Source organism: Gadus morhua, chromosome 4 (assembly GCF_902167405.1).
Source record: "Gadus morhua chromosome 4, gadMor3.0, whole genome shotgun sequence".
Taxonomy (NCBI): Eukaryota; Metazoa; Chordata; class Actinopteri; order Gadiformes; family Gadidae; genus Gadus; species Gadus morhua.
This window is the reverse complement of record NC_044051.1, coordinates 16,656,394-16,796,629: the sequence shown is the minus strand read 5'-3', so window position 1 is coordinate 16,796,629 and position 140,236 is coordinate 16,656,394. Positions and strand designations below refer to the sequence as shown.

The following is a 140,236-nucleotide window of genomic DNA, read 5'->3' as shown; positions in this document are numbered from 1 at the left end:
GAAGTCGCCAGGATGCTGCAGCTCCGGGTCATCGAGGAGTCACGCAGCGCCTGGTCCAGCCCCATCGTCCTAGTCCCCAAACCCGATGGAACCTTTAAGTTCTGTAATGATTTCCGGAGACTCAATGACGTCTCAGACTTTGACGCCTATCCCATGCTGTTACCAGGATGAGCCTTGCGGCGGTGGAAGGATTGGAGGCAGTGGTGGGATGTGAGCAAGGCCGTTGGCCTGAATTTATTCAGGTACAAAAAATGGTCCGTATGGAGGCAAAAATGAATGAACAAAAACCGAAATCATAATTCAAAATAACTCAACATCTAAACATTCAATAATCCAAAAAAACGTCTTCCCCTCGGCACTAATGAAGCCCTTGGCTGGCCTAAGGGCCAGGTGTTGTCACCAGCTCACCTCAGACCCTTCTGCCCCACCTACATGATTTGCACCCGAATATATCCTACCTGGCCCAAACCATCCCACTCTTAATTCAATTAACCCTCCCCTACACATTTCTGATTTACCTATCCCCACCCCTAGTTACACCCCTTACTACCGACCTATTTGTCTAAACCCCATCCTTACCCCCTACTTCCCTGACACCTAAAATATTCCTCAAGTACCCCAACACACCCTCTCTCCCCACACACTTGGTCTCGCCCGTCTGACGTCACCCCCACAACGCACAAATGTTCTTCCGGACTTCACGTCGGGTCCTCCCGCAGCCCCCGACACCCGGAAGCCAGCGCAACCGTAACGTGAGTGTTTTTTTACGATGTCCTTGTTTGTGCCATGTCCCCTGACCGGCTTCCTCCTAACGTATGTTTTTTGTGTGTTGCAGGTGGCGTCATGAAAGTGTTTGAATGTTTAACTGTGTGCGTTTAATAAAAGGGTACTTGTAAATCCTGGTGTCAGTCCTGTTTGTGTCAATTGCCTGTGGTAACGGGCAGCCGCACCGTTACAGGGTCGATGACCTGATAGAGCGACTCGGACCCGCCCTTTACCTCACCACCCTCGACCTCACCAAGGGGTACTGGCAGGTGCCGCTCAGCCGAACCGCCCGGGAGAAAACGGCGTTTGCCACCCCGGGGGGATTATACCAGTACACGGTCCTCCCGTTCGGCATCCACGGCGCGCCCGCCACATTCCAGAGGATGATGGACCAGCTCCTTCGGCCGCACCAGGCGTATGCAGCAGCATACATCGATGATATCATCATCCACAGCGCCAGCTGGGATGTCCATCTCCGTCAGTTGCGGGCGGTCCTTGGAGAGCTGAGGAGGGCCGGACTCACCGCCAACCCCGCCAAGTGCCGCCTGGGGCTGGAGGAGACATCCTACCTGGGGTACCAAGTCGGACGGAGGAACGTCCGACCCCAAGAGAGCAAGGTCGCCGCCATCAGGGACTGGCCCCGCCCCACCTCAAAAAACAGGTGAAGTCGTTTCTTGGTCTGGTAGGGTACTATCAGAGGTTTATCCCCGGCTTTGCGACCCTCGCCAGCCCCCTAAATGATCTGACCCGGAAGGCCCTACCAGACCGGGTAACGTGGTCAGACGCGGCCGAGAGAGCCTTCGGAGACCTCAGACGAGCCCTCTGCTCGGAGCCAGTCCTACTAACCCCTAACTTCTCTCTGCCCCTGTTAGTCCACACCGACGCATCGGAAGTGGGATTGGGAGCGGTACTCTCCCAGGTCCAGGGGGGAGAGGAACACCCAGTGATGTACGTCAGCAGAAAGCTCCTCCCCAACGAGAAGAACTACTCGACTGTGGAGAAAGAGGCCCTGGCCATCAAGTGGGCGCTGGACAAGCTGAGGTACTAACTTATTTTATCTTCTTTAAGTGCCTTTAGCTTTTAACTTCTAAAAAGGTGCTGCTTCTATCGCTCTGTTTGGCAAGGTACGTCGCTAAAAGGTGGGGTGTAGGAAACATGCCGGCGGCAATTAGTTCCGCCCCAATGCCATTATAAACAGTAGGAACAAAAAAACTGGAGGTTAACAAATTAAACAAACTGCCAATGTGCGGCAGTTACAAATAATGTATCTGGATTTTCTGCCTCTGAATTTAATAAAAATTCAACTTAAATATTTTCTAAGTCCCCAAATTTAACATGCCAAATTCAGCTGCAAAATTCAATGTCTGAAAATTCAGTGTTAACATCCAGGGACTCAAGTAAGAGCAATTGATCCTAGATGCTAGATGGCGGACAAGGACATATACAAACGTTAATTCTAAACAGCATCCTACACAGTAGCCTATAATAGGAAATGCTCAAAGGTAAATCAACGTCATTAAACATTGTGTGTAGCTTTTTAATGCATTGGTGTTACAAGTAGTACCTGGTCTTAATAATATGAACTCTGTTTTGCTGTCATTGAAGCTCAAAAAATGTAAGGCCATCCAAGCTTTGACATCCTCCAGACAGTTTAAGAGACATTTAATGGTGGTGGAATCTTGTCCTTTCAGAGGTATGTAAATTAGTGTGTCTTCAGCATAGCAATGGAATGAGATGCCATATTTTCGGAAAAAATGGAGCCTAGCGGAAGCATATATAGGACAGGGCATTTAGGATGGGTGCAAGAATAGAGCCCTGGGGAACACCACATGATAGAGGTGATGAGGTGGATTTAAAGTCCCCCGGGCTGACAGAAAAGGTTTCCATCAGATAGGTAGGATCTGAACCATTTCATAGCAGTACCCTTAATTCCGACACATTGCTCAAGGCGGAAGAGGAGGATAGTGTGGTCTACAGTGTCAAATGCAGCTGTGAGATCTAGCATAATAAGGATGACAGAATCACCAGCATCAGTAGCTAATAGGATATCATTAAAAACTAGAGCTGTCAAGCGATTAAAATATTTAATCGTGATTAATCGCATTAATGTCATAGTTAACTATAATTAATCGCGATTAATCGCAAATTATTTTTCTATGCTAAATATCCCTTGATTTTTTTGTCCCATAATTCTTCTCATTTTAATTCTCTTATCAACATGGTGAAGTGCATCGGCTTGCCTTGTGCAAATGATTTTTTATTGATAACAACATTGGCATATATCCGAGCAGTAGCCAGAGCAGAAATGAGAAGCTGCGGTCCACAAAAAAATAAAAAAATAAAAAAAGAAACAATTTAATTCTCTTATCAACATGGTGAATTGCATCGGCTTGCCTTGTGCAAATGATTTTTTATTGATAACAACATTGGCATATACACTGATCAAAACAGGACAATACAAAAAATGAGCCTATAGTGCAATTAAACGACTGCTTTGAACAAATGTAATTTGAACATAGCAGTCAGGCTACTGCTTCTTTGTTTTGAGCCAAAGAAAAAAAAAAAATATATATATATATTTTTTTTTTATAAAATAATTGCGTTAATCGCGCGATAAAAAAAATTAACGCCGTTAAATTTGGTTTGCGTTAACGTCGTTAATAACGCGTTTAACTGTCAGCTCTATTAAAAACCCTTAGCAATGCTGTTTCTGTGCTGTGAAGAGCTTTGAAGCCTGATTGGAATGCCTCAGGAATGCCTCAAAAATGCCATTAGCATCGAGAAAAGATTGAAGTTGTGTCAGGACAACTTTTTCCAATACCTTAGAAACAGGCCCGGTTCCAGAACAGAATGCCTTGGGGTGCATCTGAGATTAAAGGGGGTGCACCAGTACTATACTAAAACCAGCTATCCAGCTTCAGTTCAGACTTCGATTTTTTACACACAGGCCTTTCCTACCATAGACAAGCACTTCTGCGTAGTTCTACTGACATGTTGGGACAACAAACAATTACTGCTTAAAAGATGGTATCATATCATGTCTTGTGATGTGGAGAACATTTCAGCTGCAACATTAGCTTATTGATATCTTAGATAGCTTTGAATATGAGATAGGTTTTTGATATGTGTGATGTGTGAGGTGTAAAAAATAACAGAATTCTCTAAAAAAATATGTGACTGCAATTCAAAAATAACGTTTATTTTTTATAAATTGTGGCAGGATATTTGACATAACAAATAATTGTACATTGCCACTTAAAAATAAAACAGATTTTAGCTGAACAAGGAAAGAACACTTTCAGACTTTGAACTTTGAACAAAAAGTAATCAGTATAATACTCTTAAAGTTAACACGATTGTAAATAAATACAATAAAAAGAAATATGGGTTCTTATGAACATAATACATTTAATACATGTATTGGATATCCAACGGATATCCAACGGATATATAACTGTTGCTGCCGAAGAAGTTCAACGTCACTACCTTGCGCACCATAGATATACTATATGGGTGCGTGCATTTTGCACACGACGCCGGCATGACACACGATGCCGGCCAGCGGCCAATCACAGCAGCGCTGATATAGAGCGACAACATTGCGACCTCGAGTGTGATATTACTTTATACAACAGTTATACTAGTAAAATTTACTGTTAATAATAATAATTGACAATAGATTGTGATTTGTTTGGTATTTAATCATATAAATGAATGAAATTGCTTCCGGCAACAAAAATAGATCACCACTGAGCGGTCAGAGTGATGTTGGATGCTCATATCTCAACGGTATTTAATGGAAATTGTCACAAGTTTCATTACAATTTGTTTTGTGAGCAAGTATTTTATTATTTTTATCATATTTATCTAATTTATTTTTATTTTATTTATTTTTTCAATTGAGGGTGCAAACATTTTTTTTGGGAGTGCAATGCATGCTTATGCACCCCCGTAGAACCGGGCCTGCTTAGAAAGGGATGGAAGTTTGGCGATAGGTCTAACATCTGAGAGGATTGAGATATCCAGATTAGGTTTTTTAATTAGAGGTTGTACTATAGCATGCAGTGTTGGGAAAGTTCACTTTCTACGTGAACAAGTTCAAAGTTCAGTTCACAAATTTTTAAATTAACTAGTCAAAATTTTTAACTAAGTTCACAGTTCAAAAAATGAACTCGTTCATAGTTCCTTTTTTCAATATGTTGCTGGGAGCTATTACTTTTTTCCTGTATTTTGAACATCCTTTCTGGTTTGTCTAGGATGTAAGTATCTAGGAAGTATCGTAGCGAAATACAGTATCTATCGTGTTTTATTGCACATTTAGCGCATTTTGTAAATCCCATTGATTTATTTTGGAGGACTCATTGTTCGTTGGCCGGAAACGGAAAAGGGGGGGGGGGGGGGTGTTCACGTTTGGTTGTAGTCTTTTCGCTCGGTTCTAGCCCTACTGTTGGGACGGAGAACCAAACATAAACAGCCCCCCTTTCCGTTTCCGGACAACAAGCAATGACTCTAGGAGGTCTTCTAGTCCGCTGATCGAGCCAGAGAGCTAACGTTATGGATTGTACGTACTTATAATTTGAAATTCGTCCCAGCCTTTATACCACAGATACTCTAGGTTCTATAGCATATAACCGCTTTGTCTGATTACAGTTTAATACATTTTTCTCATTTGAGCAGCTCTCGTTTCGAAGAATCATCACTGCGGCATTCGTTTCAATGGGAATCGCGACGGTCTATACTTTCAACATAAAGTGTACGTATTTCAAATGTGAAATTCATCCCAGCCTTTATACCACAGATACTATAGGGTCTATAGCATATAACCGCGTTTTCTGATTACAGTTTTATGTAACAGTAAGCTGACAACACCGCAACTGCAAATTAACCACACAGAGATAACCATGGCAACCGGTCAAACAAATGTCGATCATTCTGCACGGGCATCCGCCGTATTGATAAACAAATAATCACCCTATTGAACGAAGTTAAACCGAGTGAGCGTGCCGTTCACAGACACCAGAATGAACGAGTTCACAGTAATGTTCATCAGGCAGTAATACAGTACGTTCAGTTCACATTTGATGAATTTGAATATGAAATAGTTCAATGAACACGTTCAGGCACAACACTGATAGCATGCTTAAATCTATTGTGTACAATACCTGTTAAGGCTGCTGTTAATGATGTTTCGAATATAAGGTCCTGTAGTATAAAACATTTCTTCAAAAATCTTTGGAGGGACAAAGTCCGATGGATAGGGAGTGAATTTCATTTGGCTAATAGTATCTCTAAGAAGGGTGAGAGAGACGGGGCTAAACTGGCTAAAAGCTGCTGGTACCTTCTCAGCTGCTGCTGAGAAGGTGCCGTGCACAGAAGCTGTGTGAGAAGGGGAAAGGGGAGGGGCGGCGTGGGGGACAGTTCACCTCTGGGTCTCCCTAATAGAATGGACGGGGGGGGGGGACTTTCTACTTTCTTCCAAATAAAACACATTTCATTTATAATATTATAAATACAGGCCTAAATTCCTGCATGTTTTTGTTCTTCTGAACTGCGTGAAATGGCTAATAAAAATAGGTAATACAAAACGATTATTTGGTCACCAAGGTGAATTGGTTTAGTCTTGACTTCTGGTCGTGAGTGACAGTGTTGGGGGATGGGAAATCTGTTGATTGTCGAGTGTGATAAACAGAGATGGATAGGGAAAGGTCAAAGCCATCAGGGGCCAAATTTAGGTAAAAAAGGAAAGGAGAAGAGGAGAAACGAGCAAAAGATAAAGGTATTCAACTATGTTTCTGTATGATTACGGTATCCATGTCATGAATGAAGGGGTATTGTTAATTGGTGGGTATAATGATTCGGTCTTAACTCAACAAACACAAGAACTAATTTCACCATAAGGTTTGATCCCATCATGAAAGATTGCCTTAACTGTTTTGAAAGAGTAACAGCAAGTCACAACAGCTACCTAGGCCATCATGTGCCTAATGAGCTGATTGACATTTGAGCAGCAAAATCATATCTGCTATTGGATGATATCAAGCAGGCAAGTTTTTTTCAAAAATTCTGGACCAGTAGAGGTTTCTCCCGTGAGCAGAGAGAGGAAGATCCTCCTTAACATTGTTGAGAATAAAAAATGTAGATTTCCCAGACTACTAATGAATTAATGCCCTTAAATATGACTACTTTAAAGGGGAACTATGCAACTTTTTTGGCTTAATTTACCTTAATATAACAGGTTAAGTGTCATTGTGATGGTTCTATAACACTGTATGGGTCGATTAGTCGCTGTTTCGACTCCCCCTAGCGCATCTTGGCGGAAAAAGGGAATATGCAAGTTTCTGCCGGTGACCCGCTGCCCACTCTCGCGGGAGTCTCGGGTCTCGCGAAGCACCGAATTGGTTAACGGCACTACAGACCCACAAACACGGAACCGGCTCGATATACGTAAACACAAGTAGCGAAGGGATGGTTACATTCATCATGGATCAGCCGAATAAAAAGAGACAGAGAAACCCAATGTCGGAGAGACAGAAGAAGAGGGAAGGGAGACTGACCGACAGAGAGGCCAGACATGAGTAAACGTTGGGTGAGCTTCTCAGGAATAGCGTGAACTGAAAGAAAAAGACTGCAAATCGAATGCCGACTTGCCATGGCCGTGTTGCTCTTGAAATTGTAAGTACCCTTGGGTGAACTTGGTCCTCTTTGTATTGTGGCTTCTTGATGTTGGTAGTCTCTGTAAAAATGTGTTTGCTCGACCGTTTTGCTGTGAGCCCTATATGTTTCTAGCTTGCTTGCTGGGGTGTTACGGCCTGATTCCACTGGACGCGTTACGGCAACGTTACGGCTGCGGCACGTCTTGGCCGCGGTCACCGCAGCAGATAGGATCCACTCTAATCAATGAGACCATTTCCACCGGGCGCGGCTGCGGAACGTCTCAGCAGCGTCCCAGGAGCGGCTCGCCGTGCCGCAGCGCTATCATTCCGTAGCATTCCTATTTTTGCCGCAAGCCGTTGCTGAACCGCGTCAATTTCAACAGAACAGATCGAGCAGGCCAGGAAGTGAAAAAGTAAAAGCCATAGAGCATCCGGTCCATTTTCAAAAAAATACTCAGCTCATGTAGCCTACCACAACGTCACTTATGTACCAAATCATCCTTTTTATAAGGGCAATGGCCGGAAGGACAAAGCGGGTGAGAACATTAGGTTTAGGATTATCGCGTGATCTCGCGTGAATACGGCTGCCGCTGCGCTGCCGTAACGCGCCCGGTGGAAATGCAAGCAGGGCAAAGTCGCGGCCAAGATGTGCCGCAGCCGTAACGCTGCCGTAACGGGTCCGGTGGAATCCCCGGGTGAGCGTACGCGCTACCAAACACGTTTGTTTTCATGGTTGTTTTGCTGTTCGTCTGTCTTGTCCCCCAGATACAGGCTAAATCCACGGATCCAGGTTCTTGTTTATTTAGATCACTAGACCGCTATTCGAATGCCTCAGATTTTTCTTAGAGTGTATAGCCTATATCATGTGATTATGTCCGGCTGGCCATATAATGCAGTGCCCTGCACAAGAGCTGCTAGTTAGCACATATTCTGCGGCAACAGAACTGTTACACATACAACATACAAGGACACAAAGCGATCGTGTCAACCCAAACAGTGGTGTAGTTACTGTAAAAGCGCCACACACCAGGATGCAACCTGCAGGCGGAGATACCAGCAGGACGACGCACACACAAAGTTTTCGAGGAGGAGAGGGAAAACTAGTATGTTTTCCAGGTGAGCAACACGGATGCAGTGAAGCAGAGAGCCCACAGTACTAATAAGAAAGGACTAATGGTGGACACAGGTGCAACCTCACATATCATCAATGATATATCAAAGTTCAGGAGTTCAACACGTTCCAACCACTAAAACATTGTGTGGAGTTAGCCAACAGTGAAAAGACCAACGGAGTTGCGCAGCGCAGAGGGGATGCAGAGGTCTGTTTTATCGACAGCAGAGGGCAACATCACAACGCAATGCTAAAAAGGGCGTTATACATCCCCTCTTACCCGCAGGACATCTTTTCTGTTAAAGCAGCGACTTCCAGTGGAGCAACTGTAGTCTTCAAGCAAGGAAAAGATGCCCTTGTATGTAGAGACGGTGCAAGATTCAACATTCATGAGTGCAACAGACTGTACTACTTACATACAGTAAATGGTGAGTTTGAAGACCAATGTAAGGGTGTCTATGATTTGCAGGCATGGCACAAAATCTTAGGGCACTGTCATTATGATGATGTTCAGAAACTACAAAATGTTGTTGATGGTATGACAATCAAGGGTAAAACAGACATGTCAGCCCTACATTGTGAAGACTGCACTCAGGGAAAGTTTACCCAAACTACAAACAGGGAGGCTGGTGCACACAGATGTAGCAGGAGCCATAGACCCAGAGTCCAGAGACGGGTATAGGTATGCATTATCATTTACTGGGCCCCGTTTCCCGAAAGCGTCGTTAGCCTAAGTGGATCGTGAAGTATGTCGAAAGGGCATCAAAGAGTTTTCACCGCGTTTCCCGAAAGCATCGTTGGTCACGAACGTCTTGAAAACGCTCGTAGCTAACCAGTACTCCAGGGGTGCTCGTAGGTACTCGTAGGACGCTAAGAGCATCGTCAGCTATAGCCTAAGTGGCGTCACCATCGGACATTCCGTATATTGGATGCGTTTTATTAAAACGCATTGCGCCTTTATGTTCTTAGTTTGGTAATTAATAAAGATTATTAATTAATTTATTAATAAAGATGTTAAAATGGCCAAAATAAAACGGGACAGTCCAGAAAATGTTTGCGCAGGCAGGGCACTCAAAATGTGTGAGAGAAAGTGGGGGGATTTGTGCAGACTGACATAGGCTACTCATAAAACGTAGCATAAAATAATGTAAAAAAAAAAATTAAATTAAACAAATTAAAAAAATAAATAATAATAACGAAATTAAAGAAATTAAAAAAAATAAAAAATAAAGAAATAAAAAAATATATAAAAAACAAGCAAAGAAGCAGGCAAAAGGCTGGGATATGGTCGGGATTGGTCACGTTGACGGGAATGTTTAGTGACATGAGGGAGGGTGGAGGGGGTTAAAAAAAAGTCTCAATCACTATTCGACGCGCATGAAAACCAGCCACGTAGTTATGAGGGAGGCCGTCCTCACACCGATCTTCCTCATCGTCATCGTCCTCAACGTCCTCCGGTTCAAGCAATGCCACCCCAGCCTTAGCTGCAATGTTGTGCAACATAGCCGTCACACATATCACGGCGCATGACTTGGCCGGCGAAAACTGGAGCCCTCCGCCTGACTTGTGAAGGCATCTAAAGCGCAACTTCCACCTCCCGATCGTGCGCTCAACGATGCACCGGGCCAGACGGTGGGCTTCGTTGTATTCCTCATCATGGACGTCTCCCGGGTTATTCACAGGTGTGAAGAGGAATTATTTCAGGGGGGAAAATGCCGTGAAACGCACAGTGCATTCAGGATTAGGACTGATATATGTCGGTTTAAGCCTAATCTATGGCGTCACATTAGTGCCATAATTCACTAATGTGATAAAAGATGCATTCGGGCGTATTACATTATTCCACACGCGTAGATATTAACTGCGAGCGCGCAAATGATCTCTGCGCGCGCAAAACAGCCTCTCGCGCGCGCAAATTACCTCAGCGCGCGCAAAACAGCCTCTCGCGCGCGCAAATTACCTCAGCGCGCGCAAAACCTCTCGCGAAAGATGTTTTTACGCTCTCGCTCGAATTTAATTTTGGCACTATGGGGGAGGGAACCAAGGCAGGGCGATACGTGAAACGGCCAAACGTGATTGGCCGTTTCTGAAGCGCGATATTTGATTGACAGCCCTCCTCACATTCAATTCTGAATTGTACAGTAAATGGCTGAACGTATTGTAACTCCCGATTCTATGTGTATAGGCGCAGCCTTTGAAGTGTCGGCCTCATTGTCCTTTAAATAGCTGAAGAAAAGCTGTTTATTGGGAGCAGAACGTCCGCCGGCGCCCGACTATATCTGCGAAATGCGGACGTCGTTGAGGCACGCCGCACGCGAACGTTATTGAGGCCCACGCTGTTGGTGGTCGGGGATTACAAATTTTCAGTGCTACGGCTCACGCCTAGGGATAACCCAATATCGATAGCCTTAAAAGGCTGCCCCTATACTCATAGAATCTAGAGTTACAATAAGTAACTATCGTTTCAGCCATTAACTGTACAATTCAGAATTGAATGAGAGGAGAGCTGAGGAGGGCTGTCAATCAAATATCGCGCTTCAGAAACGGCCAATCACGTTTGGCCGTTTCACGTATCGCCCTGCCTTGGTTCCCCATAGTGCCAAAATTAAATTCGAGCGAGAGCGTAAAAACATCTTTCGCGAGAGGTTTTGCGCGCGCTGAGGTAATTTGCGCGCGCGAGAGGCTGTTTTGCGCGCGCAGAGATCATTTGCGCGCTCGCAGTTAATATCTACGCGTGTGGAATAATGTAATACGCCCGAATGCATCTTTTATCACATTAGTGAATTATGGCACTAATGTGACGCCATACTAATCAATTGTGTTTTAATGTCTTTAGCATTCATATAATTGCAGTCTATTTTTTTTGTAGGCTACTCTGCTGTTGTCCTTGATGGGGATATATTTTAACTCTTTTTAACACAATTTTCCTGCGACATTCCTGCGTCTCCCCCTCCTACGGAGCCCATTTCAGCACCGTGTCAGTAGACAGTTACAATCCTACGACGTCGTGAGTGCAGCGAATGCGCGTTCACGTTAAGAGGAGTTTCGGGAAACGCTCCAAAGAAATTGACGATGGATCGCAAGATCCATCGGGAGAATGATCGTACGAGCGAAGATCCATCGTTATCGGGAAACGGGGCCCTGATGATTTTTCCAGTGCAGTATTTGTTTACTTTCTGAGAAATAAGAGTGACACAGTGCAGGCAACAGAAATGTTTCTTGCTGACACAGCACCATATGGCAAGATAAAGTGTATCAGGTCTGACAATGGTACTGAGTTTCCGGGTAAACATTATCAGGCGCTACTCAGCAAAAATGGCATTAGGCATGAGACTTCAGCCCCATACTCGCCATATCAAAATGGCACTGCTGAGCGAAACTGGCCAGGTGTTTACTATTGGTGTTATGGAACAGAACGTGGGGACCCAAGTGCTGGACACAGGAAGGCGGAGACGGGGTAAAGGGAACGGGATTTATTGGTAGGCAGACGGTTGGTCAGACAGGCAGGGATCCGGTAACATGCAGGCGATCAAGCAGTCAGGGGCTCGACGACAGGCGGGTAGTCAGGCAGGCAGGGGTTCGGTGGCAAGGGGAGAACAATGGCGCGTTTCCACTGCAGGGTGCGGAACGGATCGGATCGCAAAGGTGCGGATCGGGTCGCGTTTCCACCGCCAAAAGTGGGCGTGACCCGGACTTAGCCGTACCCGTTTTGGCCAGTTTTGGCCTCGTTATCAGGACTCCTCCGTTGGGGTACTGAAAACGAGACGAGACGCCTGAAAGGGTCCCGGGAAATTCTAGCTACACACCCCCTCCGTTGATTGGTCGACACTTCCGGGTGACGCGGGGATAAAAACAAACAAACAGTAGCCTCGAGGTATTATTCTTTACAATTAACATGTCGCGTAAAACGCTTGCATGGGCGAAACAAGGAGGTGGAGACGTTCGTCTGCATTCTTGGGGAGGAAGACGTTGTTTACGATGTTTACGTAGCTGCCGTGGCGATCGACATCCGGCCTACCACAAAGGGTACTGTCGGCAGTGGAAACGCGACCTCGGAACTGAGCTGGGCTATACCAGAGCCCGTCTACGAAGAGCCTGGGCACTCCCTATACGCCCCATTGTACCGATTTTGGTTGTAGTTCCATGAGACATCCACTGGGGGTGATCGCGGGAGAGTCCAGATTGAATGGGAGTCTATGGGGCTAGACGGCTAATTATGCCTCTTTCACCTGCTTGTCGTTGAAATATCGCAACTATTATTGTAGATTCCGCGAGTTCAATATAGATTATGGTTCAAAATTCAATTGAGTGAGTACTTATGTCCTTTGGGCCGTTGTTGGCCATACACGCTAGCATTCTGCTAATGAATGCTGATTGGTCAGGGACGGACTTGCGACTGACTACGACCAGAGACCCCTCTTGACGGCATCTGAAGCTGAAGAGCAATTAGAAACGTGTTAACTTCGACTTTCCGTCTAACTAAATTTTTGCGTACTGTATTTATATTTTCCTGCAGGCCCTTTTATTTTTTAGATAGTATGGTGAAAGTACATGGGCATAAATGGAATTTCTTCCAATTCTTGTGTTCAAGGTTCAATGTGTTATATCGTCGCTGTCCGATGAAAACCGCGTATGTCCATTTTTGCCGATTTTGAGATTTTACGATGATAGTTATGTCCAGGTTCATTTCCGTATGCAGTATGCGTCATGAACCTAATTGACCAATGAAAAGTTGTGAAACACGTCATCTGATTTTCAAGTATATCCATTTGGTGTCAAAGCTGTCAATCCCGCCGCGTATCTCCCGCCCTGTGGAGTCATCTCATTAGCGTCTCTGGAAGCGCATCATCGGGTAGCCGAATAACACTTTGAAGTTAAGGTATTTCGTTTTTTTGTCAACTGTTCTCAAGTTTATTCTAGTTGCAATATAAGATGAAGTAATTTTCACCAAATATTTTTTATTGTGAACCTGACTGACGAACGTAAATAAAGTAGGCTAAATAGGGCTGTAACGTAGCCTGGCTCCGCCCGCCTAAGTACTTCCGCTCAATTTGAATTTCCCTTCAGTACTCTCTGTACAAATGAAATGAAATGAAGTGAAGAGTACGAGAGTCTGGTAGAATCAGGCTAGCTGTAACGCGTATCGAAACCGAAATCACGACGCTCAAAGCCGCGAACCTGTCTCGCGGTGTGAGAAGGCAGAAGCACGATACGCCCTTTCTAACTCTCTGGTAAAATTGTCAGATTGAAATTTGCTAATTTGTCTAAATAATAGTCTGCTGACACCGCCCCCTCTTATTGATGCCGTAAGTTTGCGAAGAGATGCCCTCTCTGTGATGACAGCTCTCCGTGGATACGGAGGATTTCATTTCTCCACAGCCGTCAAAGTCCTCATATGCGATATGAACGACATTTATCCAGAGTGGGCCAAGCGCGAAAAAAAATGCTTGTGTGATCCCTGTCTCTATTGTTTTGTGTGATTTGACCGGCAGTCAAGCGAACGATTCCGTTAGAATAAAGTACCCATCCTGTCAATAATCGGTGGCCTCTTCATTCCGACCTTCATAACGAGGCATAGTGTTACGAGTAGCGTATGTGTGTGCGCGAGAATGGCAGTGCGTATGTGTGTGTGTGTGTGTGTGTGTGTGACTGACGTCAGCGAGTGAGTGGACGAGCGAGGAGAGCGAGCGGTAGCGCGTGTCTGTGTTTTTTTTAGTGAAATGGCAGCTTCATTTTTCCTTTACTTTTCTGCAATACAGTGCCAAATAAATATTATTTTGATGATAGCCTGGTGAGACAATAGCTTTCCTTTACAGTAGGCCTAACTTTATCGCTAGAAAAAGTTTCCCCCTTGTCGCCTGAGAAGTAGGTCAAGGAGTGGAGGAGTGACACAATTACGGTAGCTCTAACGTTACAACCTCTGTATAGCTTGTTAGTGTACTGATTCATTATCGCTTCATAGTTAGCAGGAGACATAATTATGAAGGGACAATTAATCAGTACACTGATTTTCATACAAGATTAATAGGCTATGCTCAGTTTATTAAATAGCCTTAGGTTGGACGTAGGCAATTAAAGGCACCCAGTGCAACTTTATGTAAACATTCAATGAAAAATAAACATTCAATTTCTAGTCTTTTTTACACGTAGCAAGTTTCAATAACTCCATACCATTACATATCGACATTCAAGGAGCAAAGATGAGACGTCGCTGTGGTGAGAACTGATAGAAAATCGTAAACAACAATCGCCGGTGGGGAGAAGCCATTTTTCCATTGACTGGGAGCCTGCTTTATTTATTGTAGGTTACAAAAAATAAAGAAAATGGCGGCATTGTTGTTATCGATTTTTCTATCAGTTCTCACCACACAACGTCTCATCTTTGCTGCTTGAATGTCGGTATGTAATGGTATGGAGTTATTGAAACTTAAGTGTAAAAAAGACTAGAAATTGAATGTTTATTTTTAAGCCTCGAAAGTTGCACTGGGTGCCTTTAATAAACTTAGCGTAGCCTATTAATCTGTCAGTATGAAACGCGACTTGCCCATTCATGATCGGAAGAACGCGTATCGACCACCGTTACTGTAAAATATGCACGTATGTCCATTTAAACTCGATTTTGGTAAAATGTGATCTATACCATCACACTGGCAATATTACGACTACATTTAAAGATGACGTACCGTATGACAACGCTACGTTCAACTGCTTTGAAATTAGGGTGTTTTTTTCATTTCCTGAAAAGTAACCGTTTTGGATGTACGCGAGTTTCATCGGACAGCGACGATATACAACATGGTAGGTACGGTATGACCACCTTAAATAATACAGTCAATGTCCAGCTCAATATCATTTCATCTGTCATTGTCTATTTTTCGAAAATAAAGATAGTTTAAAAAAGAAATGCCTCGTAAAACAGTGGAAACGGATTGTCCGTCTTTTCGTTTCCCAAGGACAGAAAAAGGTAACGTTCTTGCTTGCTCCTGTATGAATGGTCCTAGGCTACCTGAGGCTTCACATGGTAAGTTGCGCGCTAGACATTCTCTAAAGTGTCGAGACTCAAGCACTTAAACTTACCTTAACCGATTGTTCCAAACAAATGGTTAGTTAACGATTTAACAACTTCAACATCTGCCATTACAGTCGTTATTTTTTTGTAGGACTTGGGCTAATGACCTTGCACAGAGGGAAAACCAACTACACCACTTGTCATTGATTTCTATGCATTCACTGATCTTTACAGATGGGTTTGTTTTAAGCCATTGAATATAATTGCTCTGCCCTGCAACACATTATAAGCTACACACGTTTGTTAAATGAGAAATATGGTCTGGGTCACATTGAAATAGTAACAGTTATATAACAGTAATTATACAAACATTATAGGCTACCCAACATTGCAACAGGCAAGTTTATTCAAACATCACACTAACAAGAACACAATAAGAACAGTAACTAATAAAAAAAAAAGATAAATGATTTAACAACACTGAACATACTGAACAGAGGCAGGGGAAAAGGACAGAGGAAGAAGACTTGTCCGTTGTCACAGCATCAAGGTCCAACTGTAGAGATCAAGAAAGGAAGAGGCATGAGGAGAACAACATAACACTGCTCTCTAGCAGATTGTTTACTGATGTAAACTAAATTGATGCAGTCTTAAAATTATGATTCTAATCCAGGTTTCTATTTTAGGGAAAAGAAATGGCTCATAATCGTTACCAAAAAAAAAAGCTTTATCATCGGCACTAGTGAGGATTAGAAAAAACATTCTGTAAGTAACATACATATGTAAAACATTCGCGCATTTCTTTTTTTTTTACATTAGCTCACTAAAACTGTAACTAGGGTATTAAGCAAAAAAAAAAGCCTTACCTCCAACAGCTGGTGTTATCGTTGCGGGAAAAGGGAAGTGCTTTAGAAACTGCCGTAAAGCAGTACCTCTGACAGTATGACGATGTCTGACGTCATCGCATGTTTTTAAAGGTCCCATGACATGCTATTTTATGTATTCTTTAATATAGGTATTAGTGGGCAACTAACACAGTATTCAAAGACGTTCCTGAAATTCAGCCGTGGTGCAGAGTTAGAGCCACTCCGAGCCAGTCGCACATTGAGCTTCCCCCAAATGCGCTGTTTCGGTGGGCGTGTCAAGGAGGAGGGTGGGGGTGTGGCCCTGAGCAGCTTGCAGCCAGGGACGGTACCATGCGCTCTGTTTACAGTGGATGTATCGCAATGGCGAGGCGCACACAGCCTTTAGCCGTGTTCTGTAAATATTCTAGAACACACGGGAGTCCTGGAGCTCTATATCTAAATATTATCATATAGCCTACACAGATATCTATATCATATAATACATATTATCACGGCCAAAAGCTGTGTGAGCCGATATTCCGACGTTCCAGGTTCTTCAACGTCCACATCAATGTGAATACACACACTGTAACGCAAGTGTTTCTTGTCGGTTCTTTGACGTGTCTTGTATTTCCACAACGAGACTGTCGTGGGGGTTATCTGAGCCATGGTTGAGAAGGAATTGGGGGGAAAGGAACTTTGGTTTGACTCGCTGAAGTAGGCTACATGAACTGCGACATGCCGCGAGGCACCATCGCCCGGCAGCGGGCAGCCGGCAGCAGGCAGCGCGCAGTTCAGTCGACTTCAGGTTGATGTGAAAGTGGAAGAACCAGAGACGTCGCAGAACCCGTCAAAGTCGTTTGTGATTCATAATATCGTCTGGAGGCGCACACAATATGTTATATGATATAGATATCTATGTATTATATGATATTATTTAGATATAGAGCTCCAGGACTGTAACGCAAGTGTTGCACACTTCCTTGTTATTTGGATAACCGTTCTGCTGTTGGTGTGATGGCGCATAACGCGTCGGACTCTCGTCTCTGGTATTTCTACAACGAGACTCGTATTGGGGGTTATCTCAGCCAAAGTTGAGAATGAATTGGGGGGAAGGAACTTTGGCTTTGACTCCCTCAAGAACATGAACCACGACATGGAGGAGAAAGGGATTGTTGGCGGCGAATGTCTCCCGCTTGAGCCCCGCTGAGGGACCACCGCCGGAGGCGGAGGTGCCTAAGCGCTGCCCGGCAAAGATCCCTTTCTCCTCCTTGTCGTGGTTCATGTTCTTGACTTGAGGGAGTCGAAGCCAAAGTTCTTTCCCCCCAATTCATTCTCAACCTTGGCTGAGATAACCCCCAATACGAGTCTCGTTGTAGAAATACCAGAGACGAGAGTCCGACGCGTTATGCGCCAAATAACAAGGAGGTGTACAACACTTGCGTTACAGTCCTGGAGCTCTATATCTAAATAATATCATATAATACATAGATATCTATATCATATAATATATTGTGTGCGCCTCCACACGATATTATGAATCACAAACGACTTTGTCGGGTTCTGCGACGTCTCTGGTTCTTCCACTTTCACATCAACCTGAAGTCGACTGAACCGCGCGCTGCCTGCTGCCAGCTGCCCGCTGCCGGGCGATGGTGCCTCGCGGCAACCGGCGGCATGTCGCAGTTCATGTACTTCAGCGAGTCAAACCAAAGTTCCTTTCCCCCAATTCCTTCTCAAACATGGCTCAGATAACCCCCACGATAGTCTCGTTGTGGAAATACAAGACACGTCAAAGAACCGACAAGAAACACTTGCGTTACAGTGTGTGTATTCACACACACACATGTGGCGCTCGCACGGTCGAGTCTCATTGGCGGGCCAACGTCTCTGGGCGGGCCAGGCAGAGTAAGGGGAGGAGCCGAGATTCCTCATGACGTCATGAGCACAGACATTCCAAATCAGCGCGCTTGAGCCCAGGCCCGGTTCTACGGGGGTGCATAAGCATGCATTGCACCCCCAAAAAAAATGTTTGCACCCTCAATTGAAAAAAAATAAAAAAGATTATTTTTTTTATAAATATGATAAAAAATAATAAAATACTTGCTCACAAAACAAATTGTAATGAAACCTGTGACAATTTCCATTAAATACCGTTGAGATATCAGCATCCAACATCACTCAGACTGTTCACCAAACTGACAAAATCACTCCGCATTTATGTGTGGTGTTTTGTTTATATGTTGCTTGGCAACAGTCCGCTCAGTGGGGATCTATTTTTGTTGCCGGAAGCAATTTCATTCGTTTATATGATTAAATAAACAAACAAATCAAAATCTATTGTCAATTATTATTATTAACAGTACATTTTACTAGTATAACTGTTGTATAAACACTCGAGGTCGCAATGTTGTCGCTCTATATCAGCGCTGCTGTGATTGGCCGCCGGCCGGCATCGTGTGCAAAATGCACGCACCCATATAGTATATCTATGGTGCGCACGGTAGTGACGTTGAACTTCTTCGGCAGCAACAGTTATATATCCGTTGGATATCCAATACATGTATTAAATGTATTATGTTCATAAGAACCCATATTTCTTTTTATTGCATTTATTTACAATCGTGTTAACTTTAAGAGTATGATTACTTTTTGTTCAAAGTTCAAAGTCTGAAAGTGTTCTTTCCTTGTTCAGCTAAAATCTGTTTTATTTGTAAGTGGCAATGTACAATTGCCACTTAATAATCGTTATTTTTGAATTGCAGTCACATGTTTTTTTTTGTGTAGAATTCTGTTCTTTTTTATCCTGCCACAATTTATAAAAAAAATAATCGTTATTTTTGAATTGCAGTCACATGTTGTTTTTTTTGTGTAGAATTCTGTTCTTTTTTACACCTCAAAAACCTATCTCATATTCAAAGCTATCTAAGATATCAATAAGCTAATGTTTCGGCTGAAATGTTCTCCACATCACAAGACATGATATGATACCATCTTTTAAGCACAGTAATTGTTTGTTGTCCCAACATGTCAGTAGAACTACGCAGAAGTGCTTGTCTATGGTAGGAAAAGCCTGTGTGGTAAAAAGCGAAGTCTGAACTGAAGCTGGGTAGCTGGTTTTAGTATAGTACTGGTGCACCCCCTGTAATCTCAGATGCACCCCAAGGCATTCTGTTCTGGAACCGGGCCTGCTTGAGCCTCCGTTTTTTCAAAGGCGAGCAGAACAGCTAGTGCTCGTTTTACACCAAACGCAAGTTTTAGCCACTGGGGGACCATAGGCAGGCTAGGGGAACTCATATTTATGTTAGAAAACCTCACAAAGTGAGATTTTCATGTCATGGGACCTTTAACGCCTTTTTAGAACAGATACGTGACCTTAAAAAACGCAATATTCAGCTGAGTTTATTATCTTAGCCCCACCTTTTGATAGCAACTTTCAAATTGCTTGACAAAAAATTACATAGTGAGAAAAGTGGATTCTGAGGATAAAACCCCGTTGGCTCCCATTCATTCTGGACTCGCCTACGAGCGCCCCGCGTGGTCAGAGATTATTACTGCAACCAGTCCAGAAAACACGAACTAACCCGCGAGTGCCCATTCTCTGGCTATACCGCCCCCTCCCTACCGCACCTTTGCGATCCGATCCGTTCCGCACCCTGCAGTGGAAACGCGGCACTAGAGAGCGGGAGAGATGGTTTACAAGGGGTCAGGCTAGTGACAGATATTCGAGAATGCTGGTAGGACCGATACTGACTAGGTAGACATAACGACGAACTGGCGCCAGCTGACAGGAGATCCACGGCTGAAGTAGGGAATGGTGATTGCTTGGTGATTGAAGACTGGTGTGACAGGAGAAGGACCACTAGCGTCAAGTAGCCAGTAGGTGGAGATAGTGGACCTGCGAGCAGGACGCGGCATGACAATTGGACAGTAAGCTACCTAAAGAGCTGTGAACATAAACAATCCAGACAGCTGCTGTAGTGAGGAGCAGATGTTTTAACAACCGCACAAAGCATACGCCTTACTTACTGCTGAAAGGGAAACGACCTAAATTGTCCAGGATGCAAAAGTTTGTGTTGATTGTTATGCTTACAAACAGGACAAGACTTGGCCATTTGGGGACCCATGCCTACCCTCAAGGAACTGAGTTCCCATTAACAGGCCTCCTGGTTCTCAACTGCTTGACACACAGTCAGGTCATCCTTTTGGAACATTTTGCTCAAGGTGGCAAGGTGGTTAAAAACATCACACAAGAGGTGGAGGAAGAGCAAATTATCACATCTTTTCAGTTAGGAAAGGATCTGATGGCCCTAGGAGGATCAGGTTTTATTTAGCTTGTTCTTCTTATTCTATGATTAGTTGGAATTGTGTTGTGCTCATGTATTGTCCTGCACTTGAGCATGAATAAAAAAATAAAATAATAATAATAATAATTAAGGGCGCCACTAGAGGGCGCCCCAAACACCTTTATCGCCCTAGGCAATCTCCTAGTTCGCCTATAGAAGGGCTATTCAATTACTTTTGAATGGGGGCCGGTTGGTGGATATGATCCAAAATGAGGGGCCAGAAAAAAAGCCTAAAGTTGATGAGCATCACATCAATAGCTACAGATACTGTAAAACACTACTATCCACAAGCATCCCCCCCCCTCCCTCCCCATTAAAGTGGAGAATTGTTGCCACGTCCCAGTGGTGATCATACATATGAAAGAGGTTATTCAAATATACAACAATGATCAATTAGGCTTCCAGCCCTACAGGAAAGGCTCACACAGCTCCATTGAAACGCATTGGATAACAGGCCATACTAGAAATTATTCTAAATGAGTTGAAAATTGTGGTTTTCCAGAAAAAAAAAAACGGGCCCTGACCCGAAACCACTGACGCCCCGCTCCCTGCCCTTGGGCTCCAAGTTTCAGTGTGGGGGTCCCAGTCAGGCCCTAGAACAAGGTAGTCAAGTTTCAGGGCTGTAGGATCTTCCAATCTCCAAAACTGTCTTTATACATTCTGACCCACTTGGTCTTGCAGCCAACACTTCTGAGAGGCGTTGTCAACACATGGTGTGTTGTAAACACATGGTGCGTTGTCAAAAAAAGCATTTGGGAAAAAAGAATTCTGCAATGGCTAGAATTCAAAATCTTGGATATGTCGGGGCCGCGGGCATTAGTTTGGTTTGAAATGTGCTGGGGACAGTGACACATTCGGAAGTGCATTTTCAGAAGTGCTTGGTACAATGAGGATGCACTCTTTTTTTCCCTTTAGTGCAGGAAATGAAAGGTTCTGAAAGACTGCGCACCCATTTAGCTTACTAATGAATAAAATGTACACAAAAAACTGTGATGTCTGACACGTTTTATGAAGAAAGCGTTTCCAAAAAGCATTTGACATATGACCCACTATGTTCTGCTCCATGTACCCAATGTTTACAATATGACATGACATGAACAAGCTACCAACATAAACAAGGAGGAGCTAGGAGAGGAAATTAACAACGCGTTTAAGTTCAGAAGGGGCAAATGTGTGGCTACACATAGCACTACAAATGTCATCAAGATTGAAAAGCAAAAAATATTTGTTGCACAACTGAACGCTATATCACGTCATGAGCTGGCTGTTCTCAACTCACAACATGCATCCATCCAATCTACATTCTGCATTCTGGCCAAAACTCATGTACTCCCCACCACAATTGACCTGTCGCTAAGCTCCATCCTTAGAATGCAGATTAGCCAATGACATTCAAGCATCAACTATACTCGGACACCGGCTCGGACAACTCCATTGAAAACAACAGGGAGAAGGCATAATATAACAATTTGATTGTGGATTTATGTTGCTTGTGTAAAAAAAAAAAGCATGGTCAAATGATGTGCTTGGATAGTCGGCATTCCGATGTAACACGGACAGTCCGATGTTACACGGACAGTCTGTCTCCAAAACCTTTGGGTTACTTAACGTAATCCCTGGTGTTTTGATAACAGAGTGAGGTGTTTCACTATGGGAATCGCCTCGTCGTGACCTACTACGGAAGCTCCAATTGCACCACTTCTGTCCTTGACAGAAAGGTCGGACTGTGCCACAGGGCCCCGCCCCCTGCACTTTTACAGTCGACCCTCCCTCCTCAAATCATTCTATACTTCTTTTCGTGTTAATGCAAGGAAGGACGTGTTGGTGAGACACCTCACTCTGTTATCAAAGAAAAAGGGATTAAGTCAAGTTACCCAAAGTTATTTTTCTAACTTCGTTCAGTGTTTAACTGTGGGAAATATAGACCACTCCCGTATTGCATATGCCTCCCTAAGCCATGCAAATTCAGCCAGGCAGCAAATATCACTCGGATTCTGTTGAGATCGTCTCCAGCACGGCTTGAGAAACATAAGGCCCTGAGACATCCAGCCTATAAAACTTAACAAAGGTGTGAGGCGTAGCCCAGCTCGCCGCAGCACAAATGTCACACACTGACACTCCTCTGAATAAAGCCCATGAAGTAGCCATACCCCTCAAGCCCCCCAAGGCTTGAGTGGGCCCCCAAGACACGAACAGTTGATCCCCCTTCCTAAAAGCAGCCAACCAACTCACATACACATGTAGAGCCTGCACAAGGTAGACTCACGAAAGTCTTTGTCAAACCTCTTCTTGTTTTTGTCAGCCACTTTGCGAGAGTTATTGATGGCTACTCGGTAGCTCTCCTCAAGATGGCTTTTCAACTTTTTCACATACTGTGAATGCGAGAGGGGTTGTTTGTCTGTGTGGGTAATAATTGTAATCTTACTTAATGGGTTTGAATGGGCCTGCGTCACGCAGAAGCCCAGCGTTACGATGCAGACAAGCAGGTTCATCTATACTTGAACAAATCAAACAAACATCAGCCATTAACACAATGCACATGAAAGACAATAATGATACACACCAGCTATGTCCCACTTAGGAAAGGAGTCCTCTTACCTCTGCAGGTAAAGCTGAAAGTACAGTAAGAACAATGTAAAGGATGTGTGAAGATTGTCCCTCTGTCAGCCTCTTTATATAGTCTAAGGCCCCACCCACAGTGTGGATGATTTCAGGTGAGGTAAATATTTCAGTAAATCCTATAGTTCCTACTTCCTTCTTCTAGGTGACTTAGATGAACTAACTCTTATCACTCAGCTAATCATTTTCTTGCGCAACAAAAGACATAGAGAGTAGCATCCACCAACTAATGTTCAGATTGAATAAAACCTTCAACATACAACAGGACTTAGCCACACTCAATATTTAACAATAATTGTAGGTGTAAAAATGTCCTCGAACGTTAACTGTCTGTTCTCTCAGGTTGTCTAGGCCTACAACAAACATTGCATTTCTGGCACACCCAGTCTCAAGGAAATACGTGACACTATCACGTCATTTAATCTATTGATTCGTGATCTGGGACACGTAATTCCAATTTGCCAAAAAGCACAAATTTCTAACAATATGACAGCTTTTGGCCACCCGTTTCTACTTTGGGGGGGGGCCGCCCCGGGCGACTGCCCGGTTCGCCCGTGCCTAAAACCGCCACTGCACACACACTCCAGCTGGCGGAGCGCACGTCAGAGCTTCCGGAGCGCGCGTCAGAGCTTCCGGAGCGCGCTCCCCCTTGCTCCCCCTCAAATTAAGCACTGGTTACGTTACTTCTACATTTGAAGCACCAGAGGACGGCTCTGCCGTCCTCCCATTGACTCCCATGTTAAAAAAAAGATAATATTTTAAAACTAGAATATCTTAAAAAGTATAAAATGTTTTAAAAATCTGAAAAGAAGCGCGCGATTCCAAGCTATTCTGAATATTTTAAAATTTGAATGGAATTTTGGTGAAAAATTGAGGAAGGAGACAGGTCCCAAAGTTTGTAGAGTTTAAGAATGAAAGAAAGAATAAAACTTATGAAGAACAATAGTTGAGCGCTGCATGCAGCATTCACCTAATTAAAAATATCCCCATATGAGGCCTGAGGCCACCGCCGCATGTCATCCACCCACTCGGTGGAGTTCATTAACCTCGGGCAGGCCCGCCGCTCCCTATACGCAGAGTACGCAGAGTGCGTCGGGCACCAAATACCTGAGGGGGCACCAAAAATTAAGGTTTGTAAAAAAAATTATATATATGTAAATTAGTTATGAAGAGGCCCACCGTTGTTTGTTCTTAATTGTATAACCTATCACTCAATTTCGGCAAATTAGATGTTTTTACCTAATATATATATGCCCGCTCAGGTAGGGCACAGAAACGGCCAGCAGCGGCCCTGACCTCGGGTGACGGAAGTACAATCCCTCCATTCAAACTTTTGACATGGTTTTAAGTCTCTACCCACGTTAGACTTTCCATCTTAATTCGCCGGGTATTTCAATTTAGCTATCTAGCTGTAGCTAGCCGACCGGAAGTTTCAACACAAAGCGGAAGAAAAACACATGTAAAAAAGGGGCGTGGCGGAATAAGGTGGATAGCTTTCCCATTTGAATAAAGGCACTCAAAAAATGTGACAAAATGTAAATTCTATTTTTATGTAATGCATTTTTCAAATTGAATTGAGGATTTCATTGTCACTTTGTATATATTAAAATACACTTTCAATACTGTATTTTCAAATTACATTATTAAATTGCATTATGAATTGTCAATTGCATAATGCAATGACTTATTGAATTGCAAATTGCATTGCCATTAGAATTTTGCTACATATATGCTTCCATAGAGAAGGGGAAACATTTGTCTGTAATAGAGCTGTATATGGTTTTTAATAAAGAAAGGTTTGTGTTTTTTTTTGCGTGAATGCACCCCTTGTGTCTCTCTGAACGCTCACACCTATAAAAATAAGGTTTCCTGCAAGTAATAAAGCTCAATGCTCTAATCTGGATCAGGAAATAACATGGTATCTATTGCTTGAAGGCAACAGCCCAAGTAGTTCCTTATTGTTTGTTGATATGAAAGAGTACGTTTTTTCATGACTGATTGACTTATCATTGACTGTCGTGTCATGAGGATTTTTAGGAAGGCGTGTTATCGCCATGGTAACCCACGGCAACTTTATGATACATTTTTAGTACCATCATTGTAGCTGTAATGAGTGTTGTGATAAGCAATGTTGTATAAGGACTCCGCCACACACCCCAGTGTTACACTAAAGATGTCCGGGAAGCATAACCCTTACTCGGACATGGACATTAATAACATCTCTGCTCGGACGGAGCTTCAGCATCCACACCCACCTTGGCGTTATTTAAAAGTGTCCAGTCAACGGCTGCCCAAGAGCTCCACACGTCCACACAAACTGCCCCGCTGGTGCCCCTTGGTCGTGATGTCAGACCACCCTTTTCCTCTAAATAAGGGAATTCTTTCATATAGCCTATTACTATTTCGGCGAGGATAGATTAGATACAAACCCCGAAAGGAGAAATTTCTTCGTTGCAACAGCCCAGCAGCAGTGGAAAAAACAGGATAAAAATGCAATCAATTCAATAAAAATACAAAGTATGCTACTGATGCAAACTATTAGGGTTGGGTTGAGACCAACCTATTGGAAAACAGGTTAAGCTCATTAGTAGTTTGTGCCCCCCAGCCACGCGACGCGACCGATGAATATGTTTTGGTTTCACCGGCTCTTTCAATGAATTAGGCCTACATTTAGATTTAGGGCATTTGACACTAGGTGCTTTGAATCAAAGCGACTTACAACACAACAAGTTTAAGGGAGGCCTCGACACTCTACCTCCTGAGCTTAACTGACCCAATTCCCTTAAAGATTATTAGAGAATGGGGGATTAAAGGTTTTTTGAGGCTATATATTCTTAACATTTTTATTTTTTTAACCATTCAAGAAAAAAGATTTTCTTTCCTTATTGCCAGACAACCCAGTCTCACGAAAATACGTGACACTGTCACGTCATTGAATCTATTCATTCGTGATCTGGGACACGTAATTTCAATTTTTTCGTGTCAAAAGCACAAATTTCAAACTCATTCTAAAAAAAGAAGAGATGAAGCAGCTACCTTTTTTTCCGTCGCGGTTTGCCTACAGATCAGTGCACCTGCATTAAATGTGTTGTCACAATTTGAGTTGTCACAATTTCTCAGAATCAAAGGTGAAAGTAGAAACGGGTGGCCAAAAGCTGTCATATTGTTAGAAATTTGTGCTTTTTGGCAAATTGGAATTACGTGTCCCAGATCACGAATCAATAGATTAAATGACGTGATAGTGTCACGTATTTCCTTGAGACTGGGTGTGCCAGAAATGCAATGTTTGTTGTAGGCCTAGACAACCTGAGAGAACAGACAGTTAACGTTCGAGGACATTTTTACACCTACAATTATTGTTAAATATTGAGTGTGGCTAAGTCCTGTTGTATGTTGAAGGTTTTATTCAATCTGAACATTAGTTGGTGGATGCTACTCTCTATGTCTTTTGTTGCGCAAGAAAATGATTAGCTGAGTGATAAGAGTTAGTTCATCTAAGTCACCTAGAAGAAGGAAGTAGGAACTATAGGATTTACTGAAATATTTACCTCACCTGAAATCATCCACACTGTGGGTGGGGCCTTAGACTATATAAAGAGGCTGACAGAGGGACAATCTTCACACATCCTTTACCTTGTTCTCACTGTACTTTCAGCTTTACCTGCAGAGGTAAGAGGACTCCTTTCCTAAGTGGGACATAGCTGGTGTGTATCATTATTGTCTTTCATGTGCATTGTGTTAATGGCTGATGTTTGTTTGATTTGTTCACGTATAGATGAACCTGCTTGTCTGCATCGTAACGCTGGGCTTCTGCGTGACGCAGGCCCATTCAAACCCATTAAGTAAGATTACAATTATTACCTTTAAAAAACAACAAATGTTTTTAATACATTTTGGTGCTAATGCTTTTATTTTCCGTAATGTTTTTCATTTTTCTTCTGTTCAAGTTGAAGTATTTTGTTTGTTTATTTTATTAATGATATTGTAGAAGAAGGTTTAGATTATCCTTATCTTATGGTTTATTTGATTTGTGCCCTTGTATCTGAAGGTCTATGGTTTATTTTATTAGTGCTCTTCTATCTGAAGGCTATCTTATGGTTTATTTTATTAATGCTCTCGTATCTGAAGGTCTATCTTATTGTTTATTTGATTCACCCTCTTGTTTTTGAAGGTCCTTCTTATGGTTTATTTGATCAATGCTCTTGTATTTGAAGGTTTGGGTCGTCCCTATCTTGTGGAGTGCTTTGAAGAGGCCAAAAAACTTGTGGATGATGCTTACAAGTACTCGCGAGAAGAGTGAGTTTGATGTTCCGAATCTTTTTCTTTCTTAACGAGAATTAAACAGAGTTAACATCACCTTACAGAAAAGGATACTGTAACAGGAAACCTCCACTAGGCTATATGCATGAAAGTATTTTCCTTTTGTCTTATTCAATTATAAACACATCAAAAAAATATTTGAAAAATTGAAATTTGAAATTTGAAAAAATTACCATTGGATACCGGGCCTATTCGCTTCAAATACTAATTTTATGATTCTTCTTCATATTACGATGAGCATTATCATGTTATTACTGTTATTCTTCCCATCGTACAATCTACTTGTTTTTTTCCTCGCACTAGAATGATGATCATGTTAATACGGTCGTATATATGTTAACCATACTACCGTAATGATGGCTCCCATCGTAGGCCTACCATAACATGCCTCCCCCTTTCCCCGTCCATTCCGCGTCCGGTCCCTTCAAGGAGTCTGAGCAGGGTTCGTCGAGACGTCGTCTCTCCGGGGGACATCCTGCGCCTCATGAAGCAACCACGTGGAGCCTCCCGCTCGGCCGTGCGCTCAGCAGACTACATGGACCAGACGCTGCGCCTGCTGCACGAGCGTGTCCATCGCGTGCACAAACGCTCGCTCAACACCACAGGTAAGGCGCACGCGGCTCTGTTGTTGTTGTTGAGCATACAAGCGATTTATTGAGGGCAGGTAAAGTGGTGGAGAGGTGTTGGTGACTCCAGCTGCGTTCATACATGATTTTAATGTGTACACGCATGCATGCACACGTACGTGCAAATCGACACACATGACCTTTGTGCATGCACACACAATCTCACTCACTCACATCACTACTCACTCAAGCACACACACACACACTGTGGTATCCCGGCGCTCGGTTGGGCCGGGTTCCACTGACAAAACTCGCTTGGCCTTGGGGTTTTAGCCATTTCAGGCATTTAACAGTCAACTGAAACAATCAAACAATGAAGGAGACGCGGTCTCTAGGGCCTCCGTGGGCCTCTAGGCTCTCTCGCTGCCACGAACCCTTCCTTCCTGCTCCCGACCCGTGCTGTGCTGGACCTCCACTTAAGATGGCTCCCGTGCTTTCGGCCAGGTGTCCCCCAATCACACTGATTGGGGAGCCAAAAGGGCTGCTCTCCGTCGCCGGCTGGTGGGTGGGGGTGGTATATCCAGTCCTTTACGGTACCCCGGGCCCGTCCAGGCCGAGGTCTCCGTGGCGGGATGCCACAACAAACACACACACACACACACACACACACACACACACACACACACACACACCTTCCTGAACCTATGTCTGCTGTTCTCCAGATCTGCTTCCTCGTGAAGACCTGGAGGTTCTCTCGAAGATCTCTGGATGTGCAGCCATGGTCAGCAATCCACCCTGTCGCACCATTCAGAACCTGGACAAGTACAGGACCGCCACCAGTGTCTGCAACAACCTGTAAGAGTGACAATGACCATCTTTTGTTCCTATCCTCTTTTAGTATAGACACTGGATGGTTGTTTCACATTCTATGTTTATTTAGAAAAAATGCGATTAAAAAATATGGAAATGCACTTGTATACCACCAACAATACGTTGACAAAATCGATTAAAAAAGATTGAGATTGTGAAAGCTAGACGTTTACGCGGCCAACATGTGTCAGATCAGTACAGATCTTAAACCATCCCCCAACGATAAGTGAAATGTGTAGACTTCCATGGAGGGAGGAGGTGAAGTTTCAAAGTAAACGTGTTTTAACCTGCTGTTACCAGGAAGAACCCTCGCCTGGGGGCCTCCAACACCCCCTTCAAGCGGTGGCTCCCCGCCAAGTACGAAGACGGAAAATCAATGCCAAAAGGCTGGGAAAGTGACCATAGCTTCAACAACTTCGTTCTCCCTCTGGTATGTCATCCTCAGCCCAAGTGGCATTTTCTGACGGTAAAACCCACATGAGGGGAATACACACTTATATCTAACACATTACGTTTTCCTTAGGTCAGAGACGTGTCCAATCGCATCCTTGCGACGACGGACGAGGGCGTGGTCAATGACAGGGAATTTTCGAACATGGTGGTCCTGTTCGGACAGTGGATCGACCACGACATCACCTTCACCCCCGTATCCCCCAGCATCCGCTCCTTCAGCAATGGCCTCAATTGTGACGAGAGCTGCGAGCGCTCCGAGCCCTGCTTCCCCATTTCGGTATGGTCACTGACTTGGTTCCCTTTTGAGCTTTTGTGTAGTACAACTTTTATGTTGAGACAGTGACGCTGTGGTCTACATCTCACCGTAGCCATCTGCATTCTCCAACACAGATCCCCCCGGGCGACCCTCGTTTGCCCACTGGAGCGAACAGCTGCATCCCAGTCTTTCGGTCGTCAGCCGTATGTGGAACTGGATATTCAGCCTACAATTTTGGCGGCGTGGCGAACAAGCGGGAGCAGATCAATGCCCTGACAGCGTTTTTAGACATGGGCCAGGTGTACGGCTCGGAGGATCAACTGGCAAAGGACCTCCGCGACCTCACGAGCGATGTGGGCCTCCTGCGCGTCAACGATAAGTACATGGACAACGGAAGAGAGCTGCTGCCCTTTAGCCCCCTGCAGGCTAACATGTGCGCTACACGCAGGAAGTCCACAAACAACAGCACTGCCGAGGAGGTGCCCTGTTTCCTTGCAGGTTAGCGCATTTATGTAAATTGTTATATATCTCTCTATGTCCATCTTTCTATACATCTCTATTTCTATCTTTTTATATACTTATCTCTGTCTTTATCTATGTTTCTTTATATTTCTATCTCTATCTATCTACATATCTAGTTTGTAGACTCCGACTAGTGCTGTCTCAAAACGATTCAAATTGCTTGCGTTGCGTGTCTAGGTGACGTCCGTGTCGATGAGAACATTGCCCTGACGTCCTTCCACACCTTGTTCATGCGAGAACACAATCGTCTGGCGCGTGAACTCAAGAGGATAAACCCGCAGTGGGACAGTGAGACCCTCTACCAAGAGGCTCGTAAAATCATGGGCGCGTACAGTCAGGTAAACCCCCCAACCTGCACCTCTTTATCCATCTCCTCCACACTCCTGCTTACAACTGCGATACATTCTCCGCTGACCGCACCTCTTCTCCTCAACACGTACCCTATGCCTCCTCCTCTACACCCCCGCTCCTCCTCAACGTGTGTACCTCTCCCTCCTCAACATATGGCTCTCCTCCTCTTACTCCTCAATACAGGTCCCTCCTCCTCCTCAACATGTGCACCTCACTTGTTCCTCCTCCTCCTTCTCTTCCCCAACACATGTTTCTCCTCCTCCTCCTCAACATGTGTACCTCCTCTTCCACCTCAACATGTGTCCCTCCTCAGGTGTTTGTGTTCAGGGACTACCTGCCCCACATCGTGGGTGACGAAGCCATGTCTGGACAGCTGGGCCGCTACGTGGGGTACAACCCCAACGTGGACCCCAGCATCGCCAACGTGTTCGCCACTGCCGCCTACCGCTTCGCCCACGTGGCCCTCCAGCCCGTCCTATCGCGCCTGGACGACAACTACCGGGAGGATGCCCGCTTCCCCACCGTGCCGCTTTTCAAGGCATTCTTCAGCCCCTGGAGGCTCGTATTCGAAGGTGAGCGGAGATGACACAAAGTGCTTGTAAGAAACATGAATTTCAAACAAGTAAGTTTTCTTCACATTGTTGTTGGTTGGTTACAGGCGGTATCGACTCCCTGATCCGAGGTCTGGCGGGCAGTCCTGCCAAACTGGGCACTCAGGACAACCTGATGGTGGACGCGGTGCGAGAGAGGCTTTTCCAATTTGTCCAGCACCTAGCTCTGGACCTGGGGTCGATCAACATGCAGAGGGGCCGGGACCACGGCATCCCTGGTACCTATTCCCTAAAAGCCTTTCCATTCCATGCCTCCTAGCAACAGACTAGCAACAGCTGCCGCATACAATATAATCTTTCTTCTTGATGTGTTGATGGAAATTAACCTGTATTTCTCAACACACTAGGCTACAACGCGTGGCGTAAGCACTGTGGGCTGTCCGAGCCAAGCAACCAGGCAGAGCTGGCTCAGGTACTGAACAACGAGGGCCTGGCGACCAGGCTCCTGCAGCTATATGGAACCCCCAGCAACATCGATGTATGGCTGGGAGGCATTGCAGAACCCTTCGTCCAGGGAGGCCGTGTGGGCCCTCTGTTCTCCTGCCTCATTTCCAACCAGTTCAAGGAAATCCGTCAGGGAGACAGGTACGCATGCAGAAAGGTATGGACTGGACAGACTGACTTGACAGACTGACGGGGTGCGAAACAGAAATAAGGGGGACCTGGTTGGATCTAGTTCACCTTTGTAAGGTGATGGATGCAAGTTTGAGTTCAGTTAAGATGCAGGTGATTGAGGAGCAGGTAGGGCGGTAGGTGTCTGTATGTGAAAATCATGGACCCCCAGTCCAACCCAACCCCCGTAGCCCCCCTTACCAAGACACGATCCATCTCATGAACACTTGGTTCTGTTTTCCGTGGACAGGATGTGGTACGAAAACCCCGGCGTGTTCACCCCCGGCCAGAAGACGGCGCTGCGCGACGCCTCCCTGGCCAGGATAATCTGTGACAACACAGGCATCTCCAGCATCCCCCAGGACCCCTTCAGCCTTCTCTCCGCTACAAACCGCCTGGTCCACTGCTCTAGCATTCCACGCATGAACCTCTCGGCCTGGAGGAAGAGTCCCATTGATAGGGCAGCATCAGGTGAGGAACAGGGATGTGGTCAAAAGCTCACTTTCCTTTTTGAAAAACCTTTAGCATGTACATTTTATTCGTCACCTTATGTTTTTAAAAGCCTTGTTTGTTTTTGCAGGCACAAATGAAATTGTTGCAGACAGTGAAGCTGAGGTAATCAATGCATTTTTTTATCCAGTTTTGGACAATATCCTTCCCATACTTGCCCACAGACCCTTCCCCCATTTCTTTTTAATAAACTGATATAAATACTGGGGGAATGAGGATGACATGTAATGATTTTTATTATTATCTTGTTTATTTCCAGAGGACCAGCCCCCTGGCAGAGCTGGACATACTGGGCAGGACAGAGCCGCAGATGGAAGGGGACAATGAGGTTGGTACTAGTTTTGTCTGAAATCTCTGTAGGACGAGAAGTATGAGCTAGGCCAGAAATAAGAACTTTGACGTGCGTTCTTGCGAACAATTCACTGTCAGGCATAATCCCACTTTTGCACAGATTCACTCATGACTTAAACAAGGACCGCCTGCTGATTTATATTGTATGTTATTTTTAATTCGATTCATTTTTAGTTCATAATCCTACAAGCGCCTCGTATAGCTTTTAAACAGTGCAGACATTGCAGACCAAGCCAGTACATAAACATCTGACATGAGATCAAGCTATTCCTTTAAAATCATGCTTCTGCTTGTCTTTCCCTCCCCCGAAGGTTCCCCAGGCACACAAGAGATGAACCTGGCCCTTAAAAGAAAGAATTATAGTCAATGGAACCCGTATACTGTCGTTACCACTTTGGCAACATTCCCCAAACCTGTACTATGGCACTCTTTTATTTGACTTTTGAAATGTAAAATAGTGATTTTAAAAATCCCGTCGTCTTTGAGAACCACTGTTACACCAGGAAATATAGTACACTGAAAAGTTTCACCACAACTCTGACATTGGAATTAAAAGTATTTACATAAAAAACTTCAGACCTGGTTATATTCTACCATGGACCCTTTAGGCTTTTATTTTTTTTGGTTTATCAACTGAATGCATTTAATTTTAATAAAGTAATTGTGTTAATTGGTACAGTGCGTCGTTCCTTACTGCATCACAACTCACGCTTCCATGAATCGTGGTTCCAACGGCTTCCATCGAGTGTGGTTTCTAATGTCGCGTTTCCACTGCAGGGTGCGGTACGGTTCGGTTAGCCTCAGTCCGGCAGGGAGGGGGCGGTATAGCCCAGCTCAGTTCCGAGGTCGCGTTTCCACCGCCGACAGTACCCTTTATGGTAGGCCGGACGTCGATCGCCGTACAAATGACCAAAGACGAGAGATCCCCCGGCCCTGAAACCACGGGCCGGGGGGTCGGAACCGGGGTTGGATGGGTCGGCTGCAGGCCCGGTTCCAGAACAGAATGCCTTGGGGTGCATCTGAGATTACAGGGGGTGCACCAGTACTATGCTAAAACCAGCTACCCAGCTTCAGTTCAGACTTCGCTTTTTTACACACAGGCCTTTCCTACCATAGACAAGGACTTCTGCGTAGTTCTACTGACATGTTGGGACAACAAACAATTACTGTGCTTAAAAGATGGTATCATATCATGTCTTGTGATGTGGAGAACATTTCAGCTGCAACATTAGCTTATTGATATCTTAGATAGCTTTGAATATGAGATAGGTTTTTGATATGTGTGATGTGTGAGGTGTAAAAAAGAACAGAATTCTACACTAAAAAAAAAACATGTGACTGCAATTCAAAAATAATGTTTATTTTTTATAAATTGTGGCAGGATATTTGACGTAACAAATAATTGTACATTGCCACTTAAAAATAAAACAGATTTTAGCTGAACAAGGAAAGAAACCTTTCAGACTTTGAACTTTGAACAAAAAGTAATCAGTATAATACTAAAGTTAACACGATTGTAAATAAATACAATAAAAAGAAATATGGGTTCTTATGAACATAAAACATTTAATACATGTATTGGATAACCAACGGATATCCAACGGATATATAACTGTTGCTGCCGAAGAACTTCAACGTCACTACCGTGCGCACCATAGATATACTATATGGGTGTGTGCATTTTGCACACGACGCCGGCATGACACACGATGCCGGCCGGCGGCCAATCACAGCAGCGCTGATATAGAGCGACAACATTGCAACCTCGAGTGTGATATTGCTTTATACAACAGTTATACTAGTAAAATGTACTGTTAATAATAATAATTGACAATAGATTGTGATTTGTTTGTTTATTTAATCATAGAAACGAATGAAATTGCTTCCGGCAACAAAAATGTCCCCACTGAGCGGACTGTTGCCAAGCAACATATAAACAAAACACCATACATAAATGCGGAGTGATTTTGTCAGTTTGGTGAACAGTCAGAGTGATGTTGGATGCTCATATCTCAACGGTATTTAATGGAAATTGTCACAAGTTTCATTACAATTTGTTTTGTGAGCAAGTATTTTATTATTTTTATCATATTTATAAAAAGAAAAATTCTTTTTTTTTTTTTTCAATTGAGGGTGCAAACATTTTTTTTGGGGGTGCAATGCATGCTTATGCACCCCCGTAGAACCGGGCCTGGTCGGCTGGCAGGTGAACCGACAATCACGCACGACGATTCGACGAAGATGGAAATCCGGCAGTAGAGCTGGTAGAGTACGGCGGTAGAGCTAGAGTACGATCTGGCGACGAATGGCTGGAAGACTGGGTATCCTGGTGATCCTGATTGCAGATCACTGTCAGGTGCGGGTGATCAACAAGGCTGGGTCGGGGAACAGGGGCCCGTTTCAGGAGGCAGGTTTAGTGAAAACTCTGAGTTAGTTAACCCTGAGATGAGGGAAACTCTGGTTTTTCAGTTTCACAAAGCCAGTTCAGCTTTACTCTGTGTCAGTTACCCTGGCAACATACTCCGTGAACCTAACCTGCTCGCTGGCAGGTTTTCTTCAACTAACCCCGAGTTTCTCCTGCTCTTAAGTTGAAGCCTGCAGACTGAAGGCAGTGGCAGACATGGCGTGTCCTTTTATTGAAGAGCCAGTTGATGTCGAGGCGCAGATACTTGGATGTTTTATCATTCCCTGATGAGTAGCTACCTGTTTGAGCGTTTCCGTTTCTCTGCATCATCAATAATTTATATAAACAATATTCTCAGCCCTCACATCGCTCACATGACACATCGTGGACACGCTCAGTTCCGAGCAAATTCTTTGTATTGCACTTCATTTTTTTGCCAACGGCAGTTTTTTGTATAACGTCGGTGATGCAGAGCATGTGTCCAAGGAAACTGTCTGTCGGGCTGTCCGAAATGTGACACTTGCACTGAAACGGCTACTATGCACGTTTGTAGTGTTCCCAAGTCACAGACCCACCAGACTTCTCAAAGAAGAGTTCCACAGAATTGCAGGTATCAGTCTAAGCAGTAATTCATTTATGTCATAAAGCTTTGAGACTTGAAGCACTAATCAGTCAATTTTTATAATATTTTATATATTTTAGGGTTTCCAGGTGTGATTGGCTGCATAGATGGCACTCACATTCCTATCCTAGCTCCTTCAATAAATGAAGGAAATTATGTGAATAGGAAATCTGTCCACAGCATTAATGTACAGGTAGGCCTATAGTAGCCTTTAACATTCCAAATGAAATATGCTTCACTATACAGCTAATTACTGTTCTCCACTGTGAAGATCATATGTGACGCAGCCCACATGATAAATAATGTGGAAGCGAAGTGGCCTGGGTCTGTGTATGACTCACGAATGTTTCGTGAGTCTACACTGAGTGCCAGATTTGCCCGTGGTGAGTTTATATATATAGTTTATATATCCAGTATATAGTTATATCCTATGATCAATATTTTGTTTCCTCCTATTACAACTGAAACAATAAAGTGTATCTTGTATTATCATAGGAGAGTTTGATGGTTATCTACTCGGAGACAGAGGGTACCCCTGCCAGCGCTATCTGCTGACCCCTTACCCTGACCCTGACCCTTGCCCACAGCAACACTACAACTTGGCTCACTGCAGGACACGAGCCAGAGTGGAGATGACCATCGGCATACTCAGGGCCCGGTTCCAGTGCCTTCGTAGGCTCAGGGTCGCCCCGGAAAGGGCTTGTGACATTATAGTGGCATGTTTGGTTCTCCACAACATTGCCACTATTAGAAGAGAACAATGTCCTACTCTTTCCCCCAATGATCCAGATAATAATCCTGACCCCACTGCTGCTGATGCAAAAGATTGAAGACCTGTCAGAGACATGATATGCTTCAATCATTTCTAACTGACTCTGCCTTTTTTCTGTTGGCTATAATGGAGGTCAAATTTTAAGATAACCAGAAAACACAAATTTGGAGACTTGTATGTATAAAAGGCATTTAGGTGTTGCTTTCATATAGACAATATTAAATACTGGCAGTGTTGGGATTTTTCTTTGTTTAGCAGATTTCCCTAATTACTTAAATATATCTATCACATGTTGAATGCAGTCACTAAATGCTGTTTAATGAGGGCAGGCTAAACAACATCACAATTGCTTGTACTTAAATTATACTTTATCTGTTTGAACTACATTTTTATATTTCATTTTTAGTTGCAGCCAAGTCAAGCCTGTTGGGTTGCACCTGTGCGCACAAACACACATATGGAATATAATTGTTGAATAAGTGGAACATTCAAGAGAAAACATTTTCTTTTTCTCAAATACTCTGACTCGGTCAGCTATTTTTTTCCACGCGAGCTCCCGCTTTTTGGCTGCTGCCATAGTATTGCTTTTTAGTAAAAAGATATGCTCGCTTTCTGCATATGCAGTCATTAAGATTTGCAACTCCGCTGGGGAAAAGTAGGAGGATCGAGGCTTGCTAGTACTTGTTGCCATGGTGAATCATGTTATCTGTGTTCCATTGATGAGGGCTTTTTATATCCTCATGCACGAGCTTCACTCAGAGTTACCTTGACTCAGAGTTGATTGAACTAAGCGTTATCACCTGTTCTGAAACCGAAAAGCTGTAAAACCGAGTTTTACAGCTCAGAGTTGGTCAACCTAGAGTTAAGGTTTTAACTTAGAGTTTGTTGAACCTGCTTTCTGAAACGGGCCCCTGTGCTGGAATGCGGAGACCACGCCCCCGCACATGAAACACAACAAACAGGGACAGACCAGTGCCCTATACCACGAAGCTCGCTGAACATACCCAGGCTTTCTTGGGAAAACCTGGCTCGACAGAGCCGCAACTCGCAATCAGAGTTAAATGGTACCACGAAGCTCACTTTAGATTCAATTAGTAGAACCAGGTTTTCCGCTTTAGGTTCAGTGCGCGTTCACGTGAAAGGGGCGTTTTTTGCGTCATTTTTCTCACCTTTACGATAGATCAAGCAGTCTGTATGAGTATAAGTGAAAAGATTCTGCATATTGTCTGTAAAATAACTATGCCAAATGCAGAATTGTTCGCCATTAATCCAAATAGAATGATGATGATTTAAAAATTCATAAGCAACGTCCATCCTGCCTTATTCTATAATTTATGGAATTCACTTTAAATACACCCTAAGAAATGTATCGCATGTTTTCGACCGCTGAGAGGTAGCGGCTGTAGCGTAGTGGATTAGTATAAGACCCGAACGCCAGCGACCGGGGTTCAAATTCGCCGGTCTATCATCATGCATTTTACCCCCATAGATGTGGTGCCAGCACGGCCTTGAAAAGATGGGTTCAAGTTCGAAATAAGCACAAAAATATAATTCCATAAGCTTTAGTGAATAAGCATTCCATATGCATGAGAATTAGGACTTTTTAAGCTTCACATAAATTCGCGTCACTTGGGAGTCAAACCCCCCGCGCAGAAATTCAAGACTGATGCGCTACCTCCACTCTAGCATCTGTCACTGACACACAATGCGCAACAGTAATCATTGTCGACATAAGGTCAAGGACGATCAAATAACGAACACCCTCTGATGAGAATCTGTATCTCTCATGTAGAACCCCAATTTCGTTGTTTGCACAATGACAATAAAGTCTGAAATCTGAATATCGTCAGACAATGCCAAGGGATCGGTTCTGTCCCGTAAAACCCTTGTCTCCGGAGAGACGCCTGTACGAGAAGTGCGCCGGGGTCCACGGGAACACCCACAAATGGTGACGCCATTGTCAGAGGAGGGGCTAGGAAGCTGCGCACGCCGATTTAAGTAACCGATCTCCGGCTAGACTAAGCCGAAAAACTGCTCCCGACCAGGTTTGGTTGCGAGCATAAGTCACCATGGTGATACATCGACGCTAAAAGAGATCGACTTTCGTGGTACAACTAACCCAGGCTTGGAGCTCAACATACCTCGCTAACCCTCTAAGCGAGCTTCGTGGTACAGGGCTCCGAGGCCTGTTTCAGGTAGCTGGTTTAACATACTCTGAGTTTAATCCTGCGCTCTGAGTTGGTTGACTCAGAGTTCAGGGTTGAAAAGCAACTCTGGGTTTTCGGTTTCAGAACAGGTGATCAGCGTTGGGTTAATCAGAAGCGTAGATCCACTTACTTTTCTATGGAGGTAGATTTGTGTCTTTATGCAATCAAAAATAATAGGTTTGAGAGCAAAACTTTCCACACTGCAATCAAAAAAATGATTTGAGAGCAAAACTATCGACACTGCAATCAAAATTTTTTATTGCAAGATAAATTAATGTGATGAAAAAAATATTAATGGGAATCCAAAAGTTTTGTTTGCAAACCCAAAAGTTTTGTTTGCAAATCCAAAAGTTTTGTTTGCGAATCCAAAAGTTTTGTTTGCGAATCAAAAAGCTTTGCTTGCGAATCCTAAAGTTTTGCTTGCAAATCCAAAAGCTTTGCTTGCTGTTGAGCTGAATCTCGTGGGCGGGACCTACGCCGAAAGATGTAAGACACGTCTCTATTGGCCAGTCTCGATCGAAGTTACAGCTTGGCAACATCCACAGTTAGTAACGAGAGAGGGAGTTCTATTTCATGTAGGCTACGCCGTCTAGGCTTCGCCTTATGAGCTTGTCCCGTGCGCGCGCTTGCGCGCCCTGAATATCCCGTAGGCCTCCCTGTCAGCCGACAAGGAGACCATGGCAGAGGAGGGCAGGGCGATGTTGTTGACCGCCGCCGCGGATTGAGAGGCACAAACGAACACCCTGTCCGTCAGGCCGACAATCTGCTTCTGGAGGCGGTCGGGGGGCAGCGGCTTTTCGGATGTTGCCAAGCTGTCACTCCGACCGAGACTGGCCAATAGAGACGTGTCTTACATCTTTCGGTGTAGGTCCCGCCCACGAGATTCAGCTCAACAGCAAGCAAAGCTTTTGGATTCGCAAGCTAAACTTTAGGATTCGCAAACAAAGCTTTTTGATTCGCAAACAAAACTTTTGGATTCGCAAACAAAACTTTTGGATTTGCAAACAAAACTTTTGGGTTTGCAAACAAAACTTTTGGATTCCCATTAATATTTTTTTTATCACATTAATTTATCTTGCAATAAAACATTTTTTGATTGCAGTGTCGATAGTTTTGCTCTCAAATCTATTTTTTGATTGCAGTGTGGAAAGTTTTGCCCTCAAACCTATTATTTTTGATTGCATAATAAAGACACAAATCTACCTCCATACTTTTCCCCCACGGAATTGGAAATTCTAATGAACGTGTATGCCGAGCAGTTACCCATTTTAACAAAAAAAAGCAATACCGCCGCGGCAGCGAGAGCGCGAGAGAGAGCTTGGCAGGAAATAGCTGAACAAGTCAATGCGTGAGTCAAATAAATTAGTAAAATAAAATAAAATAAGAGGAAAGTTTAATATCTTCCACTTATTCAATATGTAAATTGTGTGTGTGTGTGTGTGTGTGTGTGTGTGTGTGTGTGTGTGTGTCAATTTACGCAACCCCGAGTTGCCCCAAGAGGACTTGGCAGCAAATGAAGTAGGCTACAAAAATATAGTTTAAACAGGTTAACTAATGTTTAATTGAAATCAAATCAATTGTGCTGTTTTGCCTGCTCTACCTAATTTGACAGCTATGTTCAACATGTATTATATATTTGTACACTATATTTAAGCAGTAAATGTAAGTAGTACATTTCCCAGCCACCCCAACACTGCCAATAGGCCTATTTAATAGGATTTAGATATATTAGAAGGCTACACCTAGGCAAAATGCATTATAAATATATATGTGTCTTCAAAATAGCGCTTACTGAATATTAGGGTAACATTTTCCTCCATGTTAGCAAATCGAAAAAATGCAGAGGCCCGGCAGACTGGAGGGGGTCCACCACCTGCAGCTCTCAGAGGCTGAGGAGATGGCCCTCAGCCAACAGAGTATGCGTCCTGTGGCTGAGGGCATCCCTGGGGGGAGCTCCTCTGATCCCCTCCACCCCCCAGGATAGAAGTGCCTTTACAGTATAAGAGGTTGGTTATTCAAAATAATGAAATACGTACACGCAACCCAGCGTGTTGCAAATTAGATGGGGCAATATTCTGGCTCAAGTAATAATTGCACTGTCTAATCATCTTCTTCCAGTTACTGATGGCGTCATCGCCCTACTTGAACCAGATGCCCTCACCAACCTCCATGCAATTGTAACAATTCAAAAGATGCAAAAGGATGCTTTGGAGATCCAAATTTTACCTGCTCGGGAGGTGGTTAGACCTACTCTGAGTTTGTTGTCTATAAGGCTGAAGGCAGCTCTCCGACAGAAGGAAGTGTTAGAAATGGCATGTCCTTTTCTACGAGAGCCTGTGGACGTAGAGGCATCCTCAGAAGGAATCTCCGTGAGGAACGATTATTAAGACCCCGGTTGGATATACTTTATTTTCCTGATAATTTTCTTCACGAGCGCTATCGTTTTTCAGCGCAATCTATCATTTATTTAGACCACCTTCTCAGCCCCCATGTTAACTCAAACGCACCGGGGGCATGCTTTAAGTTTATTTTTTAATTTTTTATCGCAATTAACGCATGTGCAGAATGATCCGCCCCGTGCATCCCACCCGCTCTGTAGGCCTACTACAGTCACTTCAACGTTGTGGCTTTTCCATGATCAGAGTAGCTGACTAACCACGGACCTATAACTGCTGCAAGTCAAGAAACTCATTTTAAGAATGCAAGGCAGAAAAGACCCTGGTACTGCTTTTAACCAGATGCTGTTCTTCTCTACATGCACATGCTCAGCATAATCGTCTGCATTGTTCACTGAAGTAAAACCCTTTGAGTAAACTGTTCAACAAAATAACTTGTCCCACCACAGCCCGTGTTCTAATAAAGACAATCTACTTATGAGGATTTTTTTATTTCCTGAAAACACAAAAAAAGTCATTCATATTGGGTATGTTTTTAGAGCAGGGAACAGTATCCCAGTTTGCACCTCACCCACCTTTAACTTATGTTCCAAAATTTGGAACTCCAAAGCATCCTTTTGCATCTTTTACCTAAGGTGGTCCATTTCCAAGTCTGCTTTGTGTATTTGCTTTTCTAGATAGATTTTATAGAAGTCTTTGACTGGAAGCTATAGGAATGCAAAAGATGAGATTGGATTTCACAGTGCCAAGTAGAGCGTTTCATTATAATTCCAGGGAGAATCTTACAGGGGTAAGCTGTGATTTAGAAGTGGATGGCCTCTCATTGGATTCGATTTCATCCTGTTTGAGAGAAAGAAGATGTCAGTTTTAAATTGTACAACGCTATCATCAACTTTTAGAGGTTATTTTTAAAAGGTGTTAACCTCAATAGGCCTTTCCTCTTCCCTTTCGAATGCCGCAGACAATGTTTCTCTATCATCTTCCTGTAATGACATTAACGGTTGTGTTCAGCAATTACCAAGACATTATTAATAATCTGTGGAAGGTGAAGAATTGTTACAATTGCATGGAGGTTGGTGAGGGCATCTGGTTCAAGTGGGGCGATGACGCCACCAGTAACTGGAAGAAGATGATTAGACAGTGAAATTATTACTTGAGCCAGAATATTGCCCCATCTAATTTGCAACGCGCTGGGTTGCGTGTACATATTTAATTATTTTGAATAACCAACCTCTTATAAAGGCACTTCTATCCGGGGGGGTGGGGGGGGATCAGAGGAGCTCCCCCCAGGGATGCCCTCAGCCACAGGACCCATACTCTGTTGGCTGAGGGCCATCTCCTCAGCCTCTGAGGGCTGCAGAGGTGGACCCCCTCCAGTCTGCCTGGGCTCTGCTTTTTTTCGATTTGCTAACATGGAGGAAAATGTTACCCTAATATTCAGTAAGCGCTATTTTGAAGACATATATATATATATATATATATATATATATATATAAATAATGCATTTTGCCTGGGAGTAGCCTTCTAATATATCTAAATCCTATTAATTATTGGCAGTGTTGGGGTGGCTGAGAAATGTAATACTTACATTTCCTGCTTAAATATAGGCCCATCACATGTTGAATATAGCTGTTAAATTAGGTAGAGCAGGCAAAACAGCACAATTGATTTGATTTCAATTAAACATTAGTTTACCTGTTTGAACTATATTTTTGTACTTCATCTTCATTTGCTGCAAAGTCCTCTTGGGGCAACTCGGGTTGTTCCTGCGTAAATTGACACACACACACACACACACACACACACACACACACACACACACACACACACACACACACACACACACACACACACACACACACACACACACACACACACACACACACACACACACAAATTACATATTGAATAAGTGGAAGATATTAAACTTTCCTCTTTTTTTTATTTTATTTTACTAATTTATTTTACTCACGCATTGACTTGTTCAGCTATTTCCTGCCGAGCTCTCTATCTCACGCTCTCGCTGCCGCGGGAGCAGTTACCCATTTGTTAAAATGGGTAACTGCTCGGCATACGCGTTCATTAGAATTTCCAATTCCGTGTGGGAAAAGTAAGTGGATCTACGCTTTTGGTCCATGTTTGATCATGTTATCAGAGATCCATTGATGATGGCTCTTAATAGTCAACAGGCACGCCCTCAACCCAGAGTGAACATACTCAGAGTTGATTAACCCAACGCTGATCAACTGTTCTGAAACCGAAAACCCAGAGAAGCTTTTCAACCCTGAACTCTGAGTCAACCAACTCAGAGCGCAGGAGTATGTTAAACCAGCTACCTGAAACAGGCCTCTGGTGGCATGCCATGGGACCTTTAATACAAATAATGTCAGCTACCTAGCTAGCCCGCCTGCTCAACTCACCACAACCTGTATCTTCTCTTTGAAGCTGGCAGTCACAAACACTACAGTCCAGTTCATGGCCTGACTTTTAGTGTTTTTCACCCATTTGACACTCAAGTATTCCTCTCTAAAAAACCGCATCATGTCAGATAGGTAAACGATGATATTTATGGTAAACGATCAAGTTCAGTGGTAGCCGTAATCGACGACTGGACTTTCGCGCCGGCGGTAATTGTTTTCATGGTAACAACGAGCTCCAACAAAGACGCCGTGTAACACCTTAGGATTGTGGGTAGTGTATTGCTTTTTAATGACAACGAATAAACTATCTCTCCTAAAACTTTTCTTTAAATTGTGGCATATACCATAGTTCTTTACTCTGCTGTACAAATGGCTTTTAATCAAAACATTGACCCTAATATAATATACCCCCAATATCCAATATTTTGTTGTATAAGTGGATAAAATCATTGCCAGGAAATAAATGACTTAATAGCACTTGAGCTCTGGATGAAACAATCAGTTTAATAAGCTTATATGACGGTATATGTTCATTGTCAATATCAAAAGGTACAAAAACATACTAATGTAATAAGAAACTTAGTAAGCAGTAATATTAACAGTTCCCCAGAGTAACTGGTGAACGAATGCACAGGAACACAATCAGTGGCCTAATCTTGTTCCTATTGTCAGCATGAAACCCTACTTCATGTAGCAGAGCATGTGTCAGAACAACCCAACAAGAACACCAAATGCAAGTTCTAGTGTGAAGTAAGTAACGTGAAGCCTGGTGACAAACTACGAGGTCCCGTAGACGTATTAGTATATAGTGCATGAACGATCATGAATTTATTAACAGGGAAAGACAATAGATATCACACAATGATAAACAGTCTCTCAGGACCTTGAAAATGTAAATGTAAATCTTTTTGAAAACGACTGGAACATCTCTTCGTAAAGTGGTCAGACATCGGTGACAGAGCAACTTAAATAAAGTAATACAAAAAACATGTGTACAAAACAATGTGCTTCAAAATAAGAGTCCCCCACCGCTGACCACCAGGAGAATTCACCCGATACGTAACCACCCCAATGGGTACACATGCTTTGAAACAAAACGTGGAAGACAATAGTGAAAATCGCACCCTTACCACCCCCTCAAAAAAATATAAATAAGCTGCATCTGCCATTGCCCTCAACGCTTCAAACCCTCAAAACTTTGATCAGAGGTTCAGAAAACATGAACCAGGCCGTCATCGATTGGCTCTCAATGCTTTATTTGCAGGTCCAGTGTTGAAGGCCTCAGAGAGAGCTCTGCCCCGTGTGGTCATGTCTCAAACCATAGATTATGAAACTGAATAATTGGGTAGATGTTGGATCTTGAAGCAGCGTTGTATCAATGATGTTATATACAGCGTATATATGGAAGGCCCACGTCAGTAGATATGATGTCCAATAGGGGATGAAGAAAATAAAAAACAAAATGGTAATACTATGTCTGATAAGGGAGGGAAAAATAAGGAATAAGAACAGATAAACAAAAGCAGGAAATTAATGGGATATGCTGGAAAAGGATATATTAAAAGCACCACAGCTCAGTTGGCAGAGCCGATAATGGCAGATGTATATCTTATCTGTAGAAAAATTAAATAAAAGCAAAACATAAAAACAAATAGTATAAATATAATTTAAAAAAACAAGGACAATACAAGAAAGGCGTCTTGGATCAAAGTAAAAACTGTTGTAAACACCACCTGGATTGCACGTAGACATCTGAATGATGACGAGAACGCCCCGACCGCTCAGTCCCCCGGCGTCGGGGAACGTCAACGCTCAGAGATTGTCCAGAAAGACAGGGTGGTCCGATGAGTGGGCGGATTGAGGGCCAATGGGGGGGTAACAAGAGATTAACAAAAGTTGGAGGCTTCCCCGGGGACTGGTGGGTTGCTGGTGTTGCCCAGGGGGTTGGGGGCGGTCGCTGGGGTCAACATACGCTGCGCGTGCTGCCCTCCGGCTCCGTGGACGCGTCCGTCCGATGGTCCGACTGGGACGAGGTGTACAGGAAGTTACAGCACACGTACAGCGGGAAGGACAGCAGCCGGCTGTCCAGGTTCATCACCACGTACTCCTGAAGGAGGTGGAGGATGGTCAACCAGGCTTCACGTTGCTAGGGCCTTAAGCCATGTTTGCGCTGCTTTGCATACCTGCCTTAAAATCCACTTCCCCACCATCAAATATCTACAGTTAATATCTGAAATGTCCAGTCTTTCACACATGTTTTGAGATCCAATTTTCCAACTTTTGTTCTTAAATGGTTTCCTATTATATAGTATATTGTCCATATGAAGGCTGATCTGCAGAGTGGACCAGAATGTGACCTTGTGAGGTCAGGATGGTCTCCCAAGGCTAGGACTGACCTGGTCCCTAGAGTGAGGATAGGCTGACCTGGTCTTTCTCCAGAGCGAGACTAGCATCGACTTGGTCTTATACAGAGTGAGACCAGGACTGACCAGGTCATCTCCAGACTGAGACTAGCCCTGACAGGGTCTGTATACAGAGTGGGGCTAGGTCTCAGTTGGTCTTTCTCCAGAGTGACAATAGGACTGACCTGGCCTGAAACTAGGTCTCACTTGGTCTTTCTCCAGACTGAGACTAGCCCTGACAGGGTCTGTATACAGAGTGGGGCTAGGTCTCACTTGGTCTTTCTCCAGAGTGACAATAGGACTGACCTGGCCTGAAACTAGGTCTCACTTGGTCTTTCTCCAGAGTGACAATATGACTGACCTGGCCTGAAACTAGGTCTCACTTGGTCTTTCTCCAGAGTGACAATAGGACTGACCTGGCCTGAAACTAGGACTTACCTGGTCTTTCTCTAGAGTAAGGAGCTGGTGACCTGTTGACCGACTGCACACCAGCTTTCCGTTGCTGTCAAAGGAGGCCAGTCGTAACCTAGCAGGAGAAGAAGTGACAGTAGATGGATTCAGACACTAATGGTGTCCTCCTGAAATGTGTTTCCCCCTTACACCAGCAGTGTCCCGAACCCGACAGTAGCAGTGGCCCCCTGAAACTAGTGTCCCCCTCACACTAGCAGTGGCTCCCTGACACTAATGTCCCTCCTCACACTAGCAGTGGCTCCCTGACACTAGTGTCCCCCTCACACTAATGTCCCCCTCACACTAGCAGTGGCCCCCTGACACTAGTGTCCCCCTCACACTAGCAGTGCCCCCTGACACTAATGTCCCCCTCACACTAGCAGTGGGCCCCTGACACTAGTAATAATAATAATAATAATAATAATAATGGATTGAATTTATATAGTGTTTTTCTAGACACTCAAAGACGCTTTACAGTGAAGGGGGGACCTCACTAACCACCAACAGTGTGTAGCACCCACTTGGGTGATGCATGGCAGCCAATCTGCGCCAGAACGCTCACCACACACCAGCTTGAGGTTGAGAGTGAAGTAATTAATGAGTCAGCCAATTATACAGGGGGATGATTAGGGGGCCAGATTGAATGAGCCTGGTTGGGCCAGGACACCGGGGAAACCCCTACTCTTTGTGATAGTTGCCCTGGGATCTTTTATGACCTCAGTGAGTCAGGACTTAGGTTTTACTCCTCCTCCGAAGGACGGCGCCTTCCACAGCACAGTGTCCCCGTCACTAGAGATGGGATTTATGGCTCTTTAAAGGGATCCGGATCTTTAGGAGTCGTTCTTTTCAAAGAGCTGTTCAAAAGACTGGCTCATTAATTTATTTTTAAGAAGCTAGCCTAATGGTAACCCTTTTTATCTGAGAAATAATCACTAGGAGGAATGATAGGGTAAGATTTGGATCAGAATTATTCAGAATTAGACATCGGATATCTGAGTTCGATATATTTTAAATATTGATTATAATTTAATTTAACATGTGTGGACTAGATTTTAATGTCTGATCTGCATTCATTGTAAACATTCCACAAGGTGGTGCTATATCCCTCTGCTTTGACACTGAGATCTGAGATCACAGCTCTTTTCACTTGTTCATCATGTAACACCTTTTTAATTGTAGCACAATAAAAACTAAGCAGGCAATGAACAATGAACTTCCATGCAAAAATATAATTAACAAAAAATATATTAAAATAAAAAACCTTTTACAAAACAAGTTTCTTTCAAGTATAACACTGCAGAGGAATCCTGAACTGTCCTTTGTAACATTAGTGCAAATCTTAGTAAATAATATTTTTAGAAAGATGCTGCTGCGCTTTCTTTGGCTCATAGTTGCAGTACTGTGCCTCCGCCGTGGACGCAATCACGTGAAACAAACAAACGCGTGTTCCCGCTTCTGACTGACATGTGAAATTTGCATATCAACATACCACCACGAGTGCACTTTGCATGCTCTCCGTCTCAGTGGAGTAGGAGGTGGAGCTTGTGTGCGCATGCTGTGAACGTGAAAGAAAAGAAAAGAACTAAAAGGAAAAAGAACGGCTCACCACTGCGACTCGGACTGTTCCCATCGTTTATGTTAAAGAGCCGTTAAATAGATTTGGTTCGTTCGCGAACGTCACAACTCTACCCGTCACTGCGCTGGGGCATCGGGATTGATGTTAAGGCCAGAGGGAAGAGTGCCACCTATTGGCCACCACTCGACCACTTACAGCACCTGGTATTCCCAGGCGGTCTCCCATCCAAGTACTAACCAGGCCCGACCATGCTTAGCTTCCGAGATCAGACGAGATCGGGCGTGTCCATGGTGGTAAGGCCGTCACAAGTGTCCCCCTCACACAAGCAGTGGCCCCCTGACACTAGTGTCCCCCTCACACTAGCCCCCTGACACTAGTGTCCCCCTCACACTAGCAGTGGCCCCCTGACACTAGCAGTGTCCCCCTGACACTAGTGTCCCCCTCACACTAGCAGTGGCCCCCTGACACTAGTGGCCCCCTCACACTAGCAGTGGCCCCCTGACACTAGTGGTACACATCCCTAAACGACCCCCTGGTGCAGCTGTGTTTCATTTGAACAAGCTCTTCTTTTTTATCCACACGCGACCCACCTGTAGGCCAGATGTCTGCGAGGTTGCAGGCTGACGGCGCCCCCACATGGCTGACTCAGGGTGTTCCTCTTGAACACGATGAACCGGTTGGTGTAGGTCACCAGGAGGTCAAAACCAAAGTTGAAGCCCGTCCACCGCCAGCAGTACTGTTGAAAACGACTCATTAACATGATGGATGACAGGATCTAATAACTTTAAATAACCATGACACATCACAGAGGGATTTATCCGATAAATGTGAAATATCCATGACATATCACAGAGGTATGTACCCATTAAACATTAAGTAACCCCAACCTATCACAGAGGGATGCATCAACGTTAAATAACCACAACATATCACACAGTCGAGTATTCAATATCAACTTTAAAGAACCAAAACATGTCACAGAGGGATGTATCCTTCCTATAGTTGCATAAAAAATGATATCCATGTCGGAAGGAAACAAGGGAAGCGATTAAAACTCACATCTCCATCCTTTGCAAGTTTCCGCCCACACCTCATACTGCTCATCTCAAAGTCCTCTTTGTTGGCGTCTTGTGGACTACACCCAGTACATGCAAACACAGTGAGACTTTAAAATGACTGTATTCTTTGATACTACGGCGCAAACCTCAAAAACGACAAATGTATGCTCCTGTGAAATCAGTATTTTCGTAAACTTTGTTTTCATTTATTCTTTCTTGAAAATGTTTCATCGAAATATCTAAGAGCAGATTTTATCTATCTAATTTTTTCTTAGATTGACATTACCCCGTCATCAAAACACCCAATAAAAAGGAGCAATTTGAGCCTGTATTAACATCTCAACCTATGTTTTAAAAAGTTGGGGATTCGAGTAAAGATTCGGTCCAGGATACATCAATAGCACTATGTACCAAATACCTAACTTTTCATGCAGATTACCTTGGTTTAGAGGTTTTTTTTCCTTTAATAGAGCAGTGATATATAGAGACAGTCTTGAAGTCTCCATCTGCGGCTGACTTACCCGTTGTCGTTGTCGAACTCTGTGCGGAGCATCGCAAACCACTGGTTCTTATACATGGAGGACAGCCAGTCTGATGTGAAGGACGGGCCGAGGACGGACAGGTGGACAGGGGATGGAAAGAAGAGGACAGGATGGCCAGAGGATGGACAGAGGACGGACAGGGGTCATCTCAAAGTTTTCCCATCATGCTCAATAATCACCCATTGGCTCCTCAGACACAACAACCCAAATCCCCGGTTAAACTCCTGTGGGAGAGGATGCAGCATCTGGGTGAAGATAAAACAACCTTTCCTAACGCATCGTGTGACAGGTGAAACCGCAGCAGCACTCACCGGCAGGTAGTATGTTGTCTCGCTCCAGGATGCGTGCGGACGCCAGGTCGTTGATGATGTACTGCAGGCGGATGTGTTTGAAGACGGAGGGGAAGGCGGCCCCATCCTCCGTGTCCAGGAACGGCTCTCGCTCACACAGGTCTGGAGGAGACGGACGGAGGGAGGAGCTTCAGATTCGCGTCAGGGCCATTCTCACGGTAACATCGGATCCTCTAATTTTTTGAATTGCTCTACATGACAAGCATTGTTGAGAAATGCCAGCAACAAGTCTTGCATTTCCTTGCTTGTTTTAGGTGTTCAGAACAGGAATGACGATCGATCTATTACATTTTAAAATCACCCAAGTTCGAGCAACTGAACTCCTAAAGGACTGTATTATGTTAGGTTTTATACCATAGTCTTGGGGAATACTCGATTCTGATTGGCTGCAGGGTGTGCATTATCCCCTGATATGCGGACACCTGCTAAGTAATTCCAATCAAATTGTCTGTTCAGCCGTCAAAACGAGAGCTGGTAAATTGTGAAAAATGCATTAAACTGTAATCAGAAAATGCGGTTATACGCTTTAGACCCTATAGTATCTGTGGTATAAAGGCTGGGACGAATTTCAAATTAGAAAATATGTAAACTTTATGTTGAAAGTATAGACCGTCGCGATTCCCATTGAAGCAAATGGCGCGGTGATTCAGTCTTCAAAACTAGAGATGGTCAATTTTGAAAAATGAATTAAACTGTAATACGAAAACGGGGTTATATGCTATAGGCACTAGAGTATCTGTGGTATAAAGGCTGGGACTAATTACGAATTATAAATATGTACAATACATAACGTTAGCTCTCTGGCTCATAGCTGAGCAGACTAGAATACTTGCCGTTGCCAAGTCGTAGCTAAGATCCGTCCTATTTATTGGAGGAATACACAACGTTTCCGTTGTATAAGAACCTTACGGGAGGGTAATGAATGTTCCAGGCACTGGTCAAACCCTCAGGCGTTACCAGGAAACCAAAGTTATGGCTTGTGAAAAACTTTATATTTGGATTGTAAAAGCATGAAAATATAAATGAATGGTCTTAATTTATTTTCTTTGCAAGTGACCTTGGTCTAAGCAGAATAATGCCCTTCGAGGTGTCCATTATCAGGAATTAAAGTTCTCTGCGTCTCCCATTAATTCCTGATAATGGATACCTCGTCTGGCATTATCCCCTACATATAGTCAGGCACCTGTTCTGTGTTTAGATAGGACTATATTATATAAGGTCTTATAGAGTCAGACACCTGTTCTGTGTTTAGATAGGACTATATTATATAAGATCTTATAGAGTCAGACACCTGTTCTGTGTTTAGATAGGACTATATTATATAAGGTCTTATAGAGTCAGACACCTGTTCTGTGTTTAGATACGACTATATTATATAAGGTCTTATATAGTCAGACACCTGTTCTGTGTTTAGATACGACTATATTATATAAGGTCTTATATAGTCAGACACCTGTTCTGTGTTTAGATAGGACTATATTATATAAGATCTTATAGAGTCAGACACCTGTTCTGTGTTTAGATAGGACTATATTATATAAGGTCTTTGTGGGTGGACGTGCGACGTCTGGCCTGCAGGGGGAGTATGGGCAGGTTGGGCGAGCACCGGATTGGCTGGGGGGATTGGACCTGAGTGCCGGCAGGTGTCGGCACTCAGGCCAATCAGGGAGTGTTTGTACTTATGTGCCTGCTTTTGTCTTGTAGTGAGAGGGGAATCCAGGAAGGATTGGCAGCAGAAAGGAGCCGATCGCCAACGGAGATCGCGTTGAGCAGAATATAATTTACACTTTGTCCAATTGTCTTTGGTTGCACGTTTTGAAAGACAATAAAAGAACTTCCTGGTGGAAGAAGCCAAACCTGTGTCCAGCGCTCGTTGAAATTGTTACAGTGGAGCCCAACGTGGGGCGAGCGCACAGAAATGGACCAGTCCCCGTTGGGAAACGTGCTCGGGCACCTAGCCCAGATGGCGGAGAGACAAGGCCAGCTCCACCAGGCGCAGAACGAGGCGCTCACGGACCTGGCACAATCCTTGGCCGCCGATCGGGCCATGCTCCGGGAGCTCCTCGCCTCCGGCGGACACGGCGAAGGACCCCGGGGGGCGGGACCCGCTACACACATACACGTCCCGAAGATGGGGGAGGCAGACGACGCGGAAGCCTTCATCGAGACCTTCCAGGGGGTGGCCGAGGTCTCAGGGTGGCCCCGCCCGGAGTGGGCGCACCGTCTCCTGCCGCTCCTAACAGGAGAGGCGCAGCTTGCGGCCCAGCTTGTCTGCCGGCGGGGGCCCAGCGAGACTACGACGCCGTCACCAGGGCCATCCGAGACCGGCTGGGCCTCTACCCGGAGGAACATCGCCGGCGTTTCCGGGCGCTGGCCTTCCGTGAGGGCGACCGACCCTTCGCCTTCGCCCAGCAGCTGATGGACCAGGCAAGGAGGTGGCTGGTCCCAGACCAGAACACGGCAGAGGACGTGGTGGAGCAAGTGGCCCTGGAGAGGTTTGTGGAGGGGCTGCCGGCTAGGACCTCCGCCTGGGTCCGATACCACCGACCCGAGAGTCTCTCCGCCGCGGTCGTCCTGGCGGAGAGCCACCTGCAGCCACCACCAGCGGGCCAGCGACCACCGACACCGAGCCCACGTACCGGTGCGGCTGCCCAACGGCGGGACAGACCAACCCCGGCGCCGAGGGCGAGATGGGGGGGCGTTCCAGAGCGGGCACATGAGTCGCCTCCCACCCCCACTCCACAGACGGGCGCTCAGGCGGCAGGGGAGGGGTGCTGGCGGTGCGGGCGGCCTGGCCACTTCCGGCGGGAGTGCCCTATGATGGAGGTGGGTCAGGTCGTCCGCGTCACCGGTGGCCCGTCTCCTCCCCACGGTCCCGGCGAGGCGTACCGTATCCCGGTGAGGATACAGCGGGGTACGCACCAGGCGCTGTTGGACTCGGGCTGCATGCAGACCATGATCCACCAGCGCCTGGTGCGGTCCGAGGCGTTGATAGAGGCATCGAGCGTTTCGGTAAAATGTATACACGGGGATGTTCACACGTATCCCTTGGTCCCTATCGAAATTCGTTATGGGGGGAAAACGCATAGAGTCAAGGCGGCGGTTAGTCCGAGCCTCACGCACCCCCTGATTCTAGGGTTAGATTGGGCTGGGTTTCCAGGGGCGGTTAGCGAGACTACGGGGGTGCGGACACGACAGATAGGGACATGTAGGTCATGCGCTGTGTTCTGCGCCGATGCAAGGGCGTCCGACGCTGATCAGGAATCGGGGGAGGAGGCGGGAGGTTCTCAACCCAAGGTCCGAGCGCCGAGCTTCCCACCGGTGGACGATTTCCCCCTCGAGCAGTCTCGTGATGCTACTTTACGCCTTCGACCAAGTGATTGCTATTGATGGTTCGAGGGTACAGCCAGACGCAGTGCTGACTTACCCACACTTTGTGGTCGTTAGGGATAGGCTTTATCGGGTGGGTCGTGACACCGAGAGTGAGGAGATTTTTACCCAGTTGCTGGTACCCAGGAGTCGCCGGGAAATGATTTTCAAGGCGGCGCATTACAACCCAATGGCGGGCCATTTGGGGTACGAGAAGACACTAAACCGGATAATGGCTCGATTCTATTGGCCGGGGATTCGGGCGGAAGTGCGTAGGTGGTGCGCCTCCTGCCCCGAGTGCCAGCTGGTGATTCCCCCGCCATTCCCAGGGCTCCCTTGCGGCCCCTTCCTCTGGTGGAGGCCCCATTCGACCGCGTGGGCATGGACATTACTGGGCCATTAGAACGTTCCTCACAAGGGTATCGATTTGTGTTGGTCCTGATCGACTCCGCAACCCGATACCCGGAAGCAATTCCATTGCGCAACATCTCTGCGAAGAGTGTTGCGCAGGCGTTGTTTCATGTCATATCGCGGGTGGGAATCCCGAAAGAGATTCTCACTGACCAGGGCACCAATTTCATGTCACGCACAATGAAGGAAATTTACGGGTTGTTGAAGGTCAAGGCCATCCGCACGAGCGTCTATCACCCAGCCACTGACGGCTTGTGCGAGAGGTTTAACCGGACGTTAAAGTCCATGATCCGGAAGTTTGTACTGGAGGATGCTCGAAATTGGCATCAATGGCTAGACCCTCTGTTGTTTGCGGTGCGGGAAGTTCCTCAGGCTTCCACGGGGTTTTCCCCATTCGAGTTGCTCTATGGGCGCAGGCCCAGGGGCGTCCTGGACCTCATTAAAGAAACCTGGGAGGAGGGGTCCAGCGACAGTAAAAACGAAATCCAGTACGTCATGGACTTGCGTGCAAAGCTCCACTCACTCGGGGTAATGTCACGTGAGCATTTGCACCAAGCCCAGGAGAATCAGAAACGCCTGTACGACAGAGGGACTAGATTACGCGATCTTACAACCGGGGATAAGGTCCTCGTTCTGTTGCCCACCTCTAGCACCAAATTACTCGCGAAGTGGCAAGGGCCCTTTGTGGTCGAACGGTGGGTTGGGGACGTAGATTACGAGGTGGCGCGCACGGACAGGGGCGAAAGCAAGCAGGTCTACCACATCAACCTCCTAAAGAGGTGGAACGATGCGGTCCCTGTCGCGTTTGCGTCGACGTTACCGGAGAAGGAGGAGTTTGGGCCGGACGTCCCTAGCCTAGGCCCCACCCCCCCGGTCGGTCAGGGCGAGAGTCTCTTAGAGAGTCAGGCACGGGACGTTGCCGGTCTGCAACTCCGGTTCGCCGACGTGTTTTCGCCCCTGCCCGGTCGCACCCCTCTAATTACTCACAACATCGAGACGCAGCCAGGTTTAACGGTGCGGACACGCCCCTACAGGCTGCCCGTCCACAAACAAGATGTGGTGCGGCGCGAATTGGCAACCATGTTGGAGTTGGGCGTGGTCGAGGAGTCTCACAGCGACTGGTGCAGTCCCGTCGTGCTGGTGGGGAAGCCGGAAGGGTCTGTCCGGTTCTGTGTAGACTACCGTAGGGTGAATGCGGTGTCAAAGTTCGATGCCTACCCAATGCCTCGGATCGACGAGCTAGTGGACCGGCTTGGCATGGCCAAATATTATACGACCCTGGACTGCACGAAGGGCTACTGGCAGATTCCGTTGTCTCCAGCAGCCCGGGAAAAAACAGCCTTCTCCACTCCGCACGGTCTCTACCAGTTTAAGGTGCTTCCGTTCGGGTTGTTCGGGGCCCCGGCCACGTTTCAGCGGCTGATGGACCGGGTGTTACGGCCCCACGCCGCGTATGCTGCTGCCTACATTGATGACATCGTTATCTATAGCGGAACGTGGGAGCAGCATGTGCGGCAGGTGGCGGCCGTCCTTCAGTCGCTGAGACGGGCGGGGCTCACGGCCAACCCGAAGAAGTGCGTGATCGGGCGGAGGGAGATTCAATATCTGGGGTTCAACCTGGGGCGGGGGAAGGTCCGGCCGCAGGCCGGTAAGACTGCGGCGGTCGCGGCCTCCCCTCGGCCCAGGACCAAAAAGGAGGTGAGGCGGTTCCTGGGACTGGCGGGCTACTATCGGCAGTTCGTGCCGAACTTCTCCGACCTGGCCAGCCCCTTGACCGACCTCACCCGTAAGAGAGCCCCAGATACAGTCCAGTGGTCGGAGCCATGTCAGGTGTCGTTTGAGGCTATTAAAACAGCCCTCTGTGGAAAGTCGGTCCTGTGTGCTCCTAACTTTGATCTCCCTTTTTCCCTGGAGACGGACGCGTCGGATAGGGGGTTGGGCGCGGTCCTGACCCAGCAGGTGGAGGGGGTCGACCGCCCGGTGCTGTACCTGAGCCGGAAATTATCAGACCGGGAGGGTCGGTACAGCACGGTGGAAAAGTAGTGCCTCGCCATCCGGTGGGCGGTCGGCGCCCTCCGCTACTTCCTGCTGGGGCGCGCGTTCACCCTCTACTCCGACCATGCCCCCCTCCAGTGGCTCCACCGCATGAAGGACGTCAACGCGAGGATCACCCGGTGGCACCTCGCGTTGCAACCCTTTAATTTTCAGGTCGTGCACAGGCCTGGGGCGCAGATGGCCGTGGCGGACTTCCTCTCCTGCTCTGGGGGGGGGGGAGAGTGAGTTGGCGGCCGGATGTGACCCCGGCCTGTGTCGGGCGGTGGGGGTGTGTGGGGGGACGTGCGACGTCTGGCCTGCAGGGGGAGTATGGGGAGGTTGGGAGAGCACCGGATTGGCTGGGGGGATTGGACCTGAGTGCGGGCAGGTGTCGGCACTCAGGCCAATCAGGGAGTGTTTGTACTTATGTGCCTGCTTTTGTCTTGTAGTGAGAGGGGAATCCAGGAAGGATTGGCAGCAGAAAGGAACCGATCGCCAACGGAGATCGCGTTGAGCAGAATATAAGTTACACTTTGTCCAATTGTCTTTGGTTGCACATTTTGAAAGACAATAAAAGAACTTCCTGGTGGAAGAAGCCAAACCTGTGTCCAGCGCTCGTTGAACTCGTTACAGTCTTATAGAGTCAGACGCCTGTTCTGTGTTTAGATAGGACTATATTATATAAGGTCTTATAGAGTCAGACACCTGTTCTGCGTTTGCACAGCCAGGCGTCAGCGTCAGCCAGCAGCTGCTTGATGGGGCCTTCCCAGGATGGGTTCAGCTGCAGAAACATCCACTGTAGAAGGGATGAACCAATGAGAGAGGACTTAGCACACTCAGCTACCACCCCTGTAGATGAAACAAGATGCAGCAGAGGTGTTTCTGCCCGTACCTTCTTAAGAGCCGTGTAAACATCCATCTCCACCTGCATGACGGACAAGTCTGACGACCGGATGAGCTGCTCCATCATCTCCACCCTGCACAGGAAGGAGAAGGCCATCACATTAGGAACCAAATATTAAAAAAATGACGAAAGATTGACACGAAAACCGAGTAATGGGGAAGTATCAATGGATTGGGTATGGGTTAACCTATTGTGAGTGGTTTGCAAATTATTCTATGAACATCCTTACTGTAACAACAGCGAAATGTTGTCATTTCATTTTGTTCTTTCAAATATACTTTGGATAAAATCGTCTTTGAAATGCCCTAAATGTAATGCAAGTACTGAACATACCCAAGCTCTTTCATCAAGTCCACATTCTGGTGGGTCATCAGATTGTTGAGTAGCCACTCATGACACCTGTAGTCAACACACACACACACACATCATGAAGACAAACCCAAGGATAACAATATTAACACACATTAACCAGGACTCCGTACTTCTTAATGACTGAATCCAGGCCGTAGATGCTAGCCGATGCGTAGTAGCCACACACCGTCTTCACACTGATGTTCTCCTTCATGGTCTCTCCACACTGCTGGATCAGGCCGTCCTGTTTACGACACACACACACACACACACACACACACACACACACACACACACACACACACACACACACACACACACACACACACACACACACACACACACACACACACACACACACACACACACACACACACACGTTACGGAAATGTGAGTGGGACTGAGGTGATTGTTTACCATCACAACTGCGCAGCCAATGGAATAAGACAGAATGGAGTGTGAGAGCGACAACATTTCGGTGTATTTTAAATTTTGGGTATGGAATTCGCTTTTTGGGCCATTTTTGCAAAATTACTTGAAATTTATCATAACCCACTTACAGCCACTGAGTTAGAAGTACTGACAGGAAAATTAAATAAGTCAATCATCTGTGGAACGGGCAGGGCTCGAAAAACTCCAGCCAATGATTTCCAGAGTTTCCGAGTTGCATTGGACAGTAAGTACGTCAATCAAACGGTCGTACTGCACTCCCCCTCCCCCGCGCGCGACCCCTTCGTGCAGTACTTGTGACCCAGAGCTCGTGACCCAGAGCAAGCTCCTGTTTGTTGTTATCCTGCGGTAGCTACTGGAACTAGTTAATCCACATTTGGACCTAGCAGTAGAAGACAATTCTATTCGCCATGTTGTTTAACGAAAACATACGCTAGCCTGGCTCGCTCTCGCGCATCTGTGTTCGCGCTCGTGCATGATTGCTCGTCCAGGTACTTGGAATGGGTGGAGTCAGAGTCAGCGTTGAAGGAGAGGGGGTAGGACCATTTGAGTTGTGTATTTTCAAAATCTGCTGGTGTTTCGCAAATCCCATACCCAACCTTTAATGATAACTGATGACTAACCAGTTGGAGCATGCAAGCAGCAGCCAGGATGCTGACCACTCTGCTGGGCTTTATCAGCACATCGTCACGATACAAGGAGCCAAACACCACCTGCAGAGCTACACACATGCGCATGTGAACACACACACAGAGTTAGTCAGTGCTATTGTCAACCATGCATTTTGAAGCACGATCACTTTGATTTGAGACTCTATCTCACCTTCTGTGTCGATGTTCTGGTCAGGGATCTCCAGCTCTATCACCATCATATTGGACTCCCTCCAGGAGCCACTGAACATGCTGGAGAAATACCCCGACTGGAAGACAGAAAGAACCCTGAACATGCTAGAGAAACACCCTGACTAGAAGAGAAAGAACACATGAAAACCAGAGAAAACTATTCACTGTTTTTCTTTTTCAAGTGCTCAGAGTAGCTACCGGTTAGAAAATGCCTCTTTAAACACTTGTTGGTTGATTTTACCTGACACAGGTATACTTTGTGGAGGTTCCATGCCTGTCCAAGAGCACATATGCGTATGTCACTATTCTCCCCGTTCAGAAACAAGGTCTGGTAGATGTATTTGGATGTGCTCTTCAGTTTCTTCCTGAAAAATGATAAGATACAAACATTTGGTAATTTACATAAATTCTCCTAAATTATTAGGAATAAATACAACATATCAGGAGAAACACAATCTAACATAATATGGGCCGATTCTCTTTAAAAAAACATTACAATGAATATGTATTTTTTTGACTATGCACCAGCCACTAAATGTTCCCCGTTTCAGTAAAACCTTTAAAACATATATTATACCTATAATATTCTACTTGATGACTTCACTTATAGTTACATGAACTATTAGAAAAAGAATCACAATAATGACAAGCGGGATTGTTATAATCTGCTGCTCTCACATCAATTAAGTACAAAATAATAACAGCAAAGTAAACTGCCAATGTTGTTGTCCAATGGACGACAACTTTACCATCCAGACGCCCCACGTATGGATGGTAAAGAGAACTCCTCTATCCATGCGTTACCTCCGGGGTATATCTAACAAGGCATCCTCATCGTCCTGTTCACTGTCACAGCAGTCACAGTAGGCGTTTCGTTTCCTCTTGTGACACACACAGGTGAGCTTCCTGCTGCTGCTGACACCCTCCACCAACCCCTCTGCTCCGGGAGGGGACGACTGGAACCGGCTGCCAAGGTTTCCCATCACCCTTTCATAGCAGACTACCAGTTAGCCAGCAATGTCTAGACAGTGTATTATATCTGTATAACTGTGCATTGTCTTGTGTTACAAGAAGGCACCAGAAGACGTACCATAATCAATCAATCAATCATCAATTAGTAAACGACACACAAGTCTTAATGAAAATACTTTTGTTTTTTAATGAAATAAACAGATTAGAATTACAAAGTCACAAACGAAAAACAACAACAACCCATGATTAAATAAATGGCTTACCAAATGTACAGCAGGAGAGGGGTTTTGAAGGTCGGACTGTCTATCAGCGGGAGGTTCTCCCACGTCAACAAGTCTTGTCTACGTTTTGTGTCTCACTTCACGTAGTGTGTCCCCCTCCACGCTGTGTGCCTGGCTTCACTTTGTGTGTCTCGGAAGGAGGTCACAAGACGTCAAACAGGTCATGGGTTGTGTTGTTGTTGTCTAGCTCCCACCTGGTCGATTGGAAGCAAACGCAGGTCAGAACTCGCCCGTCTCTGACACCCCTCTGGTAGAGATTATCTGTTCCCTTTGATAACTTCAAATTTGAGACGACTCTCTTATGCCACGGTTCAAAATTCAAAACAACATTTGGATATTCAAGAGTGCTTACTGAGATGCAAACATCCAGCGGCTTAAGATCTCTGGGCGTGTTGGTTCTTCTACTTCTTCTACTACTGCTAGTTATGTGTCCTCTTTTCTACGCCTGGTTGTTTTTCACCTTCTTCTACCGCTAGTATTGTGTCTTCTCCTTCTGTTAGTTATTTGTGTTCTTCAACTGCTCGCGTTTATCTTCTTCTTCTCCTGTTGGTTAGGGTACTGTTAAGCAGCACGGTAGCGCCGCCGGTTGGCCAACCAGCTGCAACTGCATCTCCATTCAATTACATAAATAATACTGCCTTTTGTTTTCGTTTGACGTTAACGTTCTAACAGAGAATTTTCTAGAATTCTTGAGCGATATCTGTATATTCAGTTCAGACGTTGCTCTAATTGTGGGGATATTTTCTACTTTCTACTTTAGACTTTACGCCAAATTTTTTTAAGTGAGTTAAACTACAAATATTCAATCCGCTATTCACACACCACGGCTGTTAAAAAATAATTTATCCGACTCCATTGTAAATTGAACATTCCATAAACCACAGATAAAATACTGAATCACTTTCCTGGGCTCCGCCGGAAGACTACGCCTTTATCGCCCTTTAAGGGGGCGTGGTGATTAGAGGAACCAACCAATAATGGAGAAGCTGTCCCCTGCTGCGATCCTGTTGACTGTCCCGTGTGTTCGTTCACTGTGACACGTAGGTGGTTGACCACTAACCCAGCCAGGAGCTCAGCTCACTACCTGGTCAAGGGGAAGCGGGTGCTGAAGTCCCTATCCTGAAATTCAGTTAATATCCTCCAGCTTCTTTACAAAAACATCAGTTATGGAGGCCAGGGGCGAGGGCGCAGGTAGTTATTATGAGTAATGGCTTGTTGTGTGGTTGTGTGAGCAGCATTTTGTTTTGTTTGTTATTGCCCGTTAATACTATGCATGAATGACATTGTTATTATAAAAGTATCACTATGTTGATTTGATAACGTGCAGATATCTGACCTGTATTGCAAAGTATGTCACAGCCCAGTGTTACCGCGGTGTTGTAGGTGTGCAGTCTGCTGACCTAACCTCCGGGTCTGGAAATGAAGACGAACCGGTAGAGGATACGACCGCACAGGCCGTCAAGCCACCAGAAGGAAGAATGAAACGTATATTTGGGTTTGAAAAGGAGGACTTCTCTTCCTGGCACCGCATCGTGTGCCTCCTGAACCGCCCCACCGACCCTGCAGCGTTGGGCATTTTCCGTTGCATGTTTGGTAAGCTTCTTGTTTGAGTGTTTCGTACTGGCAGAACTGGCAATAATAGCTTTTAGTAACCAAAGCAGATACACGGATAAGCGTATTGCATAGCTATTTCCATGGGTCGGAGTCTGGGCTTTTTACTTGGGTCATGCACTGACTTTCAGGCTTCTTATTTCATCAAAGGTCACACTGTACTTTGCAGATTTTTGCACACTAGTCTCCTAGTCCATTCCATACTAGACCATGCATCACTTTGGATTGTACTGGCAAGAATTCAAGCCCAAAGGTATTTGTCTTCCCTCAGACGAGAGAATACTGTTTTTCCTAGTCTCTTAGTTGCTAAAGGGCGCCCACTGGACTCTCTTCAGAATCTCTTGTGCCTTATTATTAGGGCTTCCTGCTCTTTAAATACTCTAATTGGTAGAGAGGTTGGAGGAATGTTCCTCCCATCTTCTCCCATCTGTTTTTGCTTGTCGTTACGGTGTATTATTTACTTTAAATACATTTTAGGACGAAGCTATACCACAAGTGGTGCACAATTTAACGGCTTGTTTTAAAAATACAAATGCAATACTTCCTGTTTTCCTTTATATTTAATGTGCATTTCTGACATTAAGTAGGTGAAAAGGGAGAAGAAATTTCCCCCTATACCATTAGGACAGCTGTCTGTAATCCAACCTGCATCTCTCCAAGGCGATGGCATCGTGGTCTCTGTTGTTACTGGTGCATTGTGGGCAGAGCCACCATGCTGAAGCTCCACATGTCTTCCCCTCAGGGATGCTGATGGCCATCGACATCACCCAGGAGAGGGGCCTCAGTCACCTGGACTACAAGTACCTGGACGGGGCCCCCATCTGCCGCTTCCCCCTCTTCAGCTCCCTGGAGCCGCTGCCCATGGACTGGATGTACCTGGTCTATGTGGTCATGTTTTTGGGTGGGTTCAATGGAGGGTTATGTTTCTGTTTGAACTGAGAGAGACCTCTAATCCTCGTGCTGTTGTTTTCTTTACACAAATATGCTTAAGATTGGTGCATCTCAAAAGTATGTGTCTTTGGATGATTTCTTTAGTCATTTCTAGTAGTAGAAGTTTCTTTTTGAGTTTGTACGTCTTGGATTATAACATGGCTCTCATTTGCTTCTCTCTGTAAGGTTCTGTTGGGATCATGCTGGGTCTTTTCTACCGGCTGTCTTGCCTCATGTTCATCGCCACATACTGGTACGTCTTCTTCCTGGACAAAACCGCCTGGAACAACCACTCCTATCTCTACGGCCTGATCGGATTCCAACTCACACTCATGGATGCAAATAGATATTGGTAAATATCTATTATATAAATGTATAAAGATATATTCTCTATTGTTCATACGTTTGTATTTCGTTACTATATTTGTTGAAACTATTTTTGGATATTTTTTTTTGTAGGTCACTTGATGGTTTGATGAAACCCAAGAAGAGGAATGCTGACGTCCCGCTCTGGAACTACACCCTCCTGAGAGTACAGGTCCGGATCCTTCTTGATTTTGTTTTCAAATGAATGAATGGCATGACATATTTGTTAAAGTAGCATTGTAGTAGTAGTCTTTCATTACACAAGTCGGCAGTCCCGAGTGACTTCATTCCGTTTCACTAATGGTTATAAATGTTTACAATTCCTTGCAGATATTTATTGTGTATTTCATCGCTGGCATCAAGAAGTTGGACGCAGACTGGGTGGAGGGATACTCCATGTCCTATCTGGCGCATCACTGGCTGTTTGAGCCCTTCCAGTGCGTATATTGTTCACACGCTTGACGTCTCCTGCTCCTATGAGGCCCCTCGTGTCTCATCCCGATGTCTCTCCTGCTCAGGATGATCCTGTCGGTGGACCAGGTCAGTCTGCTGGTGGTGCACGGAGGAGGCCTGGCCCTCGACCTCACGGCGGGGTACCTCCTGTTCTTCGACGCCACGCGGCCGTTCGGCATCGTCTTCGTCTCCTACTTCCACTGCATGAACTCTCAGCTCTTCAGCATCGGTGAGTACGTACGACTTTCTCATGGATCAATTCATGATATTGATTGGCTGGTGATATTGGTGTCCGGAAGTTGGTTCAATCAATCACTGCTGTACCGATTTGTTAATTATGTCGAGGAATTTCGGCTTGCCTTATAAAGTTGTCTTATACTTGATAGTCAAAGTTCCTGCTTACTTTTAAGACCTGTACAGCATTTATTCAACATCCATATCACATGTGGATATTCCATACAAAAACTGAAAACATTTCGTTTTTTTGTCTCATTTGGAAGTTTACAGATGACTCAATTGCTACAATAATTTAACAAATGATGGATCCAAACATGAATTCGTTGCAGTAGCAGAGTAATGCATCATGTTTGTCATCACACTTTGACAGCCGTTGGAGCAGGTTGTCACACCTCAGACTATCCCCCATATCTAATAAAAATGAACCATTGGTTTTGCGCTAAAGTCAATGTGCCCCTGTTGCACCTCTGAACCCTGACCTCTTCACAGGAATGTTTGCCTACACCATGCTGGCCACCAGCCCTCTCTTCTGCTACCCCGACTGGCCCCGGAGATTCTTCGCCCGCTTCCCGGCGCCCCTGTGGGTCTTACTGCCCATCACGGCCCCGGGGCCCCAGCCCAGCAGCTCTTGCGTTTATCCAGAGGTCCAGAAGGGCGGCAAGAAGGCCCCTAAGACCCCGTCCTCCAACACCACCCCCAAAGTCTCCCAGCCCAGGTTTAGACACAAGCTGGCCACCGTCTTTGCATTTATCTACGTGGTGGAACAGTTCTTCCTGCCTTACTCACACTTTATCACACAGGTAAATCTGCCTCTCTTTAAGGGTTCAGTTTCTTTTTATTCAGACAAGATAGGCCACTAGTTGTCAGGTGGTAGTTGTCCTGTGGTCCCATTACCAATGTCTGACCTCATTCTTAATGTTTCTTAATGACATGTTAACATAAGTAGTATTTATGTGTGATATACAATACTTATGTGTGATGTACAGATCAAAGTAGATTACAGTAATCCTATTTGATCAATGTGATTGTTTAACCTCCATAAAGGGCAAGTCCTTTTGTAATCCACCAGATATAGTTGCTCAATCAGGATCAACGTGGTCAGTGAACCCCGAGAGCAAACAGCAGAGTCTGGCTTAGTCATCAACCACGTCCGCCACACCGCTGATATAATGAACATTTGAATCGAGTTGCATGCATTGAAAACAACTGAATGGACATGTTACATCAAATTCACGTGAATTAACAACACCCAAGCCATCGCTTTCGTTCAGAGATATAATTTCAGAGGCAAAATCTGGATACATGGATGCGATACTGCAGGTTTTAAATAAAGCCCTTCCTGTTCCTAGGGCTACAACAACTGGACCAACGGCTTGTACGGCTACTCCTGGGACATGATGGTGCACTCGCGCAGTCACCAGCACGTCAAGATCACGTACAAAGACGGAACGACGGGAGAGGTCGGATACCTCAACCCCGGGGTGAGTGACTCCATGCCACGCCCTTACACACACCTGACGTGAGCGGTCAACCCCCCCCCTCTGTGTGGTGTCATGAACCTCGTCATGTGAATACCCCTAGGTATTCACTCACAGCCGGCGCTGGAAGGACCACGGGGACATGCTGAAACAGTACGCCGTCTGCCTCAGTGCGAACCTGCCCCGTTACAACATCACCGAGCCAGAGATATACTTTGACATCTGGGTCTCCATCAATGAGCGCTTCCAGCAAAGGTATGTCAAATAAATGAAGAAGTGCAGTCAAGTGATTCATTTAATAATTTCATACTAACCTTGACCTGTCATGGTAAGGTTGAAATCATTTAATTAATCCCATATGGTTGGATATGTCATGTTATTATTTTTCTGGGTTCTGGAAGGATCTTTGACCCGCGCGTGGACATTGTGAAAGCTGATTGGTCTCCGTTCCGTCCGAACCCCTGGCTTATGCCCCTGCTGGTTGACCTGTCCCCCTGGAGGACCAAGTTCCAGGAGATCGAGAGCAGTCTGGACAACCAGACGGAGATCGTGTTCATCGCTGACTTCCCAGGTGTGTGGCCGTGGTGCGACACAAGCTGTACCACGTTCAGCTAGTGATGACATGTGACGTCGGAGAGCTACCTGTGGTCCTCGTATTGGAGGCTTCAGGAAGATCTCGTTCTCTGATCTGATGATAGAGAGGCTGTTTGTGCACTGTTTTGACACACCGATTTGAAATATCACTTTAAGGGTGATTACAATTTTTCCGAAAGACTCCGATAAACAAAACTAAAAACTCCCTCTCACTCTTAACAAATACAACATTTTCCTACGTGTTGTCCTGTGTGGAAACCCGTAACATAAATCAGAAGGCCTTGTTATTCCCACATCCTGTAGGCCTCCACCTGGAGAACTTTGTGAGTGAAGACCTGGGCAACACCAGTGTGCAGGTCCTCCAGGGTCAGGTCACCGTAGAGATCACCGAGGAAAACAAGAACTACACCCTGGAGACCGGCCAGCAGATGAAGGTACCTCAGAGGAGCCTCCAGAGCCCCCAGCTTCACTCCATGACCAAAACACTAGGCAGAAAGCTTACGTCAGCTTAAGTAAAACAAAAAAGTCTGTCTTTCTGTAGCTACCCCACGGCGCCTACCACAAGGTGTACACGGTGTCCGAGGGCCCGTCCTGCTACATGTACGTCTACGTGAACACCACGGAGGCGGCGCTGCAGCAGAACTTCACCAGGCTGCTGGGGATCCAAGAGCGTGTCCGCAACGGCACGGGTGAGAGAGAGGGAATCAGATAGGACACGTCATGTGACTTCAGACTCCAAAGTCTAAACAGTGACTGGTGTTGAAAAGGCTGGGCTATTTATCAATGGCCGTTATCAAAGAGTAGGTCGATATGATATTCCCCTGACAAAGTCGATGACTAGAATTACAAAGGTGAAAAAGTGTATTGCAGATATTTCAACACCTGATACAACTTATGCATAGAGCAAAATGGTGTTACTTTTTTTTGGTATATTCTAATTTAAACCTCAATTTATGGTCTCTGATTATAACAGACATTTTAATTTAGCCATTTTTTCTGCGTTTTCTTATGGTCATATGATAAATGTAACAAACTAATATGAGAAGAAACGACAGTACGAAGGACAATCTAAAAATGAGGAATCAGAAACGAAAAAGGTTGACACCTGATACTCGGCTGTCCAGCAGAGATGAGGTTCGTGTGCACTAAACTGTCCTCTCCCAATCAGAAACGGAGCCCCTCCCCCCAGAGCTGCTGCCGCTCATCGCCACAGACGACCAAGGGTCAGAGGTCAACGCCACGGACCCCGTCGTCCAGCTGTTCCTGAGGAGGCAGCGGCGCATGAAGGAGGTGAAGAAACGCCGGGAGGCCAACGTGATGGAGCGCCTCAACCGCTTCACCGTCAAGAAGTACTACCTGCTCAGAAGAGGGTGAGTCCCTCAGACAGGAAGTACTACCTGCTCAGAAGAGGGTGAGTCACTCAGACAGGAAGTACTACCTGCTCAGAAGAGGGTGAGTCACTCAGACAAGAAGTACTACCTGCTCAGAAGAGGGTGAGTCACTCAGACAGGAAGTACTACCTGCTCAGAAGAGGGTGATTCACTCAGACAAGAAGTACTACCTGCTCAGAAGAGGGTGAGTCACTCAGACAGGAAGTACTACCTGCTCAGAAGAGGGTGAGTCACTCAGACAGGAAGTACTACCTGCTCAGAAGAGGGTGAGTCACTCAGACAGGAAGTACTACCTGCTCAGAAGAGGGTGAGTCACTCAGACAGGAAGTACTATCTGCTCAGAAGAGGGTGAGTCACTCAGACAGGAAGTACTACCTGCTCAGAAGAGGGTGAGTCACTCAGACAGGAAGTACTACCTGCTGAGACGAGGGCGTGTCACTCAGAGAGGATGTACTACATGTTGAGACGAGGGCGAGTCCAACCATCTACCATAGCTATTTGATACTAGCTAAAGTATCAAATAGTTGAACCCACAACCACTTCTCTGGGAGTCGACCAACCCAGCCACTCGACTAGTCGTGTCTAGCACACAATTCACTCTTCTGTGTTTTCTATCTCAGGTTTCTAATGACGTCCATTGCACTGCGCAACCTAGCGTTTGGTCTTCCTCCAGTGGACCAGCTGACCAGGGAGGTGGCCTTCGCCAACATGAAGGAACCTCTACAGGAAGCCAATCAGGACGGACCTCTCAAGGAGGAGGCGGGACATGGAGAGCTTTAGGACCAATAGATAAGATCCCGAGAAGTCCCAGCCAACAGAGGGAGGAAGGATTGCGTGAACAAAAGGATATGGATAATCTTTCTAATGGACTGTTACTATGGCGGGAGCATTAACTGCTCAGCAATTGAAAGTATTTAAATTGACCTGTAATATAACACGTCCTGCATCAGATGGTTTTTTTTAAGACAGTATTTTGTTACAATCGTTTACAATGAAAGGACCAGTTTGAGTTATGCTTTAATCAGAATGTTAATCAAATTATGCTTCTTTACTTGCCTGGTATTTTTTCTCAAACCATATTTTATCTGAAGTGTAACAGATGTTTTTTAGGGACGTCTTGACCTCCTGTGAGGCATTTGAGAATCCACTAATGTGAAAAAAATCTTTACGCTTGGCGATAACAGTTGGTACTGACGTCATGTTTTATATGTACTTTTTAAATAATAAATAAGTTGGATGTACCTACCTCTCATCTATACTTCCTAAAAGGTACGAACACCAAGCAATACAGTGACGAAAGGATAAAGATATGCAAGAACTATATTCAGTACCCATGTGAAATTCTGATGCAACTGAGTGTAAATAAATTCAGGTGAGCTTGGATATTCCATGGAATCCTATGGCCATTATTTTCAGGGATTGCATGATTATCCACTTAAAAACACAACCTATATCTAGTAAGTAAAGCCTGTATGGAAACACAGCCAGTCATGACATATCTGCATTCATTCCAGGTCAACCAATCAGAAAGAAGAGGGGAGCTAGTGAAATCAATGAGCTTTATTGGTGTGAGTTTGATAGCTTCCAGATCGGCCATCCTAAAGTGCTACAGTACCATCCACAGTGTTATTTATATGATCCATTATGGCACAAGTGACAATTATCCTACAGTCAGAACACACAACAGCCGCGGTATAAATAACACTTTAAATATAGATCTACACGCTTTTATCATTGTTCTCTGGTGTCAGGCCATTCTGACAGTTACCTGCTATTTTAAAATCAATACACTTCATGGAATATTGTTAATGCCTTAGGTACGAATTTAAATTACAGTATTAATGTAAGTGCAATGTATTCTTTTATTGAAAACGTCATGTGAGATTCACAATATGCACGCTTTCATGTTGGCCAGGATTATGAAAATAAAAAAGGCACAGAATGAAAAAAAAAGAATACTTCATGTGAAATTTTAAACAATGAATTGCAAAAATATTCAGTCGCTCTCATGAAAAAATAAGCGGACACTATGTTACATAGTATACAATGTTACATGTCAGTATCAACACGATGTCTACACTGACCGTTTTCCGTTTAACCCTTCATACAGTACACGTTTATCCTGTCCCGAATATGCAAGACTCATCATGATCCTCGTTTATAAAAACAAATATTTAAGATTATTAAGACGCCCACTTACAAGCTGAGGTTCTGACATCAACCCTGTGGAATAAATATGACCGCAGCGAGCGAGCATGCATCAACAGGTCCACTGCTGCGGCCTTTAGTGTTAAACTACGGCCCAAACCTTTCAGGGACGTTAAGAGCCCTGCATGGAGAAGATAAATCACATCTAGGCTGCAACAGAGCAAGTTAAACATGAACCATTAATGCCAGCCATGTGCCATGCTTTTTGTTAATATTTTCTGATTTGATTTAAAACACCAATTTATTTTAAGACACTACATGGAAAGATTAAGACAGTGATTCATAGAAGGTATTTTGCAAAGACAGTTTAGAGTGCTAAATTTCATCTCTGATGAATAATATCAAAACTAGTTATCCTAGCTGGTTTTCTGTCTTCAAACATTGTTGTCCTTTCAGGACTTTAATCCATTGTAATAAACATTATTATATCATCATAATATACATTATACATTATTATACCCTTTGTCCCTGCACCTTGTTATTACTACATGACCTTCTTCATATTGAACACAAAGCAACACGATGGATCAACAATGGATCGACCGTTGCGGTACATGCTGCCAATATCATTCATGTTGTGATGAACACCCACCAATGTGACCTCATGATGGAGCTTCACCTTCTGGGTTCTGCTGCCTAATGGAGCTTTGTGTTGTCATTGTCCATGGAACTTAACTGTACAAACATTGACATAATATCTAGGCTCCTTAGGTTTAGAAAAAACACAGCTTTGTTCGTTTGCATTTTAGGGAAGCCCAGGTTTAGTGTTAAAACCTGATAGTCACTCAGCAATACCGAGCAGGGGAAGTTTAACCTAATCCCCTGACCATATTGTTTTATGTATTAATTTAATAAGAAATAAATAATCTCTTTCATTATTAAGTTTCAATGCTCTTCAAAAATGGTGACGGAAATATGTAGATGCTATTTTTTAGGATAAAAAGATTCTGCCTTTCTTAACTCTAAAGTAGGTCAAATGTAGATGAGGTATAGGCCTACCTGCCGCTGTTTCACCACTGCATTCTTGTTTCTTTCACACCCTTATGCAGAGGTACCTAGTGGTACACTTAATGGAAGTGATCATAAATGAGGGTCATGTGTCTTTACACATCACACGCACACACGCACACACACACAAACGTAGTAATCCCTTTGTAGTAACAGGTGTTTTCGACACACAGGGGGCCAGGATCCTACCTGGGCTGCAGGTCAGGGTAAAACACCCCGTGTATGACCCCCTCGCTCACCACGTTCGCAAACGTATCTACAACAGAGAACAAAAGGGTCTTTCAAATTAAGTCCTCATATAAACCAGCTATTATTACAGAAGGAATACAAGTTAAAAGTGATAACACTATACTTCGTTCTTACATATATAATAATGACCATAACAAAAAGGAACAGCTATCTGGCATTATACTGTATGCTCTTTGGTCCATAGAAATGGACCAAAGAGCATACAGTATAATGCTTTATCATCATAACTGTGGTAATAACTGTGAACAGAAGGGAGAAGAGACCGTACCGTGGGCGGTGGGGAAAAGGTAGGGGTCCCTCAGGTAAAGCATGACTGGCTGGTGAGTTAGTTTACTGAGAGAGAGGGACAGAGAGCGAGACGTACAGACAGTGAGACAGTCAGTAAATAAAACCTGCCCACTCGCTGGCTCTGAGTGCGAGTATGCGTCCCGGGTGTGTGTGTGTGTGTGTGTGTGTGTGTAGTAGGTGGATGCCAGATTAGCAAACAACGATTAAGGCTTTAAAAACCCAGCAGAAGGATGAGACACTAATATTGCTAGATTATAACATTATTATACGTTTTGTCTTTCAGTTACCGTACAAGCTTTTGTACGGTAACTGAGATGTATACGGTAACATCTAAATGGTTACCTCAGTTCATCAGAATCGGTTTCAAATGACCTAAGGAGGGAAAGAGAGACGGGTTCAGATGGAGGTTAGGGCTTCTGGACAGCGTCTGTGAAATTCAGAACTCTTTGAACACAGAACCGGTTCCAACTCACCCACAGCTTTCTGTTTTCGGCACTGAGGGAAAATGCCTTATATTTAAGAAATCCAGGAATATCTTTGGAAGAACTTCATTCTCCATGATTATAGTCTGCAGAATAGAAGAAAGTCACAGAACAAAAATTACACTAGATGTAACCAGAAGGAAAGCAGCACTGTGTTGTTCTCCCCAAGGTAGGAGTCGTGAGTTAGCGGAGATAACACACAAACATATCTCAACCTCAACCCTCAGCTACAGCTCAGATAGCGCTGTACATTTAATAATACTGTCTTATCAGTCATACTTTTGATCAACAGTAAGTGTACAGCTACAAAATCAAATCCAAGAGTGGGCCTTTATAGTGACAACCCAATCACATTAGTATCGTCACAGGTACAATTTGATGTAATAATTCCATTTTAAGACCTATCCTTAAAAAGACTTGTACAGCCATTTATGCTATAATATCCCTATCATATCTATAAAAACAATAACATTTTAACGTCTGATTATTGCGGAGCACTTACATAATTGTACTAATACAATTATAATACTTAAATAACAGTAATATTAATAATAATAACAATAATAATATTATTATTATTAATAATCATAAGGCCTCAAATAGGTGCCTTAATAGTATTTGTTAGATAAAGCACAGTGCACTGAGCCACACCTGTAAATAGAGCTCCAGGCCATGCCTCCTCTGCTCCAAAACCTTAGGAACCCAGTTCCTCACATGTTTAGAGGGTACCTCCGGTGGTTTGATGCTCTTCTTAAGCTGTGGCGGTGGTGGACAGACAGTGGGACCCATTACAAACACAAATAAATAGTGCAAATACCCATGAAGACTCCCCAGTAATCACTGTGTATGTAAATAATGTTTGTTGATCTATTTACAAACACATAAAAAGCTATATCTAACCCTAATAAGCTCTGAATCCATTAGTGGCAAATGCAAATTGAAGTGAATCCTAACCCAGGAAGTCTAATGTTATGACCTTTGATCTAGTGGTAGACCACTGTGGACGCAGTATGTGTGAATCTACGTCTCATCAAAGGATTCATTGGGGACTGTTTGTAACTAACAAACAGTATATGCGTTTTGAGCTAATATATGCGTTTTGAGCAAAATGTTTAATACATCAAACTGTACCATTTTATGAAGGGCGTGAAATTCACTGTAGCGTTTCTCAATGGCATGCTGTCGGCCATTCATCAAAACATCGATTTTAAATACCTACAAGAGGAACAAAGACATTATATTATGTTTAATAATGACATAATTCCACAATATTCTTATAAGGCTTAAGAGAGTCTCTTTCAAGAGTTAGCCTGAAAGCATAGGCTATGTAGGAACAAACTGACCACAAATGGTCAGAAATGTTACATGGTCAGTAATGTTCATAGCCAGTACATGGACACTACTTGCTTATGTCAGCTCATTTATTAAGAGGAAGCATCCTTCTGCATTTTGCTTCCTACAGAAGTGAATCACATCTTCTAGATAGAGTACATAACAAATTATAAAAAAAGTTTGATCAGATAACATATCAACAGCCTGTGGGTGCTAACAGAATATTCTGTTACAAAACAGACTAGGGGTATTCAAGTTGTATTGCTGTTCGAGGCTATCACTGACAGCTCATTGCATATTCAATACATTCGTATGTCATTCATCAGTTGTAAACTATATTGCGAATTATGTCCTCACAGTGATGATCCACTAGGTGTCCAAACGAGGAAATTACAGACATTTAAAGAATGTAGGGAATGTTCGACCTCCTCAATGTAATAATGTGTTTATTTTCCCAGTAGATCTGTTTTGGTTGGGAGGTGGTAAATAGTCGTAAACATAGGCTGGATTGTATAACAAATAGATCAATACAACACCATTGTTAAACAGAGGCATTATCTATATATTTGAGCCACCGTTATTTTAACAGACATACTTATGTCCCATATGAGTCATATAATGTGATGTTTACAAGATCTAGCGCAACTTAACCAGAGGTCAAGAATGAAGCGATGAGAGAGCTTGAGAACATCTTACCGTGTATCCCTTCTCCAGGGAGCTGATCTCGGAGCGGAACGACGGGATAGACACTCTGATGGGGGGCATATTGAGGAGGATGTTATCTAGCTGTCTGATGCTGCTGGTATGTACAGCTGATGATTACACTGATTACTTCGCTCTCCCTGAGTTCACCTCAAAACGCATGAAATAAACGAACTCACTAAATCCTGTGTACTGCCGCCCAGTGGTAAGGAGTATATCGGTACAAGTGAGGATCAATTTGAAGATTTTATGGGCTAATTACTATTGCACAAAATGATCAAATATAATATGATATATATATATATGTATATATATATATATATATATATATATATATATATATATATATATATATATATATATATATATATATATATATATATATATATATAAGTATTTAATTGAAATCTTATCATTTAACATAATTATAATATATTCATTAAATTGTAGGTGTGTGTGTGTGTGTGTGTGTGTGTGTGTGTGTGTGTGTGTGTGTGTGTGTGTGTGTGTGTGTGCGCGCCTGTGCGTGTTTATAATTTATTATTTAAAAACACAATGTTAATCCAACCTTTTATTCAAGAACATTTTTACCAAAATAAAAGTATCTCTTGTTTATAAATATAAGAAATACATCTTCCGTAGTTTGTCATATAAATATTGTTGATTTAGGTATTTATTGATCAACGCTCAAACCTGATTCTCTTTTGGAAAAAAAAATGGCAATAAAAGTTCACTTTGACCATTTTTATGTGTAGAAGAAGTTGCAAGTCATGCGGGGAATCAGTACAATGTAAAAAAGAGCAATATGTTCATAAAACACTTTAATACAAAATAAAATGGGCATTCATGTACTATGCTTGGAATACAAATCTGCCTGGGGAGAAATGTTGATTCAATCAATTATTAACATTCAATAACTTTATGAAAAATCCTACCCTACATAAATTGATACATTAAACGAAAGTTTGATTCATTTGACTTTAATGTGAAGCTTGCAAAGAAACAGTGTAGAGCAGGGGTCAGCAACCTTTTCAACATGCAGTGCCAGTTTGAAATTTCCTCGTTAATGAGTGTGCCTTAAGCAACAATATATAAAATATAGCTGAATTCTGACGAGAATATATGAGAATGTTGAAGCCATCCACATCAATATCTTTAAGACATGTACAGCTATGCAAAACCATGTGAAGGCGATGCATACAGCAACAACACCACTTGCAACCATATTTTAAATATTTTCTTTTCTATTACTCACAATTTAGGTTTAAAAACTATTAATTGATCCCAAAACAGAATAGTGCAAAATCGGTAGTAATGATTATGCTGCTGCATTGTGCTGTGAATTTTAATTTTAATAATAAAATAAAAAAAAAAATATATATATATATATTTTTTTTTTTTAGTGTGCCAATGATTATGCTGCCCCGTGCCAGTGGTGGCACGCGTGCCTAGGGTTGCTGACCCCTGGTGTAGAGTAACCTAATTATCTCCATTCTATTTCCTTTTGTGATGCAGCCTTCTTCATCAGACAGATGCCCACAGATGATCTTAATGCCATTTCCTAATACCTAAAAAAATAAAGAAAAATAAACAAGTTAACGGGGCCATACCTCAGTACAGGCTATCTTTTCACTTTGTACTAGATTCCACTTACGGAGATATGTGGCAGCCGGAAACGTAGGCGTAGTTCCCGGTGTACCGGACGTCGCAGCGCACCACATTGTTGCTGTAGTCAGACTCTGGCACCTGATAGCTGGGATTCACACTGACCTACACAGTGTAATGACAAATAGCACAACACATGATTGATCTAGTGTGTTCAAATACCGAGGAATAGGGAACATCTGGTACTTCAGAGGGTTAAACTGGCCTTCTGAGTCCTTCCCTGCCAAATTAACGAGTGCCAGATATCATGTGATATCTCCAGCCAACCTTGAGGACAAAGTTTCCAGGCTTCACATCTGTGATGTCGATCCACTGGCAGTCGATGTCCGCGTTATAAGTGTCGTAGCATCCCGGGCTCAGACCCTGTAATTTAGAGGGCAAGCAATTTGGGAGAAAAATAAGGAATGAATCAAACAGTAGGAAACGCCGTCCATTTCACATACTGATACTCGATCAGGGTGTTTTTGTTGCTAAAACAATAAATAGCTTCTAGCTTCTGTTTTTCTAACAGTTTGACTCACTGTTGAAATGCTTGATGATCTTTTAATGGCAGCCAAGTAAGGGTGTGTACAGTGCAGCCAAGCAGTAGCTAGCTCTGTGCTAACCTGTGTGAATGCCATTCAATCAAAGCAGCAGCTAGTTCTGGGCTAACTTGTAGAGTGCAGTGCACCCAATAAGTATCTAGCTCAGGTCTAGCCTGAGTGTGTACAGTGCAGTATAAGCAGTAGCTATCTCTGAGCTAACCTTGGTGGGTACAGTGCAGTCATAGCACTAGCTATCTCTGGGCTAACCTGGGTGTGTACAGTGCAATCACAGCACTAGCTATCTCTGGGCTAACCTGGGAGTGTGCCGCGCAGTCACAGCACTAGCTAGCTCAGTGCTAACCTGGGTGTGTGACGTGCAGGCGAAGCGCCTGTAATAGCCGTAGTCGCAGGACGTGTCCTCCAGGCAGAAGCTGGCCTTGTGGCCCTCGGCCACGGAGTGCTGGGTGCTGGAGTCCAGAAGCTCATAGTGGCTGAACTCATCCATGCTGTGGTAGTGCCTGGGATTAACACACACACACACACACAGACACACACACACACACACAGACACACACACACACACACACACACACACACACACACACACACACACACACACACACACACACACACACACACACACACACACACACACATACACATGCGCACGCGCATCACAGTAGCTAAATCTTTTTTTTTACACATTGACATATTTTCATGCATTACATTATATTTATTTAGCTGTTGCTTTTATCTGAAGCGACTTACAATAACTATGAAGATACAATGAAGTTGAATCTCTATGGAGACGCATAAGTCTAAGGTATACTAATTTCAAGAAATTGATAAAGAGAATGCAGGTGACGTAATAACCAATCAATGAAATTGTATATTTCAAGAAGAAGCCCAGACCATTCTGTCTATTCATCCACATCCCCTTTAGCCTCAGAAACCCCAGGAACACAGACAGGGACCCGAAGGTACTTACTGATGGCAGCTGTGCCACTCCCAGGAGTAGCGCGGTCTGCTGGGCAGGAAGTCAGCCGTCCCCTGGTTCTTCACCCTCTGAGGGAACCTCAGGAGCATCCGGGTGTCGTAGTCCCGGACGTCACCGCGGTAGGCGGAGCTGCACTCACAAACACAAGGCAAGGCATTGAGGATACCCACTGAGGAAAGGAAGGAATAATGGTTGTTTGGGTTGGTTTTACAATGATGAGTTTACCGGAGGCAATTTTCGTGCCATGCAAACAAACCATAATTAAAGTGCTCTGATTTCCACTGCTCCACCCTGTCCGAACCTTTGGTGAGACTGTGACTCTCTCCTAACATGAGGTCACTTAACACAAACACACCAGGTGGCACATTTTCAGTCTTGGAAGTATTGTTTTTGCTTGCCCCACCCCCCCCCCCCTCACTCTCTGTCTCTATTGATCTCTCTCTCTCTCTCTCTCTCTCTCTCTCTCTCTCTCTCTCTCTCTCTCTCTCTCTCTCTCTCTCTCTCTCTCTCTCGCTCTCTCTCTCTATCTCTATCTCTCTACCTCTACCTCTCTCTCTCTCTCTCTCTCGCTCTCTCTCTACATCTCTCTCTCTCGCTCTCTCTCTCCCTCTCTCTCTCTCTCTCTCCCTCTCTCTCTCCCTCTCTCTCTCTCTCTCTCTCTCTCTCTCTCTCTCTCTCTCTCTCTCTCTCTCTCTCTCTCTCTCTCTCTCTCTCTCTCTCTCTCTCTCTCTCTCTCTCTTTGTCTCTGTCTCTGCCTCTGTCCCTGCCTCTGCCTCTCTCTCTCTCTCTGTCTCTCTGTCTGTCTCTCTCTCTCTCTCTCTCTCTCTCTCTCTCTCTCGCTCTCTCTCGCTCTCTCTCTACATCTCTCTCTCTCTCTCTCTCTCTCTCTCTCTCTCTCTCTCTCTCTCTCTCTCTCTCTCTCTCTCTCTCTCTCTCTCTCTCTCTCTCTCTCTCTCTCTCTCTCTCTACCTCTCTCTCTCTCTCTCTCTCGCTCTCTCTCTACATCTCTCTCTCTCTCTCTCTCTCTCTCTCTCTCTCTCTCTCTCTCTCTCTCTCTCTCTCTCTCTCTCTCTCTCTCTCTCTCTCTCTCTCTCTCTCTCTCTCTCTCCTTTCCCACAGGTGATCCATGACAAAGGCCATTACCTTGACAGGCAGTTCTCTTCCCCTGCACATCTCAGGTTGTACATGGGGACCCTCTGCACATATGCAGAGGACTGGATGTAGTACGGGTCTGGCACAAGGTCCGGGAGACCTGAGGGATCACAAACAAATAAACAAATAGTTACAAATAAACATCCAACCGGATAAAATGAATGAGGAGACCCTTTCCTCATTCTTACCGTACTGATGGTACCTTGTGCCGTATCCCGCTCTGGATCGGGGTCTGGGCTGCTCGTACGCGTCATAGTGGTTGTAGTATGGGTTATCTCTGTCGGTGGACTTGTATGGGTCATAAGGGTCATCGGCGACCATCATGTCCTCTCTCCGTGGCAGGGACGCGTCATTGGTGTCATTCTTGGTCGTGTTGTGTGGATGCGTCCTCATGAGGTCGCCTGCAGGCTGCTGCTGCTGTTCGTCGTCTGCTGGTGTCACGCGCCGTTGAACTTGAGGTGGAAGCCAGCGTCGTCCGTGTCCACGCGCTGGGAGCGGATTGCCTGAGTCCGGAGCAGGCGCGCGGCTGGAGGGCTGAACCAGCTCTCGGGTTCTCGCTGCGTCTCCGTCGCGAATGATGGTGACAGGTCTTGATTGCAGGTTGTCATTAGCTGCGTCCCTTTGGCGCGCCGGTTGGTACTGAGAGCCCTGGCTTAGCAGGCTAAAAATATTACCATTGTGCGCCCATTGTAACGTCTGCCGAAGTGCCGCACTTTGTTGGTTACTGCTTTGCCTCCTTGTATCCGGACTGTTTTGAGATAGGACAGCATGCAGTAGGAACATAAGTACAAAGATGCGCGCGTACGCGTAAAGGAGCGTGTCAAATATGCGTAATCCCATGATGAAGTTAAAATAACGCGACGTTGCTGACAGGACACTTTTAAATTAATGTTATTCCACTTTATAACGTCGACCGGGTATCATTTTAACGCCAGTTTCACAGATATGAAAGCCTACATGTATACCTGTGATGTGAACTCATTTGGTTCGTTCTCAGCCTGCAGATGCGCCGTTTGAGAGCAGGAGGAGGAGGATGGGGGGGGGGGGAGGAGTTCAGCTATGAACCTTTTAGACACGTCTGCTGCCGAGAAGTGCTCCATTTTTTAAGGTTGCATATTCTCTCTCTTATTATAGTACTTAACTGTGTAGCAACTGCAGTAGCTGCTATCATTGCTGTAACAAGGGGAATTGGTTAGGATAGCGATTGTTGTACTTGCACTTGGTTCTATGAACATCCTTTCTGTACCGACAGCGATATATTGATGCACTTCTTATGACAAATGTACTAATTGTAAGTCGCTTTGGTTAAAAGCGTCTGCCAAATGCCCTAAATGTAAATGTAAATATTCTTAGTTTGCCTCCCCGGTTGGTCTTGATGGGCCTATACATCGAATATACACTTGTCCTGTTCACATTGTTTTATTGAGAGAAGGATATATCCTAAAGCTGTACTACAGAACAGGCCTGCACAGGGATTATTATAAACTCTGCATTAAACTGCAGAGACAAAAGAAGAAAACATCGGTATTTTTTGTTATATAGCCATCTTTGTAATATCTTAAATGTCTATCAATTGCATAAATTGGGTTCTGGTGGGCCATGCTATTGTGATCTAGACTAGGCCTTTACACTCCTGAAAACATAGACCCATACAATGTAATAAATAGCATAAATCATCACATTAGTTACTAGGAGACAGTTGAAGAATCTATAAAAAAAAAAAGGGCTCTTCTGAATGTTGGATGAACTCCATACTTCCTGTGCCAAAATGCTTTCCACGAGCCAAACTCTGCATTTGTGGACTCTGACAATCTAAACACGATTATAAATGCCAGGACAAAATGTTATCTCTTATTTGGAAATCCACTCCCATCCAACATTTGTCCACGTCTTTCCTTGGCTGCTGTCTGGAAACGTACGCGAGTCATCGCGCTAGTCTCCTCGTTTGCACTATGAGCAATATACCACGCAAATACCTACATTGAGGTTGAAATGGTTGCGCATGTGGCCGGATTGGCCAAATCGACCCCATAAAAACCGAAAAAAACACGGCCCTGTTGTCAACACTAAAGGCGTAATGCATAGCTTGCAAACTATAATCAAAGGTTTTCGTTTCACTAAGTCCAGCCAACCAAGACATCTTTTTAGGAGACGTGGTTGGCCTCACGTTGGCTGCTGCATAACCACACAGAACTCCAGAATCTCATGCACACAATAGAATCATCTGGTTTCAAGCACGATATACTGTGTCTCCATGCATGAACCAGACTTTAAAATGTGAAAGGATGGAGGAGAGGCTCTGCTGTAGCCATCATTCAAATCATGTTTTTTTTCCCAATGCATACATTATAAACATTTTATAAAGAGAAATGATATGGCATATTCGATTCCCCTCACATGTTGTGTCCAATATTCTTAAAGGGAAAAATATGGCAAATAATCAAAAGCAAGTCAAACATTCAAAGCACATTCAAGCACAATTAATGTACTGAGATCAAATGGACAACAGTAAACAGACTGCTAATACAAGCCGGGTTCCACGTTTCATAAATCATAGCGGGTCACGTGGGATTGCATCGTTGCTTATGTATGCTCAAATCAGAGCCATGAGGCATTATATGATCCCCCAAAAAGGTTTCCTCCCCTTCGGATGTTTTGTAAGGGTTGGAAGGCCAAAGCTGATTGGTTGGCCAGGCTATAGCATAGTATCTGCAGGGAACGATTGAGCGTTGCATGCAGGCTCAGATAGATGCACATGAAACAGATTGAGTTCTTAATGAGTATTAGTATGATATGGTTCCCCAAACGTTGTTTGATACAAACATAAACAAACATCACATCCTACATCACACAAACATTACAAAATAAATAAAAAAAATATCTCCCCTAGCCTCGGGCAACAATATAATTTACATTGTATTGGTGAAGCATTTAATGCAGAAATTTAAATATATAAAGCTGCTTTGGTCTAATGCTTTGGTGCATTAGTGAGCAGCAGGACTCAATAGGGAGGTTGGTTTCACTTGGTTGCATTAGTGAGCAGCAGGAGTGGAAGGGAGGTTGGTGTCACTGTGGTGCGTTAGTGAGTGGCAGGAGTTGTTAGGGAGGTTGGTGTGACTTGTGCATCACTGAGCAGCTGGAGTTGATAGGGAGGTTGGTGTCACTAGTGCTTTAGTGCGGCGTAGGAGTTGATTAGTAGGAGGACAACAGTACTCATGTAGTTCTTACATACCATCAGATTCTCCCGGGAGCGCAAGAATGTGAATATTTTTTTAACATTTCCACTCAGTTCTCTGGAACACCAGACAAACGGACAGACACACCCACACACACAGACACACACACATCCATGGACGCAGACACACAGACACACACAAACGCAAGCAGACAGATCTACTGGCACCTGCAACCACTCTCGCAGACGGACACATACACACACAGCAAACACACAAACACACACACGCACGCACGCACGCACGCACGCACGCACGCACGCACACACACACACACACACACACACACACACACACACACACACACACACACACACACACACACACAAACACACACACAGCTAGTGCAGTGATCTGGATGTACTTTCTGTGCGTGCTCATAAATTGATTGAAATGTGGTCATGGGCAGTGCAGAGCTACACATCTGCAAGCAATCAAGCCGGTTCTCCACATCGCTGCTGTTCTCCATCATCTGTGTGTGCAACTGAAAACGAAAAACAAAAAGGAGAAACCTCTTCCAAAGACTTTCATGAACAACTTCTTCCTACCCTCCTCCTTTCTTTAACCTGCCAGGATACATCTGGCCGTGTAGTCAAACTAAATTGTGTGAGTGAATCATATTTAAACTTCTTAATGATAACACAAATGGAGAGGGGGTGGGGGGGACTCTTACTCCAGTGAAAGTGGACCACACACACACACACATAGACAACCCTCCACTCTCTCCGAACACTTGGCTGCCTACACCTGTGTGCCAGCCTGAGCCCACTAACCTCAGCCTAACATTTACACCTGCACGGGGAACCTCTTGATGCCGACAGCATATAGGCTGTGCAGGATCAGAAATGTTCCTACACACAGAAACCCCCCCCCCCCCCCCAAGACACACACACACTGACACAGACAGACAAACACAATCTGGTGGACTACGTGGCACGCAGCACGCGTTGTCCACCAGGAGGAGAAAGAGGGGGAGGAGGAGGAAGAGGAAGAGGAGGAGCCTTCTGATTAGACTCTCTTAACCCTGGCTCTGGAGTACCCTCGTCAGTCTGGGCTCATGCAGTGAGACGAGGAGGACCAGCCTAGAAATTAACGATTGTTTCTATTACTGAATTATATTTATACAGTGAGTGCACATTTTTATGATTCTGTCGTTGGTTTTTATACTAACTGATGTGTGAGGTCGACTCTTAAATAGGTCTCATATCTGTTCACAAAGAATGTCGAGGTAAGAGGTGGCTAAGAAAGTTTTATTTGCAGTATTTTTAATATGTCATTGAAGAGTGAATAAATAAACATGAATGTGGATGTGTATTCTCATTTAAGTAGCACCCGTTTCCCTCATAACTTCAGACACAAAGATAAAACATGGGGAAACCTTTTCAATGCAATGAAAAAGCCATACAACGTTCAACTTTCACTTCACAGGGCAGGTACAGATGACAAATACAACTGGTCACTGAGCAAAGGACTCAGAGTGATGGGAGTATTTTTCTAACATGTATTTAAATGACAACCTCTTCCTTAACCGCATACGTTAACCACGACCAGTTCACTGGAATCCTCTGACCTTCAAGTCCCATTTTTCTTCCTAGTTTCAGTAACCCACCAGTCATCTCATAGTGAGACATAATGCAGGTTGTGTTGGACTTGAAGTTAACCAGCAGCAGTGGTCATATTGGATCCCCCTCACTGCGGGATAGCGTCCAGGTTGTCCCTGAGCCTGCGGGTCATGCTGGGCACCAGGTTCATGTGGTCATCCACGCAGCTGCCGACGCAGCGGTCCATCAGGGCCCTCACAGCGGGCTCCTTGGCCCCCGAGTCAAACAGGTCCTTGGCCTTGTCGCTGCAGTGCATCGTACACCTGGCCAGGCGGTCCTGGACACACAGGGAAAGAAATACACAAACTTTAACAGAGTCTATTTTCTCCATGAAACAACAGTTCGTAATAGTTCTTAACTTGTGACGCTGTAATATTTAAGAAATGTAGATACCGCCCCAATACCAATTCACTCACCTGAAATTTCTCGAGTTCTGATGTCACAAGTCCCTGAGCCTGGGCCAGCGGGGTGTGACAGTGTTCGATACACTGGTGCACCTGGGACATGGAGTCCGACGACCTGTCACAGCAGTCTGCGCTGCATTTGAACATAAGTCCCTGACGGAAGGATGCACATAAGCACATGAACACATGAAGTTAGATTCACGGGAAGGTCATATTCATTAATTCATTGGGAAGGGGTCTGCTGTGTGGATGGAAGTCGGAATCACGTGAAGGTGATATTCATTCATTCAGTTGGTTGTTGCTGTCTGAATGGAAGGAGGATTCACGTGAAGGTGATATTCATCCATTCATTGCTGCTGGTGGCTGCTGTGTGGAACGGGTGGTTTTCCCGTTGCATGCATAGTAGAAGTGCATTAAATGTCTATTTGTGATTAATCACCTACTTGCATTTTGCGGATATGGTCCCTCTCTAAGCTCTGCACCATATCTTCAACCACAGTCTGTATGCGTGCCTGATGCGCCTCTGCCATCTTTAGAAATGAATTGAATTATACTCCGTTGAAAATGAAAGAGATCGGTTGTGACCAATCTGAAATGTAAGACCTATTCGATTCGTTTGTGTTTATACGTTTACAATAACTAAGGTCACCTCCCTGCCAGCATGTTCTTAAAGCGCTGCTGCCCCGTATCCGGTTTTCTTCCCTGTTGATTCATGGAAACATTCCGGTTCCGTTTCAATTGGAGGATTTTCAAAATAGAATTTGAGTTCCATTAGCTTGTAATGTTTACAAAAAAACACAAAACATGATACTGACGTTCTAGTAACTTGTCAAAATTCCTCTCATTCAAACCATCATTTTAAACGTTTTGTGTTTATGAATTTCCATACAATTCCAGATTAGAAGGCATTGAATGTGTGCGAAAGCTTGGAAACGTATTATGTTAAACAGCAAAGAAGACGAACAACTCTTAATGTGAAGTCCATGTGATATTATCACCGGAATTCTTGTATATGTATATCCACTTTAACTTGACAGTGTTTAGACGCTAGCAACTCCAGAAGTGAACTTCGTTCAAAGTGTTTATGTATTAGTCTACCAGTATATTGGTTAAAAAAGGGTACTGGGCACAGCTTTTGCAGTTTAATATCCGTAGTTTATTACCCTTCGTTTAATACCGTTGCTTTGAAATCGTGAGTGTGATGTCGCTAGAGTAATATCTTAAGTTGCAGACATTAGTTGAGTATCTTGGAGGTGGTTGATCCACTATTCGTCCTAACGTGACTCCTACAGGTCACTGGTCACAGGTAAGTGGACCTCCAGAGACACTGAGCTGTCATCTACTACATCATGGATTTCGGTCACTAGGACCAGTCTTCACTTTGATGTTGAAATTCAGTGGGATGTACTTATTTAATAAATCCATGCACGATCACTATATTCTATTGACATGATCTTTGACCAAAGCTCTGGAGAAAGTATTTCCTTACTGGTGACGTTCATATGTCTCCTTTCCCAGATGCCTATGACTGATGATTATTAAATTTGCACAATGAGTATAAAGACCGTATCGCTGAGGACGATCCTGTTCCTGGGGCTCTGTCAGGCCGGCCGGAGGACCCTAGCATCCGACCCTGGACTGCGAGAACAACCCAAAAGAATAGGTAACACGGCCCTTGATCTACTGCTACAAAATAATGCTTTACAAAAAGACCATTCAATTTTTCAAAAGCATGTTGTTAAGCCGAGCAGCTTGTAATGTGTCAGGTCACTTTTACCATTTTTTTAATGTGTATTATCTCTTTGACCAGCTTTTAATGTGTGATTTCTCTTTGACCAGCTATATTATACAGCGTATATTTTATCAGCTTTCAATGTGTAATGTCTCTTTTTTCAGCTTTTAATGTGTAGTGTGTCTTAACAGCTGTGGTGGGGGCCGGCATTGGGGGTACTGCAACAGCCTACTTCCTGAGGCAGGAGTTCGGTGCGGGGGTGAAGATCGATGTGTTTGAGCCTGAGAACGTGGGTGGACGGCTAGCCACGGTGAAGATGGGGGACCTGGAATATGAGACCGGTGGTTCCGTGATCCATCCCTTAAACCTTCACATGAAGCACTTTATAGACAACCTCGGTATGGCTACTAAACACTTTCAAAGACGATTGAATATATCTGTATGAAGTGGAATTAATCGGATAGATCATTGTAATTGGATTGTATGCATACTTGGACAATTCATGGTCATTTGATTTCAATAGGTATAAGTCAAAGGGAAAATGTTCCATCCAAAATGGCCATCTTCGACGGGAAGGAGCTGACCTTCGAAGAGAGCGACTGGTTTATTGTCAACATGTTGCGTATGCTGTGGCGCTACGGCTTTAACTTCCTGCGCATGCAGATGTGGGTGGAAGGTGTCCTCGATAAGTTCATGAGGTAAGGCCAACCGTAGTCTCACTCCAACTTGTTAACGTTATTCTGAACTAGAAGCCTCACAGTGCAGTTTCAATGAAAAAGAGGAGAGGATAGTGTTGTGATTAGGGTGTCAAACTCCCAGGGTTAAATCACCGATGTACTCACCCTGAAGGGCCTCCTAGAAAAGATGACCCCCTAACACCTACCTGCTCCTTAACGGCATCCCTCTGAACCCACTGAAAGTTTTTTTTTAGTTTTCTAAAATACTATATGAATATAAAACGGTGAGCTGTCCTATGGAGTGTATTTTGTGGCGACGTGGTCCACTGTCCCCGCAGGATCTACCAGTACCAGCAGTTTGGCTACTCCTTCTCCACGGTGGAGCAGCTCCTGCACGCCATGGGGGGCGACGGCTTCCTCACGCTAGCCAATCAGACGCTGGAGGAGGCCATGCTGGGCGAGGGCTTCTCCCAGGTCTTCCTGAACAACATTGTGGCGCCCATCACACGGGTCAACTACGGTCAGAGTGTCCGTGTCAACGGCTTTGTCGGTATGCCCCTCCCCCTCCATCACACCCGGTTGAGAGAAGGCTCAAGTCGTTTTGTTTTAATTGTGGCCTTTGCGACATCACAATGTGGGCGGGGCCTCTTAGACTTCTCCGCCACCTCCCTGGTGGCGAAGGGTAACAGCTGGTCGGCTGGAGTTGAAATGGCGTGCAATCACTGATCCGACTTGCACTGTGTGGTAATACGGGCGCTCATAGTTCTCTCATTCACCACCGTCCCTTCTTCAAAGTGTGTGTGTGTGTGTGTGTGTGTGTGTGTGTGTGTGTGTGTGTGTGTGTGTGTGTGTGTGTGTGTGTGTGTGTGTGTGTGTGTGTGTGTGTGTGTGTGTGTGTGCGCCTCTGTAGGTGCTGTGTCGCTGGCTGGGGCAGACTCTGGTCTGTGGGCTGTGGACGGGGGCAATAAGATGGTGTGTTCAGGGCTGCTGTACCACAGCAGGGCTGAGCTCATTCCCGCACGCGTCACCTCCATTTCGGTCAAAGTTAGACCATCCAAGGCGGGTAAGGTGTGCCGTTTGTCTTGTACTATATTATACTGTAGTAAACTTTACTCTACTGTTCTATACTGCACTGGTCTATACTGAACTGTACTATATTATTCTATACTGTAAAGTATTATATCTGTACTTTATGGTACTCTTCTCGTATTGGTCGGTATTAATGAACTGCTTAGAAATGTTAACTGTATGGTATAATGACTAGTAGGGCTGGGTATATCCAGGGACCTCACAATTCAATTTGATTCTTTAGGTCTTCATTCGATTCGATATTGATCCAATTGCTTCGATATCGATTCAATAATACGTGCAGATGACAAAAATACTTAAATATTATTTAGAATTAACCATTTCAAAATGAATTAACCATTTCAATGTGCTTTAACTAGCAAAAAGGGAATACACAATTGTATAGTATTGTTCCCTGAGATAAACTTGCAGCATAAAAGTAATAATCATAACATGGTCAAATGTAAAAGGGCATGTACATTTAGGCATACTCGCTTCTAGATTATAATGCAAAATTTCCCAGGTACCACAACCAGCTTCTACGAGGTGAACTATGTCGGGGTCTCCGGCCCCGCCCACTCCCTGTACGACATCGTCATCGTGGCCACGCCCCTCCACACGGGCAAGTCGGACATCAGCTTCCCGGGCTTCTCCCCGCCCATCCCGTCGCACTACCCGGGCCGCTTCCACCAGACGGTGTCCACCCTGGTGCACGGCCTGCTCAACGTCTCCTACCTGGGCACCCGCCAGAAGCCGTCCGACTTCACCGTGTCCGACGTGCTGACCACGGACGCCGAGGGCTGCTTCCTGAACAGCCTGAGCTCCGTGGACCCCGTCACCATCCCCCCGGGGTACCACCGGCCCCCTGCCAGCACGCCCTCCGTCTGGAAGATCTTCTCCCCGCGGCCGCTCACCGAGGCGCAGCTGGACGCCGTCTTCCTGTCCCGGGACCCCGGGGCGTCGGAGACCCGCTGGCTGGCGTACCCGGCGTACCGGCCGCCGCACCGCCGGACCCCGCCCTTCGTGCTCCACGACCGGCTGTACTACCTGAACGCCGTGGAGTGGGCGGCCAGCGCCATGGAGATGAGCGCCATCGCCGCGCGCAACGCGGCCCTGCTGGCGCACCACCGCTGGCACGCGCTGACCGGCAAGATCGACCAGGAGGACCTGCATGTGCGCCTCCGGGGGGAGCTGTGACGGGGAGGGGTTAGGGGAGGGGGGGAGGGAGGGAGGGAGGGAGGGAGTACGATACGACCGGGCCTGATCCACCTTTTTATTTTCTTCGTTGCACTGAAGATGTAAGCAAACTGGAGCTTGTTTGGTGTACTGTATTTTGCTGTATTTTTTATTTGGCTATTAATTGAGGTAAAATACTACTTAAAGTACTTCCGCTCAATTTGAATTTCCCTTCAGTACTAGGTCTTGGTCTGCGGTTAGTGGGTTTTCTCTGTCTACATTTTGCGAACAGAGGGAGTGGCTGAGATCTATGACGTTAAAGTCAGCTCTCGTTGACGGACATCTACACGCACGGTGATTGGTTTGTTTACAGCCTGCACGCAACGTGATTCGTTAGCGATTGGTTATGGCCGATCCAGAGGGGCACTGGGAAGATCCAATAGTTTTAAACTTCAACAGACACCCGCCTTCAAGTATCTGAATAGGTATTATTGTGAATCAAGGATCATTAGAAATACATCCAGATAAGTCGAGATGAGATGATACTCAATGGATCCGAAATTTCAGGACATAATATTGAAGAATTAAATTAAAATTATTATTTAAAATAAATTGATATATTTTTAACCTGGTAAAAAGGAAGGAGTAAATTAATAATGAAAAACACTCCAAAGCATGATAAAAAATGCACAGTGATGCCTGGGAAGCAACGATATTCGAGCCACAGCAGTATCAATCTGTCAATATTGATATTCCTCTTCCATTCCTATTGAGGAACATTCTTATCAGGTAACGGTGGAACAACACCATGTACTTGGTGCTGTCATGTGACCAGGGCACTTGGTTTATGCTGCTCTGGGGAACTGGCTCCCTGCTTGAATCATGTGGATTATGCAAAGTTGTTAAAAATGTCTCTCGTGCTGTCACACACAACAAGAGAACATATTATAGTCAGTTAAAACAGTGTAGTCCTTTGACTTAGTCATTCAATGTGTCGTTAACTAATAACCCACATATGTTTCGGATTGACTATAATGTTGTTTTTTTACAACATGATAATAACTCCCTTTTGGCATACTACTGAATTAAATTCAAACCTTTATTTAATCAGGCAAGTCTCATTGAGTTACAACAGTGTCTTGTATCTTTATGAGACATGTGAGTTGTAGATTCTATTTTCATAGCGGGATTAGGGGTCCCTGTTATTCTAACAGTTCACAGAAGCCGTCACAGAGGGAAGTCCATCACACTGACTGTTTTAGAAAAGCATTACATACTTTCCTGCTGTTGGTTTAACATGTTGTGGTGCCTTAAATCTACAAGACAAGACTTCTTTATTTCATCAAATTATGTAAATAATGCAATTTCTACTGGGATAGAGTCCACCAATACACTTATATACATGAAATGAATGAAGCTTTAGCTTATAAAAAGATAACAATTCTAGTACATTCCTAGCATGAGGGCTCCATTTCTCCTTTTAATCACTGGAGGGAAGACCACTTGTAGTTTTAATGTTTTCTAAGAGCCTTTGAACGATGGTCTGTTTAGAGACGTAGCAATATATAATAATTGATAGTGCACTTTAATCCCCCAAATAGTGTGTTCGTTTTTTATTTTATACAATTGAGTCCCATCTAAATCCAAACCAATTGAACTAACAAAAATACGGATGGAACCGGAAAAGAAAAGAATAAAAATCTTCTGGGAAGTTTGACCCATGATGTCTGGAGTTTTAAATGTTTACAATAAAGTAATGAGATGTTAGATGTGTATTGTCTTTCTAAGAGCCTTTTTTATATTTTTGCGAGAACTGTTTTGCGTGAGTGAGAGTGCAAGACAAGGAAATACAATTGATTTAAAATATACGATTATAAATCAATTGATTAAAATAAATTGGTAAAGTCCTATCACTTGGCACAGGCACATATATTAAAGTTCTAGTCATTTATGACGTTTGTATGGTTCACAAGTGCTTGGGCCTTAGTTTACTTCTGTAAAAATATCCTTTAGTATTTTGTAATTACTATTTATGTGGTTCCTTTTGCATTGCCAGAATTATTCTCTTCTCTTAAGTGTATTATAAGGGAATAGAATCCCTAGGCAAATATGCAAAAGGTATGGAAAACCTTAATTTGGAATGGAAATAGTATGGCAGCCTGCACAATGTGTGATAAAATGTCTCATGGGAACGACCTTTACTTTGGCCTACTGTGGAGTCACTGTTTTATTTTCAAAAAAATAAAAACAGGAAGCGCCTGTTTATTTACTTTTGTTTAATCCCTTTCCCCCCAGCATGCAAAGAGCAACATGGCGGCGGGAGGCGTGTGACCCAGCAGCACACAATGGCCCCCATTGAAGGCCTGAATGAGCCGGCTGTGTGTGTGGTGCCTGCTGGGGACGGGCGGCCCAGCTGGCATCTGTTCAGGTAGCGGATGGGACAATGGTACCACCGCCGCCAAGCATGTGATGAGATGATATAAGAGGCTGACGACAGCCCCCTGGTCCTCAATGTTGGACCGTGCTACACACCTGCCACTCACAGATCTCTCCATCCCTGAGATAACCCCTTTGTGGATCATTGTTGACCAGCATTGTCAGAAACCCAAGCCAAGATGAAGTCTCTGGTACCTCTGTTTCTCTTCCTAGCTTTGGCTGGATTCCAGACGGGTAAGAACGATGCATGATAACATTGAGTTATTTATTAGTTATGTATTTCGTTAACGGTCATAACAGAGAAGGATGCATGATAATATTGAGTTATTTATGTATTTTGTTAACAATCATAACAGAGAGAGTTGAGGACTTTAGAGTTCAAGTTGTATCCTGTTGATGAAGAGATGGTTAACATTTTCTGAAATGAAAAAGTTATTTCCATAGTTATTTGCTTTTTGGAACGTACAACAGCCATACATTGCCGTATGAGCTCACTCCATTTAGTTTCCCTTCTCAGTGTCTCTTACAGAACTCAATCATAACTAAATCATAACCTTGGTATACATTTAACTTGGTTCTCCATTATCTTTGGTACACTATTCTCTTTGCTCTCTGTTTGCTTTGACTTTGGTAAAACAACTTTACCAAAGCATCTTAAAATGGTCTTTTAAAGTGTGTTTACCCGGCCTTACTAGTTTACTTATGATGACCTCCCCAGCCCTGTCTGCCTCTCTGGAGACCAAAGAGAAGGAGGACGCCGTGGTTGAGGAAGGTGAGGGACACATTGTGGAATATCAGTATTGAGGAGTTATAATTTTAGGACCATGAATATTCCCCACAAACCTCCTTCCTTTTGTTTCTTTTCCAGTTGCCAAAGTTCCAGTTGCTGAATTGACTGAACTGCAGAAAACTGGTACAGTGATGTTGTATTACATGAAAACAACGTGTGTGTGTGTGTGTGTGTGTGTGTGTGTGTGTGTGTGTGTGTGTGTGTGTGTGTGTGTGTGTGTGTGTGTGTGTGTGTGTGTGTGTGTGTGTGTGTGTGTGAGCAACATGGTTTTACTTATGATTAATAATTTTCATGTTTTTATGCAGATCAAATTGAGTTTGAGGCTGCTCAGAAGAATGGTAAGATAAAAATAAGGATCTCATTATAGCATAATTCATTATTAAAGAATTGCATTTTAAAAGTTAAAATCCCTTTAAATAGCGAGTCAATTCTGCATTATTCATTATTATTAACATTCTTTACTCTTTTAAAGAGGAACACACCGAGGATTCACGTTACTTGGGTGAGAAATTAAGTCATTAATATCATTCTCCCAAATCCAAGAATGATTTGTTGTTGAACGTCAGTAATAAATAAAAAATGTTGTTAATCCAATCTTTCTTATATCTATCTCCATTCCCAGAGGCTGTTCATGTTGAAACTGGTAGGTTAGTTTTAGACTACTCCCTACTACTTTTCGCAATGCTTCCATTTCTTCACAATTCAGTGTTGTGTAACTGAATGACCAATCTGTTTTCCCTACAGTGGTGGAGCAAGTTGCAGCAGGTGATGACAGCAAAGGTGTGTCATATACATTTTAATGCGTATACTATCATGTACAAAACAACGAAAGATTACAAGGGAATTGGCCAATTCTGTTTAGCATTGCCATTGCGTAACTTGTCTTAATACATTCCACCCACAGAGGGCGATGATAAATCCGTCACCTCGCACGAGGGTAAGAGAAACGGACTGCGGTTCAAAAAGTGGCCTGAGAGCGGCACTCAATGGCCGCCTATGTACATTTTTGGGCTTCTTTATAAGATTATTATATTTTTTAATTAAACTGAATAATAGTTAAAAGGTTTTCCCCTTATTGCGATTTATTTAACAGAATCATCATCAGAGTCAACTGAGGACACAGATGGTAAGGCCAATAATATTAATAAAATAAACACATTTTTCCAATAAATAAGACGCCAATCTTGTACGCAAAATCTAAATTCTGTGATTTTCTATTTATGACAGGCATGAGACAGAGACGTGGTGAGTTAAGACTTATAGTAGGTCTAAAGTCGCAATGCTGCCTTCTAAACAATCAAACAATTGTTCAATTCCCTTACCACAAAGTTAAACTGGTTTTATAACATTTTTCCTCATATTGTAGTCTAAAAAGAACACCGAATAATGTTCTGTTTTTTTCCAGAGCACCACGAGACAGAGACCGAAAAGATCACCAACTTTGGTAACGTGTTAGTCACCGGGATCCTTTCCATTTCTTAAATGCCATACTTTTTCTCATGGCAACTATAATCTAATGTTGTTCCTCCGCAGCCACAGATGAACGCAACGCGACGCCTGTCGGGATCGGAGGTTGCACTAGAGCCCAGTGACATCTCATTATACTGTAGCCCCATATTACATTTATAAGGATACATTAACGATAATCATAAAACTAATATGGCTAAATATCCAATAGTGTAGGTATAGCCTGTTCTAGGTCGACGCTTCAAGGACAGCACACTGTTTGATAACAGGCTTTGAAACTAGTACACAGATCCAGGCCATTCAGACAGCCTCCCCCGGTGACCAATGTGCTTGATTTATTGCGTGTCGCCTTGCTGTTGCTATTTCCGAAGCGCAGATGCACCGTTCGATAGTAAAAGGTGGTGTCATTTGAGTCAGAGGTCAAAGTTCAATGGTCGACGGTTAACATCCCCTGTGTATTCACAATACTCGGTAGGCGTTTGTTTTGTTCTTCACATATTAATCTCACATCACGTGAGCTGCAGAATCAGGCCATTCATGTCACGTTGAAAACAATATTGAGGGGGGGGGGGGGGATGTGCTGCCGTTCTAAGGAGAACTATTCTGTCACAGATCTGGTGGAATGATGCAGTGCAGTGGACGCAGGACTGCAGCGCTTCTGCGGTCTACCAGTAGCTGATGCACACCACGGTGTGAAACATTTTACTTCCAAATAAAGGGAACTATCCCTCTTACCCTTCATGTGACGTCGTTCTTGTTAAGCTGCATAGGAGCTACATGATTTAGAAGCCGTCATAATATTGATCATTTCGTGCTTGAAAGAACTTCAAAGCCAGAGGTAGTTTAAACTTTTCCGTTTTTTTATTTGGTTTTTAATACATTTTTATACTGTCTTGCTGGTCAGGACATAGCAACAGCTTGGTGTGCGTTTTTTTTTAAAAAAAACATAGCTAAATCAATCTCTTCTTTGGTACCTAAAGGGGGACATAAGTAAGGCAACTACTGCATCTATAGGTCTAAAACGGTTGGTGCTGCAGCCACATGACCATGTGATGGTGCTTTGTCAGGGGCGTGTTCCCCTTTATCTCTAAGCCACAATACAACCCGGTCAAAGATCTCCTCACTCAGGGCATCCCAGTCAGTCAACAACTTCAAGAAAACAAAATGGAGAAAAGGCCAACATAGAAAGCAGCCCAAAACTCTAGGCAGATGTACAGTGCAAGAAAAAGGTTATATTATTAGGGAGCGACAGTCCATGTTGGCAGACGGAACTACAGCCTCTAACCACGTGGTCAAGTTTAACAGGATGTAAGGATATTCATTTTGAGAGCTAAATTTGTGCGTTGACATTGTAATACATTTAGAGTGAATGCGCGTTACGAGGTCAGTGGTGAGGTGTGTAGCAGGGGACACTGGTGGGGAACTACAGTCCGACCTTGAGTCAGGGTCATGATATTGATGCGTTTCTGTTCCGAGTTTACATCTGCGACTCATTCTTGAAGGGTAGAGTCAAGCTATTACAATCACTAAGCTCTATGTTATTTGGTCATGTATAAATAGTCCTAAGCATGCTTGACATAAACCCATTAATGGTTACTTAATTGATGAACCTTTTTTAAAATGGTGCCTTTCAACCAGCTAGTCTAAAGGGGCTTTTTTTAATATATAAAAAATAATCTAAACCGGCGGTTCATGACGAGACCAAATCAAAACATTTCAGTAATACCAAAAAATATATAAAGAACTTGACACATTTAAAAGCCACGCACAATAACCTCGTTTTTTTGCATCAAAACATACAGCCAGGGCTGCCACTGAGAATGTTCACTGAAATACAGCTGCAAAAAAAAATAAAAAAAAATAATATTGCATTGTTTTTTTTCCTCTCCCTCTCCATTCGTTTTTCATAATCTCCTGTAATAAGATGCCCAAGAAAGAGGGCTGCATGTATATATCTATATATACCCATATAGTTGAGGAAAGAATTTAAAAAGTAATGAAACAAAAGTTGCTGCGTGTTGTTTTGCTCTACAGATTTGTGGGGACCGAAGTATACCAAATCATTCTTTTATCCACCCAGACAAAAAGGGAAATCAAAGGGACCAGGCCCAAACGGAAATAAACCACCAACTTGAGGTGGAGAATAATGTAGTATAAAAGAACCACAGGCCCATTTCACAACCCTCCCCCTCCCAACATTTCCTCTCCCCCCTTCCTCTCCCGAAAGTGGTGGCCTGGAGGTCCGCGTACGCCATGACCTCCTTTTCCAAGCCACCGCTTCTGGGCCTCCGCCGCGCGTGCCAGGGCACAGTGTCTCTCCTCGCCCCCTCTCGGGGCTGGCGTCTCCACCCTTCAGAGGATGCCGTAGACGAACACCGCCATGATGGCTGCGCTGATTAGGCCCGAGATGGGCACCGTCACGAACCAGGCCATGAAGATGTTGCGGAACAGACGCCAGTCCACCGCCTTCTTGGAGCGCAGCCATCCCACCGCCACCACTGAGCCCACCTGGAAGAGAACGCAGGGAAGGAGGAACCGTTACTCCTCTTCAAAACACATCTGTGGCTTCTAGTGTCGCCAAACACATGAGGTAATGGGGCCCTGGAATCTTCTCTTCCCATTTCCCAAGTGATGCCACTTATTTGGACTGAGCCGTGCTATTTTTAGACCCAGACTGCCCAGTGGGGAGCCAGTCTGCCCTCCCTCCACCCACATGTTAAGACAGTGTCCTCATTATGCTCAGAGTCTGGCTGTGGGACCACGCTGACCAGCTTACCTTGCAGTGGGTGGTGGAAACGGGCAGTCCGATGTTGGAGGCAACCACCACTGTCAGGGCGGAGGCCAGCTCAATGCTGAAACCACTGCGGGGGGGGGGGGGGGGGGTGGAAGAGAAACAAAATAAGTACAGAGTTCGTCATCAGAAGACTGTCTGAGCAGGGATGCTAATATAAGATACTGGGTATGACTCATGTCTGGACAGGAAGTGGTCAGGGAGAGTGGGTAAGTGTCCTTTCTGGACAGGGCGTTGCCTGGGTCAGTGCGTCAGGACCGGAAGCTGCCCCGGGAGAGCAGATCCAATGCCGTGCTCCAATATCCATACTAGTCCGAGTACGTAGGGCGTTCCGATTAAAAACGGGCGAAAATAAGTGTACTGAAAGGACCCGGATGGTGTACTCAAAACGGTCAAACCGCGAAGTGTGGAAACGATGTACACTTTTCGTATTCAACGGCAGCCATCTTAGCTACGTAGCGGAAGAGGGCGGGGCCAGGCTGAGCCATATTTGGCGTATTTTCCACATAACCTGCATTAAGAGTCATTTTGTAGTTTTTATAGCTGCTAGGCGTAAAGAGTGCAACGTTCAAAGCAGGATGTTTATTGCGGGGGAGGAGCCGCGGCGGCAGTCGTGATCGTAATTTCTGGTTAGTGCACCACATATTCGATTGGAACAACACTGACATCTGAAAATTAGCGCACTTAGTGAGTGCGGATAGTATACTACGTTTGAGTGCACTCATAGAAGTATGGATATTGGAACACAGCACAAGTTCCGTCAGGCCCGGAAGCTGCCCATGGACAGCGGGTAGGAGTCCTGGGACAGGGGCCAATGCCTCGTTTCCCCCGGGTGGAGCAGCTCGGTCAGGCTGGCTGGCTCGGAGGGGGACAACTCGGACACGCCAAATCTGGCTAGCGTTTCCACCAGCGACACCTGAGCCGCACCGAACCAAACCGCTCAAGAGGAAACGTGGTATACGAGACCCGTCTGTAGCGGAGGCTGTCCTAGGTTAGCGTGTAGAGTCCAGTGTGGTGTGAGCACCTTGAGGGGGTGATGGGCGTGAGGTCTCGGCCCATGGTCTGGATCACCCGGCGGCCCCACACCCACAGACCGGCACAGATGCCCACTCCTCCGTACAGCAGCAGCCAGATGGGCGTGGGCTCGGCCGACTCCACGCTGCCACTGGTGTAAACCAGCCACAGCGCCACCAGCGGGCCGATGGCGTTACTGCAACGGAGATACGACTTGTTCAGCACTTGGGGACAAGGAACTCAATCCAGCCTCCTGGCGGTCAAAAGTACAGCGACACATTCATAGCAACGGCTTGGTCGGCAGAGTGTCCACCTCGACCCGCGGAAAGAAAAGCCCCGAGGGTACCTGACGTCGTTGCCTCCGTGGGCGAAGGAGCCGAAGCAGGCGGTGAGGATCTGCAGGAACTGGAAGAGGGTGGACACCTCGGGGCGGTCCTTCTCCAGCCGGTCCTCCTCCAGGGAGCTGTGGCTGCCGGCCCCCTCCGCCTGGGCCATCTCCAGGGTGACGTCGGCCTCCTCCACGCCCTCGGGGGCGGCGTGCTCCGCCACCGCGTTGCAGTAGCTCGTGTAGCTGTCCATGCGGATGCGCTTCCGGTCCTGGCCGGCGGCGCCGGCGGCCTTGGCGCCGTCGTGGAACTCGCCTTCGCGGTGCTTGAACTCGCCGTGCATGCCGATGATGGCCATGGTGTAGGAGGTGTAGCTGTTGTTGCGGCGGATGGGCCGGTCGCCGGCCTCGCCCATGCAGTCGCCCACGCGGGCCAGGTGCAGCTTATGCAGCAGGTCCTTGTACAGCCCCGAGTCCTTGTGCACGGTGTGGTAGTGGCTGTAGCCGTTGCTGGGGATGTGGGCCTGCTGGCTGGAGAACTGCACCTGCTGGTTGAACTGGGCTTGGTTGGCGGAGATGGCCGGCGCGCCGTTGGCCTGGGGCTTCGGGGGACCTGGTAAACACGGGAAAGCGAGGGTTAAACATGCCCCAAACGTCAACAAAAACTGTGGCCTATAGGATGTTGTTTTTAACCACTCACCACCGTTGGCAGCGCTGTAGTCGTTCTCGTCCGTGTCTCCGATGGCGAACCCGACCTTGCGTTCCTTGTCGCCGTCGTCGGAGTCTCCGATGTTGAAGGCGACCCGCCGCTCCTCTGCCACGGGCTGGGCGGAGTCGCTCTCGGGGGCCAGGGGAGGGGTGGGGGCCGGCTTGAGGATGGGGCACTGGGGCTCCGGGAGCTCCCTCTTCTCCATCAGGGGGCTCTCAGAGGGGCTGGACGCCTTCAGGTCTCCTGGTGGGGGAAAGGGCATGGGTTAGTCGCGTGACACGTAGTGTAATATGAGCAGCTGTGTGCGGCCGCCTGACCAGAGGAGGGAACGCACAGTCATATCTTTGAGTCATTTGACGTCACCAACCAAGTACCTAAAGTCCATCATAGCAGCTACCTTGTATTAGATCAATGCAAGCTTCTGGCTCATGTGATGTGCTACGATAAGTGATATTGAATTACAACATCACATGCCAGTCCTTGGGAGCCAAGGCCTTGGGGAGCCAAGGCCTTACCGGAAAAAAAACCTGACGCATTGGCTTATGTTACCGTTCCATGTCAACCTGTTGCTATTTCTGTTAAAGTGTTGAAGGCCAATTAGCAGATTAACATGACCCAATTAGGAAGCTTCGGTCTAGGAGACGGGAGTGAAACCCAGACAGATCATGACTCCCAAGATTAAGCTTCAAATTCCCACCTCGACTTCTGGAAACAATGTGAATCAATATGGTATTGTCTGATTTAAAAAAAAAAAACTGTCTGATCTCAGACCCCTGTGCTACTGCTGCATCTGGAGATGGCTGGCTCAATGCTCTTAGGCAGAATTGGGACAAATATTTAGCGAACATCCTCAAAGTATGCACCTTAGGATGCTAGTCTTGTTTTGTTTAAATATTTGCAAAGTAAATTAACTGGGTGCCGTCTGACGCACCATTTTAAATCAACTAATCTCGGCCATTCATTTTGTACAACCACACTGGATGCATTGTGTAGAAGGGCTACGTGGCGTTTATTCATCAGGATTACTAACTTAGTCCTTTTATACAAATCTCTTCTTTGGAACACCTCCATTATAACAACAGAACCCTGTTCAGAACTAGGCTAAGCTCATAAAATTAACGGATTGACACTAAACATGAAGGACCAAATCTCTTGCTTAGGGTGTGTGTGTGTGTGCGTGTCTTTCAAAAGCAGTCCAGGATAGTTGTTAAAAAAAAATTGTCCTAGTCACAGTGAGTCACCTGAACTGAGACGCTGGTAGGACTACTTACGTTCAATCTTCCTCTTGAGGAACGGGCACACGATGAACCACACCACCAGGGCAGTGACCAAGGAGAAGCCCAGGGAGATGAGCAAAGTGACCCACCATGGGAAATTGTCGAATCCCAGCACTGATGGGTCGCAGGGGAAACAAATACAAATAAACACACGAGAAGAGGAAAAACGGAGAGAGAGAAAGGCATTTTAAGAACCATAGCAGCGGAATGCTACCACAAAAAAAAAAAATCTAGGCCCAAAACTACTCAAAAAAATAAAATAACATAACAAAATAAAATCTAAATACAGGTTAAAATGACTATTCTAAGACAAGAAGATCCCAGGCATCAAAAAAGTGATCAACATTGATCTGTAAATTAAACATGCAGAGGACAGAGCTACTGTGAATCCTGGCCATCATAGAGCATCTCTCAGTGGTGTTCAAGGCTAGAGTCACATTGTGCCACGAGTGTAATATACCATGTGCAATTAGACACCACAAGTGAACAGGTCTAACGACACCCACAAGAGGAAAGGGTGACTGTGCCGTTGGGCTGTCGTGACACACACACAGAGTTTCCTGCACATGGATAATGCATTCCTTACACTGGTACAGGAGGCAGACGGGAGAGGAGGAAAGAATAAAGAAGGGGGAGGCGAGCGAGTCAAGGACGACCGCGTGCCAAGGCTGCAGTACAGTATGTGCATCGGGAGCTGAGAGCAGTCGCAGTGCAGCGCAGTGCATGCCTGGCAGGGCTCTAACGCCCCGGGGATGCCACCGTTGTCATAAGGAGACTGCAAGTCAGCAGGTTGCTTTAATGGGGGAAGAACATCCCAGCCTCTTGTGGTACGGTGCCCTCAGCCATCCAGAGTGGAGAAATGGATTCTTTCGGTTTGTCAAAAACAAACGGAAGATTCCAGCGACTGAGATAAGAGGCTTCCTCGTGGGTAATTGGCTAGGCCAGTAGTCCGAGGTGCGCTGCTCACCACGTCGTGGCTCTCACATGCTGCAGCTACTGAACATCCCATGTGTCATGTGTATTTAGTTACGCAATGTTAACTCAACGCCCTCGGTAAAGGGTGGGGGGGGGGGGGGGGGGGGGGGTCTGAAGGGCACCGGTGGCAAGAGGCTGGGACAGAGAGACCTTCCCCCTCCAACAGCTGAGGCATGTCCCCCATGAGCTTCAGAGGGGAAGCAGGTGTGGGACAACCAGACGCTATCATTGGGAAGTCTTTAACAAGGGGGTGTTAAGCCCAGGGGCGGCTGGAGCATTAAGAAGAGAGCAAGTGGGAGGAGGGGGGGGTTGAAGATAGTTCCTTAGAGATTCAGGGCATTTGGGAGTCAATTATTGTGTAATGAAGGCAGCTGTGGGTCAGATCTTTATAAACACATAGGAGCAGGGGAAACAAAAAACGGGCTTGATCTACGAGGAGCACTCCTACACAAAAGGTGGCTAGTCCAAACCACAGACATGCACAGGAATGAATGAGATCGCTCAGGAAGTGGAATTTACCCACACTCCAAGTCCCTCCCTCTAACTTAACCGTCTCGTGGCCCACGTTACACAATAAAGGGCTTTGTTGACCCTCCCTCCACCCCCTCCTTCCTGTAAAGCCAGCTCATCACACCCCTATTTTAGTTATTTTCTTTTAAGATAGTTTATGACTCATGGAAAACACTGGATTTTTTTTCCCGCTTTGTTCAGGCCCATTCCTATAGACTGCTCAAAAGGAAATCCCTTAAATGTAAAGCCTCAAAACGAATCACTGTACACCTTATTGATACCTGAACGGTAAACAGCCAGCACTATAATAAGCTAACCACAAAGGTTTTGTCGTCTACAGCCGAGTTCATTCCCCAGCACTATGCTGTGATTAGCAGTGTGTCTAGCAGTGTGTCGACGATGGCTTCAGGTCCACTAAGCAAAGCCCTGCCGTGTCTGTTTTTCAAAGGGGAAACCAGGCAGAAAATTGACATTCCAGCTAAGGCGCATTGACGTCTGTCGATGTGTTGTGAAGCGGTTGAAATGTTATGATTAGTATGAAACAGAACATAGCGTTTTGTACACCATTATAAAAGGAAAGGCTGATTGAGCAAGTGTAAAATTCAGCATAGACAGCAGATCTAGTTCCACGAATACTGACATGATGGCTGTGCTCATTTCGCTTGCCAAGCAACAGGCCAGTCAGGGAGATTTGACTTGCAAACATCGGACGATTTATACCTGGGATGAGGACACATGGGAGGAAACTAGACCTGTCCTGGTGGTTTTTCTCTAAGCGTGTATAGAACATATCTGCTTCCATTTAAAGTTTAACACGGCTTTAAAGTCACTTGACTGCAGTATCAAATAAAATCTTTAGTTATAGGTTTCTCCTGCAGTAGTTTACTTGCGATGATAAAGGGTGATCATTATGTGACTTAGAAATACGTGGGTGTCCATGAATAAGGGGTGTGGTTGGGTAATGAGAAACGGGGACTTCTGTACAGCAGTGAGTACAGTATGTTCCCATAACATTATGCCCCAACAACCACATGTGGCATGGCGTAAACGGAGAGCCTGAATAGTCTGTTCTAGAGTGCAGTAAACACAGTTCAGACACTTCTCTTAACCTAGCCCTTTGGCAATGCAGCTCACGTCCTGATCAAACTTCTCTTTACTTTTTCTAGGCTACGAGTACCAAAGAGGTCTTCATGAATAATGCAACATATGTTGTCATGACAACCTCTTGTTGGGCTGCAGTAAAATGCGGAGCAATAGACATGTCGCTTTCATCTGTAGCAACCCAATATCCAATCACATCCTCGGTATAGGATTAATGCTGACTTTTAGAGCCTGTCATGAAAGTCTTTTTCAGACTCAACATAAAGTAGTGCGTTGAACTCATCTCCGTCTAAATTATGCCATTCTTGAATCCACAAAGGTGGCCGTGCTGAATTACATCTACTATAACTAATCAGGGTTCAGGGTCGTTAAGTGTTCCTGAAACCCTTGGGATAATGGCTGCTTGTGTCTTCTCTCTTCAGAAAAGACATGAGCCTGCCCATGCGGGGGTTGGAACAGTGTAAAAATCGGGTTTGAACTAGTTGAGTCATTCTAAATGTTTGAATGCTTGTAACAACAATAAAGGGCCCTGCATAAGATACGCTTATGGAAATCTACTGCAGTCTCCTGAATGTAACCCCGAGTTCGGGTCCTCATGGCTACTGGGAGAAGGCTAATGTGTGAAGAGCTCTAGGGCGATGTGACTCAAGTGTATTGGACTCAGCAAGGCTATGGTCCGTTGAGTGGGATATGTTGTGTGAAAGAGGGTGAGGTGTGTGCACATACACATGAGTGTATGATATCTGGTCATACTCTGGCCTGTAGCCGCCATTAAATGGCCCAGGCCAGCTAACTTCTTGAACTGTTAGGCCCTGTAGAGAGAAGAAAACACAAGGAGCAAAAGTTGCTCATTTAATTCTGAAGAAATGGCAGAACCTGGTTTATTACTCAGCAATGCAGAAAGTTAATTGACCTACTGGAGTCATTCAATACAACCTCTTAAGTTCTGTTTTCCCACTTTCATTCCAAAACAACAACAAACAAAAAAGGTTTTAAAGAAACATTTGACGTCAACAATAAAAGTTAAATATCCTATAAAAGCTTGATGCACTTCCTGTTTTTCATCTCTTAAAGCTTTAACTATGACCCACATCGTACCACAGGAAGCCACCACAAAAACACGTTCAAATAAACAGGCCTACTGTGAAAGGGTAAACATTCTGGTTCGGTTTGGAATAAGGCTGGGCATCCATCTGTCTGAGGGAGGGGTTTATTTTGGGCTTTGGGCTGTGGGCAGGCATGCAGAGGTAAAGACATAGCATTGCGATACTCACTCGGAGCTCCAGTGTACATAATGGAGAACAGGTTTGTCCCCATGGTGAGTGCATAGAAGGCTGGGAGGGCCTTGAGTCCGTTGGGCACTGGATCTTTCTACAGGGACAACAGAACGCACCGTCAGAACTTTCATAGCCTTCTTTCGTTGCATTCAAAACTGCGTTACAGGAGGCAACCACAGCACCATCCAGTGTGCTCGATTGTTACTAAATCGTCAAGACATTGCTTTTCAGGTTTCTTGTGTAGTCTGGGAATTAGGAAACTCACCTTATGCAAGATGAACTTTCTCACAAACCAGAAAACCACAGCAGACATGAGACCAGACAACAGGGGGCTCAGGAACCATGAGCCAACTGGAACGGAAAAAAAACAGACGAGGGTCATAAAAACAAACTACTGTAGTAAAAGAAAACAGAATTGTGTTATTAAGCGTTATAAAAACAAACAAAACAATGTAATAAAATATAGTATAATGCTCTCCCAGTTGCGTTGATACTAGTTTTGTACATTGTACTCAAAATGCCATAGAACAGGATTTTATTTGGAGCCAACTACATTTAAAAACCTTCCCTAAATCACCAGTGAACAAAGGGCATCGTGGGTCCCATGAGGGCGATGACTCACCGATTCGAAGCAGTTCCAGCCACCTCACTCCCTGTGATCCTCTAGCTACGAGGGAGAAGCCGATGGTAGCTCCGACAATGCAGTGTGTTCCAGAAATGGGCAACTTCAGAAATGATGCGGCCAGCTGCCAAACGGCAGACCCTGAATAGAAAGGACAGCGCAACAATGCAATCCTTCAATACATTTATTGTGAATGATAAAATGACAATGTGTATTGCCACTACTCTTATGCGGACCTTCATTGTATTGTATTACAACCTGACACACAAATGTAATCTCCCAGGTCTTGATTTGGCCTTGCCCAACTGCTAATCAAGCCATACTTCGGACCTTACGCTCGGGCTGAACTCACCAAACATGGCGCTGACCGACCCGGCCATCAGGACGTGCTCGGAGCCGTTGTACATCCCCACGTCTATGATGCCCTTGCGGATCGTCTCGCTGACTTTGGCCCCGAGCAGAACCGAGCCCACCGTCTCGAACACGGTGGCCAGAATGCAGGCCTGCCGCAAGGTGACCACCCCTGAGCCCACCGCCGTGCCGAACGAATTTGCCACATCGTTGGCCCCCACGGAGAAGGCCAGGATGAAGGCGATGATGAAGCCCACGATCAGCAGCCACATGTAGTCGGTCATGGGCCCCTGGGTGGCCAGGGCGGCCGTGCCCACGATGAGTAGTGTAGCCATGGTTGTTGAAGCCATTGTGCGTGATGTAAATATAGGCTACACAAAGTGAATCTTAGCAGTATCAAATGGATGGGAAACCGCCGATTTGTTAGAAGCAGCTACTGTAATAAGAGGTATCAAGGTAAATAAATAGGCAGAGTCCAAGGCCTCTTAGCTAAATGAAGACTCAAAATACTGTAAACTATAACCCAACAAGGCTAGAAATAAATAAGAGGTAAATTAGAAGTGTGGGCGTATTGTTATCCTGTAATACTAATTATTTTGCCAATACTTTGGTTCTTGGCCATCACAAAACCTAATCTACTGGCCATCATGCAATAGTAAGGTTGGGTGAATGGAGGTGCATCCTGAGAAGAAAAGAGAGAAGAGAAGAGTACTTTCATTGATGTACAGGCCCATAGCAACAGACCGAGCATATTATCTGGTTCAGCGGCGTCTCGGGGCAGACTGTACAGCCAACAGTGGACTTTGGGTAAAGAATCTCCATTGTTATGCTGAAGAGAGCCCCCTATCTGCCTTTCCCGCAAACTTCCCCGGTAGCCATTTATATGCAATGTCGCAGAAGATAATCGATTATTTATATTTAGGCAGTTTAACAAGCTTTGGAATTTCATGGTACTTTCATTAAGGGTTAGCATAGCGTTGTAGATGGTCCGATGCCGTCTAGATGGAAGATTGATTACGAATGATCATTCATTATTAATAGGTTATCGGCTTTCATGTGCACGTGCTGAAAATCATAAGAGACGTCCAGCACGAGCCAAATGAATCTTGGATTACCAAAATGATGATCATCATGTTTATTATTACTAGTATTACATCTAAAAAGGTTGTCGTCGTCCGGACCACAGACACTGCTAGTTAACTATAGAGTAGATGTAACCGTCATTTGTTCTTCATCAGAGCAACACTTCCTCCGGCTCCACAGGCAGAGGACGAAGCGCTATGACGCCACCACGTTATACGCTACATGGAGACTGGATGTATGCTGGCTATAGCATGAAGCAGCTGGCTGGGTTTGTAGTAATTTCAAGCTACTTCCTCCAACTGAGCGGATGAGAGGCAACGAGTAGCCGTTGTAGTCCCAGGTTACTGGTTAGTTAAGGTTGACCCCGAGTGAGGCAGTCATTTGTTACAATTAATGAACTCATGAACCAACCAGTTAGTTAACCGTGAGTTACTGAGTGTTGATAAGGTCCACTGACAGGACATAGGTCCGTTTCATCCCTTAGCTAGGATGCTACTAGCACCGGGCTAACACGTTAGCGCACCATTCAGATCGGAAGGTTAGTACCGCAGTCATCACATTTAATATATCCTTTATTAAATATTATAATATTTATCATAACATGGCCACTCACCACACGTTGTCTTTCTTTATCCTTTAAATGGAAGCTTCTAGCGGGAGAGCCTATTATCCCGCGGATTAAAGTACGACAGCGAGCGCGGGATCAGGAAATGAAAGGCAGATGTTAGAATAACTCTCCGTTGATGAACAAGATTAGCTAGGATAGACCCCGACCTGTCCTCAAAACATCTCTACTACGGGACTTAATAAATGTTTCTCAAAATCCAGAAAGATCTCGTTTGAATGACCCGTCACGTTTCAGTCGCATGCAATGAATCGCCGGTAGAGCGGAGGCGACTGTCGTGTCTTTTATTGGAAGTAGATGACGCACCCCACTATACTCCCGCCCACTATGATGACGCCCCTACTATACTCCCGCCCACTAGGCTGTCATCAGCATGAGCGTGTCATTGACAAAGAAAAAAGAAAATAAACCGAGCTGTGTGTGTGTGTGTGTGTGTGTGTGTGTGTGTGTGTGTGTGTGTGTGTGTGTGTGTGTGTGTGTGTGTGTGTGTGTGTGTGTGTGTGTGTGTGTGTGTGTGTGTGTGTGGTTCAACTTAAAAGCAAATGGTCATGAAACAAATTTACAGCACAAAACATGAATATGTATGCAGAAGATATTTAATGTTTATTTTGTTGGACACCACTTGTGATATCGTCTGCAGTCCGTATAGTAGAGGCTGGATTTCCAGCTTAAACGTATACGTCAGAATTAGGGGGAATCCACTATTTTCGGTTTCATATACCAAGATATACCAACACTATTATACTTGATCCAAAAATAAGCAGACCAAGTAAAATTCACGTAGTATAGTATAGCTAAATAGATACACTTGATTATCATTGTTTTGTATTTTGAATTGAGCATGTTTAAAGTATCTTACCACAGAGCAATCTGCATAGAAGGCCAAATGTAGAGCTTAACAGATAAGGCTGAATATAAAATACACAAAAAAAAACGGATTTAACCCCACCGCTGCATGGACAACTATGGGCAAGAGCATGGCCTGGGTTGGTTTGACCCAAGTTCTGGGTTTGGACATTTAACCCAGAATGCTGGGTCGTTCATTTGACCAAACCAAGCTATTGAAGTTAACTCTAGTGATGTGTTAAATATTACCCCTACAATGAGCTATTTACTGTCTTATTGCCTTGCTTCTTTTATATTAAATAATATTAATCAATATATAGGTATGCCATATAAATTATGATTGTTGTGTAATTTTTAGTTATTTCCTATAATCATACAAACATAAATACAAAAGTTGGCCACTGTAAATGTGCAGTTAATGACATTTTTTTTAACTAAAGCAAATTTTTTTGCAGCTCAAAATCATACAATGCAAGTCTTTCAAATCATCAAAAATAAATACAAATGGACCAACCCAAAAACACACGCCTTCAAAAAAATATTTTAAGCTCCTTTTCATGAATACATATGAACATCCCTGTTGCTAATTGGAGGGCTGTTGATAAAACAACAGTTTATAGAAAAGCGCTGGAGAACCTCCCAGGTAGGAAGGTACAACAGAAAATATCCAGCCTCCAGTAATAATGACAACAGAGGGAATGTGAAAGGAAAGGAAGTAGAGGAATGCGGCACATAACTTCAAATAAACCTACCCAATCCATAGAATGAAACGGAAGACGATTAGGGCCACATGTTGATTTTTGAGTTCTGAGTTTAAAGACCAAATTCAGCGACTATAATCAGAATTCTGAGATTAAAGCCAGAATTCTGAGAATAAAGCAGAATTCTGACCAATCTCACAGGCTAAATCTTAGAGGTTAAAGATTAAGTTCCTTATAAGGAACTCAGCCAGTCCACATACAGGACGGAAACATCACACTGACCGAAGAAGTCGGATGTAAGTAAGCAAGTTTTTGCGTGGTTGATGGGGTCCCGTAGACTGAAGAGGATTAGAGCCACATGTGATTTTCTTTCGAGTTCTGAGTTTAGAGTCAGAATTCTGAGAATAAATTCTGAATTCTGAGTTTAATAACTCAGAGTTCGGACTCTGAGTTCTGACTTTCAACTCAGGATTTAACCAAAACTAATCACGTGTGGCCCTAATCCTCTCTCGTATAATTAAATTCTATAGCTCCTTATTCAAGTATATTTTTATTTAACTAGCCAATAAAAAATTGGGGAAGGTAGAAATCCCTCTAAAAGCAGTCGGCAGACACCAGTGGTTTCCTTTGACAGGTTTTATTGCAGACTTTTACTCCAACTTCACCGTGAAAACTATAGATGAACACACACAGTACAACAGAAATCACGGCATTAGCTTTACATAAAATCATAAATTACACGGCACACATAGAGCCAAACAAGCAAAACAAAGTACACGGAAACAACAAAAAACATACCTTGTTGGCTGCATTCTATTTACAGGGACTTTGGCATATCACAAGCTGTTCACCTTCTCTCATGTCGCATCTCTAACTGACAAAGAGTAATCTTCTAGAACAATCCGCCTTACAAGTGACGTCATTCAACTAACTATTTAAATAAAAATTTAAACCCAAATAACGAACACAATTATTGAATTACTAATATAAACAAAAATGAATTTCCTTAAGGCTTGTCTTATAATATGAAAATACCAATTCAATTACAGAATCTTTTTAATGATGACAGTTACAGAAGGTGTTATTGTATCAACGGATGAGGCTTAATCTTTTAAATATGTTAAAACCCCCAAACATGTGGCTACAACCCAGTTCATTTTGCATATTAGATTAGATGAGCTTGAAAAAAAGTCTGCTTTACTTTCTGTCCCTTAAATAGTAAGTAACAGCTCAACATAATGTCTCAATAAAATTGAACTTGCAATTAAATGTTCTATAACAGGCTGTCAAGTTGCAATTCAGTTAATTTCTCTCTCACAAAACTATCCATCAGGTGTAAGCCACAAACTCGTAAACCTGGAATGAATGTCAAGAATGACAAAGCCAGATTGACAAGGCCATAAAGCTTTACCTTATGTTCCGTGTGTGAAATCCCGTGCACTGACAATTTAAACAATGATCCAAATCAACTTTGACCCCTCCCACATCTCCCCACCATCGTGTACACAGTGCGGCAGAGCAACCCTTTTCTTCCCTCACTCATTGGTACCAGTCTACTACTTCGATCTACAATGAAGTGATCCAGCGGTGTTGGGGTGGAGTCATCAGAGGACCGACCCTTTCAAGGGCCTCAGGCTTTCGCTGCCTGGGTGAGGCATACACCGTGGCCACCCTATCGGGCTCCGATAATGTCTGTTGTTCACTGCCTAGAGAGGTGCTGCTCTCCGGTCGCCTCTTCTTCTCCTCCTTGGTGGGGTTAGCTGACGCTGTCAGCATCTTCGATGCTGTGGTGCCTCCAGCAGAGGGGGAGGAAGATAGCAGGAACGACCACGTCATTGAGGGGGGACCACGTCTGAGGGCTCTTCCGACTCCTCCGCCTCTCGTTCTTCGGCATCCTTGCCCCCGTCCTCACCATCCGTCTGTGAGAATCTTTCCCGGTTTGGGGCAATTCTAACCGGCACCTCCCAGAAGACCGGCGGGAATTGGGGTCCTGCTCCCAGCGCAGCAGGATACTGCCTCTTTCAATGCCGCCGTCGCAGCCGCAGTAGCGGCGGCAGCACCCTCCGGCAGGACACTGAAGCAAAGGAAGCCGGCACCCACATGGGATCGACCAAAATATTTTTCCTTCCCACCCTTATGAAGATATTGAAGTCCCTTGGACTGAAAAAGACATCAAAGTACATCTTTAGAGAGCTTCGCCTTTTAGACCATCCTCGCCCTGTGCCTGTTGGGCATCACGCTCCCTGCCTTCTCCCCCCCCCACTTCAGACTAGTGGCTGTGGGGCGGCGTTTCAACGCCGTAGTATAGCCCGGGTATCGGCCTCCTCCATGAGCTCAGCGGACTGGGAACTTGTTCCACAAGGACGTCTCTACGGCCTCATGTACCAGTCCCCTGGACCCTGAATTTTCCCCCTGTTCATCCTCCCTAGGATGTTGGCTGTAAGGAGAAGGCGGAGCTGTCCGCGACTCTCGTGGCATGGTCCTCCATGGCGAGCAAACAGCCCGGTGACTCAAGGGCTTAATGGAATGTTCCCCATTGATCACACCTGGTGTGAAGGCGGTAGGTGCTATGGAATACCGCTTATTCCTAGACTGCATTCCTCAACTACCTGCTCGACCTCTCTCCGAGCGCTATGCATTTTACCAACATGGTTGGACAACATGCTGAGGTGCCTCAGGTGGGGACATCCCATCCATTTCAAGCACCATCCCCCAGCCATTATGGGATCAGTGGAGATAAGGTTGCAGGACCCCGTTGCCAGCACGTTTCTGGCCGCAGAGGTCGCTCGTGTCATGCCAGATTTCGACTCTTACTCTCTAGACATGCAGCCCTTCTCAAAGTGTGTTGAGGCGATCCACTAAATCTTGAAAATCTACTGATTTTTTTATCCTGAATCACTCAGAGGAAGCTGCGAGAGGACACATCATGTCGGGGGTATATCGTCTCCCCTTCTTGGGCTTCGCCCTCTACTGGGAAATAAACTCTCAAATCACCAATGGTCAGCTTTTCTACCTGGGGCTTTGCCTCGACTCGACCACGATTACAGTGAGGCCCTCGCCTCCCCGGCAAGACGCTGACCTGTTGGTGCTCACCCTTGTTGGTGCTCACCCTCTTTCACGCTCGCAGAGGTGTGACCCCACTTTATCATGCACCCTTTGGGGCTGATGGCAGCTGCCCGCCCGGTGGTACCCCATGGTCAGCTCTTTGGCTGAGCAGCAGTGGAGCACTGGCTATGGGCTCATAAAATGTTCCTACTCTTCGACCAGTCGACTTGTGGATGAAAAGAACGAGAGTGTTGTGCAAACATCTGACGTAAGAGATGGATCCAGAAAGTATGAAAATGGGAGTGGGGGAAAAGAAGGCAGGAAAAATAATTGACCAGTAGCTGGGTCAAAGTAACCCATCCAGCTTTTCAGCTGAGATAAAACCCCTTACAACCCCTTTCACCCAACATGAGCAACCAAACACCGTGTTTACAGTGTCCCAAACTACCAAGAATTATGTCCGAGCATAATCAACCAAACAATGTGTTTACAGACACAACCCAGCACTTTTTTATGTGTACTATGCACGTTTTGTTACTTTTATCTTTCTATGGCAAACGCTACATCTGCATCAACTCTAGTTTAAACTGGTTTAATCTGCTGCTTGAAACGGGCTTCCAAGTTCCAATAGGACCTGCTCCTGAAACCTAAAAGGCACCATCTTCCGAATATTATTGCTATTACAGATTGACAATTCAATTATTATTTATAAAGGACATTTTAATGTGCGTGACATAAAAAAAACAGTCAGAAGCATTATTTCTCAAAAGAGTTTCCCAAGACATTATGTGTGGATAAGTTTTAAGTATTGAAGTCTTAAGTGTTTTCACAGGGGCGTAGCCACGTGGGGGCCAGGGGGGGCCACAGCCCCCCCAGTCAGAGGTTGGCCAAAAAATCCTGAACGGAAACAGTCTAAAGAAAGCTTAAATATATGCACTATTATTTTGATCTAACTTTGACTTATCATTCTTATTTAAAGTGTTATAAACCGATGTTTTGAATAAATATTGCACTTAAAATACCCCCCCCCCCCCAATAAAATCCTGGCTAGTTTGCAAACAAGAAGAAAGCATTCAGAACAATTGTTTGTTAAACTGGCAGTAAGTGTAGTGATTTCAATTTAAAAAACAAATTGTTAATAGGCGGTGCCGAGTTTCTAAGGAGAGTTTCATGGTTTTATCTGGATGTCTAGTGAAGTCACAAGTCTGATCTTCTGCTGATCTAAGCATGTATCTAACGGTATTTTCGATTACTTGTAGATATTTTAAGTGATCAAATGATGAATTTGTGATACTTTTGTATTTTGTGTATCACATAGAAATCATATTGTTTTTGTTTTGCTGTACATTTACAAATAACGGTGAGTTTATATCTTTCATACAGTATTTAGTATATATTGTATCTATAATATAATAGTACAGTATTTATTCGAGAGATATGGAGCTGTGTATCATCAGCACAGATCTGATATCTGAACTTGTTCATCACATTTTCAACTGTCCTAGAGGAGGCATATCGATTAAAAAAGAAGTGGTCTAAGGATGGATCCCTACAGAACGCAAGTTTTATTTTACATTCGTTACATTTTAATCTGATCAGAAAAACATAAGGACAAGTGGAACTTGCTATGCAAATGCAGCCGAATAGTATGTTCCAGAAATCGCATAATCGACCAAATAACGTAATGAAAAGCGACCAGCGGAGGGCGCCATTGGTGCGTGAGGCCATGGCTGCTGTTTCCGTCACCAGGTAAACTGATCCAGAGTCAGGTCAGTAACTTCTGAAGCGTTTGGAGAACATACAGATAGGACGGAAGTGCTGGTCCCAATTCATTTTTAAACAACTTACCAAATGCTATCGATAGGGTGATACATACTGTTAGGAATATAAACATATGTGATTGCACTATACATGTCCACCATGTTAGGTTCTAAGGATTGCATAATAACAATGTAATGACTGTGTGCACTGACCGAGAGACGTCCTAGCACACATCCGGACAATCAAACGTGCTAGCGTCTCCGCTTTTTCTACACCTATAGAAGTCGCCCTTAAATGACAGCTATCCAATGGGCGTTTGTTTTGCATGTTAAGGCGGGTCTAAGGGGTGGGCGTGTATGAGACTAGAAGGAGGAGGTCAAATGTGTTGCTAGGTTTTGGAAGCGTGAGGTTAGCTGTTAGACAGGTGAGATATTGGACTTGGTACGTTGGACTAACTCGATATTATAAAGACTGCATTAGATTCACATCCGGTGTGAATACCTACGAATTGTTATTGTTTCTATTCCATTGTGCCTCGTATTGATCCCGGCTCACTCGATCACAGCTGGCCGTAGTGCTGTAAGTTAGCTCTCTGCTCAGACATTAGCAAAAGCGACAGAGTTAGTTAGATGGGACAGAACTAAACCTTTATTTGTTTAGTATGATGCCTCTCAGTGGTCCGTCTCAGTGGATCGTTGGGTACTTCGTGTTTCGACGTTTTTCTAGCAGCGCTGTTATCTAAACCCTGCTCTTTGAACCCGGTCATCATGTTTCACACCATGCCCAGGCGGCCCATGTGTGAAATGGGAATAAAAGCAGTGAGGCTTCAACGTACTTGTGCACTTAGAACGAATGCGAGCCAGGAGCATGCGAGTCCCGCCGGTACCGTGTGGCTGGGCCGAGGCCTGGGTCTGCTGCTGACATGTCTGCAGAGAGCTGGGCTCTGTGTGCGGGAGGTCTCCCGCCCAGGCAGGAAGAAGCAAGGCCTGCTGTCCCTATTTGCCAATCACTGTAGCTTTGTAACGGGTCAGAGGCTCAGACGGGCTTATCAGATCGGCGAGCTTTACTCGAACCTGTACTCCGAGCGGACCAGGTGGACCCTTGTAGGCAACATATGGCGGCGGTTTCAGAACAAGCAGGCCCCAGTGGGGAGGCTCGTAGCCGCCCTGGCCGGGGTCTTCATGTGGGAGAACGAGAAGATCGAGGATGAGGAAATCACCAGGTAGGATTTTAACCCTCAATCTTTGGCCTCTGAAACTTGCTTGGCCACCTTCCTAACTGCTTCTATTATATACACTGTTGTTTTGGGCTGTAGCAGTGGCAAACTATCACTAAGGTCACAAACATATTCGCTAATTTATACAAATTGTTAACTGTTGTAACGGTTTTATAATCTGTTATAAACCAGGTGTGGGCTCGAGCTGCGATCCCTCGACTCCATGAAGAGAAGGAATTCCTTGCCGGTGGAGGAGGCTGGGGAGGTAGAGGCTGGCTGGGAGTCCGTGGTGGAGAAGAAGGAATTCAAAGTGTGGAAAAGACCTATTCCTGACAGTCATCTCTATGAATACAGAGGTCAGCCAAACGTAACACGTGCTTCTCATATCTACTCTGTAATCTGAGTCGACCATTTGCTTCTGTTGACGTATATTTCCCTCTTGCAGACGCGTGTTAAGCAGTGTTTGTCTTAATGCAAGAGAGACACCTTTGGTTGCTCTGTTTTTGTTTGAGTTTTTTGACTACCTAACAACAGTTTACTTTTTGTTTTGAACTGTTCTACAGTGTTGGCCTCATACAATGACGTCACACCAAGACAGTTCTTCAATGTTCAGGTACAGAGTTTGACAATATACCAGATACTGGCCAAACCCTTGTGCTATCAGTTGAAAGGCAGAAAACGCAAATATCATGTTTAAACAAACCAACAATTACAATGTGCCGCGTGCAACAATAAGATCTAATCACGCTGCTCCTATTGCTATACATAGTGTAATCTCTCTGTAATAGTGGTGTTGTTGCTAGCCAACAACTCTTGCACAACAATGTAGTGGCTGTTAGCACCTGGCATACGCAGTAGCTCTTTGCAATACTATATTTAGCCACAGGGTCTCTTCAAGCCCCTCTCCCCACTCCCCCAGTTGGACACGGAGTACCGGAAGACCTGGGACGCGCTGGTGATCAAGCTGGAGGTGGTGGACCGCGACGCCAACACGGGCTCCGAGGTGGTGCACTGGGCCACGCACTTCCCTGTGAGTCCACGATCATACCATTCAACACTGGCAAAAAGTACATGCTGTACATCTTCATGAAAGCCACTGGTCCTTTTTATGTACACTTTCATAAGAGGAACTAGAGCTGGTGCAAAACCGCTCCATTGTAAACTATTCCTAATCAAGTTAAAATATGATGCAATCTTTACTGGCTTGTAAATGTAGTCAAATGGAAAACTCCATGTTATATTATGAAATGTCAAGCCCCAGCATCGAGACTATGTGTACACCCTAACAAAACGCCTGCCTCCTGCCCCGTCCTCCCAGTACCCCATGTACTCCAGAGATTACGTGTACGTGCGCCGCTATGATGTCGACTGGGAGAACAACTTGATGATCCTCGTTTCCAGGTGGGTGATCTGATGAAAATGTCAATAAAAACAATTGTCCAGAGTGTATTCCCTGAGCACAGAGTAGCCGTATCTGTTCACATGGTGTCCATGGGCTCATCGCATGGTTTTCTATTGCAGGGCCGTAGCCCACCCGCGGGCCCCCGAGACCCAGCAGTTTGTGAGGGTCCATTCCTACCAGTCCAAGATGGTCATCCGTCCTCACAAGTCTTTTGACGAGGTGTGTAGGAACCTTATTTACGTGCCCATAAAGGGATTTGAACCATTCATCAGAGGGTAACGAGTAGGTTATCATACGGTTAACCATGCCGATTTTTCGATTCTGTTTCTAGAATGGGTTTGATTATCTACTGACCTACAGCGATGACCCCCAGACCGTGTTCCCCCGCTACTGTGTGAGCTGGATGGTGTCCAGTGGTGAGTGCCTTCACACGGCTAACGCAAAGCCCCTGTTAGTGTTAGGGTAAGGGTTAGACGCTACAGCTTGTGGATCCCTTTATCTGAACGAGAGGTGGCTACTTAGACCTTTTGTAGTCACACTTTCACTGCACAGTTTTGGTTCATGAGGACCATGATTATAGTACCTTCTGTGCACTACTTCCAAACAACTGCTTGAGAAAGTAGAAGTGCTAAATTGGCGTAACAAAGCATCAGTGTTTCTTCTTGCAGAATATTATTCCATTGGGAATTCTGCGAGCGAAGCATTACTGCGCTAGACTTTTTATATTGATAGACACTGAGTAGTGAGTAGTAGTAGGGGAGTAGTGAAGTGTAGTATTGCTAAACAGGAAGGGAAGTGATTTATGTGGTGCAGACCTCAGGTTCAGTTTCACTGGTAGCCGATACTGGGAGGTTTCTCTCTGCAGCTGCTTTGAGATTCTGACTTGATACTGTTTCAGTATCAAGTGTATTTTACCAACTGAATTCATTTTGTAACAATAACTTGCAAAACTGATTCAAGATTCAACTAGTGTCTACAGAATCCACTGGGCTCAATCACAGGGATGATCTCCCCCTCTGTAATTCAACCACGACTGGAGAGAATAACCTTAGCACAAGGGATGAGATGGCTGCTCGAAAAAAAGTAGATTGAAGTGATTTAAAGAAGGAGTATAATCTCGAAAGTGGCTTTTTTCCTTTTAATCCTAATGCATTATGAAGAAAATGCAACAAACATGATTCCTCATAACGGCGTGTCTGCGGTTCTCGTCCTGCCAGGCATGCCTGACTTCCTTGACAAGCTGCACACGGCGGCGCTGAAGGCCAAGAACCTGGAGGTGGGGATCCACGACTACACCAGCAGGCTGAAGCCCAAGGACGCCGGCCGGCAGCCCAGCCCGGAGCGCCTCGCCGGGGAGAACGCCCCGGGCCCCATCTACGCTTGATGTGGAGGTCACTGCATTGGGGGGAGGGGGCAAGAGGAGAGGGGGGACACGCACTAGGAACACAAACATAAACCTAGTTACAACAGGTTCATCCATTCAGTCTGTTGAACGGTGGAGGGGGGGGGGGGGGGGGGGAGAAAGATGGAAATAGGATGCGTACGTAGAAGACACATCTGTCCTTCCACTGACCTTCCCCCCCCCCCCCCCCCCCCTCCTACATTGGATAAATCCAGTCGTCATGGAAACAAGTGGTCAGCAAAAAAATTCATCTATTTATTTTTTCTTCCCTTTTGGGCATCACAAACCGGTTGTTTCGGAAAGGTTTTTTTGCAGAACGTCCGCCTGGAAACTGCCTTTGCTTAGTCTGGCGACGAAGGTCGGGGGACTATGCAGGTTGACTGGTGCTAAAGCGATGCGTTGCTGCAGCGGCTGAGTGAGGCTGAGCCAAAACATGCTCCACGCAGAGACACTGTTGCCAAAGCGCTGCTTTTTTTTAACGCGGTCCCCCTCAAGTCTCGTGTCTCATTAGCCATACCCATTGACATTCACGCCAGACATCGTTTTAACCGTTCACATGCCGCTACTTGCGCTCATGTCGGCTTAGCTGTTGCTCACCATGGATCATTTGTTGTTGTTATTGCAAAATGAGTCTTCAATGGCTGCTTGTAGAAAGTTGTTGCCTAAATCGTTTGCCAGCCCAACAGATATATGATATTGATATATGTAAAGCAAATGGATGGATCCAAATGATGTCGGTGAAACGGGACTTCTGCATGCGTCGACCGCTACAATGGATTTAGCTTTTACTGGATGGGACGCTGAATCTATTGGTCGGGGGGACAACATGCCCACAGTTTGTCTTCCATGGAATGAACCATGTGAAGCTTCGACCCACCGCCGACCCCCTCTATGAGCACGGAGTACTGATCTCATCCGTCCCACATTATCTGTGTGTTTTTTATTGTTATGTTTTTTGTTTTTTTTAAAGACGGGTTTCTCCAACAGCTTTGTAAATCTGGCCGGTCCTCAAGCAGACGCACTCCTCAGATATCTTGGTACGCCCCATCGACTAAATGCTCTTGAACAGCACACATCCCATCTCCCCCTGTCCTATGAGTCCATATATTACTGTTTGTGGTCCATCTGCAGAGACATGCAACGGCTTTTATGTGTCGTCAATTCAACCAAGTAGTTGGTCGAACAGATATTATTGTTTTTATTCCTTGTTGAAAACCATATACATCCACAACTGGTGGCCTGACTTGAGTTAGCCGATGTGATTAAGAATTCCTTTTCCTAGGTTGTCATTTATTTTTTGTATTTCATGTAATACTGGACTCGACCATCAAGGCTCTGGTTGTACCCAGGTGTGTGTCTATGTGTGTGTGTGTGGGGTTGATTTTTAAATGTTCATAACACGCATGCTGTAGGAAGTCAAGTGCTCAATTGGACTATTATTTACTCAATACTGCCTGACAAACGTCAAATGTCACCAATAACATTTAAAATTTGATGCAGAGTGGGTTGTTTGTGTACGGGATCATAATGGACGAGTTAAGGCTTTGGATAACTACTGGGTTAGGTACTAACTTAGTTACTACTACTAACCCCACGATGTCACAGCCATATTGACCTGTTTTCAGCAAATTGCGAGTCTAGTGTTTTAACAATACGTTTGCCAATGTCAATTTATTAAGACATGACCAATACGTTTTGAAGTATGGGGAATGTTTGTAGTGCGGGAAAAGGAAGTGACTATCTATTATCATTAGGCTATAGGCCTTTATCGCAGAGGTGTATAGGATTTGTGAACACAGGTGTATCCCATAATTATTATCTCATACACCTGGGTTCACCCTACTATGACACTGGGACTCTTGGCTTGAGGGGTTCAATGGTGGAGCTACGAGATGGATGTACTAACATAGAAATTAAAAGGTATTCATGGATAAGGAATATTCAACTTGAACATTAACATCTTCCAGGTCATTTCTAGACGTGTGTGTGCCACAGATTCTCAAAGGGTTTTGTTTGTGAAGAGATTCAACCTTGTGTTGTGATTAATTATTGTTAAAGCTTCTAATGATTGTATAATGCATTCTATATACATAAAAAAGAAATGGGCAGTTCAGTGGCATTGTTCCCTTGTAATCCTGTGATTTGGAGAAATATTGAAATTGAACATCTTATCGTTTCAAATAAACAGACCTTCAAGTGTATCTAGTGTTGTGGTTTACATTGGACTTTGGCATCTGGCCGTCGTAATCATGTTCAAACACAACTCAAGTTAGTATTGCTTGCGCGAGTGTCCAAAACAGACTTAATCTTTCTCCTCATGTCCTTGAGGCAGCCATGTTCTCCTGGTCTGCCTCAAGGACACCTGAAAAAAAGCTTTTTGCCACTTTTCGCTTAAATCATCATGGCAACTCAGTCCTTACTCAGTAAATCGTGACTTTAAATACACATCTCATCTCAAGGGGGAGTCTAGATTAGTGCTCAGCAATAATTCAATCTATTTTATCATCTGAGTGGTATTGTAAAGTCATTGAATAAAAATATTGGCTCAAACAAATCAGTTGTAAAAGGCTTTCTGTTGAGATGAGATATTGTATGGAATATCTTGTATAAGATGTATTATACAATTGTTACAAAATAATATAAATATTACCTTGATTCAAACCAAAATTACTAAATATTTAAATACAGTGACAACACTAGAGTGAAGATGAATTGTTTGAATTCATGCATCATAAATTCATACTCATATTGTGACGTTGAAGTCCTTACCGTTACCGTGATCATACATGTTTCCGTCAGCTAAATATCAAGCGACTTTGTTCGGCCTCTTCTTTCAGAGCACGCAAATTCCCTTGATTCACGTTCACCTTTCAGTGCATTTGCGCATCGGTGCAGCAAGTTCGGCTGTGGCCAACGAATGCAACAGGTGTTGACTGCACGGCGGCACGTAGACTGCAGTCACTACTCGGTGCCATGGCGATCCATGATGCAAGAGCGAAGTCGCAGTTCTTTTAGTTAAGTCAGCTGGTGAAACATGGCATCTGGGCTGCACCGCGGCCTCCGAAAGGGGATGTTGATTAATGATGTCCCAAAGTCTTCTGAAAGTGAATATACTACAGTGCATAAGTGGTATAAATGATGATATCTCTCCCCCAGCTCTGTTTAATTTGCCATGACGTCACCGAGGTGAGGTCAGATCTCTGTTCCGTCTATAAATACTCGGTTTGATTAAGATTTCCCAAATGGCCTGTTGGGTGAATATCAATCTTATCATCTTAAGATGCTTTAGTGTTCAGGTTTGTGGGCATTGCTGAATCGTCCATCAGGGCCTTTATGGCAGGCTTCTATGGCGCGTCATGCTCCAGACAGTGTCAGGGCGTGGTTCATGACTTATGGCTAATGCGTTTGGTCTCGTATGGCACGATTTGAAACCTAAACATCTCTGTGCTTTACGTAATTTATTTTTAACTGAATTGCCAGTAACCAGTCACCAATTTCTTCAAACTCTGCTCTTTAGTTCACCTTCATATTGTCTGATTGCTAGCGCTTATCACTTTTGCGTCTAAGTGTCTTAGAGAAGGACCATGACTCCTTGTCGGCAGAGAATCGCCGCTCATTGATTTCTATGTAGTTTTTCATTTGTGGGGAAAATGAATACAAATAAGAGAATCTGGGTGCTTAAATCAATCTGTTTATTACACATTCATTGACAAATACATTGATATGAAATGGGGTGCTTGCTTCAAGCATACATGGGGAAAAAAATAATCTTTGAAACCAATATAATATAGATGAACTCAACAATGAACACAATGTTGGTACATTATAAGCAGAGAGGACAATCAAAGAAAAAAACATATCTAAAAGTGCTCTTCTCATTCAGCATGGAAAACCAATTTCCTTTAGCGAGTTGCAGAAAATATGTACCCGCTTTGGTCGGGTAATTTTGACCCTTAACTCTTGAAAATACAGATAAGTTAGTGTGCTTAAACGTTAATAATTATAGCAGACATTCAAGGCTATTTACCTTTTTTTTTATATATATATGGATGGATGTTGAATAATAATCAATGATCAAAGTGTATAAATGTTCTGTATCTGGACCAGATGCTCATTCATTTCATTTTTGTCCAGATTGATGCTATTGTGCTCCTCATACATCGTCGAGTGCAGCATGTTTTAACATATGACCTCTACCGCTTACGTGTATTAAAAGCCTTTCTTGAAAGCCTTTCCCTACAGCAATTCGTTAAATCGACCAATCTGCCCACCAGTAGAGTACAGCTTGTATGAAACATAGCGGTCACATCACATTGATTTAGGTATCCTCAGAAGTAGTGTCATAAAAAAAAATTGCTCGCTGGAAATTGTCCGGTAAATTACGTTTTTGTTAACTATTCAACATTTAGCCTTTCAGTAATACAAATTAGAGAATACTTTACATTATCAAAAACTTAGGATAAAACCAACTATTCTGAAGTTACCTCGGTAGCATTGATGCGTAACCTTTAGTCACATAGTTGTCAGATACAATCTATTAAAATGCATATTTCTTTAAATCATATTTGCTCTGATTTTTAAAAACGTAGTCTAACATTTCCTTTCTTGCTTTGCCTCAGTTAAAAAGAGGGACTGGAAAGATTTATAAAAATGTGTAACAACTACATTGACATCAACCTTACAGAGTGTAAAACAAGACGTAGAAGCAGGTTAGGCGAAAGAGAAGACAAGTGCTCGCAAGCCTCCAAGGTGCTTGGTACAACCATGGACAGAAGACGCACTGCATGGTTAGATCAAGCACAATGGGGTCCTGGGCAAAGACATCCACCCGTTGGTGAACTGCATCAACCCAGTCCCCCTGAAGGGGACGGATGTCGAACACCCAGTAGGACTTACTTGAAGATGCAAGAAAGGAAACCTTTTTTTTTTTTTTAAACGAATGATCCAATCTTCACGAGCTAAGTTGTTGTAGTAAATTGTTGGATAATGGTGGACGAAGTTGTGAAAAAATAAAGAAAAATCATTCATTCGGAACTGCAGAAAGAAAAAACAAAAAGAGGTTTAAAAAGATTTGAGTTCTTCAACAAGGGTTGTAAGCCGATCCCCGACTCTGGGATATTGGTATCCCGAGAGGAGAGGATATGGTGGTCGGTGGTGGTGGTGGAGAAGGTGTGAGGCAGGAGCCGGAGCTCCTGAAGTGATGAACTGAAATGACATGGGGGGGGCTTTGCAAAAAATCTGCGATAAGGGGGAGGTGTTCGTAAGATATAGTGCGGCTAGGAACATCTGCAAAATTACGAAAAGGAATTAGTCATGGGGTCACACTGCGGAAAAAGTGGGACCACCCTTACTGCGTACAAACTGCGTCAAACCCCACCCATCGCCCGCTTACCTCAACCTAGCAGACATCGACGCATCAACGAGCGAGGAAAATATCGTGAAACATGACTCCACGATGAAACGTTAAAATATCCGACACTAAAAGGAAATTTTCTTCGCAGTGAGATCTTTCGAGATGCCTGGTACTGAATGCACTCCAGATCCTCTGACTGTCGGGCATTTCAAGGGTTCAACGCTCTAGAGTTTAGCTTCAGATGGTCATCTTGTTAAAACCACAAGCCTTCAACTGAGAACACAGCCACCGAGTTTCTAACTATTCTAACCATTGAACAGAGCAAAGTGCTATTGGTGGCAAGGGCTTCAATAATGGTCATGGTTGCATCGCTATTGTCTCAAGACATCTGTGGACGGATGCCGTTTGATCACCGTTGGGACCGACCAATCCTGACATGTTCCTCTAACCATGTTAACGGTCAACGAGAACAATGTCAGGAGTTAAGATGCCTATCAGCTAAAAGGTCCTTTCACAGAATCCCCCATCCCAAATGTTTGCCAATCTTATTACCATAGTTCTAGGGTCCCAAGGGACCTTTTAACCCAAACCTAAAGGCCCATCATGATAATCAACTTACACCTCTTGCCACAAAGCCACTTTGTGTGAAGCAATTGGATAAATCTACCGATGCTGTCTAGGGAAAACGAGATTTCTCGTGGCTAGTGGAGATGATTTATGGCATGAGATAGGTCAAGAGCTGGTAATGTTGAGATGGGTTGGTTTAAGGCATGGTTGTGATGTGATCTCCGGTGGGATGTGACGCATGATCCTCCTTACCCTTTTCGTTTCTGTTTACTTAATAATAGGAAGGTTGTTCCTGATCCCTAGAACAAACAGGCAAGCTCCAACTATTAGTTTGATCAGTACAATTTTCAAAAGAACTAAAGACATGTTTGAATTTTGTATGTTCAAAGCATTTTCGTCCTCCACGTTTAAATAAAGCAGTCAAGGATGCTTTGGGTAGAATGAAAAAAAAAATGCATAACTTGAAATACAGAAAAACTGAACAAACTAGACAACGAGTAAGAAATCATCTTAAGAAAGAAATATAAAGAAAGAAAGAAATAGTCACCCATATTCCACGACCCATCTCACTACATAAAATGTAACAAACAGCATGCAGCAAAGGATCGTACCACAAACATCATACACTCTAGTATCTGAAGTCCCCACAAAGCCCTGCTCCCTGTTCCTGCTGCTGTAGAGAACACCCACCTGGTCCGCAGGCCTGGCCGCCGGCCGCCCCCCCCAGGCGCCGGGGAGCCGCCGGGGGGCCGAGTGGTGGAGGAGAGCTGGGTGTCCAGAGCAGGCTGGAGGTCCAGTCGCTGGCTGCCCGGGAGAGAGACTGTCTGCATCTCCTCCATCACCCTTCCCCAAGTCCCCTGTCCTCCTTATTTCCCGTTAGGAGGGGGGTGGGGTGGGGTGTGTGTGTGGGGGGGGGGGGGGGGGGGGGGGCTGCCAGTTCCTTCTGGGATAGGTCGAAATGTAACCAGGACTTGGAAAGAGGGGTGGGATTGATTTGGAGTTCAGGGAGTTTGGGAGGAAAGGGGGTCCGCATTTCATAAATATTAATACAGTCCCCCCCTCCCTCCGTCCCCCCCTTGAAGGGGGCAGATTCTTTAATTTCGTTAGAGGGGGAAGTGCTTTATTCACTTAATGGCTTTTATTAGCGGCCGGTCTTCAACTCTTTCATTAGCTAAAGTGCTGCTGTAATTTACAGGGAGAAAGGGGGTGGGTGGGGGAGTCGTGGGTGTGGGTGGGGGTTGGTGTGGGGGTGTCTGCTGTGTGGTTGCTCCTGCTGTTACTGAACATGCACTGCTGCCTGAGGGCCATGCAGCGTTTCCTCAAAGCAGACATTTCTCCCTCAGAGTGAACGGTAGACGCCAGACACGACACGTTTCGCATTGCGTTGCAGATCGCATCTCTAGTGTTTGTTTAAGTCTCCCATGCAAATTTGTACAAATTGCCTTTTGGTTTTTTAACCTCTTTATAGTGTAAATTGGGCTTCGAATCTAAGCCCATTTTACACAACAAAATATGGCAATTTGTGCAAATTTGCACAAACTATAAAAACGTTACTATAAATAAAAACAATGCTTCATAGCACTGTTTCATCTTTCCGTCCATCTAAAACTTAGATGGAAGGAAAGATGAAGTACAGTGCTACGAAGCATCGTTTTTATTTATATTAATGGTACTATTACTTTGAATAGAATAGAATAAACAAACTTATAGACAATGAAGTTAGTGATTCATTTTTAACAAGTTATAAATTGGCTTTATGTATTAATTTACCTTCAAAAAGCTTGTAAGATTTCAATATTGGGAAACCACTTTGCGTCATTTTGTTTTTTATTATGTTGCTATAAATTTGAAATTGAACAGCAATTTCTTTTTTCGCAATGCTCATAGCATGATACATTTCTTATTTCAGGTAAGTTTCATGTTTTTTAATCAATATACTGTAGATATCTATATCTGTATTTATTTATTGTCAGGAAGCACTTTAAGTCTGCCTTGTGTATAAAAAGTGCTATATAAATTAAGTTGCCTTGCCATGTGTATGCAGTAACCGCCCCATAACGACTACATTGGATAAGTCAGCCATCCCATATAGGATGAAATGCTGTTCTTCACATTGCTCAGAATGTGGTTTAGCTGAGCACAGCTGGGCCTCCATACAGCTGCTTTAGACGTCCCCAGACTGTCTGATTGAATGAACATATTAGCCTGAGTGACCGTCGGTCCTAAAGCGAGGGGATGGGCTGCTATCTGCCCCCATCGTCAATGTCCTATAAATCAGGAGCCCTAATGAACCTCTTCTCACAGCGCCATGGACGGCACGCTGTAGGCCTATGCATGGGTGCTTCCTTTTTTCTCAAAAGACTAGCTTTGGTTATATATACACACACACACACACGAGACAGGCAGCCCGTTTATTTTTTGTGTGGTCCCACAACTTATTTTTTTTTATTGTATGATAAAAAAAAAAATGATTATATGAAAATGTGAAAAAAAACTGTTTGCTGCTGAATTTGAGATTAACTTTATAACAATTCTTATGTTCTTTTGTGTGAAAAATAAGGTGCTGCACATTTAAATTCAATATATTGGATGCTACTTTCATTACATCTCCCTCAGGCCATATCTTTGTCGATCTTTTAAATTATATCTGTGTAATATCAAATGTATTTATTACTAAAAACTCCATTAAATACAGCCCAGTCGTCTTACGTATTTAAAATCGATGCCGGGTCAAATCCAGCGAAAAACAGGTTGAACAAAACAGCCCTTTAAAAGCATTTTATTGTACAGGTTTCTATTCTTCTCCCCAAGTCTCATTTGTCGATATTCAATGTGAACTATTAAAGGTATTTAAACACGGGCCGAGGGATTTCTCTCTGGACCAGTAACAAATCCAACTGGTATACGTTGGTGAAGTCAAGACGTTGTGGGACGCGTCCCGGGTGGTGGAGGACGCGGCGCGAGGAACGGGGCAGGGCCGAGCGGGGCGCCATGGCGATGGGCGTCTACTTCTTCACCAACTGGATGACGTCTTCGTCGTCCATCACGTGGTCCTTCCCCACCTTCTGGGGGTTGTGCTTCACCGAGGCCCCCCACACCAGGGCGCTGGGGGAGGACACATCGCAACGTTACACACACACACACACACCATGATAGCAGCCATAGTTCTATAGCACACAACGTGTTACACATACACACCATGATAGCAGCCATAGCTCTACAGGACACAACGTGTCTCACACACACACACACACACACACACACACACACACACACACACACACACCATGATAGCAGCCATAGTTCTATAGCACACAACGTGTTACACACACACACCATGATAGCAGCCATAGCTCTACAGGACACAACGTGTCTCACACACACACACACACACACACACACACACACACACACACACACACACACACACACACACACACACACACACACACACACACACACACACACGTCTCCTAAGGAAACAACGTTACACACGCTATTGTCCGGTGATGGTCTCTTTTTACATATTGTCCAATCATGGTTATTCTCAATTGGGGAATGTATGATCCGATCGCCAAGGGGTGGCGTGCAAGCAATTCAGTTAACGTTACGTGGATAAACAACCGTGATAACTCAGTCAGCACACACAACACAGATTTATAACATCAAAAAATCGAAATCCATGATATTTCCTCTACTGCTGCAACAGACAGATGGTTTGTGTGTTCACTTTTGCGCCAGCCAATCAAACAAAGGCTCCGACCACATAAAATCCTCCATTAATTCAATGAAAATATATCACATCGTCCTTGCTACATTCAAGGTCACATTCTCCAGACGCCGTTTCACGTGGTCTTAAAGAAAACGGAGCGGCAAATACTTAACTGTCTGAGATGCTGCTACCCTCTCAGACAGCTTTCAAGCAAACTGACCTTTAATGCTGAATATTGTAATAAATGAATAATGTCAACTACATCAATGTCTGAACCCATGCATGGTACCTTAATGAACACATGAGGGATATTCTCTTTCGTGTTGCATAACACACTATCCACTGAATATATAAATAGCAGTTGGTCGTTAGGAGGAGAATCATGCACCGCTGAGGGTACGCTACTCACTATTTGAACTCCTTGATGAGGGTCTTGTGGATCTTCAGGCAGAAGTCCTCCACAGCCGTGTGGTCGTCGGGCAGAACCACCGGCGACGTGTAGTCAGGGAGCTGGCCCTTGGGCTTGGTGTAGCTGTCGAGTAAACACACAACACATCACATGAGACAACATATCACATCGCCCGCGGTGAGGAGAGGGTCTCGGTACCGTCTCCCCTAACCGCAACGTCCTAGAGCTCATTCTGCTTGGAAACTACTCTATGGCGCCCTCTGGCGTAGAGAGGAACGGGGAGCACTTACATGCGCACTAGCTTCAAGTAATCCCACATCTTCTCCAGCAGATCGTCAAAGTTCCAGCGGCTGTGGGCCGAGATGGGCACGCAGTGGGGCACCTTGTAGATGACGTCCAGCTCCTCGATGGAGATCTGGTCGATCTTGTTGAGCACATAGATGCATGGGAGGTAGACCCTGTGGGGAGAGGAGGAGGTGAGCAGGGGGACGCACGGGACCAAGACCCTGGGAGGGAGGGGGACCCCAGGGACCCTGAGAGGGGAGGGGGACCCCAGGGGGGAGAGGGACCCCAGGGACCCTGAGAGGGGAGGGGGACCCCAGGGGGTAGGTGGACCCCAGGGACCCCAAGAGGAGGGGGACTCCGAGAGGGGAGGTGGGCTCTGAGAGGGAGGTGGGACCTGAGAGGGAGGTGGGCTCTGAGAGGGAGGTGGGCTCTGAGAGGGAGGTGGGCTCTGAGAGGGAGGTGGGCTCTGAGAGGGAGGTGGGACCTGAGAGGGAGGTGGGCTCTGAGAGGGAGGTGGGCTCTGAGAGGGAGGTGGGCTCTGAGAGGGAGGTGGGACCTGAGAGGGAGGTGGGCCCTGAGCCACAGCACAAAAGGAACAATCCTGTTGCAATTGTTTGATTTGTCGTTAATATGGTCATATGAAAAAACAACACATGAAGTAATATAAACTCATTGTGTATCCACAGTCAATTCAACTATTCCCTTGAGTAAGTCTGAATTAAAGAGGTTGAAGTGAAACTAAAGTGCTTTTTACAGCTATAATCCAAGATCCAGGAAAGATGGTTCAATTCAAACTGAGACACTGCATGATCAAGTGCTTACCGGTTGCCCTCAACGACGTCGATGAGGTCATCGGCGGTACAGTCTCCACGCAGGGTGATGTCGGCGTTGAAGATCTTGTACTCTGCCAGAATGCTCTTCACTTGGTCACTGTCCAGCTCACTTTGAACACACTGGACCCAAGGAGACACACGATATAACAACACACACTAGACCCAAAGACACACAGGATATAACCTTACACACTAGAACCATGGCGGGGAGATATAACAATACACACTAGACCCATGTAGACATGACACAATGGAACCTTAATGTCTAGTTCTGGGGGAGGATGGTGTAGTGGTTACGGCGTGAGGCGACTTCCAGCTGAAAGGGTCCAATTGGAACCCCAACATTCCCAGTTCACTTGTACGCCTCCTTGAGCACGTTGGCCAACACCTAGCTGCCCCTTAATGAGTACTCAGGCCTTCAAGACTGAATGGAGGAGGTCACTGAGTGAATGGTACGTACAGTGGCGGTGAAGTTGATGCCTCCCTTGTCCTTCCTCTTGTAGCCGATGTTGGGCGGCTTCTTGTTCAGCCTGATGCCGAAGCCCTCCAGCTCGTGCTCGATCAGGTTCTTGTGGCCCAGGGGCTTCAGGACGTCCAGTACGATGAGGATCAGGTTGCAGGTCCGGGCCACTGAAGAAGGAGGAGGAGGAGGAGGAGGGGGAGTTCCATTAGACCCCTGTGACACTGGGTCTTTTCTGCCAATGGAGGCCATTTCCTGAGATCATAATACAAACGGGACAAATGGACTCACCGGCGATGACCTGTCGCCCTCTGCCTTTACCGTCCTTGGCCCCCTCAATGATTCCTGGCAGATCCAGAAGCTGAGAAGACAAGAGTATTCATCCATCTTCACGCTCATGATACCGCTCCTTATAAGAGCAACCGTTGCTCCAGGTGTTTACCTGTATCTTGGCTCCCTTGTAGCGGATGACGCCGGGCACCGTGGTGAGGGTGGTGAACTCGTAGGCCGCCACCTCAGAGTACACCCCCGCCAGGTTACTAAGCAGAGTGGACTTCCCCACAGAAGGGAAGCCCACAAACCCGATACGGGCATCACCCGTTTTGGCCACATCAAAACCTGGAGGAACAGACGGGGGTAGGAGGAAAGTTCTTCATGAGGAGTTCCTGAGAAACTTAATGTAGAAACACAGCAGCTCCTTGCATTCTTGTATAATAATATAATATATAATAAAACAACTGGAGACAATGACTTTGTGTATTAATGTTTACTTTGGCTTAGTACTTTTAAGACCGGGATGCCATATTCAATATCCATGTCCAATGTGGATATCCCATTAACTTAATGTTTTCTTGTCATTTGGGCTTCAAGCCATCATGAATCAATATTGGTCAGATTGGAGAACAAAGTTACTTTAAGTGGAACAAAAATTTGTTTACATCACTGACTGACAGTAGCAAGAGCTGGCGCTGTGTGCCAACGTCCACTTTAAGGCTACTGCTTGCACTAATAAACCTACTAATCAAAACAGTCTGACCGGTCGTATACAACAGGAACATCTCTCACCTTCGCCAGTACCCCCGCCGCTGCCTCCCTTGGGACAGATGAGTTCCCTCCTCAGCTTGGCGAGGCGAGCTTTCAACAGACCCAAGTGATTGGATGTGGCCTTGTTCTTCTGCGTCCTGGCCATCTACCAATCCCAGCAGAAAGAGTAGCACCGTTACATACATGCAATCAGTGGACAGCTAACATCTTGGCATGTTTACAATATGTCTTGTTGGTGTAATAAGAACAGTCTAAAGATTTACATTTGAGAGATAGTGAGGTGTGTGTTATTTTTTTAATTAGTACGGCATCAGAGGTCTGATGTGTGGTGCTGTTAAAGGTAGTAATCCATTAAAGGAGTAACGTTAGTGTTGCTGAACATTAATACACAACTACTCCAGATGACCTATCTGCCTATAACATCACTACGTTATATATAATAATATGTAATGTAAACACGGAACCACTCAGGCTCAGTGCATTCACCTCACTACACCTCAGAACGAATTAAAGCCAAAGTGTTGCCCTCCCAGCTGTTTGATTATAGAGGCCCACTGTGTGGCACTGGCTAGGCTAAGGTAGCTAGCCACAACGTGACTGATTTCGATACATTGCCAGCTACTTAGATCTTACCTCATTTTCAATTTCCGCGATTTTGGCGAGTAAACTCATGTTGATTGTTGTTGTTTGCTGTTATTTAGTTAAACAAGAATTGTATTATTCACGTGGAATTTGCCAACTTATCAGATTTTCTAGCTAGCACACAGACCAGCGTTGACAATCCTGTGTGCCGCTACAGAGAGAGCTCGCGGGAAATATCGCGAGAAAATAGTCACGAAACCCGAAAGTAAGGCAAGCCAAGAGGTAAAAGAAAACCAGACCGCATCAGTTGAATAACATTTACCTGTTTACTGATCAGTATAATATATAATATAGCAATAATCGATGCTTGCATTATGTTAACCATAGCAACGACCTCTCCTGTTTAAATATAAGCCTATATGTATGGCCTAAAATAGAACAAAATAGTTATTCTGATATATATCATATAACTATACAATAATGTTATTCTATATATAGCCTAATTGATTATGTAAGACACACCAAAAGAACACTTCACATGAATTTACCAATGTTTTAGCAAATTATTATAGTGATCATCGGCGCACCCATCAACTAGTCGCTGGTGTATGTCTCCATCTAGTGGCCACATGATGTCATAGTTGTCGGTATTGAAAAACAACACACGGTATTTGAACTACCACAGAAGCGTAATGCATTCAATGAAGAAAGATTCTGCCGTTGTTCTTCTGAATTAAAAGTTTTAATGCTGTGAAAACAATTATGCTCTGTTTTTCTGAATAAAAAAGTTCGTTATTTCAGACTTCTGAGAAAGGTTTTCATAAAAAGAAAAATGCTTGTTTTTCTGAAATAATGAGATCCTCAAAATACAGAAAGTGTCATTCACTCGAGAGCTCGATTTCATAGAAGCAAATATTTCCCGCCTGTTGAGTTTAGTCTAATCCATTTTTATTTTGGTTTATGTTTGAGACGTAGAGAGATGGGCCTAATTTAATAGTTCGTCTCCTTTGTGAACCTCAGTAGTCTACCTTGCGGTTGTTCAGAAGGAAAGCCCATTACGATCTGCTTGACTTTGTGGCGTTTCTCCAGGATTGAACCGATATGGCTTGGATATAAGATGATGCATCTAAAATGCATTCTCTTCCGTTACGTGTGGTCAAGCGAACAGTTTGATTAGGCCTACATCATTTGACATATTAACCAATACCTCAGATACCATATATCGAACCCGTACTTGAAATCACCTTTGGAGGGCGAGGCTGATAAGCAGCAGCAACCATAGGCCAACTCCATAAACGGTAGTTTCTCTCAAGACTTTGTGGTATCTCTCAAAATCTCATGTATCTCATTAATTCAGAAAACAGAGCAGAATTTTTTCACATCAATTATGTCGTTAATTCAGAGAACTAGCAGCTTTTATTTATTCAAGTGAATGCATTATGCACACACACACGCACGCACACACACACACACACACACACACACACACACACACACACACACACACACACACACACACACACACACACACACACACACACACACACACACACACACACACACACACACACACAATGAACTTCACCAGACAGTATTATTTTATTGTTTAATATCTTATTCGCATACAGTATAACCTCTCATTGGTTTCTATGTTGCTGGAGTTCCTGAACTGAACATCTATAATCCTTGTGGTATTTGGTTTTTGACTGACTGGTTAACCTAATGAGTCGGTTGTGCTAAAAACATGGTTGGAGAATGGACTGGACAGGTGACCGTCACCAGAGAAGTGATTCACTAAAATGCTCTTAACAACTGTTGTCTAAATACTGTTTAAGGGTCGACATGGAGAGAGTTTAGACGAGCTTGTGAAGTTTCAGAAGTTTGGTTTAAGATACAGTATATTACCAGGATCATTCTTAGCTGTTGGGTAGGATAAAAATTACAGGCCACACAAAACTATCAACTTAAAACCGTTACATTCAACTTTTTTTTTTTTTACCAACAATGAAGTCCGATGTATTTGATATGAATGATATCTGAAATAAAACACGACACATTATATGATTAGGCTGTTGAGGTCAGATGAACCAAATAGATGTCCTTATCATATTTTAACCCCTGTCCGATATGTTGACACATATGCAATATATGCTGACACTGTCCATTTGTACCCCTCATTATCTCGTGGTTTTGCTGTTCTTGCAAGAGGTGTGCTTCTCCCGTTGAAAATATAAAAATATGTTTTTTTCTTAAAAGGTAGATGTGGTTTTGGTAACATACTTCTCAGCATATTGTTGCCCGGCTGAGGGGGTGACAGTTAGCATAGATGGCACAGGACAGGGGCTAAGACATTCACGTTACATTGAGTTGGTTTGCATTTCAGTTGACCCCGGCAAGGAACTGCTTCCTCGTTGGAAACAACCCCTTTCAACCAATCAGCCATTAGCTGGAGAAACAAGATAATAAACCCATGCCCAAACATCTCTAATGTTTGTCTTTTCATCAGCAACGCATCCTTATAATAATACGTCAGTCAGCATTGAAGTGCATTGATTAAAAAGTAAGTGCAAGTACAGATTCCGATGCATTAATTCTGACTAGAGGATTAAATTGTTTAGCAATGTCTCCCCAAAAATAGTCATTCTAGTGGGGCACTCTTGACATGGAAGACCGCTATAGTAGGGGTTAGTGTTGTATTCTAACCTAAAAGATATATGCATTTCCCCCCCATCCTCATTACAAGCTTCATAAGGTTTCTCTGAGTGGCAGAGTGGAGGATGGTCTTCTGCCTTCTTGTGGTCACGTTAGTCCAGCGTTTTATTTTCCTCAAGAGAAGTGTTACTGTGAAGCTCTCTGGCTAACAGGCTGCCCGGTTTCTCAGTTTACTTTGAGGAACACTGCATCTGATTCAAGCCAGAAAAAAGCACAAAAAAGAGTCTGTGGAAAGCACTATTTTAGTGCAATATTTTCACACGTGGTAACCTCGCTACCTAGAACTGGCTATACCTCTGCATAGAGATGGAGTTGTGTCGTCTTCCCATCGGTTCCTTTTTTTAAATAAAGGTTGATATTTGACTGAGGACAGCGCCATTATTCGCGGTCAAGTCACCAGTGGATAACAACTCTGCTTTTGAGGTAATAAAAAATAAATAACAGCATGAAGTTATCCATTGTGAGAACGCATCGTATGTGCATCACAATCCGATCTCTTGATTCTGTCATCAGAATTTTTGGGATAAAACTTACTGAAACCATAAGGCTTTACGATAAATGCAACTCGGCCATATGATGGCAAACGTCTCCAGCAGTGGAAGAGACCCCCACCCCCCTCCTCCTCCTGCCCCTCCTCCGACACCTCCTGCGGCTGCACCTCCTCCTCCTCCTCTTCCTCTTCACGGGACCCTTAGCTGCTCTCAGAGGAGGTGGGCGGGGCCGTGGAGGACGAGCGCCTCCGCGACACCGACTGCGAGCGGTCGGGGCTGTGTTTGTCGTAGGGTTGCAGCTGCACCTCCAGGAAGTCTCTGTGCTGCTGGCTGATCACCTGACTGATGAGCCCCGGCAGAGCCTGCAGGTTGCCTAGCAACGTCTCCAGCTTGGCCTCCAGCAGCGCTATCCTCTTCTCCATGTCCTCCCCGCGCTCGTTCAGGTCCGATATCATGTCGTACATGACGTTCTGGGTCTGGGAGATAACAAGATAGAGGAGAGAGGGAGGGAGAGAGGGAGAGAGGGAGAGAGAGGGAGAGAGGGAGAGAGGGAGAGAGAGAGAGAGAGAGAGAGAGAGAGAGAGAGAGAGAGAGAGAGAGAGAGAGAGAGAGAGAGAGAGAGAGAGGGAGAGTACACAGTGTTATCTCTTCCCAGTTAGGGGTTCAGATATGGATTGGTGAGGGTCATTGTGTTGGGCTGAAGGATTTCTTTGCATATTTAGCCACAAACACATTCTTTGTATATTTAGGCCCATTTCCCATCCTTAAATTACATGAAAAGCTGAATTTCTGAAATAGTTGTGTAGTTTGACCGTGGCCTGCTTTGCCTCTCCATTCTTCATTTTGTAAGTGAACTTCTGGCACGTATTTGTTGTGGAATTTAAGCAAAATGTGCAAAAGGGGGGAAAGATTGCTTTCTGTCTATTTCCAGTCAGACTATACAAAAGTCAAAACAAGTATGCTAACTACTAAACATTTCAGGGATGACCTTAGAATGTCAGTGGAAACACCAGGCTTGAAATTCAACCAATGATATCCTAAACCCTACGCACGCAAGCAAACAGACACGCAAACACACAACAGAGGGTTTTTTTCCACCGATACACAAACGAATGGATCAGGAATTATCAAATCCATTATCAATGTTAATACCACTCCAAAAAATATAATACAGAACAAGAACAGAGCTTACATATCCTAACAATATAATAACAATAAAAAAAAAACAGATTGCGCATTGCGAACAACACATGGCGATACCTAAATAAACATAAATATACTGTCAACTAGGCTATTCGTAACTTTATTTCGCCATTTCTTGCATCAGAAACACCCGGGGAGTTTCAAACACAACAATGTTGTGCTAGGAACTGTCCGAGCTCCCCCCCTATAATGACAAACAATTTACGATTGATTGATTCTAAACAATGAACACCATTACGACCAATAACATTCTAAAGCTCTTATACTTCAGAAAGGGAAGCAGTCATTGCGATGGGATGTCCAGAGACCCTCTTATAGGCTTACTCCAATGTAGCAAGGATTCAAGTCATTGTGCTAATTCGGGATTAACCAATACATTTGAGAAGTCTAAAATGCTTTATTTTTTCTACAGATTTGAAACTCTTATTTAAGCCATTTTTCTCTCACTGAGCAACAGATTATCCTTCTGGTGTTACGCAACAAAGACTTTTGCTAATATTTGATTGTATCAAACTAGTGAGCGTTAGAATTTTGTTTCAATATAGTGACCTCATTTCTTGTTTACATTTTCAACTCTCAGTATCTCATACAGTTAGAAATAGTGTTAAATTGAGAAGTTGAATAGGATTTCAGAAGTGGGACAAAGGAGGGGGGAGAAAGGCGGTTAGCAGTCATCACTTGCCTTGTACCTTCTCGTGTCTGGAGTGACGGACAGTCTAAAATACTGGGGTCATGATGGTTCATACATAACCACTAAATAGGGCTCTTTAGTGTGCTTATCAGTAGATGCTTATACATACTTATTAATATGGAGTTCCCTGGTGATGGAGGTAGAATTTTTTTTATTAATGGAATGGAATACGAATTTCATTTAATTATAAAGTCATTTAATTATAATATATATTATTTTATTTGGGAATATTTTTAAATTGCCAATATTTAATTAGACATTCATATAAAGATTCAAATTTAGCCTTAAGTGGTGATGTTACTTGACTGTCATAACATTTGTCAAGTTAAATTAAACGTGTTTATTGAAATGCTTATGCTTCTAGTCAACTAGGTCTTATTATGCTTCTAGCTATCTAGGTCTCATCAGGCTTCAAGTTAACTAGGTCTCATTATGCTTCTAGTTAACTAGGTCTCATTATGCTTCTAGTATAGATCTCATTATGCTTCTAGTTAACTAGGTCGAATTTTGCTTCTAGTTAACTAGGTCTCATTATGCTTCTAGTTAACTAGGTCTCATGGTGCTTCCATCTAGCTAGGTCTCATTATGGTTGTTGCTATCTAGGTCTCATTTTAGTTCTAGACATCTAAATTCCCCCAAAATTATTTAAGATATTTTAAAGCGGAAAAAGGGATGCAGTGAACCGGGAGGAAAGCCTATTTTCGTTTTAAGCATGGGTTGTCATTGCCCCTGTCGTTGGACTGTGTGCAGGCTGTTAGGTTTAATATCTGTAACGTTAGACAGACTGGGTTCCTGTGAGTAGGCCTAATTAACGTTTCAGGAATGCCGCCGGCCTGTCCGGTTACTCATCAATTCGCATTGAACTCAATTACTAAACAAATTAATAAATATGGATCAAAATTACTGATCAGACTGGCCAACGCACAGTGTCATTCTTTTTTTCATAGCTTGTTCCACCTTCTGTTCTGGTGTCATGTTGTCGAGAGCGACGTGGTGTGAGAGGAGCGCGTTTAAAACTAATGAGCGGACATAAAACCCCCGCAGGCAGGAGGATAGAGTGCAGTAAAGCAAGGGGCTGACGTGTGCAACGAGCAGGGGACAGAGTTGCTGGTGCAGGCACATATGTACGATTGTTATTGATCCACAGCTATCCGTATCGCAAAGCCATAACCACTAGAGCTACCAAATCCCTTTTAACGAGACAACAATTTGAGGCGAAAAAAAAACCTTGCACAAGCCCATCCAGTTGCTCTCCACGATGGATACAGTAAACTCACACGAGAGAAATATTCCCCAGCAACGCTATTATCTTTAAGTGTGTTGAGAATAGCAATAAAACAGAACTCATAATGTATTCTAAAAATAGACGATGTGCGGGGCCTGATAATAACGGGATACATTTTAATTTGAGGGGTTTCTAAATGGTACTGCAGTGGCTATGCAGCTGCCAAGAATATTTCAGTCTTTGTGTTAGCTCTAACTATCCTCTGGGGAGCCCAGAGACACGAGGAAGAAGGCTTACAGTGCCCTCTCCTGGTCAGGGACCCTCATGAAAACGATGAAAATGGGCTAGGTGGGTTGAATGGTGGTCACAGGCTGAATGAATCTTATCGCGCCAGTCCCTCTGGAGTTGCTGCGTTCTAGCACTTGGGTGACTGTCCAGTGTTAGCCAGTATCTTTCATAACACGTTGGCAACTGGATCAGTGAGGACATTTGAATGTCAAAGCACTTCTGCCCCTTCTCTCCCCTCTCTCTTCCCCCTTTATCTTCCCTATAGTCCCTCTTTGCTCTCTGTCTCCCCCCTCCCCCCCTCTGTCTCCCGCTCTACTGGCTGAATCATCGGATCTCGGCGTGTCTCCCTCTCCAGGTTACTGTTTCTGCTGTGTCAGGCTGGCTCTTCGCCCGGCCCAGTTCCCTTTCTCTCTCTTTCTCCTGTAAGGTGTGTCAACTTCTGTTTAGTGCATCTGGACACAAACCTAACGTGATGCATTAGCTGTGGCACTCGGTCGTAACACACTGAAGAAGTTATTCTCATTTAATCTCTCTCTTTCTCTCTCTCTCTCTCCCTCTCTCTTGGGGAAAATACCTGGAAAGTGAGGATGGGATTTGGCTTTTGTCCAACCAACATGGGGGTTATTTCAGACATGTCGCATCACAGAATCTCTTTGAATGAAAGCACGTGGAACTCATACATCAGCGTTATACCTCATTGCTTTTCGTACAGTCATGAACGGAAAAGCCTGTCTGTTTATTTGACACCTGTAGACTTTGATTGTATCACGGGACACAGTTAAGAGAGTGGATTTGCATGCATTTCAAAATCTGTCCCACCTAGCAACCAGCGTTTTTTTCTTTTTTTGCAGCAGTAGCAGCAGCACATACTGTGGTAGTGTGGACCTCATAAACCAAGCAGTAAACTGTGAGTCTAGCTTACCTTGGCCAGGTCCACTAGTGAGTTTGCTTGGTCATTCAGCTTGCGTTGCTCCATTTTAACACTTCTTAATCTGAACACAAGATTCATTCAGAACCCAAATGAAAACAAAAAAAGGGGGCTATTTAGAATTGACCAAACCATTTGGTGTGCACATACAGGCCATACACACACGGAGGAATCTCCCAGGACATGCACATGGGGGTGTGTAGAGAAATGCAAGGGATTGCAAGGTTCTGGTTGGTTCAGCTTCATGCAAGTGGAGCGGTCACGGAGAGGAGTAAAGTAAGATCAAACCCAATTCAATGTCCTCCGGAAGTTACGCCAGAGAGATGATGCTGTCTAATGTATTACGAGCAAACAATATATAAATATATTGTTTATATAAATACAAAAAATATAGGAAGTAATGACAAAGAAATCGGGAATATGCACTTAATATTGGCAAGCATTTCCAAATTTGAATGGGTGAATTATGGAGTTTCAAAGCCACCTACGTCAAGCATAGGTTTGTTTAGCAGCTAATTGTACAATGTTTCTAGTTGTTATAGCACTTGAATGCAAAAATAAACAAAAAAAGAATCTAATAATCAAAATCAAGATATTTCTAGGTTAGCTATGAGGTGCATTAATGTGAGTCGTTGGAATTTAAATTCATGTCGTTTTCTAGTCTAATCAGGCTTTCATCCAAATGTTTTGATTGTGACAAGTGTTTCAAACTGAAGGCGGGGGGGGGGGGGGCAATTCATTTAAATAATGGAGTTTTATATATAAGTATGGGTAAAAGAAACACACCTAATTCAAACCATACACCCTTAATCAAACCAAACACCCTTAATCAAACCAAAGCACTTGAAGTAACACCAGAAGATGGTTGTGATTCGGACGCACGCATTGAGAGGAAACAGAAGAAGAAGGACCTCCTTAAAGACGCGCGGCTAACAGCTCGTCATGCAGTTCAGGGTCTCTTCCGCGCGGCTCATACAGGCAGACGTTGAGCGTAGATGATAGCTAAGAAACCATCAGAGGGTGTCCCATATGAAGATGACAAAATGTGTCCCGTCTCGTCCCTACGACTCACGAGGGAACCCGACGCTACGCCAATGCACACACTCCAAATAAATAAATAAGTTGAGTGGAGAATGCATTTAGCGTAAGTAGCACTTCCATTAACAGGATCATATATCAGATTAAAGACACCAAATGAAGGGCCCGTCTGCGATGGTGTGGGAGGTATTTCATGTTCAATGGCAGGCGTGGTTGACATCGGGCCTGTTAAGGAGGTCTACATTTCACGGCTGGATGACCAATAGTGGAGTGACTGGTCGGGGTCAGCGTGTCCTCTCCGTTACGTCCACATGTCCTTTTGTGTCTGTGACTCATCCGCCTGCTTTGCATTCTCCCCGAGAGCTCTAACTCCCCTCTTCATCAGGTTAAAACGCGCCCATGGTCAATGGCTGCTTATCCTTCACTCAGGGGGCAATCTCAAATAGTGCTCTAAAACGTCTGCTTTCTCTCTCTCTCTCTATCCATCATTATCATGACCTTTGTTTAACTATTTAGTGGGCAGAGAAGTGTGTGTTTTGCGGGCTTTTCCACGCTCAACTCCTCCTCTAATGGTTCTGTTGCGATTGCTAAGCGCTCTCATCGTTCTCCTGCAGTGTTACAGCAGCGTATCTCTCTCTGTCCCATCGGTGTGTTCCCCACATCCACTGAAGCCCCGGGCTAAACAGACCAGCACACACACACACACACACACGCAAATGCACACACACACACACACACACACACACACACACACACACACACACACACACACACACACACACACACACACACACACACACACACACACACACACACACACACACACGATTACTCAATCATCCCCGTTCCTCTCTTCTCTCCCTGCCGTTCTTTCGTCTCATCGGGTAGGATCAGGATCGAGGGGGGAGACACAGGCCTGTTGGATCAGTAACTAAGCCGGGGCATCGGCTATCTCCTGCCAAGACTGGTCCGAATGTCCTCCAACAAATTGTTAGGACATCTGCCTGCATGCTTTGGTGTGTCACCCCCAACACCACCGACGCATGCAGACATTCTGCGCTACTACCATCACTCACGTCTAAGCTAGCTCCTGTAACACCTGCCACTGGGTTTCGAAGCAGACCCAATTATCAACAGTGAGCGAGTGCGCGCCTTCAGGCTACGATGTCGTCCAAGAGAGAAATGGAGGGGGAGATGTGTCTGCAGATGTAGTCGTAACAGGCGTTAGAAACTGGTTCCACAAGCCGAAAGATGACCCCTGAGCCCCAGATTCATAGCACGCGGCCGCTAAGTGCTAGGTGGCACAACCCCGGGAGAGGTGACGCATCACCAAGGTCATGTCATAGTGTGTTGGGGGCCTCTCCTGGTGAGCTCTAGACGTCATCCTTCGGTACGTGAAAGCAGAGTTGATTAGAGTTTAATCAGTGGCTTTCTGATTAAAGATTCAGATAGTTCATCACATTCATGCAACAATGGAAAGAAAAACACCCTCCTTCACAGATAATTGAAATTCATGTGATTTGTTATTGTTAGTGCATTAGTCGTAATGGATGCTTGTGTTTAAAAATGACCTGGTGTGTATTTAGTAATAATACTTATTGTTTGGACGGCCTGTCTCTTAATGGTGTTGGGATTGTCTTTGTCTTAAATTGTCTTAAAATAATGTGTTTCAGTGAATGAAGATCGTTTGGAATGCCGCTTAGCATAGCTGTGTGACTTCACTACAAAACATAACAAGCATTGTGTGTGGTATTCCTGGTCCAAAGAATGCTACTTTGCTTCACTTGATGAAAACCAAAAGAAACTAGAGACATTAAACTGTATGGTTTAACGGCCGGAAGCGGTCGTCTGGTATGAATTTCACTTATCAAACGTGAGGGAGTGTCGTTTTTAAGTCTCATTATTGGGGTTGTAAGACAAGCTGTCCTCAGCATGCACACTCCGTGTTGCTACAGGCGAGGCGACCACTTACTTCCGAGCTCTATTGCATTGTGTCGACACAAACAGGAAACAAAAAAGGAAACATGAAGTAGACAAATGAATTATCAACAACATCAGCTCAACATGATCGATATATATATTCACAGAAAACCATCCCCTCAATGTCTAGCTGCTGTAACCTGTAACTTCCCCCTCAGTCGTGACTAGACAGGGACTTTTACTGGGAAAACCTAGAGATGCCCAAACCACTCACAGTGCCATTTTTATATGCCAGAGGCAAATAAAGCTGCAGTGATTCGTCTGTTCACAGGTTGAGACTGTGTGGGAGGACAGTCGGTCGGTCGTGAGGCGTTCAAGGTTACAATGCAGGGGAGCCTGGTAGTTGTAGTCCTATACGTTGAAGAGGAGGTCCTGGTAGTTGTAGTCCTTTAGGTTAATAGAGGAGGTCCTGCTAGATAAAGGAGGGAGTGTAGATAGGGTTCGGGGACGAGGTTACATTGGAGGGGGTCTCGGTAGAAGCATGGATGAGGTTTTATAGATCTAGTCCTTTTCCCGTTGGGCGGACTACGTGTCGGGACAAACATGATGGATGCTATGGTTTGTGGCCTCCCCGCACATCTGGTGTCAGGATTTATGGGTGCAAGGTAGTGCTAGCACCTTGGTTTGAGCCCGGAGTCGGCCAGGTCCCGCTCCCAGGCTTTAATCAAAGCTATCGTGTCAAAACACGAGTGTGGTACATGGGGTGGTGTGGTTGTCTGTGTGTCTGTGTGTGTGTGCAGGAGAGGAGGCTAAAGCCTCAGCCGACTGTAATCAAAGCTATAAATACAGTACAATATACTCCCTCAGGTGCCAGGCGAAATGCAACTGCTCCAACTGGTCGGCCGAACATCGTCTCAGTCAAACAGTAAAGAAACGTCCATCATGAGGATGGGATGGCTGAGCGGCTGTCCTGGGGTGGAAGGACCTTGTTCTTTTTCAAAGACAGCAATAATTGTGTTTTTGTTTTAGTATCTCATCTGAACACCTCTTAGTGGATTTAACTTGTTTTCACATGTTAGGCTGTCTGGGGGTTGGGGGTTGAAGGTGTTAGTGTGGCACGCAAGACCGTTGTGGCACAAAGCTAGTGTAGCGCGAGGCTGGTGTAGCATGAGAATAGTGTAGCACAAGGCTAATGTTGCACTTGGTTAGTGTAGCACAAGGCTCGTCCAGCATGAGGCTAGTGTAGCCGACTGGTGTAGCGCGAGGCTGGTGTAGCACGAGGCTAGTGTAGCACACGACTAGTATAGCATGAAGCTCGTGTAGCATGAGGCTTGTGTAGCATGAGGCTAGTGTTGCACAAGACTAGTGTAGCATGAAGCTTGTGTAGCATGAGGCTAGTGTAGCATGACGCTTGTGTAGCATGAAGCTTGTGTAGCATGAGGCTGGTGAGCAGCAGGTTTGTGGATGCAGGTTACAGCAGCAGACATCAGCCCGTTACTAAGTGTGGTTTATCCTCCTCATGTCTTTTAAACAAACAAGAAGATTCATGAGCAAAACAAAGTTGCAAACAGAGCAGACCACATAGCACACCTATACATATAAAAAATACAGAAAATAGAACAGGCAAA

The 140,236-nt window shown here is 44.7% G+C and overlaps 12 protein-coding genes, 1 long non-coding RNA gene and 1 other non-coding gene across 19 annotated transcripts in view; 6 read left to right on the top strand and 8 right to left on the bottom strand.

Annotated features, from left to right (window-relative positions):
* The first annotated feature begins 159 nt into the window (after positions 1-159).
* Positions 160-897, top strand: LOC115542143 (uncharacterized). The gene is made up of 3 exons (XR_003976473.1): positions 160-242; positions 368-752; positions 836-897. It is a non-coding gene; the product is annotated as an uncharacterized LOC115542143 (long non-coding RNA).
* Positions 898-26,813: 25,916 nt separating this feature from the next.
* Positions 26,814-33,574, top strand: LOC115542931 (eosinophil peroxidase). The gene is made up of 16 exons (XM_030355442.1): positions 26,814-27,017; positions 27,124-27,190; positions 27,563-27,644; positions 28,098-28,273; positions 28,957-29,089; positions 29,405-29,534; positions 29,628-29,834; positions 29,948-30,311; positions 30,513-30,673; positions 31,000-31,258; positions 31,345-31,515; positions 31,645-31,882; positions 32,160-32,380; positions 32,490-32,524; positions 32,679-32,747; positions 33,082-33,574. Exons 2-16 carry the CDS (start codon positions 27,124-27,126, stop codon positions 33,103-33,105), a joined length of 2,337 nt encoding a protein of 778 aa, XP_030211302.1. The 5' UTR covers positions 26,814-27,017; the 3' UTR covers positions 33,106-33,574.
* A 10,495-nt stretch (positions 33,575-44,069) lies between these two features.
* On the bottom strand, positions 44,070-60,190 carry gmcl1 (germ cell-less, spermatogenesis associated). 2 transcript variants are annotated; one of them, XR_003976419.1, is made up of 17 exons: positions 59,936-60,190; positions 59,566-59,777; positions 59,135-59,317; positions 58,572-58,695; positions 58,311-58,407; positions 58,112-58,209; positions 57,170-57,282; positions 57,021-57,086; positions 56,676-56,760; positions 56,489-56,579; positions 49,931-50,071; positions 49,599-49,668; positions 49,079-49,154; positions 48,610-48,755; positions 46,432-46,519; positions 45,325-45,698; positions 44,070-45,204 (listed from the first exon to the last, which is right to left on the bottom strand). XR_003976419.1 is itself a non-coding variant. In XM_030353533.1 (16 exons), exons 3-16 carry the CDS (start codon positions 59,311-59,313, stop codon positions 45,555-45,557), a joined length of 1,518 nt encoding a protein of 505 aa, XP_030209393.1. In that variant the 5' UTR covers positions 59,314-59,317; positions 59,566-59,777; positions 59,936-60,190; the 3' UTR covers positions 44,070-45,554. The 2 variants fall into 2 exon arrangements, 1 of the variants encoding a protein (XP_030209393.1); XM_030353533.1 differs by having other exon boundaries at positions 44,070-45,698.
* LOC115543146 (5S ribosomal RNA) lies at positions 48,208-48,326 on the bottom strand. Its single transcript, XR_003976672.1, has one exon. It is a non-coding gene; the product is annotated as a 5S ribosomal RNA (ribosomal RNA).
* Positions 60,191-60,608: 418 nt separating the features above from the next.
* Positions 60,609-67,884, top strand: ggcx (gamma-glutamyl carboxylase). The gene is made up of 15 exons (XM_030353531.1): positions 60,609-60,774; positions 60,967-61,176; positions 61,937-62,095; positions 62,311-62,476; positions 62,584-62,662; positions 62,821-62,927; positions 63,009-63,172; positions 63,670-63,980; positions 64,530-64,661; positions 64,762-64,913; positions 65,060-65,229; positions 65,556-65,686; positions 65,794-65,941; positions 66,421-66,622; positions 67,264-67,884. Exons 1-15 carry the CDS (start codon positions 60,750-60,752, stop codon positions 67,421-67,423), a joined length of 2,316 nt encoding a protein of 771 aa, XP_030209391.1. The 5' UTR covers positions 60,609-60,749; the 3' UTR covers positions 67,424-67,884.
* Positions 67,885-68,183: 299 nt separating this feature from the next.
* Positions 68,184-73,087, bottom strand: snx24 (sorting nexin 24). Its single transcript, XM_030353534.1, has 7 exons — positions 72,907-73,087; positions 72,010-72,093; positions 71,530-71,634; positions 70,870-70,964; positions 70,739-70,768; positions 70,377-70,441; positions 68,184-70,115 (listed from the first exon to the last, which is right to left on the bottom strand). Exons 1-7 carry the CDS (start codon positions 72,973-72,975, stop codon positions 70,045-70,047), a joined length of 519 nt encoding a protein of 172 aa, XP_030209394.1. The 5' UTR covers positions 72,976-73,087; the 3' UTR covers positions 68,184-70,044.
* A 554-nt stretch (positions 73,088-73,641) lies between these two features.
* On the bottom strand, positions 73,642-78,263 carry loxa (lysyl oxidase a). 2 transcript variants are annotated; one of them, XM_030355379.1, is made up of 7 exons: positions 77,439-78,263; positions 77,242-77,350; positions 76,090-76,227; positions 75,463-75,619; positions 74,845-74,940; positions 74,567-74,682; positions 73,642-74,480 (listed from the first exon to the last, which is right to left on the bottom strand). In XM_030355379.1, exons 1-7 carry the CDS (start codon positions 78,088-78,090, stop codon positions 74,474-74,476), a joined length of 1,275 nt encoding a protein of 424 aa, XP_030211239.1. In that variant the 5' UTR covers positions 78,091-78,263; the 3' UTR covers positions 73,642-74,473. The 2 variants fall into 2 exon arrangements, with proteins under 2 accessions (XP_030211239.1, XP_030211240.1); XM_030355380.1 differs by lacking the exon at positions 73,642-74,480 and having other exon boundaries at positions 74,563-74,682; positions 77,439-78,090.
* A 3,449-nt stretch (positions 78,264-81,712) lies between these two features.
* fam136a (family with sequence similarity 136 member A) lies at positions 81,713-83,200 on the bottom strand. Its single transcript, XM_030355378.1, has 3 exons — positions 82,932-83,200; positions 82,501-82,641; positions 81,713-82,361 (listed from the first exon to the last, which is right to left on the bottom strand). Exons 1-3 carry the CDS (start codon positions 83,016-83,018, stop codon positions 82,173-82,175), a joined length of 417 nt encoding a protein of 138 aa, XP_030211238.1. The 5' UTR covers positions 83,019-83,200; the 3' UTR covers positions 81,713-82,172.
* A 305-nt stretch (positions 83,201-83,505) lies between these two features.
* Positions 83,506-88,914, top strand: pcyox1 (prenylcysteine oxidase 1). The gene is made up of 7 exons (XM_030355374.1): positions 83,506-83,794; positions 84,007-84,151; positions 84,412-84,618; positions 84,744-84,918; positions 85,236-85,447; positions 85,808-85,960; positions 86,489-88,914. The coding sequence occupies exons 2-7, from the start codon at positions 84,040-84,042 to the stop codon at positions 87,160-87,162; spliced, it is 1,533 nt and encodes a 510-aa protein (XP_030211234.1). The 5' UTR covers positions 83,506-83,794; positions 84,007-84,039; the 3' UTR covers positions 87,163-88,914.
* A 618-nt stretch (positions 88,915-89,532) lies between these two features.
* LOC115542887 (uncharacterized) lies at positions 89,533-92,573 on the top strand. Of its 3 annotated transcripts, XM_030355376.1 has the most exons (13): positions 89,534-89,811; positions 90,296-90,349; positions 90,446-90,490; positions 90,673-90,705; positions 90,840-90,869; positions 90,990-91,010; positions 91,112-91,147; positions 91,272-91,304; positions 91,461-91,493; positions 91,595-91,612; positions 91,773-91,811; positions 91,901-91,939; positions 92,447-92,573. In XM_030355376.1, the coding sequence occupies exons 1-13, from the start codon at positions 89,757-89,759 to the stop codon at positions 92,458-92,460; spliced, it is 450 nt and encodes a 149-aa protein (XP_030211236.1). In that variant the 5' UTR covers positions 89,534-89,756; the 3' UTR covers positions 92,461-92,573. The 3 variants fall into 3 exon arrangements, with proteins under 3 accessions (XP_030211237.1, XP_030211235.1, XP_030211236.1); XM_030355377.1 differs by lacking the exon at positions 91,901-91,939 and having other exon boundaries at positions 89,533-89,811; XM_030355375.1 differs by lacking the exon at positions 92,447-92,573 and having other exon boundaries at positions 89,533-89,811; positions 91,901-92,426.
* A 100-nt stretch (positions 92,574-92,673) lies between these two features.
* Positions 92,674-104,794, bottom strand: slc20a1b (solute carrier family 20 member 1b). The gene is made up of 11 exons (XM_030355373.1): positions 104,483-104,794; positions 102,788-103,468; positions 102,436-102,576; positions 102,079-102,164; positions 101,811-101,907; positions 97,945-98,064; positions 96,665-96,916; positions 95,986-96,577; positions 95,650-95,835; positions 94,611-94,695; positions 92,674-94,342 (listed from the first exon to the last, which is right to left on the bottom strand). Exons 2-11 carry the CDS (start codon positions 103,134-103,136, stop codon positions 94,187-94,189), a joined length of 2,064 nt encoding a protein of 687 aa, XP_030211233.1. The 5' UTR covers positions 103,137-103,468; positions 104,483-104,794; the 3' UTR covers positions 92,674-94,186.
* A 6,407-nt stretch (positions 104,795-111,201) lies between these two features.
* stard7 (StAR related lipid transfer domain containing 7) lies at positions 111,202-114,979 on the top strand. The gene is made up of 8 exons (XM_030354162.1): positions 111,202-112,069; positions 112,256-112,419; positions 112,627-112,676; positions 112,983-113,093; positions 113,382-113,464; positions 113,585-113,684; positions 113,797-113,881; positions 114,683-114,979. Exons 1-8 carry the CDS (start codon positions 111,615-111,617, stop codon positions 114,847-114,849), a joined length of 1,215 nt encoding a protein of 404 aa, XP_030210022.1. The 5' UTR covers positions 111,202-111,614; the 3' UTR covers positions 114,850-114,979.
* Positions 114,980-123,550: 8,571 nt separating this feature from the next.
* On the bottom strand, positions 123,551-128,352 carry drg1 (developmentally regulated GTP binding protein 1). Its single transcript, XM_030354860.1, has 9 exons — positions 128,164-128,352; positions 127,552-127,675; positions 126,929-127,104; positions 126,778-126,847; positions 126,487-126,656; positions 126,016-126,146; positions 125,199-125,366; positions 124,909-125,031; positions 123,551-123,892 (listed from the first exon to the last, which is right to left on the bottom strand). The coding sequence occupies exons 1-9, from the start codon at positions 128,200-128,202 to the stop codon at positions 123,793-123,795; spliced, it is 1,101 nt and encodes a 366-aa protein (XP_030210720.1). The 5' UTR covers positions 128,203-128,352; the 3' UTR covers positions 123,551-123,792.
* Positions 128,353-129,692: 1,340 nt separating this feature from the next.
* The window catches only part of kcnn2 (potassium calcium-activated channel subfamily N member 2), a 24,776-nt gene continuing 14,232 nt past the window's right edge, over positions 129,693-140,236 (bottom strand). For both annotated transcript variants that reach the window (XM_030353539.1, XM_030353538.1), the window contains 3 exons: positions 138,661-138,669; positions 135,645-135,714; positions 129,693-131,791 (listed from right to left, as the gene is read on the bottom strand). In XM_030353539.1, coding sequence (XP_030209399.1) covers positions 131,516-131,791; positions 135,645-135,714; positions 138,661-138,669 — 355 coding nt within the window. In that variant the 3' untranslated portion in view covers positions 129,693-131,515. The remainder of the gene's footprint in view (positions 131,792-135,644; positions 135,715-138,660; positions 138,670-140,236) is intronic.

Bases quoted from the DNA above. Each gene is read 5' to 3' on its own strand.
- LOC115542931 (XM_030355442.1), top strand. From the start codon at position 27,124: ATGAACCTGCTTGTCTGCATCGTAACGCTGGGCTTCTGCGTGACGCAG. The intron at 29,535-29,627 runs GTATGTCATCCT...CGTTTTCCTTAG, and splicing joins ACAACTTCGTTCTCCCTCTG to GTCAGAGACGTGTCCAATCG. The intron at 29,835-29,947 runs GTATGGTCACTG...TCTCCAACACAG, and splicing joins AGCCCTGCTTCCCCATTTCG to ATCCCCCCGGGCGACCCTCG.
- gmcl1 (XM_030353533.1), bottom strand. From the start codon at position 59,313: ATGGGAAACCTTGGCAGCCGGTTCCAGTCGTCCCCTCCCGGAGCAGAG. The intron at 58,696-59,134 runs GTAACGCATGGA...ATCATTTTTCAG, and splicing joins TTGTTAGATATACCCCGGAG to GAAGAAACTGAAGAGCACAT. The intron at 49,155-49,598 runs GTAAGTCAGCCG...TACTGGGTGTAG, and splicing joins GAGTTCGACAACGACAACGG to TCCACAAGACGCCAACAAAG.
- ggcx (XM_030353531.1), top strand. From the start codon at position 60,750: ATGGAGGCCAGGGGCGAGGGCGCAG. The intron at 62,477-62,583 runs GTAAATATCTAT...TTTTTTTTGTAG, and splicing joins ATGGATGCAAATAGATATTG to GTCACTTGATGGTTTGATGA. The intron at 65,687-65,793 runs GTACCTCAGAGG...GTCTTTCTGTAG, and splicing joins AGACCGGCCAGCAGATGAAG to CTACCCCACGGCGCCTACCA.
- snx24 (XM_030353534.1), bottom strand. From the start codon at position 72,975: ATGCCCCCCATCAGAGTGTCTATCCCGTCGTTCCGCTCCGAGATCAGC. The intron at 72,094-72,906 runs GTAAGATGTTCT...TTCCTCTTGTAG, and splicing joins CCCTGGAGAAGGGATACACG to GTATTTAAAATCGATGTTTT. The intron at 70,116-70,376 runs GTACGGTCTCTT...TCTCTGTTGTAG, and splicing joins CCTTTTCCCCACCGCCCACG to ATACGTTTGCGAACGTGGTG.
- loxa (XM_030355379.1), bottom strand. From the start codon at position 78,090: ATGGGATTACGCATATTTGACACGCTCCTTTACGCGTACGCGCGCATC. The intron at 75,620-76,089 runs GTAAGTACCTTC...TGTTAATCCCAG, and splicing joins GAGTGGCACAGCTGCCATCA to GCACTACCACAGCATGGATG. The intron at 74,683-74,844 runs GTTGGCTGGAGA...TACACTGTGTAG, and splicing joins CTGGAAACTTTGTCCTCAAG to GTCAGTGTGAATCCCAGCTA.
- fam136a (XM_030355378.1), bottom strand. From the start codon at position 83,018: ATGGCAGAGGCGCATCAGGCACGCATACAGACTGTGGTTGAAGATATG. The intron at 82,642-82,931 runs GTAGGTGATTAA...TCCTTCCGTCAG, and splicing joins ACCATATCCGCAAAATGCAA to GGACTTATGTTCAAATGCAG. The intron at 82,362-82,500 runs GTGAGTGAATTG...CTGTGTGTCCAG, and splicing joins CAGAACTCGAGAAATTTCAG to GACCGCCTGGCCAGGTGTAC.
- pcyox1 (XM_030355374.1), top strand. From the start codon at position 84,040: ATGAGTATAAAGACCGTATCGCTGAGGACGATCCTGTTCCTGGGGCTC. The intron at 84,152-84,411 runs GTAACACGGCCC...GTGTCTTAACAG, and splicing joins AGAACAACCCAAAAGAATAG to CTGTGGTGGGGGCCGGCATT. The intron at 85,448-85,807 runs GTATGCCCCTCC...GCGCCTCTGTAG, and splicing joins CCGTGTCAACGGCTTTGTCG to GTGCTGTGTCGCTGGCTGGG.
- LOC115542887 (XM_030355375.1), top strand. From the start codon at position 89,757: ATGAAGTCTCTGGTACCTCTGTTTCTCTTCCTAGCTTTGGCTGGATTC. The intron at 90,350-90,445 runs GTGAGGGACACA...TTTCTTTTCCAG, and splicing joins GGACGCCGTGGTTGAGGAAG to TTGCCAAAGTTCCAGTTGCT. The intron at 90,491-90,672 runs GTACAGTGATGT...GTTTTTATGCAG, and splicing joins GACTGAACTGCAGAAAACTG to ATCAAATTGAGTTTGAGGCT.
- slc20a1b (XM_030355373.1), bottom strand. From the start codon at position 103,136: ATGGCTTCAACAACCATGGCTACACTACTCATCGTGGGCACGGCCGCC. The intron at 102,165-102,435 runs GTGAGTCATCGC...TTTCCGTTCCAG, and splicing joins GCTGGAACTGCTTCGAATCG to TTGGCTCATGGTTCCTGAGC. The intron at 94,696-95,649 runs GTGCTCACACCA...CCCCCCCCGCAG, and splicing joins ACGCCCATCACCCCCTCAAG to TGGTTTCAGCATTGAGCTGG.
- stard7 (XM_030354162.1), top strand. From the start codon at position 111,615: ATGTTTCACACCATGCCCAGGCGGCCCATGTGTGAAATGGGAATAAAA. The intron at 113,094-113,381 runs GTGAGTCCACGA...CCGTCCTCCCAG, and splicing joins ACTGGGCCACGCACTTCCCT to TACCCCATGTACTCCAGAGA. The intron at 113,685-113,796 runs GTGTGTAGGAAC...TTCTGTTTCTAG, and splicing joins CTCACAAGTCTTTTGACGAG to AATGGGTTTGATTATCTACT.
- drg1 (XM_030354860.1), bottom strand. From the start codon at position 128,202: ATGAGTTTACTCGCCAAAATCGCGGAAATTGAAAATGAG. The intron at 126,147-126,486 runs GTACGTACCATT...CCTTGGGTCCAG, and splicing joins GCATCAACTTCACCGCCACT to TGTGTTCAAAGTGAGCTGGA. The intron at 125,367-126,015 runs GTAAGCACTTGA...CTCTCCCCACAG, and splicing joins GACGTCGTTGAGGGCAACCG to GGTCTACCTCCCATGCATCT.